The sequence below is a fragment of the Coregonus lavaretus genome, assembly GCF_964263955.1.
Source record: "Coregonus lavaretus genome assembly, contig: HAP1_SCAFFOLD_408, whole genome shotgun sequence".
Lineage (NCBI taxonomy): Eukaryota > Metazoa > Chordata > Actinopteri > Salmoniformes > Salmonidae > Coregonus > Coregonus lavaretus.
Genome location: NW_028162593.1, coordinates 17,638 through 152,730, shown reverse-complemented (window position 1 = coordinate 152,730; position 135,093 = coordinate 17,638). Strand labels below are relative to the sequence as shown.

General features: G+C 45.6%; 8 protein-coding genes across 12 annotated transcripts; 4 read left to right on the top strand and 4 right to left on the bottom strand.

Annotated features, from left to right (window-relative positions):
- Positions 1–22,508: 22,508 nt before the first annotated feature.
- LOC311119122 (adenylate cyclase type 9-like) lies at positions 22,509–34,595 on the top strand (the record flags this gene model as incomplete). The annotated part of the gene is made up of 8 exons (XM_084193868.1): positions 22,509–22,709; positions 22,959–23,239; positions 24,412–24,514; positions 26,472–26,680; positions 26,876–27,035; positions 28,143–28,291; positions 29,477–29,506; positions 30,642–34,595. 8 exons carry the CDS (start codon positions 22,509–22,511, stop codon positions 32,074–32,076), a joined length of 2,568 nt encoding a protein of 855 aa, XP_084049994.1. The 3' UTR covers positions 32,077–34,595.
- A 4,556-nt stretch (positions 34,596–39,151) lies between these two features.
- Positions 39,152–85,882, top strand: LOC311119121 (CREB-binding protein-like). 5 transcript variants are annotated; one of them, XM_084193864.1, is made up of 33 exons: positions 39,152–39,973; positions 50,678–51,279; positions 54,164–54,298; positions 54,557–54,818; positions 65,155–65,268; positions 66,550–66,792; positions 67,221–67,302; positions 67,653–67,793; positions 68,167–68,284; positions 70,510–70,696; positions 70,924–70,986; positions 71,174–71,295; positions 71,918–72,118; positions 72,422–72,754; positions 73,097–73,285; positions 73,484–73,658; positions 73,872–73,990; positions 74,338–74,577; positions 75,583–75,671; positions 76,332–76,412; positions 76,576–76,632; positions 77,247–77,324; positions 77,421–77,488; positions 78,296–78,446; positions 79,011–79,157; positions 79,393–79,506; positions 79,641–79,806; positions 80,063–80,230; positions 80,519–80,680; positions 80,903–81,060; positions 81,630–81,753; positions 81,963–82,215; positions 82,437–85,882. In XM_084193864.1, exons 1-33 carry the CDS (start codon positions 39,886–39,888, stop codon positions 84,407–84,409), a joined length of 7,203 nt encoding a protein of 2,400 aa, XP_084049990.1. In that variant the 5' UTR covers positions 39,152–39,885; the 3' UTR covers positions 84,410–85,882. The 5 variants fall into 5 exon arrangements, with proteins under 5 accessions (XP_084049990.1, XP_084049989.1, XP_084049991.1 ...); XM_084193863.1 differs by having other exon boundaries at positions 80,063–80,233; XM_084193865.1 differs by lacking the exon at positions 70,924–70,986 and having other exon boundaries at positions 80,063–80,233.
- Positions 85,883–88,905: 3,023 nt separating this feature from the next.
- Positions 88,906–101,628, top strand: LOC311119119 (structure-specific endonuclease subunit SLX4-like; the record flags this gene model as incomplete). Its single annotated transcript, XM_084193861.1, has 13 exons — positions 88,906–89,428; positions 89,541–89,763; positions 90,256–90,492; positions 90,824–91,089; positions 91,320–91,612; positions 91,764–92,028; positions 93,532–93,707; positions 94,104–94,250; positions 96,702–96,871; positions 97,095–100,138; positions 100,361–100,463; positions 100,789–101,124; positions 101,265–101,628. 13 exons carry the CDS (start codon positions 88,906–88,908, stop codon positions 101,626–101,628), a joined length of 6,147 nt encoding a protein of 2,048 aa, XP_084049987.1.
- A 391-nt stretch (positions 101,629–102,019) lies between these two features.
- LOC311119129 (MAPK regulated corepressor interacting protein 2-like) lies at positions 102,020–107,876 on the bottom strand. Its single transcript, XM_084193876.1, has 5 exons — positions 107,268–107,876; positions 106,932–107,001; positions 105,519–105,652; positions 103,421–103,540; positions 102,020–102,573 (listed from the first exon to the last, which is right to left on the bottom strand). The coding sequence occupies exons 1-5, from the start codon at positions 107,320–107,322 to the stop codon at positions 102,503–102,505; spliced, it is 450 nt and encodes a 149-aa protein (XP_084050002.1). The 5' UTR covers positions 107,323–107,876; the 3' UTR covers positions 102,020–102,502.
- An 881-nt stretch (positions 107,877–108,757) lies between these two features.
- LOC311119118 (glycerophosphodiester phosphodiesterase 1-like) lies at positions 108,758–115,195 on the bottom strand. Its single transcript, XM_084193860.1, has 6 exons — positions 114,141–115,195; positions 113,717–113,892; positions 113,403–113,508; positions 112,594–112,686; positions 112,134–112,345; positions 108,758–109,563 (listed from the first exon to the last, which is right to left on the bottom strand). Exons 1-6 carry the CDS (start codon positions 114,405–114,407, stop codon positions 109,416–109,418), a joined length of 1,002 nt encoding a protein of 333 aa, XP_084049986.1. The 5' UTR covers positions 114,408–115,195; the 3' UTR covers positions 108,758–109,415.
- Positions 115,196–116,368: 1,173 nt separating this feature from the next.
- Positions 116,369–117,793, top strand: LOC311119125 (transmembrane protein 186-like). The gene is made up of 2 exons (XM_084193871.1): positions 116,369–116,459; positions 116,774–117,793. Exons 1-2 carry the CDS (start codon positions 116,457–116,459, stop codon positions 117,467–117,469), a joined length of 699 nt encoding a protein of 232 aa, XP_084049997.1. The 5' UTR covers positions 116,369–116,456; the 3' UTR covers positions 117,470–117,793.
- A 52-nt stretch (positions 117,794–117,845) lies between these two features.
- On the bottom strand, positions 117,846–123,075 carry LOC311119124 (4-aminobutyrate aminotransferase, mitochondrial-like). The gene is made up of 14 exons (XM_084193870.1): positions 123,023–123,075; positions 122,440–122,469; positions 122,071–122,188; positions 121,879–121,928; positions 121,713–121,793; positions 121,379–121,471; positions 121,222–121,284; positions 121,054–121,117; positions 120,744–120,892; positions 120,346–120,483; positions 119,829–119,996; positions 119,499–119,645; positions 119,204–119,315; positions 117,846–118,403 (listed from the first exon to the last, which is right to left on the bottom strand). Exons 1-14 carry the CDS (start codon positions 123,053–123,055, stop codon positions 118,282–118,284), a joined length of 1,368 nt encoding a protein of 455 aa, XP_084049996.1. The 5' UTR covers positions 123,056–123,075; the 3' UTR covers positions 117,846–118,281.
- A 4,745-nt stretch (positions 123,076–127,820) lies between these two features.
- LOC311119131 (heme oxygenase 2-like) lies at positions 127,821–131,408 on the bottom strand. Its single transcript, XM_084193878.1, has 7 exons — positions 131,117–131,408; positions 130,196–130,313; positions 129,691–129,858; positions 129,233–129,367; positions 128,783–128,971; positions 128,273–128,402; positions 127,821–128,021 (listed from the first exon to the last, which is right to left on the bottom strand). Exons 1-7 carry the CDS (start codon positions 131,215–131,217, stop codon positions 127,894–127,896), a joined length of 969 nt encoding a protein of 322 aa, XP_084050004.1. The 5' UTR covers positions 131,218–131,408; the 3' UTR covers positions 127,821–127,893.
- Between the last annotated feature and the right edge of the window lie 3,685 nt (positions 131,409–135,093).

Sequence of the window (135,093 nt, the reverse complement as noted above, 5' to 3'; positions counted from 1 at the left end):
GGCCAACCCTGTTCTATCAGATCCCATCCGTACAGCACACACACTGCAGAGAGACAACATGGTAGATTAATAAGACACACACACAGTGTGCGTCTGAAATGACACTCCATTCCCTGGACTATTGGTGTGTGTGTGTGTTTGGCTGTGTGTGTCTACTTTTTCTACATATCCAATAGACTGTCATATGGCTTGTTTCTAAAGGGATTATGTTGACAATTAATATTCTGTGAATTATATCACCACATAAAACCCACGCCATGAAATCAGTGGTTGGCCCAGTTTCCTAATAAAACGATTAATCATGTATCCTTAATTCAGACGGCAGACAAGCATAGACATGTTATCCAAGAACTATCTACTCCAGTTTCTATCCAAGCTATTTCTCTCTGCGGTCGCTTCATGTGACTACACTTCCTGCTGAGCACCAGTGTTAAAGGTCCCCCCTGTGTGTTGATCCAGCTGGGTAGAGTGGTCCATATAGGACATGAATGGGCAACCGGCCGGCCGGCTCGCGGATCAATTACCAAAAAAGAATCCATATTTTGTTCTATTTTTTAAAAAAAATTTACTTGGCCGGGGTCTCAACTCACTGTTGAGAGTTAGAATAGTAGAATACACAAGGTGCAATTTCGATATTTTTTTCTAAATCATCGTTGTATTACCGACCAGGGGTCACTGATATCATATTCTTCTCTCCGCCCCATGGCAAAAATGAGTAGAATTGCAGGAAATGAACTCGAAAACGTTTCTCTCTGCTGTCAAGAAGGGGGCCACTAAAATGTTTTGCTCGCAAGGGTGGGGGAGGAGGGAGGGGGCAAAAGTGGTGTGTGTCTACCTCTATGGGAGGCTCAGGGAGAGTGTGTGTCTGTCTGTGTGTGTGTTTGTCTGTGTGTGTGCGTGTGTGTGCGTATGTGAGGGGCGGGTGGGCAGGGGATAGGCCTGATAATTCACTTCCTGGGGTCAAAGGTCAGACTCATTCTCTACAGTCTAGACACCGCTATCAGAGGAGAAGAGTGGATTGTATCTAATGCTGAGAGAAGTGGAGAGTGTGTCTTTCTCTAGCAGCTGTTTAAAGACTTTGTTGTGGGACAGTGGAATGTGTGAGTGAGAAGCAGTTGGTTATCGCTGGCACTGCTGTGTGTGTGTGTGTATGTGTGTGTCTGCGTTTTTGCATGCGTGGCCATGCACACGTGAGTGTGTGTGTAGAAACTGGCTGTAGTGCAGGCTCTGGGGTAGAGTGTGTGTTAAATGGTTGGTGTAAATAAAACAGGCAGAGCACGGCCCGGGAGCTGCTTAAAAAACAGCACAGATTTATATGGCTGGGGCTGGAGTGTGTGTGTGTGTGTTGGTGTGATCTGATCAATGAATACAGACACAAACACACACATTTAGATGCTTCATTGTGGCTCCAAATGAAGTATCTACAGCGTTTGTCGCAGTACCTGTGTCTATTTGATGTTGTTATAGAGAATCCTAAATGAATATATTGTTATTGTTGTCACTAAATTCAAAGTTATCATGGCATCATAAACAAGCTGTCTAGCTCTCTGTCTCCTAGTAGCCTAGAAATAATAGTTCATTAACTTAGAGGTTTACTGCTGGAGGGAGAAGGGAGGGAGGGAGGGAGGGGCTGAGATGGAGAGAGAGAGTGAGGGAGAGAGGGGGGGTGAGAGGGAGAGGGAGAGAGAGAAGGAGAGAGAGAGGGAGAGAGCGAAGAGAGAGAGAGAGCGAAGAAAGAGAGAACGAGAGAGAGAAGAGAGAAAAGAAACAGAGCCTGTAGCCACAACCTCTTTCCCAAGGATTTCCCACAGTCCAGCTAGGAGTGGGGGAGGGAATGTGTGTGTGTGTGTTTATGTGTGTGTGTGTGTGTGTGTGTGTGTGTGTGTGTGTGTGTGTGTGTGTGTGCATCATGAAAAGGGTGAATCATGAGAGGGGGAGGAACATTCAGTAAGACAACACACACACCAACCAAGGTTGCCATGCAGGACTTTCCTGCCCCTATGTTTGAGTGAAGAGCTGTATGAGCAGTCCTAGGGTTAATGATGAAGGGCATAGAGGGATAGTGTCTGAAATGACTACGGTCAGTTAAACATGTTAGAAAACCAAAGCCTGTAACAACAGTCACTCTGTATTCTGTTGTTATGTCCCTTGGGTCATGGGAAGTGAGGAGTGTGTGTACGTGTGTGTTTGAGAGGGAGAGAGTGTGAGTGTGTGTTTTCATGCTTGTGTGCATCGGTTTGTGTGTGTTTCCCCTTTTTTTTCCAGCAGTGGTGGCAAGGGTAGCGTTAGCGCAATGCCATGCTAGCTGTTCCCATAGACATCCAGTCATTGAGCTAACGCTAGATAGAAACTTCCTTCAAAATGCATGTGAAGACATAAAATGGTATCCATGATTTCATCTGAATATGTGTGAGTAGAAAAAGGGCTTAATTGCCCAAATCTTGCACTATCCATTTCAAAGGGCATATCTGTAGAAATCTATATTGAAATGTATTTTTACAACATCTTTTTTTAGAGGGACACACTGGTGTGTGTGTGTGTATGTAGTGTGTGTAGTGAGGGACAGTGTGTAGGTCAATGTGACGCAACGTCACTCTAAACATCCCCTCCAACACTCTCTGGATCTCCCTACTGACAGCTCCTGTTAGTGAAAGAGACAGAGGGAGAGGAAGAGAGGAAGAGGGGGAGGGGGAGAGGAAGGTGGAATAAGAGAGAGAGGGGCGGGATGGATGGACAGAGGGGGACAGAGGGGGAGAGAGAGAGAGAGGGGGAGAGAGGGGGAGATAAAGAGAGAGAGAGAGAGAGAGAGAGAGAGAGAGAGAGAGAGAAGAAAGGAGGGATGAACCGTCATTGTAAATAAGAATTTGTTCTTAACTGACTTGCCTAGTTAAATAAAGGTTAAATAAAATAAAATAAAAACAGAGGGAGAGAGGGAGCGTGGCTCCCAGGACTGTATTTGCCCTCTAATATGGCCCACAACTGAGTGAGGCCCACAAGAGGAAGGAGAGAAGGAGGGAGGGAGGGATGGAGGAGGGAGGGAGAGGGTGTTGGAGGGAGGGAGGGAGCAGGGAAGGAGAGTGGGATAGGGCGGCCTCATCCTCCGTTCCATCACTGTGTCCTAATATGGAGGCATCTGAAACCACACAGACCTAGTTCTCAAGGAGAGAGAGAGAGAGAGAGAGAGAGAGAGAGAGAGAGAGAGAGAGAGAGAGAGAGAGAGAGAGAGAGAGAGAGAGAGAGAGAGAGAGAGAGAGAGAGAGAGAGAGAGAGAGAGAGACGAGAGAGAGGAGAGAGAGGAGAGATGAGAGAGAGAGAGAGATATTGTTGGTATACTTTAGTTAGATGTTCTTGTTGGCTATATATTTACTAAATGTTGGGCGTGGGTTTCACACGCACACACACACGCACACACTTCCACACACACATTTCATTGGCTGCGTCTGGGACCAGAGCAGACCGTGTGACCCCGAAGGTCGCTGTAGATGATTTTGATCATGTGGGTCTAAGCCGCTGAGAGGTCAAGGGTCAGTGTCAGGGGTCAGGTGACAGGAAGTGGTGAAGTCCAGACCAGGATGCTCCGGGATTCTCTCTAAAACCCACTGTCTTTATATTCCCGCTGCTGGAACGCAATAAAGTGAAAACTTTGGCTCTCAAAAAGATGGATGACTTAATGGAGTGTAGTAATTATTGAAAAGTCAAAGCTCTTGGCAATGTAATGTAGGTGACTTATACAAAATATTAATGAATAAATAGTAAAAAGTCATTTTAACCCTTGCTCTCCACTACAGAGCAGTAAATGTTTATAACCCAAGTGTATGATTCACAGGAGGCTGCTGAGGGGAGAACGGCTTTTGTTAATAATATGCAAGTCAATCTCTCATGGCTCAAAGTGGAGGAGAGATTCACTTCATCACTACTTGTTTTTGTAAGAAGCGTTGACAAGCTGAATGTACTGAGCTGTCTGTTAAACTACTAGCACACAGCTCGGACACCCATGCATACCCCACAAGACATGCCACCAGAGGTCTCTTCACAAATCCCAAGTCCAGAACAGACTATGGGAGGCGCACAGTACTACATAGAGCCATGACTACATGGAACTCTATTCCACATCAGATAATTGATGCAAGCAGTAGAATCAGATTTCAAAAACAGGTAGAAATACAACTTATGGAACAGCGGGGACTGTGAAGAGATACACAGGTACAGACACGCATACGCACACAAGCGCTAGCACACGCACTCTACACACACATACATTGTAATATTGTTGTATGGTGGTATTATACATTTTGTATTGTAGATATGTAGTGGTGTAATAATGTAATATGATGTACTGTTTTATATTTTGTTTTATATGTAATGTAAGTGCCTTAATGTGTTTGGACCCCAGGAAGAGTAGCTGCTGCCTTGGCAACAGCTAATGGGGATCCCTAATAAATACAAATACAAACGGCTCATAATAATGGCTGGAACAGAGCAAATGAAATGGCATCAAACACATGTGTACCATTCCACTTATTCCGCTCTAGCCATTACCACAAGCCCATTCTCCCCAATTAAGGTGTCACCAACCTCCTGTGGTATGATTTCACCGCTGTTCCGTTCACCCTATACTGGTCTATAGGTTAAGTTCCCACTGTCCAGTGGTTGTTGTGTAGTATTGGACACCTGTAGGGTGTGGGTGTGTTTCCGGTCTGTTTGGATTCAAAGCGAGAGGAATGGACTGGGCTGTGGTGTAGACGGAGTTAGGGTGTACATGTGGAATGTCACACACACACACCCCGCTCACACACATACGCTCACATATACACACCCCGCTCACACACATACGCTCACATATACACACCCCGCTCACACACATACGCTCACATATACACACCCCGCTCACATAAATACACTCACATATACACACCCCGACAGACTGACAAGGAGGTAGGAGTGGTACTCTCTTCCGCTCTTGTCTCATTCATACGCTCTCATTCATTCATTCATTTATTCCATCATTCATTCTTTCATTAATTCATTCATTCATTCATTCATTTATTCCATCATTCATTCTTTCATGAATTAATTAATTAATTCATTCATTCCTTTATTCCATCATTCATTTATTCATTCATTCATTCATTCATTCATTCATTCATTCATTTACTCCATCATTCATTCATTCATTTATTTATTCATTCATTTATTTATTTTTATTAATTTATTAATTTATTAATTTATTAATTTATTAATTTATTAATTTATTTATTATTATTATTATTATATTATTATTTATTTATTTATTTATTTATTTATTTATTTATTCCATCATTCATTCATTCATTCATTCATTCATTTATTCCATCATTAATTAATTAATTTATTCCATCATTAATTTATTCCATCATCATTCATTCCATCATTTATTCATCCAATCATTCATTCATTAATTCCATCATTCGTTCATTCATACACACTTTCCTGTGTTCCAACCTTCTATTTGATCATGTTTCAGTCTTTATCACTCTTTTAACTATTCTTATTTGCACTCCCTCCATCTCTCCATCTGTCTTTCTCTCTTGAACTAGTCCAATGTCTTTCATTTTCTCGCTCTCCCTCTTCCTCCTGATGACGTGTGTGTGTGTGCTTGCATGCATCCGTGTGTGTCAGGGTTTCCGTTAGCCGGGAATAGCTGGCTTTTGGGCGTTTTTTTTGTTGAAAAGCCGATAAAATTGGTGCCGCCAATTGCCTGGGAGAAGAAGAAAAAATCCCTTAGTGAAGTAATGCTTTTTAGCCTCTTCATTGGTGGAAATACCAGTCCATGGAAACTGGTCATGCTTATCGGTTAATAGGTTAATATGCATAATTTAGTGGAATTACATTACTGTGTGTATACAGTATATTTGTTATGTATCTAATGTATCACACTCGTACGACATACAGATACAGAGCCTTTGAGCGGAAAATCTGTCAGACAGCATGAAAGCTGCTGCTACAGCATCTCAAACAGCAAACATAGGCAACGGAAGCCAGGCTTCATTAGTGCATCACACACCACTTTGTAATGAGCTGGAGGCAGGACACGTTTTGAAAACATATACTTAATTGTTTGAAACCTGAACGTTTTAATACAGTGGGGAAAAAAAGTATTTAGTCAGCCACCAATTGTGCAAGTTCTCCCACTTAAAAAGATGAGAGAGGCCTGTAATTTTCATCATAGGTACACGTCAACTATGACAGACAAATTGAGAAAAGAAAATCCAGAAAATCACATTGTAGGATTTTTAATGAATTTATTTGCAAATTATGGTGGAAAATAAGTATTTGGTCACCTACAAACAAGCAAGATTTCTGGCTCTCACAGACCTGTAACTTCTTCTTTAAGAGGCTCCTCTGTCCTCCACTCGTTACCTGTATTAATGGCACCTGTTTGAACTTGTTATCAGTATAAACGACACCTGTCCACAACCTCAAACAGTCACACTCCAAACTCCACTATGGCCAAGACCAAAGAGCTGTCAAAGGACACCAGAAACAAAATTGTAGACCTGCACCAGGCTGGGAAGACTGAATCTGCAATAGGTAAGCAGCTTGGTTTGAAGAAATCAACTGTGGGAGCAATTATTAGGAAATGGAAGACATACAAGACCACTGATAATCTCCCTCGATCTGGGGCTCCACGCAAGATCTCACCCCGTGGGGACAAAATGATCACAAGAACGGTGAGCAAAAATCCCAGAACCACACGGGGGGACCTAGTGAATGACCTGCAGAGAGCTGGGACCAAAGTAACAAAGCCTACCATCAGTAACACACTACGCCGCCAGGGACTCCAATCCTGCAGTGCAAGACGTGTCCCCCTGCTTAAGCCAGTACATGTCCAGGCCCGTCTGAAGTTTGCTAGAGTGCATTTGGATGATCCAGAAGAGGATTGGGAGAATGTCATATGGTCAGATGAAACCAAAATAGAACTTTTTGGTAAAAACTCAACTCGTCGTGTTTGGAGGACAAAGAATGCTGAGTTGCATCCAAAGAACACCATACCTACTGTGAAGCATGGGGGTGGAAACATCATGCTTTGGGGCTGTTTTTCTGCAAAGGGACCAAGACGACTGATCCGTGTAAAGGAAAGAATGAATGGGGCCATGTATCGTGACATTTTGAGTGAAAACCTCCTTCCATCAGCAAGGGCATTGAAGATGAAACGTGGCTGGGTCTTTCAGCATGACAATGATCCCAAACACACCGCCCGGGCAATGAAGGAGTGGCTTCGTAAGAAGCATTTCAAGGTCCTGGAGTGGCCTAGCCAGTCTCCAGATCTCAACCCCATAGAAAATCTTTGGAGGGAGTTGAAAGTCTGTGTTGCCCAGCGACAGCCCCAAAACATCACTGCTCTAGAGGAGATCTGCATGGAGGAATGGGCCAAAATACCAGCAACAGTGTGTGAAAACCTTGTGAAGACTTAAAGAAAACGTTTGACCTGTGTCATTGCCAACAAAGGGTATATAACAAAGTATTGAGAAACTTTTGTTATTGACCAAATACTTATTTTCCACCATAATTTGCAAATAAATTCATTAAAAATCCTACAATGTGATTTTCTGGAAAAAAAATTCTCATTTTGTCTGTCATAGTTGACGTGTACCTATGATGAAAATTACAGGCCTCTCTCATATTTTTAAGTGGGAGAACTTGCACAATTGGTGGCTGACTAAATACATTTTTTCCCCACTGTACATATTATGAGGCATGTCATACCTTGCTTCAAAGTACACTACATGACCAAAAGTATGTGGACACCTGCTCGTCGAACATCTCATTCCAAAATCATGGGCATTAATATGGAGTTGGTCCCCTTTTGCTTCTATAACAGCCTCCACTCTTCTGGCAAGGCTTTCCACTAGATGTTGGAACATTGCTGCGGGGACTTGCTTCCATTCAGCCACAAGAGCAGTGGTGAGGTTGGGCACTGATGTTGGGCGATTAGGCCTGGCTTGCAGTTGGCGTTACAATTCATCCCAAAGGTGTTTGATGGGGTTGAAGTCAGGGCTCTGTGCAGGCCAGTCAAGTTCTTCCACACTGATCTCAACAAACCATTTCTGTATGGATCTCGCTTTGTGTACTAGGGCATTGTCATGCTGAAACAGGAAAGGGCCTTCCCCCAAACTGTTGGAAGCAAAGAATCGTCTAGAATGTCATTGTATGCTGAAGCGTTATTTCCCTTCACTGGAACTAAGGGGCCTAGCCCGAACCATGAAAAACAGCCCCAGACCATTATTCCTCCTCTACCTAACTTTACAGTTGGCACTATGCATTGGGGCAGGTAGCGTTCTCCTGGCATCCGCCAAACCCAGATTAGTTTGTCGTACTGACTGCCAGATGGGGAGGCGTGATTCATCACTCCAGAGAACGCGTTTCCACTGCTCCAGAGTCCAATGGCAGCGAGCTTTACACAACTCCAGCCGACGCTTGGCATTGCGCATGGTGATCTTAGGCTTGTGGGCGGCTACTCGGCCATGGAAACCCATTTCATGAAGCTCCTGACGAACAGTTCTTGTGCTGACGTTGCTTCCAGAGGCCGTTTGGAACTCGTAGTGAGTGTTGCAACCGAGGACAGATGATTTTTACGCGCTATGCGCTTCTGCATTTGGCGGTACCGTTCTGTGAGCTTGTGTGGCCTACCACTTCACGGCTGAGTCGTTGTTGCTCCTAGACGTTTCCACTTCTAAATAATAACACTTACAGTTGACCGGGGCAGCTCTAGCAGGGCAGAAATTTTACGAACTGACTTGTTGGAAAGGTTGCATCCTATGATGGTGCCATGTTGAAAGTCACTGAGCTCTTCAGTAATGCCATTCTACTGCCAATGTTTGTCTATGGAGATTGCAGGGATGTGTGCTCGATTTTATACACCTGTCAGCAACGGGTGTGGCTGAAATAACCAAATCCATTAAGTTGAAGGGGTATCCACATGCTTTTGTGTATATATAGTGTAGCTTAGCCAAAATCAGACCATATCTGTGGAGGCAATTATTTTATATCAACTTTCTTTCATTGTCTAGTAGCCAAAGGCACAATCCTAGTCATATTAGCAACCCATGCTAGTTGTTGCAATGAGATCTCACCTCTTTCAAAATTCCTAATGAATATTTTAATCTCTGTCACATGAAACCTCTCGCGTGTGCAGTGCCCTTTTGACAACAGTGTTTTCCTGCTAATTACATTAATGAACGAACATTCACTCGTATCCTACTGCCTTGTGCACATTGCTGCCCTTATAATGTGAATAAATAATAATTTATCAACATTTTAAGCTAAACGCTCTGATCTGTTGCATCAGACTCATTGCTTTTTAAAGTTTATTTGATGTAGCCTAGGCCTACTGGTTGGATGAATTTGGGATCTATTGTCCCACAACTGTCCCAGAGTATTTTTGGAATAGGTTATTTATTTCTCGACTAGCTGACCAATAGAATAGTTTAACTGTTCTACTCTGGGGGATAGTAGATTGACATACTGTAGGCTAGTGATTTTTCTGTTTGTTACTCGTCTTGTTGGCTGAGGAAAAATAAATGTGGACAGTTATTCTAACATCTTCAAAGTGTGCATCAGAATTCGGTAAGAAGGACCGCACATCGTTGCATCCTCGAGTTGCACGTTCTGTTAATATGAATTACCGTAATCTAAATGTGAGTTTTGTCATTCTGAGCACCGTGGGTGGACGCCCTAATCAGGTTACGTACCCAATGCATATGGGTCCAGTCAATTTCTCAAATGTCCAGTAAATTAAAATGCTGCCGGTCAAATGTCCAGCGCCACATTTTCCTAACGGAAACCCTGGTGTGTGTGTGTGTGTGTATATGTGTGTGTATGTGCTGGCATGCGTCCATGTTTGTGTTTATCTCCTGTCATGAACATTTAATAGTGCGTGAGTCTTGGGGGTAGGATACTGCAGTGTTCACTGAAGATCCAACTGAGTCATACACACAGGGTGTCTCTTCTATACAGGGGGTCTCCTCTATACAGGGGTCTCCTCTATACAGGGGTCTCCTCTACACAGGGGTCTCCTCTATACAGGGGGTCTCCTCTATACAGGGGTCTCCTCTATACAGGGGTCTCCTCTACACAGGGGTCTCCTCTATACAGGGGGTCTCCTCTACACAGGGGTCTCCTCTATACCGGGGTCTCCTCTATACAAGGGTATCCTCTATACAGGGGGTCTCCTCTATACAGGGGGTCTCCTCTATACAGGGGGTCTCCTCTATACAGTGGTCTCCTCTACACAGGGTCTCCTCTATACAGTTGTCTCCTCTATACAAGGGTATCCTCTATACAGGGGGTCTCCTCTATACAGGGGTCTCCTCTACACAGGGGTCTCCTCTACACAGGATCTCCTCTATACAGGGGGTCTCCTCTACACAGGGGTCTCCTCTATACAGGGGCTCTCCTCTATACAGGGGCTCTCCTCTATACAGGGGCTCTCCTCTATACAGGGGCTCTCCTCTATACAGGGTGTCTCTTCTATACAGGGGGTCTCCTCTATACAGGGGTCTCCTCTATACAGGGGGTCTCCTCTACACAGGGGTCTCCTCTACACAGGATCTCCTCTATACAGGGGCTCTCCTCTATACAGGGGGTCTCCTCTATACAGGGGGTCTCCTCTATACAGGGGTCTCCTCTATACAGGGGGTCTCCTCTATACAGGGGCTCTCCTCTATACAGGGGGTCTCCTCTATACAGGGGCTCTCCTCTATACAGGGGGTCTCCTCTATACAGGGGCTCTCCTCTATACAGGGGTCTCCTCTATACAGGGGGACTTCTCTATACAGGGCGCCAAAGATACTTTGTATGATACTGTGTGTTTGTCTGCTATGCACAAGTGTGGAAGTGTGTGTGTGTGTTGTCTGCTTGTGTTAGTGTGTGTGTGTTGTCTGCTTGTGTTAGTGTGTGTGTGTGTGTGTGTGTGTGTATCCCTCCATCTCAGTGTGTGTGTATATACATTTATTTGTGTCAGCCTATAGTGTGTGTGCGTGCTATCTTTGTCTAGTGGTGATGTGGTCATCATTACAGGCTGTAGGGACAGTACACCAGATGTAGGCAGCAGAACCGTGGGTGGTACTGCCCTCCTAGGAGACCAACTCTGCATCTTAGGGAGGGGTGTGTGTGTTTGTGTGTTTGTTCGTGCATGTGTGTGTGTGTGTTTAAGGAAATAGCGGCCCTTGGTACAGGAAGAGTATGATGGTATCAAATTCTGGATACCGGCCAACCCTAGTGTGTGTGTGTGTGTGTGTGTGTGTGTGTGTGTACTAGGGAATATTTGTTGCTGTTCCTCCCCTGCAGTATTGGTATGCAGCATCTGCTTTGATCATTAACCCAGGGCAGCTGACACTTGTTTGTTTATGTATGCATCTGTCCCTCACTCTCTCTCACTCTCTCTCTCTCTCTCTCTCTCTCTCTCTCTCTCTCTCTCTCTCTCTCTCTCTCTCTCTCTCTCTCTCTCTCTCTCTCTCTCCCTCCCTCTTCCCCCCTCTCACCTCTCTCTCTTCTCTCGCTCTGGCTCTCCCTCTCTCATTAACTGATAACATGCCATTAGCGCTCAATTGAACACTCTCACTCTCACCCTCAAGCCATATCTCTAGTGGACTCCCCCTCCTCACCCCTCTGCTTACCCCCTGTCCCCTAAAGTATCGCTGCCAGCAGGGCATAGGCCCCTGTCTCACGCACATGCACACACACACACACACACATACACACTCTCTCTCTCGCTCTCTCTCTTTCTCTTTCTCACTCTCTCTTTATCGTTCTCTCTCTTCCCTAGAGAAATCTGTTTTGGCCCTGCCAACTGGCTGGGCTACAGACACCTGGCACATATGCCCCCTCATGCCTCTCTTTCTCTCTCTTTCTCTCTCTCTCTCTCTATCTCTCTCTCTCTCTCTCTCGCTCTCTCTCTCTCTCTCTCTCTCTCTCTCTCTCTCTCTCTATATCTCTCTCTCTCTCTCTCTCTCTCTCTCTCTCTCTCTCTCTCTCTCTCTATCTCTCTCTCTCTCTCTCTCTCTCTCTCAGGAAACAGTCTGCAGGCACTATCTTCTTTCCCTCCCTCAGTCTCCATCTCTCTCCCTCCCTTTGTCTGTACTCTCTCATTGTTTTTGGCAGTTTGGAGTTTACTCTGCTTTCTTCTCAAGGACACAATGGCCTTTGGGTCGGAAAGAGAGGGAAAGAGAGAGAGAAAAAGAAAGAAAGAAAGAAAGGGAGAGAGATAGAAAGGGAGAGAGATAGAAAGGGAGAGAGATAGAAAGTGTACGACTGTGTGTGTATTCATTCATAGAGAGAAAATAAGTGGGGATCAGAAAGTGAAAGACATGTTGTTTCTACAGTCCAGTCTATTTCTGTCTCCACAGCAGCCATAGTAGATGAACCGTGTTTGTGTGTCTATCAGCTGTGTTTGTGTATCCCTTCATTGTGTGTGTGTTCTTCGTTGTGATTGTGTGTATGTGTGTGCCCAGCAGTCTGTGTATTATACAGAATCAATAGAATCCATCAGGTGCATTAAAGGCTAAAGTGTGTCAGGCTGTCAGGCCTAAGTGTTCCTCTCAGTGTTTGTGTGTCAGGCTGTCAAGCTAAGTGTTCCTCCCATACACTGACTGGATAGATGTACATCCTAGAGAGGGTTGACACACAGAGTATAGAGGGTTATTAGGGAAGTTTATATTGACATGATTCCAGCTCTATAGCTTTTCATTTCAACTATGTTGGACACACATGCACTTTCCATTTGCAGAGACACACCACCATACATACACACAGGCACACACTTTTTATAAATGTTGATACGTCTGTAAAATGTATTTTAGCAACATGAAACCTGTTTTGCTTTGAAAACCAGCCAGGTCACCCGTGATACAAGTCAGTATTCAACGTCGGGAGATTACGTGGAAACCGGCCACTAGGGGCAACATTGAGCGATGTTACCTTCAAGTAGGTTTCAGTGTTGTGGACGGGGATAGTAGATGGGCGTAAGCATCTGCCTCTGGTGCCAAGGGTTGCATGTCAGAATCCAGTGATAGAAAGTTGTTTTTTAGATTTTTGTTTTAAGCCTATCCCAAAACTTAACCCTTGCCTTAACCATTCGGAGTTAATGCCTAAACTTAACCCTAACCTTAAAAATTCAGAGTTAATGCCTAAACTTAAACTTAACTTTGAAATTTGACGTTTGGAACAAGTTCGAAATTTGACGTTCGAGAAACATGGATGAATGTCTAATTCTGACGTGAGATTGTGAGATCTGGTAGCTGAAAACAGCCTATTGCATTAAGACTTACACTGAACAAAAATATAAATGCAACATGCAACAATTTCTAACATTTTACTGAGTTACAGTTCATATAAGGAAATCAGTCAATTAAAATAAATTCATTAGGCCCTAATCTATGGATTCCACATGATTGGGAATACAGATATGCATCTGTTGGTCACAGATACCTAAAAAAAAATGTAGGGGCGTGGATCAGAAAATCAGTCAGTATCTGGTGTGACCACCATTTGCCTCATGCAGCGCGACACATCTACTTTGCATAGAGTTGATCAGACTGTTGATTGTGGCAAACTTGATTGTTGTCCCACTCCTCTTCAATGGCTCTGCGAAGTTGCTGGATATTGGCGGGAACTGGAACACGCTGTCGTACACGTTGATCTAGAGCATCCCAAACATGCTCAATGGGTATGCATGCTATGGAAGAAATGGGAAATTTTCAGCAGCCATGAATTATGTACAGATCCTTGTGACATGGGGCCGTGCATTATCATGCTGAAACATGAGGTGATGACGGCGGATGAATAGCACGGCAATGGGCCTAGGGATCTCATCATGGTATCTCTCCATTCAAACTGCCATCGATAAAATGCAATTGTGTTCATTATGCCTGCCCATACCATAACCCCACTGCCACCATGGGGCACTCTGTTCACAAAGTTGACATCAGCAAACCACTCGCCCACACGACGCCATACACACTGTCTGCCATCCGCCCTATACAGTTGAAACCAAGATTAATCTGTGAAGAGCATACTTCTCCAGTGTGCCAGTGGCCATCAAAGGTGAGCATTTGCCCACTCAAGTCCGTTACAACGGCGAACTGCAGTCAGGTCAAGACCCTGGTGAGGACGACGAGCACGCAGATGAACTTCCATGAGACAGTTTCTGACAGTTTGTACATAAATTCTTCAGTTGTGCAAACCCACAGTTTCATCAGCTGTCTGGGTGGCTGGTCTCAGACGATCCTGCAGGTGAAGAAGCCGGATGTGGATGTCCTGGGCTGGCGTGGTTACACATGGTCTGTGGTTGTGAGGGGGATTGGACGTACTGCCAAATTCAATAAAACAACATTGGAGGCGGCTTATGGTAGAGAAATGAACATTTAATTATCTGGCAACAGCTCTGGTGGACCTTCCTGCAGTCAGCATGCCAATTGCACGCTCCCTCAAAACTTGAGACATCTGTGCAGTGGCGATTTTAGCATGTAAATCTTGGTGGGGCAAAAAATTAAAAATGTTTTTGATGCATGCCAGCAAAGCCACTACACAATACAAAACAAAACAAAACAACATAACACTAAACAATACATTAATTGCACTATAACAGTGACAAACGGTGCCCACAAACTTTTAGGAGCTACATAAAGAGTCCCAACAGCAGTCCCAACACCTTACCACTGCTACACCTGGCTATCAGCAGAGCCTTGTCTGGCAGCGAAGCAGTTCATTCAGTCTCATTTACTTTTTTTAAAAACATAGCTGATATGGCTGACTTGCTTAAACAAATGTGGTTTCTACTGACAATTGAGATGTACAAACTATGGCATAAGGGGACGACGAGCGGATAAGAGGCAATCCGTCATTTCGATTAAGACATTGTCATGGAGCCATGACTTATAGTCAATGACACTGAACCAAATTATTGGTTGGAGAAAGACTCTTTATCGTATCTCTTCAAGGTATAGCCAAGAATCCTGAAACAAAAGAGAATGTTTGATTGAGTAGCGCATTCCGTTTGCCAATAATACTTTGACATAAGGTGCCAAAGTCGAGTGTTTGTTGTGCAAGTCAGTTACTAAAACAATGTAATTTGTTAACCATGTTTCCACCATGTATAAAGCTGTCCATTTAAACATACATGCTCTAGCAATGTGAAATATATTATTAGAATAACGATCAAAGTGTTGGTAGAGTATAATCATATCATTTAACCTACCTCGTGGGTTTGTCTCAAATGCTGCGCTGTTTCCTTGTTGAAGTGCCGGTGTGCATTATGCATGACGCAAATTAGTCTACGAGTCATCAAGGAACATTTATTAGTTGACGGGAATAACCAAAGTAATGAATTATCCCGGGGGTGAATTATTTCATGGATGTGTATTGTGTGACTTAAATAAATAAGAAGTTATGAAACAAGTTATTGAAGTGTGTGTTTATGTAAAGCTGTTCTTTATGATGTTATATGTCCATGGGAAATTTGGGGCTATCATCCTGGAAAGAGTACTTAGGTGCTCAGTTGGTCTTTGCCTGAGGGAGAGCAGGCTGGGTATGTAACAGGTTGGCTAGAGTAGTCATACCTGAGTTTTATTATAGGCAAAGAGTTGTTGCCTGAATAGTATACTGAGAATATCTTTGATTTATTAAAGTCTTTGTCAATGTCCTGTTTGTTATTTTCTATACAAAGTTTATTGGCCAATTAGTCCTGCACCTGTGGTCCTCTGTAGCTCAGCTGGTAGAGCACGGCGCTTGTAACGCCAAGGTAGTGGGTTCGATCCCCGGGACCACCCATACACAAAAATGTATGCACGCATGACTGTAAGTCGCTTTGGATAAAAGCGTCTGCTAAATGGCATATTAATATTGTCAATAAAAGCCTCTAAGAGAGGTGAGCGCCAGAACATCCTGTCTGTCTCCTCACTGTCTGATCCGCCACTTCGGTTTCTCTACCACAGACATTAATGAGCGAGCTAGGACGGACATAGTCAATATAACTATTTGTTCAGAACCTGGGCCATTCTTACAGTATTCTCCCTGTACACCAAGTCAGAACCGTACGATAAATAAAGGGGGCAGATAAGCAGACAATGAAAGCTCCTACAATATTTGATGATGACATTTCTCTAAAACAGGTTATAGGCTACATGTGCACCACCAAGTCAGAACATTATTAGGGTGAGGCACATGGGATACTAACAGCTTACTACACAACATACACTTAGTATTACCTTCTTAGCTACAGTATACATATCTCCCTGGCATATTACATCATTTATGCAGCAGCATACAATACATTTTTGGACTCACCTTGTTGTGCTGTGGTCACTTGAACAGGAAGGTGGCGCAGAGATCCTTTGTGGGCAAATTTTGTCATCAAACTTTGTCATCAAAGTCTGGCATTGTCTGGATTTATGGTGCTTTCAAGACAACTGGGAACTCTGAAAAAACAAGGTCGAATCATGATGACGTCAGTGATCTTCAGGTCGGAGATCTAGAAAGAGGGCAGAGTTCCAGACTTGCAATTCAGAGTTGGTTGACCATTCAAAACATATCTTTTTCAGAGTTCCCAGTTGTGTTGAATTCACTGAAGTCTGAGATTTCCCAGTTCCGAGTTTCCAGTTGTTTTGAGCATGGCCAATGTTGAATGTTTATCCTTTTAAACTTGGAAAAGAGACCCTTAAACCCAGACTTGGACCACACATCCACTCCACTGAATAGCAGGCTAGTGATTGCTTTGCAACGCTTGCAGTTAGCCACTGATTCCTTCCAAACCACTCATTGTTGAATTTGCGATTTCCAACTTGTTGTGTAATGTTTATGTCCAATGGCCGATGAGCACCGATATGTTTTATCTATAATTTCTCTTCATCATTTCTCTTCATCTGACAAGGATTGAAAAGGATTTGCTAGTATATTGTCAACTTGATTCATGATGATGACTGCTAGATTGCTAGCTAAGATTTTGAAAGTAAGATGTTGACATGATCAGTCCAATCAAAGCTACTGTAGATATAACGTGATTTGACGTAATTTTATCTGTGGCCAATGACCTTGAGCCTTCTTGGATGGGCACTTCTAATGTAATACTATGGCAGCACCCAAGGGGCTTGAATTTTGGAGCTCTACCCATAGAGTTTTCAGTGGCGTAGTGTCCCCATGAGTGACAGAACACTGAGCCAATCACGGCACAACTAGAGAACATTAACAACCCCTACGCTCCGTATTTTCCGCTGGCTGCCCCACCACTACAGAAAGCACTGAGCTAGGCTGAAACACCTGCATTTTGGAGCTGCCTTACTCAAGAAAGCAAAAAAGAGACCATGTTTGTATGCAGCTTTATTAACTCTGCCCCACCTGCCTTGAATGACAGGTCACCACTGCATCTGTGGCATTGTGTTGTGTGACAAAACTGCACATTTTAGAGCGGCCTTTTATTGTCCTTAGCACAAGGTCACCTGTGTAATGATCATGCTGTTTAATCAGCTTCTTGATATGCCACACCTGTCAGGTGGATGTATCATCTTGGCAAAGGAGAAATGCTCACTAACAGGGATGTAAACAAATGTGTGCACAGAATGTGAGAGAAATAGTATTTTTGTGCGTATGGAAGATTTCTGGGATCTTTTATTTCAGCTCATGAAACATGGGACCAACACTTCACATGTTGTGTTTATATTTTTGTTCAGTGTACGTTTGGTGATGAGGCTACATGAGACTACATGTGAAGATACATACAGGGTTGCTTACTGATGGGTTCTGACTTCTAAACTTGAAATATTGTTAGTCATGGAATATCCTATGGAAATGAGAAGGGCCACAGTCTGGTCTCCACACCAGAAGTTAATGGTTATCTGTAGGAGGAATGTATATGGTGGGGTCAATTAAGGTTGGATAGGAGCCAGGGGCTTGGAATTTATTGAGGAAAGGAAAGGTAGTCACATGGTTGCAGTCACTGATAAGGGTGGAGAGCTGTGGATTTGTGAGGAATGGGGGCCGAGTTCAGGTCAGGTCACATTAAGAGAGAAGGAACAGTATATTACCCACATCACTTCACTTCCTGCCTAGCAATAAATATGTAATGTTTAGAGGGAAGGAGCAGTTCACCAAAATTGAAGTATATATATTTGTGCTGGTGGGAACGTGTTTTTGGCTGTTCAGCTGTCTGACCCTTTGGGTGAATAAACTTGGTTTGAGCTTTCTGTAGTAGTCCGTGAATTTTGATTTTTTATTTGTCAGAACCTAACATTACTATAAAATGTTTGTGTATATTTAGTGTATATGGTAACAGAAGTGTTTTAATCGGAATCTTAGAAAGTAAGAAAAACGTCAAAAGAAATGGAAGCCTAGATGGAACTCAACGAGTACACACACACTCTCTCTCTCTCTCTCTCTCTCTCTGTCTCTCTGTCTCTCTCTCTCTCTCTCTCTCTCTCTCTCTCTCTCTCTCTCTCTCTCTCTCTCTCTCTCTCTCTCTCTCTCTCTTGCACACACACTCGCTTACCTTGCAGTACATTGTTTTGATAAAATCCACTCATCTCTGACTCCCATGTCCTGCCTCAGTAAACATAGACAGTTGGTAACAAGACCAGTGTAAGAGTGTGTGTGTGTGTGTGTGTGTGTATGTGTGTGTGTGTGTGTGTGTGTATGTGTGTGTGTGCGTGCTGTGTTGCCCACTGTTAAACAACTCTCCATTCATTTCCTCCTGCTGTTTCTCACACTGTAGTGTCCTTCCCCCTGTCCCTGTTCACTGGCCCACAGCCGCACACACACACACACACACAAACACAAACACACACACACACACACACACACACACACACACACACACACACACACACACACACACATACAGAGACAGACACACCCATACAGAGACAGTAGGTGAAGCAGACAGACAGTAGGTCATGGCACGGTAGGCTCCTATTAAATCCAGCCAAGGGACCACAATTCGGAGACACACAGACAAGCACACACACACCCAGGGACATCCTGGGAGTCCCAGACAGGCTAGAATAGAATAGATTATTATATTAGGTCTGTTGTTCACAGTGACACCAGTGACACTGAATGATCTGGCAACAGAAGAGACAGAGGGAGGAGAGAGTCTGGTGGTTTTAGGTTCTCATGAACTGATCAGAAGGAGAGAGAGAGAGGGAGAGGTAGAGAGAGAGAGTAGAGAGACCGGGAAATGAGATGAGAGCACTTCTGCTTATGGTGGTGTGTCTGCCAATGGAAGAGAAGTGGTAGAGTGAAAAGATGGAGAAAAAAAGGAGGGAAGGAGAGAGAGAGAGAAAGATAGAGTAAAGAAAGAACGGGGAAGAGATAGATAGTGATGGAGGAAAGTGAGTGATGGAGGGAGGAGAGAGAGAGACTGAAAGACAGAAGAGATGAATGTGCCCTCAGCCTTGGTGATTCTAAAAGACACATGAGAGAAACACAGAAGCACAATATGAGTATGTGACTTACTCAGTAAAGAGCTAGTGCAAACATACACACACAAATACACACACACACACACACATACATACAGACTGACGTACACACACACAAACTCAAATGCACACACACACACTTATACATGAGCTTACTAATATACAGATCAAATACACTCACAACAAAGGCTGACACATCACACGTTGCTAGATACATATTTTATGTGTGTGTGTGTTTATCTGAAACACATTCAGAGAACTTTTGCATTAGGGCAGGAACAGAGAACAGGGAAATATTATTTGTTAGAAATTGTTTTACAGTTTCCCTATTTGCTTACAATCACCTGAGCTTCCGCTGTGATTTGATTATGAGAGCTAGCCTAGCTAGCATCAGTAATGTTGAACAATGAGAGCACTAGCTGATCTAGCCTAGCATCTATCTAGCTCGACTAGCATTCCATTTTGAGCTGTGAGACCAGTTAGCTAACCTATTCTAGAATTGTGTTTGAACTATGAGAGCCCTTGCTAGCCTAGTTAGTATAAGGTACACTGCTCAAAAAAATAAAGGGAACACTAAAATAACACATCCTAGATCTGAATGAATGAAATAATCTTATTAAATACTTTTTTCTTTACATAGTTGAATGTGCTGACAACAAAATCACACAAAAATGATCAATGGAAATCAAATGTATCAACCCATGGAGGTCTGGATTTGGAGTCACCCTCAAAATTAAAGTGTAAAACCACACTACAGGCTGATCCAACTTTGATGTAATGTCCTTAAAACAAGTCAAAATGAGGCTCAGTAGTGTGTGTGGCCTCCACGTGCCTGTATGACCTCCCTACAACGCCTGGGCATGCTCCTGATGAGGTGGCAGATGGTCTCCAGAGGGATCTCCTCCCAGACCTGGACTAAAGCATCCGCCAACTCCTGGACAGTCTGTGGTGCAACGTGGCGTTGGTGGATGGAGCGAGACATGATGTCCCAGATGTGCTCAATTGGATTCAGGTCTGGGGAACGGGCGGGCCAGTCCATAGCATCAATGCCTTCCTCTTGCAGGAACTGCTGACACACTCCAGCCACATGAGGTCTAGCATTGTCTTGCATTAGGAGGAACCCAGGGCCAACCGCACCAGCATATGGTCTCACAAGGGGTCTGAGGATCTCATCTCGGTACCTAATGGCAGTCAGGCTACCTCTGGCGAGCACATGGAGGGCTGTGCGGCCCCCCAAAGAAATGCCACCCCACACCATGACTGACCCACTGCCAAACCGGTCATGCTGGAGGATGTTGCAGGCAGCAGAACGTTCTCCACGGCGTCTCCAGACTCTGTCACGTCTGTCACATGTGCTCAGTGTGAACCTGCTTTCATCTGTGAAGAGCACAGCGCGCCAGTGGCGAATTTGCCAATCTTGGTGTTCTCTGGCAAATGCCAAACGTCCTGCACGGTGTTGGGCTGTAAGCACAACCCCCACCTGTGGACGTCGGGCCCTCATACCACCCTCATGGAGTCTGTTTCTGACCGTTTGAGCAGACACATGCACATTTGTGGCCTGCTGGAGGTCATTTTGCAGGGCTCTGGTAGTGCTCCTCCTGCTCCTCCTTGCACAAAGGCGGAGGTAGCAGTCCTGCTGCTGGGTTGTTGCCCTCCTACGGCCTCCTCCACGTCTCCTGATGTACTGGCCTGTCTCCTGGTAGCGCCTCCATGCTCTGGACACTACGCTGACAGACACAGCAAACCTTCTTGCCACAGCTCGCATTGATATGCCATCCTGGATGAGCTGCACTACCTGAGCCACTTGTGTGGGTTGTAGACTCCGTCTCATGCTACCACTAGAGTGAAAGCACCGCCAGCATTCAAAAGTGACCAAAACATCAGCCAGGAAGCATAGGAACTGAGAAGTGGTATGTGGTCACCACCTGCAAAACCAGTCCTTTATTGGGGGTGTCTTGCTAATTGCCTACAATTTCCACCTGTTGTCTATTTCATTTGCACAACAGCATGTGAAATGTATTGTCAATCAGTGTTGCTTCCTAAGTGGACAGTTTGATTTCACAGAAGTGTGATTGACTTGGAGTTACATTGTGTTGTTTAAGTGTTCCCTTTATTTTTATGAGCAGTGTATTTTTGAACTAGCCTAGCATTAGCCATGTTTAAATTATGAGAGCTAGCCTTGCTAGCATTAGCTGTATTTGAACTATGATACCTTTATCTAGCCCAACTAGCTTTAGCGTGTTTGAACAGGCTGATACCGGCTGGCCGTTGGCCACTTCTAGTTATCCAGTGTTTGTGTATTTCCTTGTTGGCCCCACAGCATTGTTAAAGGAAAGATTCATATGATACAAAACTTATCATGCCAGCTGTATTTCTGCCTGCTTCAGCGGCAATAGCTCAGATACACACGAAAACATGAAATGACCCCTGGAATCGATAAAACATCACTCAGAGATGCACAAAAACATTCAAAATGGGTGAATCTTTCCTTTAAAGGGCAATTCCGCCACTTTTGAACCTCATATTCATCATCTCCAGCACCATACCAGTGTCTACATAAAGTGAAAACGGCACGTTTCTATGATCTGTGGTTAAAAAGAGAAGAAGAAAGGTCCTAGAAAATGCTTCTCTGTGACATTTATTTTCTTATGATGATGTCATCGGATATAACTTTTTTCCTTTATATGTTTTTTCTACAAAACTTGGAAATGCGCCGTTTTCACATAGACACTGGTATTGTGCTGGCGATACTGAAAATGAGGTTGAAAAGTGGTGGAATTGCCCTTTAACTCCACCACTACAAACTCTGGTGTTGTACAAACAATCAACCACAGCTTATATTACTGCCTGTCTGTCTGTCTGTCTGTCTGCCTGTCTGTCTGTCGGCAGGTTTGAATCACTGACTGACTGTCTAACTGTTTGACTGACTGTCTGACTGCACAGTGCAACTGCTGGGTTGATTGTGTGTGGGAGCATGTGTGTTTTATGGTGGTTGTCTGTGTATTATTAAGTATATGTGTGTGTGTTCTTGTGTATGACACCTTTTTCCGCTCTGCAGGGATGAAGACCTACCTGATCTCAGGGAGGAAGTTGGAGCATTCTCTGGACATCCGGACCCCGTGCCCTTGCCCCCACACCTCTGCCCTCATGCCTGGGGGGGCTGCTGCCCTCTGTGTGCCCTGCACTGTGAATGGGGAGCAGACAGAGGAGGGGGCCGGACTCAATGGATGCCAGGACGAACATAAGACTAACAGCGCCAAGGTAGATCACACGCATATGCAGGCACGCATGGACGCATGCACATACACACACACACACACACACACACACACACACACACACACACACACACACACACACACACACACACACACACACACACACACACACACACTGACAACACACTCCTGCGCCAACGTAGCTTACTACACACCTACTAATAACACACACCTGCACCACACACACACACTTGTCTAACACACATCCCTCTCTCTCCTTCTTCTTCTGTAGTTTACACCAGGCTGCAGCCCCAGGGCTCTGAATGGCATTCTCAGTCCTCCACTGGAGGACTCAGTGAGGGCCAGCCAGAGCTCTCTGTGCGACATGCTTCAGGAGAAAGAAAAGAAGACCAGTACGGGCACAGGGACGGGTACCAGCCTGGGTATGGGGGGTCCAGGAGGGGCGGGACCGGGGGGCATGGGCATGGACCACTCCGCCCTCATCCCGCTACGCTCCAAGAACTTCAGGGAGAAGAGTGATGTCCATTTTGTTGATGTCATCAAGGAGGACAGGTGAGGACTGGAGGGAGTCTGGTGGCTTTTGGCTTTACTTATGAACTGTTTTGAGGTCAGTTCTTCTAAATAACCCTGAACCAGTGGCTTTAGTAGAATGATTGACAGTCTAAAGCTGACCCTGGACTAGTTGATATGACTAGTTGTTGGATACTACTGCACTGCTGTTAGATACTACTGCACTGCTGGAGCTAGGAACACAAGCATTTCACTACACCCGCAATAACATCTGCTAAATATGTGTATGTGACCAATAATATTTGATTTGATTTAGGAGCAGAACTGGGCATGTCTTGGCAGATCAGGGTTTAGCCTTCCTTAGGTTTAAAGTGTTAATGTCACATGCACAAGTACAGTGAAATGCCTTTCTTGCAAACTCTAAACCCAATAATGCAATAATCAGTATCAATGTAGGACTAAAAAAAGAACATAATGTAGAACGGAAACATATGAAAAATATAAATACTAAATAAGAAGATCATGAGACAGTAAGAAGCTGTATACAGGGTCAGTTCCAGTACCATATGTATACTGTGCAGGGATACTGGATCGATAGAGGTAGATATGTATGTAAGGTGACTAGGCATCAGGATATATGATAAACAGAGTAGCAGCAGCATATATGATGATTGTATGTGAGTGTGTGTGTGTGTGTATGTGTGTGTGTGTGTAGAGTCAGTATAGATGTGTGTGAATGTTATGTGTGTGTTGGAGTGTCAGTGTGTGTGAGTGTGTAGAGTCCTGTGAGTGTGCATAGAGACACTATTAAAAATAAATAAAGGGTCAACTTAGATAGACATAGATAGTGCCTGTAGCCATTTTGTTAGCTATTTAGCAGTCTTATGGCTTGGGGATAGAAACTGTTCAGGAGCCTGTTGGTGTCAGACTTGATGCACCGGCACCACTTGCCATGCGGAAGCAGAGAGAACAGTCTGCTGGTCTGTTAGGGCTTTGGATTACCAACAGTGCTATGGTGATTATTGTTGACAGCGTATATATTTGAAGTCAGTCACTAAGGGAGGAATCCTAACTTGAGATGCATGCACTTAACCTCGATGATCATGTAAATAATGCATAGATGTCAATGGATGATTCAAGTCATGATGAAGTTAGGATTCCACCCTAGAACCCTCCACCTGTCTTTTTCTCAATCTATTCTCCTGTCTTTCAAGTCTGATGAAGGACTACTTCTTCAAGCCTCCCATCAACAAGCTGAGCCTCAACTTCCTGGAGAGACCTCTGGAGACAGCCTACCGTATCAGCTACCAGGAGGAGGTACACACACACACACACACACACACACACGTGCACACACACGCGCACACACACACACACACACACACACACACACACACACAGAGACACACACACACACACACACACAGAGACACACACAGAGACACACACACACACAGAGACACACACACACACACACACACACACACACAGACACACACAGAGAGACACACACACGCGTGCACGCGCGCACACACGCACACCCGCACACACGCAATCACGCACACACGCACACACCCACATACACACACACACAGACACACACACACACACACACACACAGACACACACAGACACAGACACACACACACTCAATCCGTGTCAGTCAAAGCTCCTGAGTGGCGCAGTGGTCTAAGGCACTGCTTTGCAGTGCTAACTGTGCCACTAGAGATCCTGGTTCGAATCCAGGCTCTGTCGCAGCCGGCCGCGACCGGGAGACTCATGGGCGGCGCACAATTCGTCCAGGGTAGGGGAGGGAATGGCCGGCAGGGATGTAGCTCAGTTGATAGAGCATGGCGTTTGCAACGCCAGGGTTGTGGGTTCGATTCCCACGGGGGGCCAGTATAAAATATATATATATATATGTGTATTCACTAACTGTAAGTCGCTCTGGATAAGAGTGTCTGCTAAATGACTAAAATGTAATGTAAATGTAAAGCCGTATTGACCACATGTTCATACAAAGCCCCCTGCTGGTGTGTATAACATATTGCAGCCCAATTCTAACAGTTTGACCACAATTATTAGTAGTAGTAATCTGCATCTTTATCTCCTCCCTCCTGTCTCTGTCCCTCTGTTGTTCTCCTCTCATCCCAACTGTCTAACCACCTCTCCCCCTTCTTTCTCCACTCCTTCTCTCTATGTCTCTGACTACTCTCTCTATCCCCCTTTCCCCTCCCTCCTTCTCCTCCCCCTCCCTCTGTCCCTCTTTCTCCCTCTCTGTTCTCTCATCTCCTTCTGTCTATGTCTCTGACTACTCTCTCCCCTCCAGGTGGAGACCCAGGCCCCGGTGCAGACCTTCTCTCTATGTCTCTGACTACTCTCTCCCCTCCAGGTGGAGACCCAGGCCCCGGTGCAGACCTTCTCTCTATGTCTCTGACTACTCTCTCCCCTCCAGGTGGAGACCCAGGCCCCGGTGCAGACCTTCTCTCTATGTCTCTGACTACTCTCTCCCCTCCAGGTGGAGACCCAGGCCCCGGTGCAGACCTTCTCTCTATGTCTCTGACTACTCTCTCCCCTCCAGGTGGAGACCCAGGCCCCGGTGCAGACCTTCTCTCTATGTCTCTGACTACTCTCTCCCCTCCAGGTGGAGACCCAGGCCCCGGTGCAGACCTTCTCTCTATGTCTCTGACTACTCTCTCCCCTCCAGGTGGAGACCCAGGCCCCGGTGCAGACCTTCTGTCTATGTCTCTGACTACTCTCTCCCCTCCAGGTGGAGACCCAGGCCCCGGTGCAGACCTTCTCTCTATGTCTCTGACTACTCTCTCCCCTCCAGGTGGAGACCCAGGCCCCGGTGCAGACCTTCTCTCTATGTCTCTGACTACTCTCGCCCCTCCAGGTGGAGATCCAGGCCCCGGTGCAGACCTTCTCTCTATGTCTCTGACTACTCTCTCCCCTCCAGGTGGAGACCCAGGCCCCGGTGCAGACCTTCTCTCTATGTCTCTGACTACTCTCTCCCCTCCAGGTGGAGACCCAGGCCCCGGTGCAGACCTTCTGTCTATGTCTCTGACTACTCTCTCCCCTCCAGGTGGAGACCCAGGCCCCGGTGCAGACCTTCTCTCTATGTCTCTGACTACTCTCTCCCCTCCAGGTGGAGACCCAGGCCCCGGTGCAGACCTTCTCTCTATGTCTCTGACTACTCTCTCCCCTCCAGGTGGAGACCCAGGCCCCGGTGCAGACCTTCTCTCTATGTCTCTGACTACTCTCTCCCCTCCAGGTGGAGACCCAGGCCCCAGTGCAGACCTTTGCCAGCCCTATCTTCAGCTCCTTCCTGGATGTTCTCCTATCCTGCTCTGTGTTCCTCGCCCTCACCTTGGCCTGCTTCCTGGTTCCCATGGTCACCATGGAGACGCCCCCAGCAACCGTCCTGGGATTGGCTACCGCTGCTGGTCTGTTAGAGCTGGTCTCCCTGGTGCTGTCCATACGGTGAGGGATGGAGGGGGGAGATAGTGGGAGAGAGAGAGGGTGGGTGAAGTGAAAAGTGTCTGCTGGCGTTGGTCTCCCTGTTGCTATATGGAGGAATGAGAAATTAGAAAGGGAGGGAGTGTATCACAATGTTGTCCTTTTTTGCTATTTACTTGTCCCTTCTTTCCTCACCTCCTCTCCCTCGGCCCCCTGCAGGATGACGTTCTACCTGGACAACGTGTTGAGCTGTACCCACACCTTGCTGAGGGTGGTGTCAGGCTGGCTCCCCCGTCATGTGATCGGGGCCGTGCTGGTCTCACTTCCTGCCGTGTCCGTGTTCTCACACCTGGCCTGCAGCCTCCACCTGCCCATCCAGGTAAGGAGGGATAGAGAGGGTAAAGAAGGAGGGCATACTGGTAGACATGGGCTTCTAGTCAGGGATGGTCAAAAGGTGGGTGAACGCTGGTCGAGATGACGAATGGCAAATGCATTACTGCTAACAACACTTATTTACAGTAATAGGTGTTCTCAAGTGTAAAGGGGAAAAGTGTGTGTGACTAAGTGTCAAGAGCATTGAGTTACACTTGGTCTACAGCTGTAGGGCACACTAGAAAGTGCCAGTGTTTCAGAGAGAGAAACAGTCAATGGAAAATGGAGAGGGGCTATACTTGTGGACCTTGGCACACAGATTATTGACATTCTCCTTCTTTCAAATCCTTTATGTGGAAGAGATAGAGGTCCTAGTTTGGGCAGAGGCAAGCTACACACTGCACATTGTTTTCTCTAGCCTTATTCCGAGTCCAAAGCTGCTGCCATAGGGCTCTGGTCAAAAGGTAGTGTACTATATAGGGAATAGGGTGCCAAGTCTTGACTGCTTACAAGTCAAGCTGGTGTGTTTTGATAACTTGTTTTGCAAGGATGCCCCCCCCCCTCCCCCCACACACACACACACACATATACACACATATACACACACACATATGCATGCAGTCACACACACACACACACACACACACACACACACAATAGCATGGAAGAGAGCGATTGATAACATGGCAGAGTAAGAGAAGATGTGTGTGAGAGAGGGATGGAAGGGAGGGACAGAAGCATGGATGGAGAGATGGAGGGATGGAAGAGAGACGTGTAAAGTTGTCATCATTAGGCGGCTGCTGAAGGCATTAAGTCTGTACTAACAACTGTCCAGGGGATTCAATTATTGATGTGTGTGTGTGGGTGTGTGTTCACACATGCCAGTGGTGTTCATAAGGTATGTGCTCACAGGTGTGAGTGTCTTGAGGGTATTCGGTGGGGAAGTATGTTTATGTTACCATATTTTGTGTGAGTACTCGTGTACCAGGGTCAAGTTCCATTTCAATTTGGGAAATAACCTGAAATTCCAATTCTAATTTCTTCTCATAGAGAAGCATTGAGGAACATTGGAATTTTAGTTTACACAAACAAATGTTGTGTGTCCTCCCTCTAGGTAACCATGTTCCTGTGCTGTGCAGTGACCATAGCCATAATCCAGTACTGTAACTTCTGCCAGCTGAGTTTCTGGATGAGATCTGCCCTGGCCACGGCTGTTGGTGGGTCTCTGCTAGTGCTTCTCTACAGCCCCCTCAACAGGACAGGGTGAGTACTGCAGCCTATACGTATTTAGGACCCATTCATAACTTTAATCAAATCCAATGTAGGGAAATGCTTATGTTCCTAGCTCTAACAGTGCAGTAATATCTGACAATACAAAACAATACATGCAAATCCCAAAAAATAAAAGAAAGGAATTAAGGAATATAGAAATATTAGAACGAGCATTCCGGAATATTCATATATATGTATATGATGGTGTGTATAGACATTATGAACAATATATGAATAGAAAAGGTGTGTACAGCAGTAGTTATATAGGATGAGCAACTAGAATACAGTATATACATATGAAGTGGTTAAAACAGGATGTAAACATTATTCAAGTGTTTAATGACTATGTACATAGGGCAGCAGTCTCTAAGGTGCAGGGTTGAGTACCGGGTGGTAGCCGGCTAGTAACAGTGAGTAAAGTTCAGACCAGGGTACTGGGCGGAGGCCGGGTATTGGTGACTATTTAACAGTCTTATGGCCTGGAGATAGAAGCTGTTTTTCAGTCTCTCAGTCCCAGCTTTGATGCACCTGTACTGTCTCTGCCTTCTAGATGGTAGCGGGGTAAAACGTTAGAAACTTTATAACATTATTAAGATGTTATAACTTATGTTATAATGTTAACACTTAAAAATTATGAATGTCAAGGTAGCACCATTTTATATCATACACAATATGCACAATAATACACAATACACCTATCTCTCCCAGTGGCTCTTGGGAGATGTTGATATTCATCTGTTTGTCAGCGTAGTTGTGTGTGTGAGTTTTATTTTTTAAATTTTATTTCACCTTTATTTAACCAGGTAAGCCAGTTGAGAACAAGTTCTCATTTACAACTGCGACCTGGCCAAGATAAAGCAAAGCAGTGCGATAAAAACAACAACACAGAGTTACATATGGGGTAAACAAAACATAAAGTCAAAAATAAAACAGAAAATATATATATACAGTGTGTGCGAATGTAGTAAATTATGGAGGTAAGGCAATAAATAGGCCATAGTGCAAAATAGTAAGTGTGTTGGAGTGTGTTATCACGCTTGTGTTTAACTCACAGGAGTCATTCTGAGAGGTTGATATGAATCAGTCAGCCTTGAGTGCCTGGGTGTGTGTGTTTGTGTGTGTGTGTGTGTGTGTGTGTGTGTGTGTGTAACTGACGGCAGTCACTCTGTCTTGCAGCTCCAGTAATGACAGTTCTCCAGCGATGGGGTGAGTGTTGCCGTGGAAACGCAGAATGTTGATGGATGAGTGACATTTGGGGGGGTGACGGAAGGTGAAAGGAGAGAAGAGGGACCGTCTTTCTATCGCTCTCTCTCTCCCTCTCTCGCTCCCTCTCTCTCCCTCTCTCTCCCTCTCTCTCTCCCTCTCTCTCCCTCCCTCTCTCTCTCCCTCTCTCTCCCTCTCTCTCTCCCTCTCTCCTCCTCTCTCTCGCTCTCTCGCTCTCTCTCTCTCCCTCTCTCTCCCTCTCTCTCCCTCTCTCTCCCTCTCTCTCTCCCTCTCTCCTCCTCTCTCTCTCCCTCTCTCTCCCTCTCTCCTCCTCTCTCTCAAACTGTGAAGTGTAATCATAGCAGCTAAATGTCAGCAGCAGTGGCTATGTTTGCGTCTCAAATGGCACCCTATTCCCTACTTAGTGCACTACTTTTGACCAGGGCCCATAGGGAATAGGGTGCCATTTGGGACGCAGCCTGTGAGTCAGACTGGCTAGCTGGTCCTATTTATACGAGCTCAACTGTGAGAGAGAAGCTGGAGGTAGAGGGTATAGAACACTACATACAGCATGAAGGACCATGTTGGCCTTTTTTAACAAGAAGGAGAATGAGTTGAGTTGATGCTCTGATGTGTATCTTTGAGCCTATAGCCAAGTCCTTTAAGTCGTGGAAGTGTTTGGCATGTGTAGCGTGGTTCGGTAGGCACTATGAATGGGTGTGGTTCATGGTAATGCAACTGCTGCGTATCAATATCAACCCCCTCCCCTGTCTGTCTGTCTCTCCGTCTGTCTGTCTGTCCGTCTGTCTCATGTATGTCTCATGTCTGTCTCATGTATGTCTCATGTCTGTCTCATGTATGTCTCATGTCTGTCTGGCTGGCTGGCTGGCTCCCTCCCTGTCTGTCTACCTCTCTCTCTCTGCACCCTCCCTTCTTATCGCTCTCGCTCTCGCTCTCGCTCTCGCTCTCTCTCTCTCACTTCCTCTCTCTGTCTATCCATCTCTCTCTACACCCTCCTTTCTTAACTCTCTTTCTTTCTATCTCTCTCTTTCTGTCTAGCCACCGCACCACTCCTTTATCTCTCTGTCTGCCCTCATCTACCCCTGACCTCTTCTAATTGTCTCTTTCTCTTTTTCAGTAACCTCACTAACGAGACATGGTCCACTCCAGAACCACAAGCAGACCCTATGGTCCCCGTGAGACTCCTAGACCTACTGGTCCCAGAAGCGATCCTCACCTACTTCCTCCTCCTTCTATTGGTCTGGTTCCTGAACCACGAGTTCGAGGTCAGCTACCGTCTCCATTACCACGGCAACATAGAGGCCGACAAGCACCGCGTCAAGATCCAGAACATGCGGGACCAGGCCGACTGGTTGCTAGGCAACATCATCCCAATCCACGTCGCCGAGCAGCTCAAGGTGACCCAGTCGTACTCCAAAAATCACGACAACGCTGGGGTCATCTTTGCGAGTATTGTGAATTTTTCAGAATTCTACGAGGAAAGTTACGAAGGCGGGAAGGAGTGTTACCGAGTGCTCAATGAGCTCATCGGCGACTTCGACGAGTTGCTAAGGAAACCGGACTTTGCCAACGTGGAGAAGATCAAGACGATCGGCGCCACGTACATGGCGGCGTCCGGACTGAACGCTCAGCAGTGCATTGACGACTCCCACCCCAACTCTAACCACCTGAGGGCGCTGTTTGACTTTGCCCTCGAGATGATGGGTGTTTTGGACGACTTCAATAAAAACATGCTAGGCTTCGGGTTTAAGCTCCGTATCGGGTTCAACCACGGTCCCCTGACGGCGGGGGTGATAGGCACTACCAAGTTGCTCTACGACATCTGGGGAGACACAGTGAATATTGCGAGTCGCATGGACTCTACAGGGGTGGAGTGTCGGGTACAGGTGAGTGAGGAGAGCCACTCGGTGCTCAGCGGGATGGGGTTAGAGTTCGACTACCGCGGTACCGTCAACGTCAAGGGCAAAGGTCAAATGAGGACCTTCCTGTATCCCAGGAGCGCTGAGAGTGGTGGGCAGCTATTGGCTGAGCCTTTGCTACAGCCACACCAATTAGTTGCTGTTTTGCCCCTGGTGAAACCTGTCCAATCACAGGCAGCCGTTGGACCCGTGGGGGAAGGAGACGCCGTTAATACGACAGAGTCTGATGCAGGTGCCAAGGTGCCAGCTCCTCATCCCTTATCCTCTTCTTGCACTCCTCCCTCCTCCTCTTCCTCCACATTCACCCCCCAAGCCTCTTTCATAGGACCTTCTGGAGCTCCTCCAGGACTAGGGCCAGAGCCAGGCCCGGCCAAGCCCTGCGGGGTGAGGGCAGATCGGGCAGAGGGGTACAGGGACGCTCCTCCAACCCCACCAGGAATCCCCCAAACTGGGGCTGGCCACCCCCCTGCTATGGGCACGGACCATCACCTCCCTCACCTCCTTACCCTGGACCTAGACCCGGAGCTAGTACCCTGTACCTTGGCACAGCCTGAGGAAGAAGAGGAGGAGGAGGAAGAGGAGGCGAACGAGCTGACAAAGCTCAATAAGGAGGATTTCATGTCACGCCTTTGATCCGTCAAGTGCTGATCTAGGATTATCCATATAATTCATTATGATCTAAAAGTCCAAACTGATCCTCGATCAGCACTCCTTTCTCTGAGCTGAGCTGAAGACAGAAGTAGCTACAGATACAGGTTTGTAGGGATGGAAGGAGGTTTTTTCCCTAACTTATCCATCAATCACCTTTCTGAACCCAAACACATGTTTTCACATGATGAAATGTGACTGCAGACTGAGTGACTGTTGGACATTGACTTGTAGTCAAATTATGATGACTCATCACTTTTCTATAGGAAGGGGGAAGGGCTGTGTTGAGCACAGTGCGGCACAATATAATGGAGGGAGGGGGAAGGAGGAGGAGAGAAAGGGTTTTCGCTTCTTGATGTTGAGGTTTTATTTTTCTTATGCTTTGGTTGATATGTAAAGAAGTGCCTTCAGGACTAGAACCGTTAACGAACAAGAAATGAATATCGAACAAAAACACAAAAAAGGTTGGAACAATCTTTAGCATGGCTTATTTTTTATATTTAAAAGCTAGTCTACCTATGAGGCTGTAGTTATTTTACTACAAGTTGTTTTCTTCAATGCAATTTCTTTTGTTATTATATCGTTATCGTTTGTGCCATATTCAGCCTATTCACCTGACCGTGAAGGGTAATAAATTACTTGCCAGACAGTGGAGGATCATGGGTAAGAAGCAGGGAGTTATGGGTAGAATAAGGGAATGACAAAAAGCAGTGTTATTGGTGTTTCTGCTTTGAGACGATGGCTTACAGTGTTTGTGATGTGCTACATAGACCCAATACTAAAGGGAAAGCCAACATAGGGCTATATCTTCACACTGACACTTTTTTATGTCCAACTTTTCAGGAAGCACATTTTTAAAATAAACTTCCGTACAGCTTCTTTAAGTGGTCTGTGGAACATAACTGTCGATACCACAGGTCTCCTCAATGGGTCTCACACAACTTCTCCTAGACCACTCCTAAATGGAAATGACAAATTGGTATGGTAGCCTATAGCAAGCAGTCTTGACAGTAAGAAAACTGAACAAATACGTTATAGCATTCTCTCAAGTAACAACAATTATACTCTAACAAGTATACTGAAAAAGCACAAATCTAAAAATCGTTTAAGGGAATAATAGTGTAGGAAATTAAAGGGACTATTTAGTTATAATCAAAATGGGAAAGCACTTAAAAACTTTAGGCATAATATGTGTTAAAAGTATGACATTCGCCAAAAGTAACAGAATTCATTACAAACAGTTTATTAACGTGTTATAACATGTATTAATGTGTATTGAAGTGCAAACTCAAGTTTGTATGACATTCTATCCATTGTGTTAGTTGCCACAGAAACAAATTAGTTTGACCGACACCAGATTCAACCAATGGCTAATCACGGCTGCCTTTAGCTTTGTGTGACATGCTGGTTTGAGGGGTGGGACATTTAATCTTTTATCCAATTACAGCCTCTGCATGAGGGAGGCTCTACTGTATTAATGTACTTAAAATGTGCCACTTTCATCAAGTTATTATTTGGGTGCAATGCAACCTATATTTTTCAACGTCTTCATTTTCAAGTAGATTTTTTGTAGTGCCTAAAAAAACTGTAATTTTTAAATTCTTTTTTCTTGCTGAGTTTGTATTGATGATGATAGCAAGGATGATGATGATGATGATGATTGTATGTTTTATGAAATTATGAATCGCCTTGTGCAGTTCCGACTGCAACTCCTGTTTTGAGAAAATCAGCATCTTGCTCACTTGTTTTTTCTCTTTCTTTCTCTCTCTCGCTCTCTCTCTCTTTCTTTCTCTCTCTGACTGATTCTCTGTGAATTCTATGTGAAGGGTGGTGTGCCCAAGGTCTCTTCTGTGCTCCCTCGCTTTTCCCTTTTCTCTCACCTTGCCTTTTCCCCTCTTTTCCCCTCTGCTCAAGCTTTTACTTCTGAAAGAAAGCGTCTGTAGGGGATTCATCTGTAGCCCTGTCACTTTTGTGTCTTACATTTCAGCCAGAGTGTAGTATGAAAATCTGTGTGTGTGTGTGTGCACGCGCGCACACTTTTTTCCGAAGCCTCTATCCAAGCCCCTTAGTGCTGATCTAGGGTCAGTTTTGTGTTTTAATTCCTAATGGTCGATGCTAGGACTTGGATAGAGTAATCTGATTAGTAATCTTTGGGGATACCTCTACTCTGAACTACAGGGAGAACCAATGAGAGCTAGTTTAAGGGTCTTTAAGTGGGCTATCAGATGAAATATAACCATATGATACGAATCAAGGCAGATGGCCTATAACTTCAATGTGAGTGCCCACAAAAAGATCTAGAAATCGTATTAAATCGTAATTAATTGCAATATGTTGGTCATATAATGCCAAAGTACCCTTACCAAAATTCTGCGTCTGTTTAAACTTTGGGACTTATTTTTTTGTTTACCTACCACCAATATGTACTCCTAATATGTCAGTGCCTTTTGCTAGACATCTTGTTTGGATGAAGTTGGGCACAGTAACCAAGACTGGTATCTAAGGGACAAAAAAACAAAACAAAAAAAGGGAACTAGACAGAACAGGGAGGAGGGATATGGGCACGCCACCCCTTTACTACAACACACCTGCACCATTACTGAAAAATAAAAAAGGGAATATAAGTAAAAACTAAACTGTCTCGAACTCTGTGCTCCCTGGTAAAAATGGAGGAAGGGAGGAATGGGAGGGAATGACTTTGACTTTGCTTGTTTGAGTCTGAGATTTTCACCACTTTGCTCTGTGTGTGTGTCTTTGTGCCTGCATGTGGGTGTGTTTATGTGTGGACATACTTACACTTTTCGCCACCACTTCTCACCCATACACTCCCGCCATTGATCACTGATTTCTTTCTTTGCCTCTCTTGCCATTTCTAACCAACCTTAGGGTTTGTTTGTTAGCTTTCATGACATGGATAAAGCCTCTAAAAGTATATTTTACTTGAGCCCAAGTAGTATAATTAAAAAAATATACAGTGCATTCGGAAAGTATTCAGACCCATTGACTTTCGCCACATTTTGTTACGTTATAGCCTTATTCTAAAATGGATTAAATGTTGTTGTTTTTTCATCAATCTACAGACAATACCCCATAATGACAAAGCAAAAACAGGTTTTTCCACATTTATTAAAAATACAATTTTGAAATATCACATATACATAAGTATTCAGACCCTTTACTCAGTACTTTGTTGAAGCGCCTTTGGCAGCGATTACAGCCTCAAGTCTTCTTGGGTATAACGCTACAAGCTTGGCACACCTGTATTTGGGGAGTTTCCCCCATTCTTCTCAGCAGATCCTCTCAAGCTCTGTCAGGTTTGATGGTGAGCGTCGCTGCACAGCTATTTTCAGGTCTCTCCAGAGATGTTCGATCAGGTTCATGTCCGGGCTCTGGCTGGGCCACTCAAGGACATTCAGAGACTTGACCTGCAGCCACCCCTGCATTGTCTTGACTGTGTGCTTAGGGTTGTTGTCCTGTTGGAAAGTGAACCTTCGCCCCAGTCTGAGATCCTGAGCGCTCTAGAGCAGGTTTTCATCAAGGTTCTCTCTGTACTTTGCTCCGTTCATCTTTCCCTCGATCCTGACTAGTCTCCCAGTCCCTGCTGCTAAAAAACATCCCCACAGCATGATGCTGCCACCACCATGCTTCACCGTAAGAATGGTGCCAGGTTTCCTCCAGACGTGACGCTTGGCATTCAGACCAAAGAGTTCAATCTTGGTTTCATCAGACCAGAGAATCTTGTTTCTCATTGTCTGAGAGTCTCATAGCAAAGGGTCTGAATAATTATGTAAATAAGTTATTATTATTTCATTTTTTTTATATACATTTGCAAAAATGTATGAAAACCTGTTTTCACTTTGTCATTATGGGGTATTGTGTGTAGATTGATGAGAAAAAAAATATTTAATCAATTTTAGAATAAGGCTGTAACGTAACAAAATGTGGAAAAAGGGAAGTCTGAATACTTTCCAAATGCACTGTATATATGCCATTTGGCAGACCCTTTTATACAAAGCAACATACATTTTACGTATGGGTGGTCCCAGGAATCAAACCCACAATCCTGGCGTTGCAAGCGCCATGCTCTACCAACCATGCCTAACAGGACCCAACTGAGCCATACAGGATAATTATGCTATACAATATCTAATACGAATTGGGAGACAAAAGCCAACAACGAGCAAACGAATTATTCAGTAACATAAGCTTAAACATCAAGGATGCATAGAACAGATATATGGAAATTAAATATATATTGTTTGAACTGAACCAGTGTCTGAGCCTGTGTTTCTTTCTGCAAAATAAGTAATTTTACCAGGCTTTCACTATAGTAAATACATGAGGAAAATGTATTTGAGGGAAATGTATATGAGGAAAAATTGACAATTTTAATTGTTGAGAAAATAAATAAATACATCTTATTTTTACTGTTTGGGGTGCACATATACTAAATATTTGCGGGTGTGTTAGCGCATTCAAACTGTCATCACAAGCAAAAAAAGTTGATAATTCACTCGCTGATTAAATTGCACACTCACTTTTTTCACTGCAATGGTAAATGAACTACAGTAAATTAGCTCCAATATGTTATTTCCACACTGGGGATAACAATACAGTGCCTTTCAAAAGTATTCATCCCTCTTGGCATTTTTCATATTTTGTTGCATTACAACCTGTAATTTAAATTGATTTTTATTTGGATTTCATGTAATGGACATACACAAAATAGTCCAAATTGGTGAGGTGAAATGAAAAAATTACTTGTTTCAAAAAATTCTAAAAAATTAATAACGGAAAAGTGGGGCGTGCATATGTATTCACCCCCTTTGCTATGAAGCCTCTAAATAAGATCTGGTGCAACCAATTACCTTCAGAAGTCACATAATTAGTTAAATAAAGTCCACCTGTTTGCAATCTAAGTGTCACATGATCTGTCACATGATCTCAGTATATATACACCTGTTCTGAAAGGCCCCAGAGTCTGCAACACCACTAAGCAAGGGGCACCACCAAGCAAGCGGCACCATGAAGGCCAAGGAGCTCTCCAAACAGGTCAGGGACAAAGTTGTGGAGAAGTACAGATCAGGGTTGGGTTATAAAAAAATATCAGAAACTTTGAACATCCCACGGAGCACCATTAAATCCATTATAAAAAAAATTAACGAATATGGCACCACAACAAACCTGCCAAGAGAGGGCTGCCCACCAAAACTCATGGACCAGGCAAGGAGGGCATAAATCAGAGAGGCAACAAAGAGACCAAAGATAACCCTGAAGGAGCTGCAAAGCTCCACAGCGGAGATTGGAGTATCTGTCCATAGGACCACTTTAAGCCATACACTCCACAGAGCTGGGCTTTACGGAAGAGTGGCCAGAAAAAAGCCATTGCTTAAAGAAAAAAATAAGCAAACACGTTTGGTGTTCGCCAAAAGGCATGTAGGAGACTCCCCAAACAAATGGAAGAAGGTACTCTGGTCAGATGAGACTCAAATTGAGGGGGGGGGGGGGGGGGGGGGGTTATGCACGCCCAAGTTTTCTGTTTTTTTGTCTTATTTCTTGTTTGTTTCGCAAAAAAAATATTTTGCATCTTCAAAGTGGTAGGCATGTTGTGTAAATCAATTGATACAAACCCCGAAAAAATCCATTTTAATTCCAGGTTATAAGGCAACAAAATAGGAAAAATGACAAGGGGGTGAATACTTTCTCAAGCCACTGTATATATTCAAAAAAGCAAAAAGTGTTTTCATTTGTTGATCTGAGATGTTATTGTGTTTTTTGCTTGTTTTTGTTTTCCTTTTTCAATCAGTCAGTGTGCCATTTTGTTTGTTTATTTGTTATTGTGCACATTAACCATAGCCAATGTATCATTTTAAAACACGATGAACATAATATGTATACATTTGCACAAGGCACTCACTGTGTATGTATGTACATATGCAATATGTATTTGATGTCACATTTATGATTTTGTTTCAACTTTTTGTACATGTGCCTGTGCTAGATTTGGACTTTTTGTGAAAATCGATTAACAGGAGAACACTTCAATATCAAACTGTTTTGTTGTCTGCCTTGCTGTCTGGGTGACTGTGTGAGTGATATGTTACCTATGATCTTTCAAGAGCTTGTCAAAAGAAGGAAGTATTTTAGATGCTGCAAGTGCAGCAATATTTCTACCATAATTATGACAACTACCAATACAATGACAACTGAGACAGTCCCCTGCAACTAGCATAAGTACAATAGTAATGTATTTTGTTCCTTAACTCAAGACCCTGATGTTGATGGAGAGGCCTATTGGGCTTATTAGACACTCCAAAGTCCAACACACTGCCATTTATTAAAAGAAGATGGACATGGAGGGGGTTGTACGTAGTCCCCTGTAGCTCAGTTGGTAGAGCGTGGTGCTTGCAACGCCAGGGTTGTGGGTTCGTTTCCCACGGGGGGCCAGTATGAAAATGTATGCACTAACTGTAAGTCGCTCTGGATAAGAGCGTCTGCTAAATGACTAAAAAGGTTGTTTGAGGGATAGGAGGGGGAAAGCAGCATCGTGTGCCAACATACACAGGAGAGATGAGGCCAGTGTGTAAGTACAGAAATTAAAGGAACCAAACTTTTGTTTACTTGTGTCATCTTAATTTTAGCCATATTTCATGTTAGAGAAGACTGATCAGATAGACTTAGGCCTAGATGCATTGATCCACACATTTTAGTATGTTTTTTATATCCAACATGGCAGCCTATTTATTGAAGAATTCACTAATGTTATTTCTCCTTTGCAATGCATTGCACTGCCTTCCTTTACAACAGAGATATTGACGTGAAGAATCCATAGCCTATTTATTACCAAGTTATTACTGGGAAAATTAATCCTCACAAGGTCTCGTACCGCCCCGTAGCGGAATTTTAGGCGAATTTCGTGTGACGCACGCCGAAGCTTTTACCATAGGTTTACGTAGGGCGTGATTGCGCGACCCCTCCCCCTCTACAGTCTATCTGGAAAAGGGAAAAAAAACTTTTTGTATCGAAGGAATCAACAGCCGCCATCTTGTCGTTGCTCGGAATTAGGATTTCGGTAGATCACAAATTTTAATTTAGAAATTGAGCATCCAAACCGAGGTTTGACGGCATACTTCCTCTGAAAACGAAGTATTTTCACCTTTTCTGAAGTATTTTTGACGAAAAAACGGGAATTCGATCGGTCGTCGTCGGCAAGAAAATCCCGTATATCTGATTTCCCCTCAAGTGCGGCGCTCGAGCCCCTATCGCCGTTTGGAGCAGTATTGTTTACAGGGGGTAACCGGAGAAGAGACAGCTTCTTACTGACAATTTTGCTAAAATATATGATTTTTTTTGCAGTTATGCATTTTATGGAGCTTCAAACAATTTTTGCATTAAGACATTTTACGTCATAAAAATGGCCTGTTTGAACATCTAAAATTAACGATTTATGGGACAGGAATACAAGAATCCATGTGAATGTTTTTAGATTAAAATTTAACGTACATTTTTCATGGAAAATATTTTTATTGGAGTTATTTAACGATAATGTGGGTGTTGGTTGTTGGATTATCATGGGGTGAATGGCGGTGGCGAAGCGGGGCGCTGTTGCATCTTTTTTGAAATTATCACACTCCCTCACTGCTAGAAAATTAGTCAGTTAGCCAACGTTAGCGAGCAAACTGCTTGCTAACGTGCTAACTAGAGAAAGAAAGGTGGAGGTTGTCAGAACAACTTTTTCTGTCCCAGGAACTTCCTTTTTCAAATAATTAAATAAGAAATCCACAAAAAATCACAATGGCTGAAAACCTGCTCGACGTCGGACCTCCCAACTCAAAGCGACCGAAACTGAATTCACCTGCGCTGTCAGCGTCAGATGGACCAGGTAAGGAAGGCCCACAAACCAACTGCTAACCTCCTAGTTACTTGAGTTAGTAAGATGTTATTCGTTTTGTATGACTTGTTCTTTGTGTCCAGATATTTAGCTAGCTAACGTTAACTAGTTATTCATTCAACTGACTTTTGGTCATTCAAACGGCTGTACAAAGCAGTTAGCCAACGTTAGTTAGCTTGGCCGCTAACAAAACTTTGTTGCCAACGTTACGCGTCAATCCCTGTCATTTCTCACTTGTTGGAAAACAGGACTAGCTATTTTAGTTTTTAAAGGCTAACGTTAACTAATGTAACACTTAACTAGCTAATGCTTAGATGCCCAGCTAGAGACATGTTTAGCATTTGCGTGATCTGCTATGTCAACATGGCTACCCTTCAGCGCAAAGCAGCAGCATACTTGTCAAAATGTAATTGGTGATGGCCTAAATCAGGGATGGGCAACTCAAGTCCTCGGGGGCCTGATTGGTGTCACTTTTTCCCAAGCTAACACACCTGACTCCAATAATCAACTAATCATGGTCTTCAGTTTAGAATGCAATTAGTTTAATCAGGTATGTTTCCCCTCTGCCCCCTGGAGTTGCCCATCCCTGGCCTAAATCATGTCAGATACTGGGTTGAAAACTACACCCCTATCAAAATGTAATGACGTTATGATAGGGATTGGGGACTCTGCTGGGGGCTAAATTCTGTTCATGTGTACCTTCATCAAACATCTTGATAGCAGGCCTCTATCTGCAGAAACAGTTTAGGCACAGTTTTGCACCATGCTGCATGCCTAACTGGCTGAGAATATTGGCTCAGAGTAGGCCAACTCTGATGCCATGGTCAGATTCAAGTAATTTAACCATAGGCCTATCATGTCCCAGTCCCACACTGTCATGCATTTGATTGCATGTTGTGTCAATGTGATAAAATGCAGTGTTATGTCCCAATATCTTGACAGTTGTCACTTTTCATTGCTATATCATGTTCCATATTTGTTCATATGGGTGTCCCAGTGCTGATTGAATACACCTGTTGGGCCTACCTCTTTCAAATGTTCTAGGTAAAAAGTTACTGAACCAGAATGTTAGGATTGGAGGTGTGAATGCACCATGCCTCTTTCACTATATTGGCAACAGAGACATAATAACCAATGCAACACATCTGCTGAGTCAGATGTCCATGATTTGTCCAGCTGCACATGGCAGAGGTACCCCCCCCCCCCCCTACACATAATCCATTGCGAAACCCCCAAATGCATCCAACCCCTGCTAAATCATTATTGTGGAAACACTAGGGGCTATTAGCAGTAAATTACCCCAGACAAGGGGTGCGATTTCTCCCTTAGTGTCTGCAGTCATGCCTGGAGAGCCCCGTAGGAGCATCCCCTGCCTTGACTTTAGGTCCCTGCCTTCTGCCGTGGGGGCCCAGAGGCCCAGTTTGGGTTGCACACCACTCCCTTGGTGAAGGGGTGTGGGGGGGATACGCCTTTCATTGAAGTGACCGAGTGCAAACACGCGCCCCTCTCACCCCCTATTCAGGCCATCTGTCACCCCAGCAGGGTCCCTTTGCCCCTCCCCCTTCAATTCCCCTCATCACCAATACTTTAGTCAGTGGGTGTGTGCTGTACTAGTGCACACGTTGCCCAGGTCTTGATGTAGCCAGCTCTAGGCTTAGCTACTTTTGACCTCAGCAGCTACTCTCAAGGCAGGCTGTTGTAGTAAGCCATGTGTGTTGAGCAGCACCATAGCAAATCAAATCAAATCAAAATGTATTGGTCACATGCGCCGAATACAACAGGTGCAGACATTACAGTGAAATGCTTACTTACAGCCCTTAACCAACAGTGCATTTATTTTTAACAAAAAAAGTAAAAATAAAACAACAACAAAAAAAGTGTTGAGAAAAAAAAGAGCAGAAGTAAAATAAAATAACAGTAGGGAGGCTATATATACAGGGGGGTACCGTTGCAGAGTCAATGTGCGGGGGCACCGGCTAGTTGAGGTAGTTGAAGTAATATGTACATGTGGGTAGAGTTAAAGGGTGGGGGGGCAGTGCAAATAGTCCGGGTAGCCATGATTAGCTGTTCAGGAGTCTTATGGCTTGGGGGTAGAAGCTGTTGAGAAGTCTTTTGGACCTAGACTTGGCACTCCGGTACCGCTTGCCGTGCGGTAGCAGAGAGAACAGTCAATGACTAGGGTGGCTGGAGTCTTTGACAATTTTGAGGGCCTTCCTCTGACACCGCCTGGTATAGAGGTCCTGGATGGCAGGAAGCTTGGCCCCAGTGATGTACTGGGCCGTACGCACTACCCTCTGTAGTGCCTTGCGGTCGGAGGCCAAGCAGTTGCCATACCAGGCGGTGATGCAACCAGTCAGGATGCTCTCGATGGTGCAGCTGTATAATTTTTTGAGGATCTGAGGACCCATGCCAAATCTTTTCAGTCTCCTGAGGGGGAATAGGCTTTGTCGTGCCCTCTTCACGACTGTCTTGGTGTGTTTGGACCATGATAGTTCGTTGGTGATGTGGACACCAAGGAACTTGAAGCTCTCAACCTGTTCCACTACAGCCCCGTCGATGAGAATGGGGGCGTGCTCAGTCCTCTTTTTTTTCCTGTAGTCCACAATCATCTCCTTTGTCTTGGTCACGTTGAGGGAGAGGTTGTTGTCCTGGCACCACACGGCCAGGTCTCTGACCTCCTCCCTATAGGCTGTCTCATCGTTGTCGGTGATCAGGCCTACCACTGTTGTGTCGTCGGCAAACTGAATGATGGTGTTGGAGTCGTGCATAAAGGTAGTTGGAGGGAAGGAGTTTGGTTCATTGTTTGCTGGCTATTTACTGGCTTGGTTTATATCTCGTCTGTCATTCTCTTGAGTTGTCAGTGAAGAGGCATAGCTCTGCTCATTCAGATTAACTCATTCAGAAATTACTATCCCAAAGTACAAATTTAATCAAAAACAAGCTAATTTGTATCTGTTTGAGTCGAATTGTGAAATCAGCAATAACTAATGACGATTAGTGTTAAATGTTGATGGGGGGAGGAATCTAAACATTGACATATCACAATATTATTTTGGGATGATATTATATCGATATTTGACTCGGTGTCAATTTGTTAAATTAAAAATATATATATTTTGCTACTGTAGGTAGCATTAGCTAGCGCTACTCGGCTGTACCTGCGCCAAAACGCCTGTATTTTTAATCCTGTAGCTTGTCCTCAACCTTTTTAAAATAGTGAGCCAACATGTTTTCAGCACTTTTATGACTGATCACAACTTGTTTTCTCATGTTGTCTCTGCAGCATACATGCAGTACACTGAGTGTACAAAACATTAGGAACACATTCCTAATATTGAGTTACACCACCTTTTGCCCTCAGAACAGCCTCAATTCGTTGGGGCATGGACTCTACAAGGTGTCGAAAGCGTTCCACAGGGATGCTGGCCCATGTTGACTCCAATGCTTCCCACAGATGTCAAGTTGGCTGGTTGTACTTTAGGTGGTGGACCATTGTTGATACACACGGTAAACTGTTGAGCGTGGAAAACCCAGCAGTGTGGCAGTTCTTGACACACTCAAACCGGTGGGCCTGGTACCTACAGGCACTTAAATATGTTGTCTTGCCCATTCACCCTCTGAATGGCACACATACACAATCCATGACTCAATTGTCTCCAGGCTTAAAAATAATTATTGAACCTGTCTCCTCCCATTCATCTACACTGATTTTGAAGTGTATTTAACAAGTGACATCAATAAGGGATCATAGCTTTCACCTAGTCAGTCTATGTAATGGAAAGAGCAAGTGTTCCTAATATTTTCAGTGAGCAATATGTTTGGAACATCAAATCGCATTAAAATCACCCTATCTAATCGCAATGTCTCCTGAGTGGCGCAGTGGTCTAAGGCACTGCATCGCAGTGCTAGCTGTGCTACTAGAGATTCTGGTTCGAATCCAGGCTCTGTCGCAGCCGGCCGCGACCAGGAGACTCATGGGCGGCGCACAATTGGCCCAGCGTCGTCCAGGGTAGGGGAGGGAATGGCCGGCAGGGATGTAGCTCAGTTGATAGAGCATGGCGTTTGCAACGCCAGGGTTGTGGGTTCGATTTCCACGGGGTATTCACTAACTGTAAGTCGCTCTGGATAAGAGCGTCTGCTAAATGACGTAAATGTAATGTAAATGTAATGTAAATGCAATACATATAGAATCCTGAAAATCACTATGTATCGGCACTTAAGTATTGTGATATTGTATCGTGAGGTTCCTGGCAAGTATTATGACTCTACTTGCCCCAGTATCTGTGCGTTAGAGATTTAGATGAGTATGATGTGTTTCCCTTTAACGCCTAGGAAGCTCAAACTCCCATTAGACAGCTCTGTCAAAATACATTTGTTACTCACAAAAATGTGAGTTTCAATTATCAACTATCTTAATTTACTCCCGTTACGGCCGGTAGCTATGTACTTCCAAAAAAGGTCTAAATAAAAATTGACAAGCTACCGAACAATTGCCTCTTCGGCACTTCAAATGTATTGAGCTGTTTTAGACTTCCGACCTGTAGGTGGCAGTAATGAAAGTGCCGAATAGGATTTTATTCAGTTGCTTGTAAATTTGTATTTAGACTTTTTGGAAGTACATACCGTAATGGGAGTAAATTAAGATGGTTGCTCATCGAAACTTGATATTTGGTGAGTAACAAACGTATTTAAACATAATGCTTGCAGAGGTGTCTAATGGGAGTTTAAATCTGAGATGCATCATACTCATCGTCAAAATCTCTTAACACACAGATACTGGGGCAGACTACTATGACTAGCTTGGTATTCCATTCCACTGCTTTAACGAGAGGAGCCCTCCCCCTCCCCTCCGTCAGCACACTCCCTGCTCCTAATGGCACATTTAGGGCCCACCCGTCACACACACACACTCATGACGCACTTACTAATGGAACCTCCGAGGAGGGGGGCAAATGGGTTGTCACCCACCCACCCCCAGGAAAGCACTTACGACTGCGTCTTTTTGCGCCGGCTGAGCCTGGTCCATATTACAGCCTAATTGGCAGTTTTAAATGCCAGTCGGCAGTCACTTCACGCGTTTTAAGCCGTTATATTTAAGCCTCACAGTTTCCTCTCATTTTAAACCAATCTGTCCGCTGTTAGCAGATATTGCCATTTTTGCGTCTCCCACTCACATCTGTGAGTTCTCAGCTTGAAAAGAGAGAGGGAGGGAAGAATGAAAGACGGACAGGGAAAAAGATGCTATGGATATGGATGGCGTGATGAGGAGTAAGAAACTATCGCTAAAGAAAATTGATGACGACAGTTGTCTTCCAGGGCTCCAGACTGTGAACATTTATGACTTGTCGCAAGTTACGTTTTTAACTGGTCGCATTACATGCTCACTTCAGTCCAAACCTCATATTTTTTCAGGCTACTAAAACCATGATTTGGTCAAACAGTAATGTGCATTATCCTCACAATTCCTGTAGTAAAATTATCTGCCCTGCCCCTGTTTCGCTGGGGCCTGCTGCTGATAAGCAAGCCACTCACTCCCTCTCCCCCCGTGCCCCGGGAGAAATAAAATGTGTTGTGATTGTAGGCTGTAACATTTTAAAATCCAATTGCGGGAAAAACACAGCTTTGGAAGCAATTACTGACCCTGTTGAATAGGAGATTCTCAGATTTTTGTAGGTATACTTTTTTCCTCTCAATTATTAATATTAATAGCTCTGTAGCAACTACTTTAGAACCAAGATATTTGATATGGCATCGGCCATTGCGATTGCAGGCCTCATTGGGTAGTAAGCCTAGGCTACAACGGCAACGTTTTTTTAGGACATTGAATTTACTGATAAATTAATACACCAGCAGTGGGTATTTAGAGTTGGCGATCTAGCTAATGTGTATTGTGTTTCCACTTACTCAGGTGGTGAATTAGCCCCAAATAAATTAGGCTATGATATTAGTGCACATAAAGATGTAGGCAAATTAATCTCTGTTGAACAAAATAAAATTCTAGAGCCCTATTTTAACAGTAAAATATAACAATAGCATAATTGTCAACCCAAAATTCATGACAATCACTTTATTAGGTTGTACATCAAAATATCTTGAATCATGCATTCCTGCATTGACATGTTAGATGAAATAACTTATTTATTGAATACCATCTCAGTAGTCTATTACACCTCATAATAAAGCATTGTGAATGACATGATAAGATGATCACACATTTTTTCTATTGCGTGACGGCATCAAATAAAATTGGTGCGACCAAATCATGGGCTTGTGCCACCAACTGAAAAAGTTAGTGAGGGGAAAATGTTTGTCTGGAGCCATTGTCTTGCATTACATTTTGTTTTGCCGAACAACTCTGTATAATTTTTGGTACGTAGCATTTATGGAAAATGGAGCTGGGCGACATGGACAAAAATATTCAGATTTAATTTTGGCTCTTCAGAGGATTTGCCGACATCTTTGTGCATATCGGCCTATATAGGCAACATTATTCAACACCTGAGGAAGTGTGAATTTAAAACACAATGTCCTAAAACATTTTTCCAGCGCTAGGCCTAGGCTAGGCTACTTGATGTAGGTCTATTTACTGCAAATGGCGCGCTCAGCTATGTGGGCACATAAAATAAATAAAAAACATACTAACTACAGCCTACTCCGATTGAAAAGTGGTGCCATTAACTCAATATTAAGAGGTGAGAAATGCATGATATACTCACAGAAAGCTGTGATTCTCTTCACTAACTAGAACAACAGTAGTTGCTTTGAAAACTATTTTTCATAGCAGGAATCAACACAATGCATATATTACTGTTGACCAATGGTTTAAGAACAATCTACAGGACGTTGTGTAGCAAAATCACCGGAAACTACCGATGTAAGCAAAATGCTTCGGTAAGAGGATGGCAATGTCGGTGTCAGTAATCTTTGGTTTATTGTCCCAGCTCTAGTAGAAAATACCCCAAATTCTCACCCAAGCAAACAAGACTTGTTCATCCACCAAGTTGAAGTCCCCTCTGAATACCTGAAAAGCACTTTTAAGATCAGTTCAATTCATTTGGGTGAATGGTTTTGGAGAAGGAAGGGTGGTGCCTGAATAGCTTAGTTTTGCTAGTCTCCAAGCTTTGACATCTGGTTTAGCTGGGTCATTAGCCCCTTTGTGTTGAAATGGACACTCCTCTTGCTCCATTTCGTGCTCTTGCAATCCACTCCAGCCAGGAAATATAAAGTCAGCACAGATCCCATCGCCAGCTCCCTGCTGCTCAAAGGATGGCAGAGGTGTGTTTGTGTGTATCTGGGGGGACAGAAAGTACTTTTTTTTTTTTTGTCATTTAGACTTACAGTTAGTGCATACATAAAAAAATTCATACCCCCTGTGGAATCGAACCCACAACCCTGGCGTTGCAAACGCCATGCTCTATCAACTGAGCTACATCCCTGCCGGCCATTCCCTCCCCTACCCTGGACGACGCTGGGCCAATTGCGCGCCGCCCCATGGGTCTCCTGGTCGCGGCCGGCTACGACAGAGCCTGGATTCGAACCAGGATCTCTAGTGGCACAGCTAGCACTGCGATGCAGTGCCTTAGACCACTGCGCCACTCGGGAGACGTAGTGTGTGTGTGTGAAGTGTAAGAGGGAGATGTAGGAGAAGGAGTGTGTGTGTGTGTGTGTGCTCGGCTCGCGCAGGCTGTGAAAATAAGCCATGCTTGACTTGGTGAATTGACTGACCGGGACATTGTGTATGTGTGTGTGTGTGAAGGCGCCTGGCTCTGACAGAACACTGTGCCACTCCACTCACTGCTTGCCTCAGCCACTAAGCTTTGCAGAGAGTATGCAGCTGGATGGAGCTAGAGACTGAGAGCGAAGAACCTAGAGGGAGAAGTGGTGAGAGCAAGTGGCAGAGAACCTAGAGAGTGGGAAAGCGAGGGAGAAGTAGTGGTGAGAGCAAGTGAAAGAAGGAAGAGCTGGATGGAGAGAACTAGAGGGAAAGAACAGAGCGAGTAGAAAAGGAGGGTGCTTGAGGAAGTGGTAGAGCCAGGGCTATATACCAGTCTTGAGAGATTGTGGGAGCAAATGAAAGAGTGGGCTGCTGGAGAGTAGTCTTGTCACGATACCAGAATGTTGACTTCGACACGATACCAGGTTTAGTATTACGAAACTCGATACCACAACAAACAAAGGCATATTAGCCATTGGCCGTGTCTAGACAGTTCATGCAACTTTAGTATTCTGATCAGAGAGCTGATCATGGAATTCTGAACGTGTCATGCATCTACACCTACATTTAAATGTGTCTACTGTGTCCACAGTGTGTCCAGATTCCCTTTTCCCAGACTATAATAAAATGCATGTATACAAACGGTGGAATAGGAAAAATATGATAAAACAACAACTGATGGCAGTTCGTAACTAGCCAGCTAACCTCTGCATGCAATGCTAAAGGGATTGCAAACAGGTAGCATAACTCTAGACAAACATTTATTTATTTTTCTAAATATTAGCTAGCTGACTTGCATTTATGAGGCCAGCAAACACATTTGTCACACTCTAGGAACGCATTTTTTCTGGAGACTTGTGGGAGGAGTGCTGATGATGTCGTCCACTGTATGCGCTTTCGGTAGCCTGATTGCGTCCAGGCTGAGGAGAAATCTGCACACAATGCATCCTTGACCACCACCTGAAATCCAGTTAAAATCCATAACTGCATTATATTAACCCTCAAGTCAATTTCCGCGGCCCCGCAGAAATCGAATAAGCAGGTTCTGTTTAGGTTAATTTGTTTTATCCACTGATTCTCATCCCGTCATGTCTTCAACTGTCTCCCTCCGCCACAATTCCCAGTCACACTTCCTGACAGTGTTACCCAAATACTCTTCTCCCTTCCCTATGGGGAACCAACATTGAGTGATACAGTGATTATGTATTTTCGCTGCCTGTTTAACTGTGTCAAAACACGCTTCCTGACAGTGTTACCCAAATACGCTTGCCCCCATCCCTTGAGAGATGCTGTATTTTCACTGCCTGTCTAACTGTTAACTGTGTTTGTCAGGTGGCACCAACACCCTCATTTATCACTCTGCTTAAATATCATCCTCCCTCCCTCCTGCTTTTCTGCTGCTTCACTGTGTGTTGTGGTTCAGCAGTAGACTCACCAAGCAGCGCTACTTAGTTAGCACATTAGTTCATTAGCACATTGCGATAGAATAAAGAGTTAGGTGAATGGGCTGGGAGATGGAATTGGGAGTGATAGCAGACCTGCCAACCTGAACGTATTTTGCGTACCATGCATGCACACAATTTGTGGTCAAAGTACGCTGGTATGAAAAACGTCCCTAAAATACACAAAAATAGGCTTCTAGTTGGCACATTGTGGTTTTTGACTCAACCGTCTGAAGTTGGAGCTGAGCCAATCAGAGGACTTGAGCAAGGAGAAAACATCTCTTTAGCTCCGGCCCACCCCCCGTAGTCATAGTACTATCAAAGATAGTAGAAAATGAAGAATTCATTCAGGCCATTTACCATTGCAAAAACATTGTCAGTTCCTGTCTACTTAATAATATAATATGCCATTTAGCAGACGCTTTTATCCAAAGCGACTTACAGTCATACGTGCATACATTTTTTTGTGTACGGGTGGTCCCGGGGATCGAACCCACTACCTTGGCATTACAAGCGCCGTGCTCTACCAGCTGAGCTACAGAGGACCACTACTTAAGGGGGTGGCTATCCCATAGACACCAATGCGATAGCAGCTGGGTCTGGTCTGCTTAGTTCATGTCAACAGTAATGATGTGATAATAGATGTTATAATAGTCAGTTCACCAATGACAAGGCATGTTGAATGAATGGTAGCCTAGTAGTCAGACCTAACTTGATGGACTAGGTCAGGGATGTAGATCTGAAACTAGCTCATAAAGGCTTAGTTCAGTTGTTTCATATACCAGATAGCCTACAGTAAGCTACTACATTGCATCCAGTGATTTAATTATTTAGAATTCTCTCCCTAAACAAAATTAAGAAGCCAGTGTACGTTTTCACTATATCCACATAAAGGCACACACATTAATTATGAATTAGAATAACCATTACCCCTAAATTAAACCTAGAAAAATGTGTAATTGAGACCACCTCAATATAATTTAGGATCAAACACAATACTTCTGTGTTGGCTACATTGTTTGATATAATTTAAGACTCTAGGTTTCAGGTAATGGCAGTTACAGGTTTTTCAAAAATGCAAAATGCTCCAACTTCCTAAGGGGAAGTTGACTGCCATTCGCTGGACTTACCCCCTACTGAACCTTAGGCCTACATCAGCACAACCTGAGCCCTGATAGTACGTTTAAACGTATTTCTAGTTAGCTCTTGAAGAGCAGCTAATTACCAAGTACCCATAAATCTATAGCCTACCATTCCTACTGAGGCAGCCTTCTGCCACATTATTAGACAAAAAAAGGACCACGCCAGGCGTGATATGAGCAATGTGGTGTCGCACACGTGCCGTTGTGGGACCCGGGGGTGCCGCCACTGCGCTGAAATGGTACTCATAACAATTATTTAAGGTTGGCAGGTCTGCGATAGGCTGGCTGATACTGTACTTCAATGGCAGTTACACAGACAGAGATATTTAAATTGTTGTCAGTCAATCCATATTATTAACCTGTTTTTCTCTCTCCTCCTCTTCCTCCTCTTCTACAGTGGACCTAGGCTCCTTATCATGGGACGACCTGGAGAACGACCTGCCAGACGAGCTGATCCCCAACGGAGGCTCTGGCCTGGGGGGTATGATGGGTGGCGCCATGTCCTCCAATGGGGGTAACACCAACCCTGGGGGTCCTGGACCTCTGGGCTCCATGGTCCCGGACGCAGTGGCCAAGCACAAGCAGCTGTCAGAGCTCCTCCGGGCGGGTAGCACCTCGGGTCTCACCGGGGGTGCTGGAGGAGGAACTCAGCCCGGCGTCATGGGGGGTCAGCTGGGTGCAGCACTTGGGAAGAGCGCCTTGGGTCAAGGGTCGCCGAAAGCGGGGACCGGACAGAACTTCAACCAGTCTCTGGGGGGCCACGCCGGGATGTTAGCCCAGGGTGGGCAGCACCAGCCGGGCCAGGTGATGAACGGAGGACTGGGGCTGGTTCCTGGAGGTGGACGAGGCCGGGGGCAGTACCAGGCTATGCAGGGGGCACCAGGAGGAGGAGCTGGCAGCTCGTTGGCAGAGACCCTCACACAGCAGGGCGGGCAGCAGATGGGCGCTGCCACCTTCAGCGCTGCGGCCGCCACCCAGCAGGCGGGCAACATGAACAAGGTGAGTCACGGATGAGAGACGCAGACAGACACACACACACACACACACACACACTGAGTCATAGAGAGGCATGTATGAAATGTGTGTCTGCGACAGAGAGAAAGAGAGGTCTTGAATGTGCCAAATGGTCAGAGAGAAGCGATATCTCTTTATAGCTCTGGTTTGTGTGTGTTGAATCATCATTTGTACAGGATCATCCATGCATTCTCAGCTTTGGCACTTTGGCACTGTGTAGAGCAGATCCATACTGATTGGGTGATAGCTCTCTGATACTGCTGGGTACTAAATCTGCCATGTTTGAGACTAATAAATGCCCTCCACAGAAGCCAAACCATTTTGAAAGATTCAGACACTTATGCCGCGTTCACGTCATGTCGGGAACTCGTAAATACGACCTTCCTACTGGGAAAATGCATGTGAACACCCCACCAACTCGTAATTACGACTAGGAAACTCGGGTATGATCTCTGGACCCCGATCTTTCCCACACGCTGAACTCTGATGCCACGCACCACTGAAAATAGCAACAAAAAGATTGTGTTCCTTCCGAGCACGTTAACGCTCCAAGTAGACAAGTCGTTCCTCCGATCACTCCGACATGAAGTGAACGCAGCATGAGCCATAGCCTGGTCCCAGATATGTTAGTCTTGTCTTGCCCCTTCCTATGGTCCCTAAACAGATCTGGGACCAGGCTCCACTTAGCCAGCCTCCCCTGTGCCTAGTTCTACTACACTAATGTCTGATGCTGCCTCTGATTGTGTTTGACACCAAGCCGGTGCTTAGGTTTTTACTGGGCTTAATTCACTGCTTAATTGCCCAATTAATTAGTGGTGAGAAGCACCGTAGCCTCTCGTTAAAACGCCTGGTCTTTGTTTCTAACGGGATGATACATTTCTAACAGCGCGCCACAGTGGCCTTGGAGGACTATAAAAACAGCTCTAACAATAGCACTGCAGACTCCTAACTGCTCTCTTTTTGCACAATGGGCTGTACAAGTGGCAAGCTGGTAGCCTATTGGCTTGAGTCAGTTTTTTAAAGACATTAGCCATTAGTTGGCAGCATTATTCAATTGCAAGCTCTGCCTACAGAATTAGAACTAGAATTCTAGTTCTACCAAACTGCTATGTACTGATCTTGAGTTAACATTATCATCTTCTGCTCAGTCACTGTCTGTAGGGGATTCTAGAGTTGATTATAACAGTGTGTGTAGCGCTAGGTATAGTTTACCTAAGCCTCAGTGACATTGCTCTTATGTGGTTTCACAAGAAACCAATAGGAAACCATCCATTCTGCTTTCTCTGCTGTCTAGTGAGCGTCTGTAACCACAACACAGAGAGGGGGTCTTAAAAGTGTTTATATTTGTGTGTTTACATGGAGACCAGTATGCTGAGAGAACCTGTAGTAGTTTGATTTGGGTGTGAGAGAGACTGGTAGAGGGGCTAGAGAGAGAGAGACTGAAAGAGAGCGTATTGGTGGTAGTTTAGTTGTTTTGGAGAGAGGGGCATAGAGAAAATGCGTCTTCATGGTGATGGTCTGGTCACTGAGTGCAGTGAGAAGAGGCAGCCAGGTGATGGTCTTTGTTATTGTGTGTGTGTGTGGTTTATTGTCTTTGCATTATCCGAGGTTGTAAATTCTTTCTGGGCGCGTGTGTGATCCCAATCTTTTCCTCTTTCTCTGGCTCTCTGCCCTACCATTGGGCAGTAAATCACTTTATCAGACGCAGAATAAGGGGGTGAGTGTGAAAGGAGGAATGGAGAAGAGGGAGCGAGGGAGGGATAGAAAGAAAGGGGGTAATCTATGTGCAGGGCCAGACAAGCTAAATAAACTCCTCTGTGTCTCTTTTCTGGCAGTGGAGTGGCAAGAATCAAAGCAGAGCTGGCTGCTGTGATAAGTGTGTCAGAAAGAGGAGGAGGAGGTGTGTGTGGAGAGCATGGAGGGTACTTTTCAGTGCTTGTCTGTGTGGAGTTTGTCGGCGAGGGACAGAAAGATAGAGGGAGGTGAGGTGGGGGGGGGGGGGGACGACTCTCTTCAGCTGTGTGTGTGTGTGTTAAGCTGCTGGTTTCTGGTTGCCTCAGCTGGGTCTTTTTATCTGGTCTGCTGGAGCGCTGTCAACGGCCCGGGGGGGGGGTGGGGGGGAACTGTGCCTGGGGGAAGGAAGGATGGAGGGAGGGAAGGGGGATGTTGGGGGGGCTGGTGCCTGGTGTGGTTTAAGCCTGCCTGCTGCATGGGATCAGAGAGGGAGAAGGAGAGAGAAGGATAGAAGGGACTCTGAGGGAAGGAGGGATGTTGGGGCCTCTCTGGCTGAAGTGATTGCGGAAAGCGGATAGGAGAATTAGAAAAGAGAGAGCTGGGGTGATTGTAGATGGAGATGAAGGGAGATGTTGGAGGGAGTGCTGAGGGAGAAAGTGGGAAGGAGGAGGAGGGATGCAGTTAAGGCCCTCTGGCTCCTCAGCCTGCAGCTCAAACTCTGGCAGTTGTGGTGTGGGGCTATGTCTGAGCTTTGTTGGCACTAGCAGGGTTGTGGTGGGACCAAGTTGGCAGAGCTATAATGGCACCATGTACGAGCTGTGAATGGCGTAGACCTCACTGGGAGAGCTGCTTGTTGACAAATTGGTGCAGAATTGGAGAAGACAAATTGATGCTGGATGCTGGGAGCATTTTCCATGTTTTGAGACTTGGGTTTCTTGTGTGCTTGGCGAAATGGAATTGACACTTGATACATTTACATTTTGGTCATTTAGCTGAAGTTCTTATCCAGAGCGACTTAGTTACTAGCATGGACTGTGTTTTGAAATGCTTTTTTTACAGATTTTTGTCTCTTTCCTCTTCCATTTTCTCCCCTCTCCATTTCTCTCCTTCCCCTCTCTCCTCTTCCTTCTTTCAGTTGGGCCTGGGCAGTAACGGTGGCAGTCCGTTTGGTGGTCAGTACGGCCAGGGGGGGCCAGGACAGGGGGTGAACCCCCAGCAGCTTCAGAACAAGGCAGCAGCCCTCACCGCTGTCACCAGCGTGCCAAACCTGGTGAGTCCTCCTGTCCACACACCTAGTCTGCCACCCTATTCCCTATATAGTGCACTGCTTCTTTTGTTAAAGAGTGTTTCCCGTTGTCTCTGTATGTTATGTGCAAATGCCAAGGCTTTGCATCGATCCTGGAACCCTCTGATGTCAATGTAGTTAGGTACAATTAATTTGATGACTTAGACAAGGTTCTTAAGCATATTCCTCTTTTCTCCCCCCTTCCCCCTCTTTCCTCCATCCTCCACCCCTCTCCCTCCCCAGTCCCAGCAGCAGCCCGGGCAGCAGGTGCCATCGGTGGGCATGGTCCCCGTACCTGGCAGTGTCTCCGTCTCTGGCCCCACGGCCGACCCGGAGAAGCGCAAACTGATCCAGCAGCAGCTGGTGCTTCTGCTCCACGCCCACAAGTGCCAGCGGCGCGAGCAGGCCAATGGGGAGGTGCGGGCCTGCGCCCTGCCACACTGCCGCACCATGAAGAACGTCCTCAACCACATGACCCACTGCCAGGCCGGCAAGTCCTGCCAGGGTGAGTACTAGAGGTGGGGGGGGGGGATTGGGGAGAGGTTTGGCTAAGTTGAGGGGAAAGGGGTTTGGGTAAGGTCTGGCACTGTGGCTAATGGAGGGTAGGGGACACAGCCTCGGTGTAGAGTAGCCCCATGGCTGGTTCTTTGGGTCATTGAGGCCAGGGTTTCTCTCTCTCCCCCGTCTCCATCACTCCTCCGTCCCTCCACTCTCCAAGGTGCTCCCAGTAACACAGAAGGCCAGACGCTCTCCTTCACTCCATGTCGGTCACACCACGCATCTTTGCCAAATCTGGACACGCCACTGAGGATTTCCAGTTCTACACCTCGAATGCTACTTTCCCACTCTTCTCTTTTCTCTCTTTCCCTCTCAATCCTTTTTCTTTTTCTCCCCGCTCTCTTTCTCTCTAGTTTTATTTTCTCTTTCATGGCTTTAATGAAAAATTCCCCTCCAGCCTCTCTCATTTATATCTGGCCCTGTATGCTGTCTGGTTGAAGTGTCATATGAAGCCAAACACTTGTGCATGCCGAGGCGTTAGTTCTTCGTGTCTCTGCCAGCTCATTTCCTTCGGCTACCCGCCACCCAAACAATCAGCAAGAACGTTCCTCTTTAGAGTAATTGTCCCCTTTCTCAGATTTTAAGTAAATGGAATTGTATTTTCTTAGGTGATTGTGGTGCTGGTGCTTGGATTGGCTTGTTTTGAGAGTTCCACACAGAATCTAAGCAAACTGTTGCTAAGCTCCCCTTGCTATGATGGGGGTTGCATATTGAATCTGTAATAAGAAATTCATTTTGAGATATCTGAAAAAAATATTCATACTTTTCTACACCGCTTCGAGCAATTTATTCATTTAGCTGTCACGTTCATGTATAGTTGCCTTTAGTTCTAGACTCCCTCTTCTCCTGCCCCAGGGCTTGCCCAGGGCTAGTGGCCTGGTTGGAGCAGCAGGCACATCAGTCAGGGTCAACTTCAGTTGGGCGAAAATGTTTTAAAACATTCTGAAATGGGGAGGTACTACTTGAAATTGTCCAATAAGAATGACCAGATTCTAGTTTACCGTTGCAAAACGTTTTGCTACGGTGTGCCCTACTGAACAGGATCCAGGGCTCTCTGTTAGCCAATTTGGTATCCCTGCACTTGAGAATAGAGGGAACCCCATATGTCTTGTACAAAACCAGGAGAAACATGTTTTGTTGTTTCTTGTTCTCTCCCTAATGAGGCCAACGATGAGGTACTGAATTTGCCCAAAATAGTTGTTGTTTTCTGTTGAACAGGGCCCTGGGCTCTATATTAGCCAGTTATCCAACACTGCCAGGAGAAACCCAATCTGGCAGGTACAGACTCCAGAACCAAAAAGAACATGTTGTTTTGGTTGTGGTGCTCTTCTTCTGCCTTCCGAGGCCAAACGCAGTAGACCCTTCCCAGACTGAATTATCACTGTGAGAAGCCTGGTACGATAACCAGGCCTTTGGGGAGACTCCGATTTCTCCTCTCTATTTCTCTTTCTGCCGCGGAGTTAGAACAAGCCAAGACTTACTGTTTAATGCCTTGCGGCTCTGTGTTGCATTAGAGGGTGCTGTTGGCACTAATACACTCCTGCTCTCTTAAAGTGTATTTTGTACTCGTGTCACAGAGATATTATATGCTCCTCTTCCTGCTTAATGTAGAATATGAAAGTCTGGGGTTATATAAATATTGGTTATTGCTTTTTGTTTTTGGAGCCAGTGGTGGTCGTCTAACTTTGTCTTCCCTGTGCTCTTCAGTTTTCCCTCTGTAGTTGCTCACTGAAAACACAAAGATGGCGCCATACTGTATGGCCTCCATGTTGCGATCTCTAATCCAACTTTGCTATTTTGTGATTATTTTGGCTTTTACAGTGAGGGAAAAAAGTATTTGATCCCCTGCTGATTTTATACGTATGCCCACTGACAAAGAAATTATCAGTCTATAATTTTAATGGTAGGTTTATTTGAAAAGTGAGAGACAGAATAACAACACAAAAATCCAGAAAAACGCATGTCAAAAATGTCATAAATTGATCTGCATTTTAATGAGGGAAATAAGTATTTGACCCCCTCTCAATCAGAAAGATTTCTGGCTCCCAGGTGTCTTTTATACAGGTAACGAGCTGAGATTAGGAGCACACTCTTAAAGGGAGTGCTCCTAATCTCAGCTTGTTACCTGTATAAAAGACACCTGTCCACAGAAGCAATCAATCAATCAGATTCCAAACTCTCCACCATGGCCAAGACCAAAGAGCTCTCCAAGGATGTCAGGGACAAGATTGTAGACCTACACAAGGCTGGAATGGGCTACAAGACCATCACCAAGCAGCTTGGTGAGATGTGACAACAGTTGGTGCGATTATTCGCAAATGGAAGAAACACAAAATAACTGTCAATCTCCCTCGGCCTGGGGCTCCATGCAAGATCTCACCTCGTGGAGTTGCAATGATCATGAGAATGGTGAGGAATCAGCCCAGAACTACATGGGAGGATCTTGTCAATGATCTCAAGGCAACTGGGACCATAGTCACCAAGAAAACAATTGGTAACACACTACGCCGTGAAGGACTGAAATCCTGCAGCGCCCGCAAGGTCCCCCTGCTCAAGAAAGTACATATACATGCCCGTCTGAAGTTTGCCAATGAACATCTGAATGATTCAGAGGAGAACTGGGTTAAAGTGTTGTAATCAGATCGAGCTCTTTGGCATCAACTCAACTCGCCGTGTTTGGAGGAGGAGGAATGCTGCCTATGACCCCAAGAACACCATCCCCACCCTCAAACATGGAGGTGGAAACATTATGCTTTGGGGGTGTTTTTCTGCTAAGGGAACAGGACAACTTCACCGCATCAAAGGGACGATGGACGGGGCCATGTACCGTCAAATCTTGGGTGAGAACCTCCTTCCCTCAGCCAGGGCATTGAAAAGGGGTCGTGGATGGGTATTCCAACATGACAATGACCCAAAACACACGGCCAAGGCAACAAAGAAGTGGCTCAAGAAGAAGCACATTAAGGTCCTGGAGTGGCCTAGCCAGTCTCAAGACCTTAATCCCATAGAAAATCTGTGGAGGGAGCTGAAGGTTCGAGTTGCCAAACATCAGCCTCGAAACCTTAATGACTTGGAGAAGATCTGCAAAGAGGAGTGGGACAAAATCCCTCCTGAGATGTGTGCAAACCTGGTGGCCAACTACAAGAAACGTCTGACCTCTGTGATTGCCAGCAAGTGTTTTGCCACCAAGTACTAAGTAATGTTTTGCAGAGGGGTCAAATACTTATTTCCCTCATTTAAAATGCAAATCAATTTATAAGAAATTTTACATGCGTTTCTCTGGATTTTTTTGTTGTTATTGTCTCTCACTGTTCAAATAAACCTACCATTAAAATTATAGACTGATCATTTCTTTGTCAGTGGGCAAACATACAAAATCAGCAGGGGATTAAATACTTTTTTCCCTCACTGTATTTGTAATTTATTTTCACAATGTATCAGCTATCATTTCTTATAACCGACAATAACTTTTGAACATCAGGTTGGCAGTTATTTACGCCAATTCTGGCTTCAACTTCGACTCATCTGCCCTGGACTCTTTCTGTAATTCCGACCCAATCTTCGGGGTATCCAAGAGAAAACGCAGGCATTACAGAGGCAAGAGGGGGGGGGGAGTCCTTGCGCGATTAAGGCGAAAGGAAAACCATCCCCCTCTTCCCTCCATTCTATTGGCCAATGTACAGTCACTTGTTAATAAGATGGATGACCTCCGATCGCGGCTTTGCTACCAACGGGACTATCTTAATTGCAATATTTTTGAAACCTTGCTTTCGGAGAACCCCCCCCCCCACATTGCTATCCAACTCGATGGATTCTCCATAGAGCGGACAGGACAGTGGAGTCAGGAAAATCGAGAGGGGGAGGGGTTTGCGTCTTCATCAACAACAAATGTTGTGCCAACTCGAGTGCAGTGGAAGTCTTGACCGATTGTTCACCTGTCTTGGAATACCTGATGGTCAAATGCTGATCCTTCTACCTCCCAAGAGTTTTTAGCTGTTATCGTGACTGTCGTATACATTCCACCTCAGAACAAGTAAAATAACAAGCTGGAACCTAACGAACTATATGAGGCTATAAACAAGCAGGAAAACTTGCACCCGGATGCTGCTTTCCTTGTTGCCGGCGTTTTCTTGTGGGATTTTTTTATTCTGCGTCATTAAGACACGTGATGCCCAACTTCCTTCAACACGTCTCCTTCGCCACTAGGGGCAATACAGTCCTAGACTACAAGGCCCTCCCTCGTCCCCCATTCAGCAAATCAGGTTGACTTCGTATTCCTGTTTACAAGCAGAAGCTCAAAGTACCCATGACTCGCTCCGTTGAGAAATTGTCATCAGAATCAGAGATTATGCTACAGGACTGCTTTGCTAGGAATATGTTACGAGACTCTGCCAATAACATCAACGAGCTAACCACCTCCGTCACTGGCTTCATTAGGAAATGCATCGGCGACATTGTCCCCACAGTGAAGGTTCGCTGCTTCCCCAATCAAAGGCCTTGGAATAACACAGAGGTTGGCGCTAAGCTAAAGGTAAGGGATATCGCAGACGACCTGAGGACAGGAACAAGTACAAGAAGTCCCGCAAGGACCTCCACCGAGTCATCAAGCGAGTTAAAGGACAATATAAGAATAAGGTGGAATCATATTACACAGGCGCCGACGCCCGCCGCGTGTGGCATTACGGATTACAAAGGAAGACCCAGCCGTGATCTATCCAACGATGCCTCTCTCTACCAGAAGATATAACACCATGCCGTGCGTGAGGGCCCCCACCGACCCAGAGGACTGGGTGATCTCGAACTCCGAGGTTGACGTGAGTAAGGGCTTTAATCAGGGCAACACTTGCAAGGCAGGACAGTATTCCAAGGCATGTTGTCAGAGAATGCACTGAACAGCTGGCAGGCATATTCACTGTCATTTTCAACCTCTCCTTGTCCCAGTCTGTAATCCCCACATGTCTTATGCTGACCAGCATCATTCCTGTTCCCAAGAGTTCTAAGGCTTCATGCCACAATGACTACCGCCCTGTAGCACTCACATATGTAATCATGAAGTGCTTTGAAAGGCTGGTTATGGCACACCAACTCCATCATCGCAGACACCTTAGACCCACTCCAATTTGCATAGACGCAATCTCAATTGCACTCCACACTGCCCTCAACCACCTACATAAAAGGAATACCTATGTGAGAATGCCGTTCATTGACTACAGTTTTGCGTTAAACACCATTGTTCCCTCCAGCTCGTCACCAAGCTTAGGACACTAGGACTGAACACCTCCCTCTGCAACTGGATCTTTTACTACCTGACGGGCTGATCCCAGGTGGTGAGGGTAGGCAACATCACCTCCGCCACGCTGACCCTCAACACGGGGGCGGGCTTAGTCCCATACTGTACTCCCTGTTCACCCACGACTGCATGGCCACGAATGGCTCCAACTCAATCATCAAGTTTGCTGACGACACGACGGTGGTAGGCCAGATCACCTGCGATGATGAGACAGCCTAAAAGGGAGGAGGTCAGGTGACCTGGCAGTGTGGTGCCGGACAACAACCTCTACCTCAACGTCAGTAAGACCAAGGAGCTGATCGTGGACTACAGGAAACAGGTGGGCGAGCACGCCCCCACCCACATCGACGGGGCTGCAGTTGAGCGGGTCGAGCGCTTAAAGATCCTCTGTGTCCAAATCACTAAGGACTTAAAATGGTCCACGCACACAATTGTGAAGAAGGCGCGACAGCGCGTCTTATCCCTCAGGAGGTTGAAACAGTTTGGCATGGGCCTTCAAAATCCTAAAGAAAGTTCTACATCTGCACCATTGAGAGCATCTTAATTGGCTGCTTCACTGCTTGGTGTGGCAACCGCACCGCCCTCGATCGCATGGCGCTACAGAGGGTGGTGTGAAAGGAAGGCCCGGAAAATCGTTAGAGTCCAGTAGGGCTGACCAATTTAATCAACTGGTCGATTGTTTGGTCGATATGCTGTTGGTCGACCAATATTTTATTAGTCGAGCAGTGGCAAATATATATTAAATATGTTATGGCACACGAGACACCGGTCTGATTCACGCCTGTCTGAGTGGACTAATCCATTGCGGAGGCACACCAGTAGTACAATGTTTGTTTGGTTACGGTAATTTTTGTTAATGCATTCAATATATTATTACAGTTTTACCATTGTCATTGTAGGAGTGGACATGTTGTTTGCAGACAGCACAACCTAGGCTACACTTGTTAGAAAAGTTTTGGTTTATTTAATTTATTTTACAAGTTGTCCATTTATTCATTGTCTTTTGTTTGGAGCGCTCCTGTCAATCTCGAGTAAGGACACGCAAGTGATTACGCATAGAAGTAGGCCTAGGCTACCTGGCCTGTGTGCAAATGTGATACTATTTCTGATTGTCTTAACTCACCATCACTGTGGAGCTTCTCAAATTATTTTTTTCTTCGCCTCAAACAGCAAGTAAACAACATCTGTTTTTACATCCATTGAGAATGACAATGGTTCCTCAAAGTAGCCTATTTGAAAAATCTTTCTAGCTCTCTTCCTTTCCGGTGGAAACATCATAAAAAAGCCATACCTGATTACTTCTTATCCCTTGCGCAAATAGCCTACAGCTGTGTCTGTCAATGGCTCACTGGCGCGGAAACTCTGAGGGCCCAGAATATTTTATACAATGTTGCAAGTTTGCTAGCACGAGCTTCAGCCGGACCAAGTTAATAGTTGATACAATGTTTGAAGTTTCTGGCTACGCATAGCCTGTCTGCAAATGTGATTTATAGGATTTGTATTTTTATCAGGATTTTTTTCTAACTGCAGGCTACAATGTTTTATTTTGTCTTTATGTAGACTATTTTTACATATTGGTAATAGAAGTTACTTTTAGATTTGTATCACTTTAATTTAGATAGAATTATGAATAACCGAATTACATTGATTTTGAGATATGATTTCTGTTCCACGAAAATGCGCATATAAAAATCATAACTGGCAAATGGTACAATAACTTGGCACTCCAAATGGAAAAGTTGGTGTGGCCTATTACCGGAAACTTCAGGAACGTAACGGCAGAATCTGCGAAGGCCACAGCGGGAGGAGGGGGGTTGGGTCGGGTACCGTTTTTTTTTTTTCTTCTTCTGGTTTGGCTATATTGATCTCTGGCTCCCTCCTTTAGTAATTTGTGTGTCTTCATTTTTAATCGCAGTGCTTAAAGCATCAGACAAGCTCAGTAGCCTACATATAGTTGATGTTATTCAAACATAGGGTGTGTCTATACAGTGCATTCGGAAAGTATTCAGACCCCTTCACTTTTTCCACATTTTGTTACGTTATAGCCTTATTCTAAAATGCATACAATTATTTTCTTCCTCAGTCTACACACAATACCCCATAAAAAGCGAAAACTGTTTTTTTGAAATATTTGCAAATGTACATAAGTATTCAGACCCTTTGCTATGAGACTCGAAATTGAGCTCAGTTGCATCCTGTTTCCATTGATCATCCTTGAGATGTTTCTACAACTTGATTGGAGTCCATCTGTGGTAAATTCAATTGATTGGACATGATTTGGAAAGGCACACACCTGTCTATATAATGTTCCACATTTGACAGTGCATGTCAGAACTCCAGAGTTCCACTGTGGAGATGGAACAACCTTCCAGAAGGACAACCATCTCTGCAGCGCTCCACCAATCAGTCCTTTATGGTAGAGTGGCCAGACGGAAGCTACTCATCAGTTTGATGAAACCAAGTTTGAACTCTTTGGCCTGAATGCCAAGCGCCACATCTGGAAGAAAGCTGGCACCATCCCTACGGTGAAGCATGGTGGTGGCAGCATCATGCTGTGGGGATGTTTTTCAGCGGCAGGTACTGGGAGACTAGTCAGGATCGAGGGAAAGATGAACGGAGCAAAGTACAGAGAGATCCTTGATGAAAACCTGCTCCAGAGCGCTCAGGACCTCAGACTGGGGTGAAGGTTCATCTTCCAACAGGACAACGACCCTAAGCACACAGCCAAGACAACGCAGGAGTGGCTTCGGAACAAGTCTCTGAATGTCCTTGAGTGGCCTGGACTTGAACCCGATCAAACATCTCTGGAGAGAAAATAGCTGTGCAACGACGCTCCCCATCCAACCTGACAGTTTGAGAGCATCTGCAGAGAAGAATGGGAGAAACTCCCCAAATACAGGTGTGCCAAGCTTGTAGCGTCATACCCAAGAAGACTCAAGGCTGTAATCGCTGCCAAAGGTGCTACAACAAAGTACTGAGTAAAGGGTCTGAATACTTATGTAAATGTGATATTACAATTTTTTTTATTTCAAACTGTTTTTGCTTTGTCATTATGGTTTGCTTTGTCTAGTTTATCAATTTTAGAATAAGGCTATAACGTAACAAAATGTGGAAAAAGTCAAGGGCTCTGAATACTTTCCGAATGCAATGTATATGGAAAGATACACGTTTTAACATTTCGAAAGAACAGACGACTCTTGGTCAACCAAGATTTTCTTTAGTCGGGACAGCCCTAGATTCCAGCCACACAAGCCATAGACTGTTCTCTCTGCTTCCGCACGGCAAGTGGTACCGGTGCATCAAGTCTGACACCAACAGGCTCCTGAACATATTCAATCCCTAAGACATAAGGCTTCTAAATAGCTAACAAAATGGCTACGCGGATTATCTGAGTTGACTATTGTATGTGTGGAGGATTTTTTTGGCGCTGTCTCCATGTACAATCACAGGACTCTACACGCACACTGACATTCCAACACATACACTCCATTTGCTCATACACATAACATGCTCACACAATTATACTGACTCTACACAAACACACACCCACACTCACATACAATCATCATATATGCTGCTGCTACTCTGTTTATCATATATCCTGATGGCTAGTGACCTATATATCTACTGCTATCACTCCAGTATCCCTGCACATTGTAAATATAATATTCTTACATACACTAGATGGTCATAAGTATGTGGACACCCCTTCAAATTAGTGGATTCGGCTATTTCAGCCACACCCGTTGCTTACAGGTGTATAAGATCGAGCACACAGCCATGCAATCTCCATATTCTAACATTGGCAGTAGAATTGCCCGTAATGAAGAGCTCAGTGACTTTCAACGTGGCACTGTCATAGGATGCCACCTTTCCAACAAGTCAGATCATCAAATTTCTGCCCTGCTAGAGCTGCCACGGTCAACTGTTAAGTGCTGTGAAATGGAAACGTCTAGGAGCAACAAACGGCTCAGCTGCGAAGTGGTAGGCCACACAAGCTCACAGAACGGGACTGCCGATTTACAACTGCGACCTGGCCAAGATAAAGCAAAGCGGTGCGATTAAAAACAACAACACATAGTTACACATGGGATAAAACAAAACATACAGTCAATAACACAATAGAAAATCTATATATAGTGTGTGCAAATGTAGTAAGTTATGGAGGTAAGGCAATAAATAGGCCATAGTGCAAAATAATTACAATTTAGTATTAACACTGGAATGATAGATGTGCAGAAGATGATGTGCAAATAGAGATACTGGGATGCAAATTAGCAAAATAAATAACAATATGAGGTAGTTGGGTGGGCTAATTACAGATGGGCTGTGTACAGGTGCAGTGATCGGTAAGCTGCTCTGACAACTGATGATTAAAGTTAGTGAGGGAGATAAGTCTCCAGCTTCAGAGATTTTTGCAGTTCGTTCCAGTCATTCGCAGCAGAGAACTGGAAGGAATGGCGGCCAAAGGAGGTGTTGGCTTTGGGGATGACCAGTGAGAGATACCTGCTGGAGCGCATACTACGGGTGGGTGTTGCTATGGTGGCCAATGAGCTAAGATAAAGCGGGGATTTGCCTAGCAGTGATTTATAGATGACCTGGAGCCAGTGGGTTTGGCGACGAATATGTAGTGAGGGCCAGCCAACGAGAGCGTACAGGTCACAATGGTGGGTAGTATATGGGGCTTTGGGGACAAAACGGATGGCACTGTGAAAGACTGCATCCAATGTTACGTGCTGAAGCGCGCAGCACGTAAAAATCATCTGTACTCGGTTGCAACACTCACTACCAAGTTCCAAACTCTTTTTTTTCTTCTTTGTTTTATGTGTTTTTGTTCTACCTTGTTATTTTTAGTATTACATTGTTATTGATTACTGCATTGTTAGGTTTAGTGCTTGCAAGGCATCTCACTGTACTTGTGCACGTGACATTAAACCTGTGTTACAGGTGGTCTAACGCTGTGTTCCTTCTGCTCTTCTGTTCCCCTCTTTAGTGGCTCACTGTGCGTCGTCCAGACAGATCATCTCACACTGGAAGAACTGTACGCGGCACGACTGTCCTGTCTGCCTGCCGCTAAAGAACGCCAGCGACAAGAAGAACCAGCAACGTGAGTAGTACACACACACATTGATCTAGGATCAGTTTACTTGCTCCCCATATATCAATCATTAGGGTGAAAACCCAAAACTTAACTTAGATCAGTAACTAGAGATCACCTCATCCTACTCCATGAGTACTTCATCATCCATAAGACAGCGCCACCTGTAGGATATTTATATACCAGGCGTGTGTTTCACTAGCCTGGTCTTAGATATGTTTGTGCTGTCTTGCCAATGACCATAGATCTTGACAAGATGGCACAAACCGATCTGGGACCAGGCTAGCGCTCGATGAGCAAGAGTGGACTCCTACTGGGCTTGTAATCCGAGACGCAGGAGGGATAGGAGGAGAGGAGAGGAGGAATGGGATGGAGGGTGTGTGGGTGTCCTGCCGTGCGATTGGCTGGTGGGCTGATGATTCATTTAAACCCCCCACCACCACCGTGCTGAGATGACTGCCTGCCTCCGTGGATGCTTTTTTCTCTCTGCTTTCTTGTTCTCTCACTCTAATTGCTCCCTCTCTTTTTCTCTCTCCCTCTTTCTCCATCTCCTTGCCTTACTCTACTTTCTTGTTTTTTCCCCTTGCTCTTTTACTCTTTCTTTCTCTCTCTCTCTGCTCTCTTTCTCCGCTTGCTCATTCTCTCTCCCTCTGCTCAGCATCTTTCATCACTCTGTTCTTCAGAGAGTTTGTTTCTCTCTGTCTGATTCGCATGCTGGAAAGCACAATGGCACCACTGACTTTACTCCTGCCAGTGTAAATGGCAAGCAGCGTTTCTGTTCGGTCTCCTCTGATTTTTAGTCTTAGGGTGCGTCCCAAATTGCACCCTATTCCCTACATAGTGCACTGTGGGTCCTGGTCTAAAGTAGTGCAATATAGGGAATAGGGTGCCATTTGGCATGCAGACTTAGAGTGGTATGTTGGCTGAACTCTATTTAATATGCGGATTGTACACATGTAATACCCCTGAAGGAATTTCTACAGCTCTTGTGTGTCACAATGTGGTTGAACCACTAAGATTAGAACCATATCTGCTGTTTCACACGGTTATCCCATAGCAAGTAAAGTTTCAAGAATGTCCTCTTGGAGGACAATAAATATCAATCAATCAAGTTATGAAAGCTTTGTGTGTGTGTTCTGATTGTGTGTATACATGAATGTGTGCGTACATGACCGTGGGTATATTGGAGTTTGATTACATTGTATAGGACTATAGCTAACAGCATATGTTTATCAAAGTCAAATCAATCAAAATCAACGTAAACCAGAATCTCTCTCCCTCCTCCTCCAGCCTTGCTGAGTTCCCCCAACGCTGCCCTCCAGAACTCCCTGGCCTCTGTGGTCTCTGGCCCCCCCAGCACCCCCTCCCTCAACACCCCCACCCCCATTGATCCCTCCTCCATGCAGAGGGCCTACGCCGCCCTGGGCCTGCCCTACAGTAACCAGACCCCCACCCCCGGACAGACCCCCCCAGGGGGACAGAACGCTACCCAAGGGCAGCATCCACAGCAGATGAGACCCATCAATGCACTAGGTAAAGAGGGGTTTTGTTGTGTGTTAGCCATGTATAGCAGGGCTGTGTTCATTAGGACACTTAACAGAAGACATTTGGAAACGTTTTGAAATGGGAATTTGTGTTTTATTGGACCAGTTCAGGTGGTCTCGCCCTGTTTCAATCAATTTTCTGTTTGCTGCCTAATGAGCACGACCCAAGGTGTGTCAGTTTGGGATAAGTGTTTGATTAAGGGACCATGGTTTAGTCAGTCTCCATTGGACCTTGCTCAACAGGTTTTATTGTTTAGTTAACCGTCTAGTAACAGTTTCTACTTAATTTAACTGCGTAAACATTAAAGCGTGTGTGTGCTTTATTCTTGTGTGTGGCGCGACGTGTGTGTAATACAATCTTAACTTGCATCTAGACACACATACAGATTCTAACGTGCCGTGTCGCTGTTTCTCCAGGTAACCAGATGGCGATGGGGGGCGGGGCGATGGGCGTGGCCTCATCAGATCAGACCAACCTGCACTCGGACTCTCCCAACAAGTGAGTCTCAGCAAACATATGTAATGCCTTGGAGCTGTGCCAAGGAATCAATTGATTGAATTGAAGTGGTTATTCAACAAACTATTGCTTTAGCTGAGAGTAAATAGATCAAGTGACTGAAACTGCAAGTAAAACACAAAAGAAGGCATATAGCACGATCATGGATAATAAGTTAATTGGCCCCACTTAGCTATATTGAAGAACCTCTCACATAGGTTTCCATATGAATTGACTTGTTGACACAGCACCAGACTTAACTGAATTGTAACTTCTCATGAGTTTATGTTCAGGCCTATGTAAAATGTTTTCCCTTGTCCTAATCTCACCCTCTCCTCTCCTCCCCCTCTCAGTCAGCTGCTGTCCGACGGGTCAGGTGTTGGCTCCATGGGGGGTAGCCTGCCCACCGCCGCCCCCCTCTCAGCCACGGGAGTCAGGAAGACCTGGCATGAACACGTCACTCAGGACCTCCGCAACCACCTCGTCCACAAACTGTACGTCCAGATGGCTGCAGTGGGAAAACGACCATAGAAAACCGTTAAAATACTCTTATCTCAATGGAATATTAAACACAAGTCTCACAGAGCCGTGGTTCAGTTCCAAAGCAGTGGTTTTGTATTGTGACTCACCGGAAGCCTTTAGATTTTTTTATCGTCACCCACCACACAAACAGAACTTCCTAGCCATAACAACTCGCATCCACTTTTATCAGAAGCTCAGTAATGAGAAAGTCATGTTCTTATTAAGGCTACATAAGCAGTGAATCACTTGAAAATAGTCTAGAGACTCTGAGTCTTTCCCATATTCATTAGTTTGTTTATTCATTTCCTCTTCTCTCTCCCTCCCCCTCTCCTTCTCTCTGTCCAGAGTACAAGCCATTTTCCCCACCCCAGATCCTGCCGCTCTAAAGGACAGGCGGATGGAGAACCTGGTGGCATACGCTAGGAAGGTGGAGGGGGACATGTACGAGTCTGCCAACAGCAGGGTACGAGAGCTAGGAAGGTGGAAGGGGACATGTACAGTGCATTCGGAAAGTATTCAGACCCCTTGACTTTTTCCACATTTTGCTACGTTACAGCCTTATTCTAAAATTGATTAAATTGTTGGTTTTTCCTCAACAATCTACACACAATACCCCATAATGACAAGGCAAAAACAGGTTTTTAGAAAATAGCACATTTACATAAGTATTCAGACCCTTTACTCAGTACTTTGTTGAAGCACCTTTGGCAGCGATTACAGCCTTGAGTCTTCTTGGGAATTACGCTACAAGCTTGGCACACCTGTATTTGGGGAGTTTCTCCCATTCTTATCTGCAGATCCCATCGAGCTCTGTCAGGTTGGATGGGGATCGTCGCTGCACAGCCATTTTCATCTCTCCAGAGATGTTCGATCGGGTTCAAGTCTGGGCTCTGGCTGGGCCACTCAAGGACATTCAGAGACTTGTCCTGAAGCCACTCCTGCGTTGTGTTGGCTGTGTGCTTAGGGTCGTTGTCCTGTTGGAAGGTGAACCTTCGCCCCAGTCTGAGGTCCGGAGCGCTTTGGAGCAGGTTTTCATCAAGGATATCTCTCTTTACTTTGCCCTGTTCATCTTTTCCTCGACCCTGACTGGTCTCCCAGTCCCTGCAGCTTAAAAACATCCCCACAGCATGATGCTGCCACCACCATGCTTCACTGTAAGAATGGTGCCAGGTTTCCTCCAGATGTGACACTTGGCATTCAGGCCAAAGAGTTAAATATTGGTTTCATCAGACCAGAGACTCTTGTTTTTCATGGTCAGAGTCCTTTAGGTGCCTTTTTTAGTCCTGTGTAGCTCAGTTGGTAGAGCATGGCATTTGCAACGCCAAGGTTGTGGGTTCGATTCCCACGGGGGGCCAGTATGAAAATGTATGCACTCACTAACTGTAAGTCGCTCTGGATAAGAGCGTCTGCTAAATGACTAAATGTAAAATGTTTTGGGAAACTCCAAGCAGGCTGTCATGTGCGTTTTACTGAGGAGTGGCTTCAGTCTGTCCACTCTACCATAAAGGCCTGATTGGTGGAGTGCTGCACAGATGGTTGTCCTTCTGGAAGGTTCTCCCATCTCCACAGAGGAACTCTGGAGCTCTGTCAGAGTGACCATCGGGTTCTTGGTCACCTCCCTGACCAAGGGCCTTCTCCCCTGATTGCTCAGTTTGGCCGGGCAGCCAGCTCTAGGAAGAGTCTTAGTGGTTCCAAACTTCTTCCATTTAAGAATGATGGACGCCACTGTGTTCTTGCGGACCTTCAATGCTGCAGAAATTGTTTCGTACCCTTCCCCAGATCTATGCCTCGACACAATCCTGTCTCTGAGCTCTACGGACAATTCCTTGGACTTCATGGCTTGGTTTTTTCTCTGACATGCACTGTCAACTGTGCGACCTGATATAGACAGGTGTGTGCCTTTCCAAATCATGTCCAATCAATTGAATTTACCACAAGTGGACTCCAGTCAAGTTGTCGAAACATCTCAAGGATGATCAATGGAAAGAGGATGCACCTGAGCTCAACTTCGAGTCTCATAGCAAAGGGTCTGAATACTTATGTAAAGGTCTCTGGAGAGACCTGAAAATGGCTGTGCAGCGACACTCCCCATCCAACCTGACAGAGCTTGAGGGGATCTGCAGAGAAGAATGGGAGAAACTCCCCAACTACAGGTGTGCCAAGCTTTGTAGCGTCATACCCAAGAAGACTTGAGGCTGTAATCGCTGCCAAAGGTGCTTCAACAAAGTACTGAGTAAAGGGTCCGAATACTGTAAATGGGATATTTCTGTTAAAACATTTTTTTTTTTAAATAGCAAAAATGTATAACCCGTTTTCGCTTTGTCATTATGGGGTATTGGGTGTAGATTGATGAGAGAAAAAAAGATACAATCCTTTTTAGAATAAGGCTGTAACGGAACAAAATGTGGAAAAAGTCAAGGGGTCTGAATACTTTCCGAATGCACTGTACGAGTCTGCCAACAGCAGAGTACACAGCTCACATTCCCCACAAACAAGCCCATTGAATAGTCCTCAGTGTCCTGCTTTTCTCTCTATCAGTTTGTGCTCTTACCAACACTTGAGCACTGAAGTTGATGAGCCATAGTGACGGTAAACTAGTTCTTATGCATTCTACTAGTTCTTAGACTGCTAGATTGTTTTCAACTACATTACCCAACCGTTTTATTCACTCATTTGTCTCCCCTCCAGGACGAGTACTACCACTTCCTGGCCGAGAAGATCTATAAGATCCAGAAGGAGCTGGAGGAGAAGAGGAAGTCTCGGCTCCAGAAACAGATCATCAACCAGGGGCCTCTGACGGCTGCAGGAGCCCAACAGCAGCCTGGAGGTCTCCCCCAGCCCAACACCCTGGCTGGGCAGCCTGTTAGGCCACAGAGTGAGTACCAAGCCATAACCCTAAACCCGAACACTCTGGAGGTGGTAGTAGTAGTGGTGGTGGTAAGTCCAAAACCGGGGCTTTTATTTCTTAAACCTTTTGGGGTTGTTTTTTTGCCATCTTTCTTGCTCTTTGTTTGAATGTATTTCCCTTTGTTTGCTGCTCTCCTCCAACCCCTGACCTTATCCTGCTGTCTTTCTGTGCTTCCTCATCCTCCTCTTCCTCAGACGGGCCAGTGTCTATTCCCAATGTGCCAAATCAGATCATGAATCGCATGCAAATTCCTCAAGGTACCAACCCCACCCTAGGTTTTCTTATTTAAGGCAATTTGTGTGTGTGTGGTGTGAATCTGCATATTCGTGTCGATCAATTTGACGTATGTGCTTGGCATCTCTCTATGAGTGTGTTGTGCGTCATGTCCTGTGTGTGTGTGTGTGTGTGTCTTGTCTGACATTGTGCTCCACCTCTCCTCTGCAGGGCTCAGTCAGTTCAGCCCCATGGCCCTGCCCAACATCCAGATGTCCCAGCAGCCTCTAGGGCCCCGTGCCGCCTCCCCCATGAACCACCCCACACAGATCAACATGGGCTCCGTCCCCTCCGTGAGTACCACCCCCCAACACACACACACACACACACACTAGGCTGTACAAGGGAGGGTGGGATGGAGAGAGAGGTGGGGGGATAGAGAGAGAGAGGGGGATGGAGAGCGAGCCTTGTACTCCCCAGCGTTCCCTTATAACGCTCAGTGGCGTCACGGCGACAGTTCTTTAGTAAAACCGAAGCGTGGGATGAGGGAGTTACAGGGGTCACGTTTCTGCACACAAGGCACCATTTTATTTTTGTTTTCCCAGCGCTTTGAGTCAGTCAGAGTGCCGCTTGTGCACTGATGACGCCGCCTTGTCGAGAGCTCTCGTGATAATTGATGATCTCTCCCGTTTTATAGACAACCCCTCTGTTGGTGCTGTCTGGGAAGAGAAGTCACAGTGACTAATTGAAATGGCAAACTGTTGCGATGCGGACTGATTTTATTCTGATTTGAAGTTGGTAGTCTCATAGGGTTTAAGGGATATATATGAAATGATGCTGTCTTTTAGGGGCCCCAAACTATAGCATTAAGGCTGACATACTCCTCTCCTTATGCTTCATTGTATTTGTGTAAATCTAGGATTTGATTGATTGGTTCTCCTATTACCCCGGTAACACTCCCTCTCTCCTCCTCAGATGGGTCTGTCTCCCTCGCGGATGCCCCAGGCCCAGGGAATGCTGGGAGCCCGCGGCGGCGGCAGCATGGTGGGCCAGACAGCCAATCAGAACAGTCAGTTCCATCCCCCTCAGACCCCATTCCCCCCCTCTGCCTCCGGCGCCATGAACGCTAACAACCTGGGTCTAGGCCAGCCCCCAGCACAGGCTGCTGTCACACAGGTGAGAGATGGAGAGATGAAGGGAGGGAGGGAGGGTTAGAAAGATGGGAGGGAAGGCCTGGGCTACTGTCACAAGGGTGAGAGATGGATGGATGGATGGAGGGAGAGAGAGAGGGATGGTTTCAATGCCCCACTAAATCAGTAACCATCACAACTCACACACTGACTATCATGAGGTTCCCTTAACTCAAGTCTCTGTGTGTGTTTGGTTGACGTGTGTCTAATCGTCTGTCTGTTGTATGTCTGTGTGTCTTCCTGTGTCTTCTGGTGTGTGTGTGTGTGCGCACCTCCTCTCTCCCTACAGCAGTCGCCGCAGCAGCAGAGCGCTAACCTCCCCATGAGTGCACTTGGTCCCCTGGGCCCCCAGCTCCCCTCCCAGCCCCCCCTGCGCTCCACTCCTCCACCCTCCTCCTCTTCCTCCGCAGGGGGGTCCACAACTAACCTGCAGCCCCCCAAGCCCTCCAGCCGCAGCTCAACCCCCACCCTCTCCACCCCTGGTCCTTCCAACACCCCTCCCCGCCCAACCCCGACCCAGCCTCCTCAACCCCAGCCACATACCCCCCTCCAGCCACAGACTCAGTCCCAACCCCAACCGGAGCTTCCTACAGTGCAGACCCAGCAGACCCCGACCACGCCGGTGAGAGACCTGAGACCGCATGGCATGCCCTTCGACCTTGTACCTCCAACCTACGGCATCCCTTCCTAACCTCTCCGTTGACCATGCCATCTTGTGTTCTAGCTGCATGACGACCATGGAATGTCTCATCTGTCAAGCAAACTCACTGTATTCTCTCACTCACTGTTTTGAGAAATTGTGAAGAACTTGCTCTCCACTAATTGCTTGTTTGACCCTCTTTTTGTAATTCTTCCGTTTCCCCCTCTTTTTCTTTCTTTTGCTCTCTCCCTCTCGCTCCTCTTTTTCTCGCTTGCGTTCTTCCTCTCTCTCACTCTTGCTCTCTCTCCTCTCTCTCTTTTTCAGCTTTCTCAGACAGGTGCCAGTCTGGATAACCGGGTGCCCACCCCGGCTTCTGCCGCCAGCGGCGACTTGCATTCGCACTCCCAGCATGCTTTGCCTGACCTGCCAGCCCAGGAGACCAAGGCCGAGCCGCGGCTTAGGGACCAGCGGGACTTTGAGTCGGCCAGCGGCAAGACCGAGCCCAAGATGGAGGTGTGTTTGTTGTTTGTTAATGTATTCATTAATTCAGGCTTGGTTAGGCTGTGCTCCAGAAGTAATATAGTCAGTCCATTTCATTAGACAATAAATGTTGAATCATAGAAATAGAAGCTATGAATCACATGGGTTATACTGTAAACAAGGCATTTCTTCTAGCTTTATTAATCGCCCATCTTTACTTCCTGTTTCCAGACTGAGGAGGACTCTGGTTCGCTGTCAGTGAAGGAGGAGCCAGAGGAGAAGCAGGAGCCAATGGAGACTGAGGAGAAGAAGCCGGAGATGAAGACTGAGCCCAAAGAGGAGGAGGAGGAGGGGGGAGGAGCCAATGGCACAGTGTCCTCATCCCCTTCTCAGTCACGGAGGAAAAGTGAGTACTACACACGTCTCTCTCTCTCTCTCTCTCTCTCTCTCTCTCGCCATCTCTCTGTCTCTCTCTCTCTCTCTCTAGCCATCTCTATCTTTCCCTCAAGAAGGGACTAGGGACAGGACAAGGAATTGGTCTAGGATGAAACTTAGAGAAACCCCTACTAAATCTCTCTTTCTCTACCCCCCACCCCTCTTCTCTCCGTCTCTGCTCCAGTCTTTAAGCCAGAGGAGCTGCGCCAGGCCCTCATGCCCACCCTAGAGTCTCTTTACAGACAGGACCCAGAGTCTCTACCCTTCAGACAGCCTGTAGACCCCATGGTACTGGGCATCCCGGTGAGGACACACAGACACGCTACAGACAGGACCTATAGCCTTTACCCTTTAGACAGCCTGTAGACCCCATGTTGCAGGGCATCCCTGTAAGTAGCCCACCCCTTAAACCACTCCATAGATAGCCACAGAGCTCAAACACACGTCTTCAGTTGTTTCACCTGAAACTTCCAGTCCAGCAAATCTGAATTATACTCCTAATGTTTTAGGATGAATCACAGGTTATATTCACTTTATTTTCTATGAAAAGATGAAAGTCTTACCTTTTTGCCCATGTCCGCATACATTTGTTAGAAGGTGTAGCATTTGACTGACACTCTCTGATGAACAACTGACTTTCTTCTCTCCAGGACTACTTTGACATCGTGAAGAACCCCATCGACCTGTCCACCATAAAGCGTAAGCTGGACACGGGTCAGTACCAGGAGCCCTGGCAGTACGTGGAAGACATCTGGGTCATGTTCAACAACGCCTGGATCTACAACCGCAAGACGTCCCGCGTCTACAAGTACTGCTCCAAGCTGGCCGAGGTGTTTGAGCTGGAGATAGACCCCGTTATGATGAGCCTTGGCTACTGCTGCGGCCGCAAGGTGAGATGGAGGGATGGGAGGGGAGATGGAGGGGTGATGATGGAGGGATGGGAGGCTAGATGGAGGGGTGATGATGGAGGGATGGGAGGCTAAATGGAGGGGTGATGATGGAGGGATGGGAGGCTAGATGGAGGGGTGATGATGGAGGGATGGGAGGCTAGATGGAGGGATGGGAGGCTAGATGGAGGGGTGATGATGGAGGGATGGGAGGCTAGATGGAGGGGTGATGATGGAGGGATGGGAGGCTAGATGGAGGGGTGATGATGGAGGGATGGGAGGCTAGATGGAGGGATGGGAGGCTAGATGGAGGGGTGATGATGGAGGGATGGGAGGCTAGATGGAGGGGTGATGATGGAGGGATGGGAGGGGAGATGGAGGGGTGATGATGGAGGGATGGGAGATGGAGGGGTGATGATGGAGGGATGGGAGGCTAGATGGAGGGGTGATGATGGAGGGATGGGAGGCTAGATGGAGGGGTGATGATGGAGGGATGGGAGGCTAGATGGAGGGGTGATGATGGAGGGATGGGAGATGGAGGGGTGATGATGGAGGGATGGGAGGCTAGATGGAGGGGTGATGATGGAGGGATGGGAGGCTAGATGGAGGGGTGATGATGGAGGGATGGGAGGCTAGATGGAGGGGTGATGATGGAGGGATGGGAGGCTAGATGGAGGGGTGATGATGGAGGGATGGGAGGCTAGATGGAGGGGCGATGATGGAGGGATGGGAGGCTAGATGGAGGGGCGATGATGGAGGGATGGGAGGCTAGATGGAGGGGTGATGATGGAGGGATGGGAGGCTAGATGGAGGGATGGGAGGCTAGATGGAGGGGTGATGATGGAGGGATGGGAGGCTAGATGGAGGGATGATGATGGAGGGATGGGAGGCTTGCTGGAGGGATGATGATGGAGAGAGGGAGGGCAGGCAGAGATTTTTTGCATCACTGAAATGAACTTTTCTTGCAAATCTGTATTCTAACGTTCTTGTTGTCCACTTCCTGTGCAGTATGAGTTCTCTCCTCAAACTCTCTGCTGTTATGGTAAGCAGCTGTGCACCATACCCACCGGTGGCACCTACTACAGCTACCAGAACAGGTAAGAAGAGTTGCCTCTCCCTGCGCTAAATGGTAGAGTGCTCACTCAGAAACTGCCCCCTTGCTCCTCCTGGTGTTCAGGTCATGTAACTGCAGCTTTGGAATGGCGTTGTGCAGCACAGCGGCCGTGGTGTGTGGATAGATAGCATAACGCTGCAACACGAGGCAGCATGGTCTGGGACCGTACTAATAAAGAGTGCTGATCTAGGATCAGTTTTGCCTTTTAGATCACACTGTATGATAACGGGGACCTGATCCTAGATCAGCACTCCTTTGCGGAGATGCTTTATGAATATACAGGCCCTGATCTCTCCTGCAGCATGGTCTACTATTCCGACACTCCCAAGTCCTAATGGAAAGATTTGAAGTCAAACGAGAAAGTACTATACATCTCAGATAGGAATGGCTTTTCTGATGTTCATATATGCACTGACAACCTTTAGGTAGTCATCCTATTTCAGATCTATACATTTAGCAGACTCTTTTATCCAGAGCGACTTAGTTAATGCATTCAACTGAAGGTAGCTGGGTACGACAACCACAATTCAGTCATATCAAGTTGAGGCGAGTGGACGTTTTAAATGTCTGGTGGTGGTCTTTGGGCCTAGTGCCATTTTCTGTGTTCCATATGCTATAATGTGTGTGTGTCGTCTTGTTCCAGGTATCATTTCTGTGAGAAGTGCTTCAATGAGATCCAGGGGCACAGTGTGACGTTAGGGGACGACCCGGCACAACCACAGACGTGAGTCAACCCCTCCTTACCTTATTATACTCCAGTTCACTTCATTCACCTCATTCAAACTCCAATAGGATCTTGTGTTTTTATATTCAGGTATTTGCAGTAAATGTATGTTTCATGTCATGATTTAGCCGTGTAATCTAACTAGTCTTCTCTGCCTCTTCAGAATGATATCTAAAGACCAGTTTGAGAGGAAGAAGAATGACACGCTAGACCCTGAACCGTAAGCCTCTTTAACTAGTTGCTCTTCTAGGTGCCATCTGTATGTGTATGGCTCAGACTCACTCTGTATACCTTTCATATCAGCCTGCTGCTCCTGCAGGTAGCCCTACTAGACCTCCTGGTCTGCTCTGAAGCGCCATCTGGTGTTTAGTTTTATGTCAGTGTCCTAGGGAAGCATTTCAACATGTACACTTTTGGCCACGTGCTTGATTTTCAATAGGCAACATAAGAGCCACTCATAGATCTCGAACTTTTGCTCACCTTTTAATTGCCGTTCTATCTACACATTTGAGGTGTATTGTAACGACAAGTATATTTGTTATTAATATATAAATTAATAATGGCCTACATATGAGTCTTGTGTTCCAACCCCTCCTACAAAGGCGCACTTGCATTGGTCTGCTTGCACGTGCGTAAGAACTGGAGGCATATTAAGTGAATGTTGATCTCTCTATGGCTTCCTACTCTAGCAGTCAAGCCAATCAGCACTCTTACATATCGTGAACAGTACAATTTGGACAAGAAGAAAAACTGTTGACCTAAATGGGAGACATAACGGGTATAGCTGTTAATGGGTTTCTGTAGCAAACCAAGATGTTTTGTTTTTGTCACCAGGTTTGTTGACTGTAAAGATTGCGGTCGGAAGATGCATCAGATATGTGTTCTACACTATGACGTCATCTGGCCATCCGGGTAAACATTCTGACTCTGACAGTGACACAGAATGGTGGGAAGAAGTTTTATTCGATACCAGTTACATTAATTACTCTTTTTTTTTTTTTTTCACAGATTCATCTGTGACAACTGTTTGAAGAAGAGTGGGAAAACACGGAAGGACAACAAGTTTTCTGCAAAAAGTAAGTCCTCTTTTCCATTCCCTGGCTATAAGCCACATCTTAAAGCGGCAATTCGCAGTTGAAACAATAACTAAGCGTTTTCACTGCCCCTGTTTCTGTAAAAAGCTGAGTGATGGGGCTGGAGAAATGTACCCACTTTCAAATTCATAGACAAGCTATGGATGCAAGGACTGACCATCCGTGATATCAAAAATGTAGTTTTATTAAAGGCTTTGGTTATATTTACTTTGTTTACAAACATTGGAGTAAAACAGCTAATTTTGGGTTCTGATGGTGTACAACTGTTGAACTGAGCTCATGAGGCATTGATAAGTTATATTCTTCAATAATAAATGGGTACATTCTGTATCAATCCTTCAAGCCCACAAATTGATGTAGCAACAGCTGATTTCCCCTTTAAGGGTATTGGAATATTTAGCCAATTCCTTGTCATGCAATATCTAGAAAAAGCCCAAACCTTTTGAATATCTGTGTAATAATAGCCTAGTTATTCAAGCTTTACAGAAGCCTTTCTCTAAATGACAAACCACTTCCATATGGTGAATGTCATGGACTTATGACATCAAGAGATCACTGGCTTTCTCCAATTACCTGCAGTAGCTCTTTGCATTGTTTTGTCTCTGGCATTTGTAGTACTAGAGAGCGTGTTTGACCTTTCCATGCACATGGCATTAAGCTAAATTAGACTCTGTCTGCACATTTATTCATACATAAAACATTCCCTGCTGAATGAAGGCTTGGTTTGTGACCTTTTTGGACCAATCTCTCTGTGTGTGTTTGCGTGTGTGTGTGTGTGTGTGTGTGTAGGGTTGCAGACGACGCGGTTGGGCATGTACATCGAGGACCGGGTGAATAAATACCTGAAGAGGCAGAACCACCCTGAGGCAGGGGAGGTGTTCGTACGAGTGGTGGCCAGCTCCGACAAAACTACAGAGGTCAAACCTGGCATGAAATCCAGGTAGGGACTGAGGAGTGGACACTCACATGTAGTGCACTACCTAACATTTTAGTGTACTTACGGTACTCAAATTTAGCGCACTACTTTAGTTGTGCAGGCACTTTTGCAGCATGCAAGGAGGTCTTGTCTGTACCTCAACATAGTCAATACACTAAGTATTTGTCCAAACTCCTGTTTTATTGTTGCCAGTAAACAGTGTGGTCGCCACCCTTGTTTGACTTGGGCTTTGCAGAGAGCCCAGGAGATAAGAATATACCACATCATCTCTTAAATACGATGTTGTTGAACCTGCATGTTTGAGCAGACTCCCTGTTACTGCCTTCAATGGTCAGGTCATACTTAGCAGACGCTCTTATCCAGAGAGACTTACAGGAGCAATTAGGTCAAGTGCACATCGACAGATTTTTCATCTAGTCAGCTCGGGGATTCGAACCAGCGACCTTTCAGTTACTGGCCCAACGTTCTTAACCGCTAGGCTACCTGCCGCCCACTCAGTTTGGCCTCTTTGACACATATGGTTAATGTTAGATGTAGACGTCTGTCTTTCTGTTTTTTTCTGGTCAGGTTTGTGGATACAGGTGAGATGTCGGAGACCTTCCCCTACAGAACCAAAGCACTTTTCGCCTTTGAGGAGATCGACGGCGTGGATGTGTGTTTCTTCGGGATGCACGTGCAGGAGTACGGCTCGGACTGCTCCTTCCCCAACACCAGGTCAGCACCTGTACCTGTACCCCTACATGGGGCTGGTCCTGAGTACCTGTACCCCTACATGGGGCTGGTCTTGGGTGGTTATAATGGGGTACACTGAGTGTGATGTGTTGGTAGACCCTTGGTTCAGTAGTAACATATTACATATGCAGTTTTTAGTGTATACATTTATAAATGTATTGAAATTAGTGACTAACTGATGACATTTGTTTATTCCTGTGTCTCCCTCCCTCCACAGACGGGTCTACATATCATACCTGGACAGTATTCACTTCTTCAAACCTCGACTGCTGAGGACGGCAGTCTATCATGAGATCCTGATTGGCTACCTGGAGTATGTCAAGAAACTTGGGTAGGTCTTAATTAATAGTACAATGATATACATTCATATTGCAGTTTTCTCAAGTAAAAGCACTTTACTTGATGGCGGTAACTCTCCATTTGCATTAACCAAAACAACCAACCCTTGTCTCTTCTCCCCCTCAGCTACTCTCAGGGTCACATCTGGGCGTGCCCCCCCAGCGAGGGGGACGACTACATCTTCCACTGCCACCCTGCCGACCAGAAGATCCCCAAGCCCAAGAGGTTGCAGGAGTGGTACAGGAAGATGCTGGAGAAGGCCTTTGCTGAGAGGATCCTCCATGACTTTAAGGTAGGCCTCTCAATGGCTAAAGCCTTTCAGGCCTATCTTGTAGACTTGGTCCAGTTGAGTCCCCAACCTTGGCCTTGTGAAACTTGTTTTCTCTGCAACAGGGCCAACCAAGTCTTCAAACTCTAAACTGTTTTGAGGTTTCTGAATGTATTCATAGGGCTAGAACAGCAACAACCAGCCAAGCAGAAGACTCATATTAGTTGAACATTTGTGTCCATTGGACATTAAAGTAATCTTCTTCTGTGTTTTTCTCTAGGACATCTTCAAGCAGGCGACAGAGGACTGTCTGACGGGGGCCAACGAGATGCCCTACTTCGAGGGGGACTTCTGGCCCAACGTGCTGGAGGAGAGCATCAAGGAGCTGGAACAGGAGGAGGAAGAGAGGAAGAAGGAGGAGAACGTATCCTGCTCCGATACACCGGAGGTGGTAGGAGGAGGAGGAGAGACGAGTCTGTCATAGGATAGACCGATAACGGGGAACTAGCAATAATAGTACTAGAGACAATATCATTATCAATAGCTAACCTACCTACATGAATACATATAACTCCTACCTCTCTAGTGTCTTGTCTTAAAATGTAGTTTTTATGTGAAATGATGTATTAGTTGAATGCATAACATACGTGTGATTGTTTGTGCCCTCACTGTCCTGTGTGTAAACATTTGTTGATTTGCCATATTTTTCTAACTCTTCCCTCTTCTCTTCCCTCAGGGCACGCCAGGGGACACTAAGAACGCCAAGAAGAAGAACAGCAAGAAGACCAATAAGAACAAGGGCAGCGTGAGCCGAACCAATAAGAAGAAGCCTGGTATGCCGAATGTAGCCAATGACCTGTCCCAGAAGCTCTACGCCAGCCTGGAGAAACACAAAGAGGTATGATGACGTCGCCACTTTCGCTTTGAGATACACGTCGTCTTTCAATGGCTTTAACTGTTTTATGAAGTTGTTTCTTAGAATGGTGCCATGTGTAGATTCTCTTCTAGAATCTCTGAGCTGGGATATTATTGGCCTGATCCAAACCCAATGGCAAACAACCAAGAATTGAGTGATGCTCTCTTCAAGTGTATGTCTAACTGCTCTCCTCTCTCCCTCCAGGTGTTCTTTGTGATCCACCTGCACTCGGCCCAGATGGCCAATATGCTGCCCCCCATCATGGACCCTGACCCCCTGCTGAACTGTGACCTGATGGACGGCCGCGACGCCTTCCTCACCCTGGCCCGGGACAAGCACTGGGAGTTCAGCTCTCTCAGGAGGTAATGATAATACATTTGATTTGTATAGCGCTTTTCATAATAGAGGAATCTCAAAGTTCTACATCTTTAATTCTACCTTAGAATTGAACAATTATGACTGTCTTACCTACCTAAGTTGAATGCACTGTGACTGTAAGTCGCTCTGGATAAGCACATCTGCTAAGTGTAACAATAAAGTCAACATACAGTAAGAATCAAGCCAGCTAAAGCAACAATGGTAGATGCTAAAAGGCCTTCACAGAGAGAGTCTGTTAAAGTGTTTTAGTATTTTTAGGCCAGTTTTAAAATGTATTGATGGATGGAGTGGTGGTAAGGTAGAGCGTTCCATAGGCCAGTGGTTTCAAACCTCTCCTCTGGGACCCTCAGACATTTCACAATTTAGTTGTAGCCCTGAACTAACTCACCTGATTCACCTATTCAAGGCTGTTTAGTTGACAAGTTGAATCAGGTGTGCTAGCTGTGGAATAGATTAGATCCATGGAACGGCTGGGGGTCCCTGAGGAGAGGTTTGAAAACCACTGCCATAGAGGACCATTGGTTGATGAATTTCGACCGTTTGTTTCCATAAGGTGTAAGTGGAGCACCATGTGTATGCTGGTGGAGCTGCACAACCAGGGTCAGGACCGCTTCGTCTACACCTGCAATGAGTGTAAACACCACGTGGAGACTCGCTGGCACTGTACCGTCTGTGAGGTAAGACACACACACATGCATACATCCTCACAATCTTTGGAGATTTATACCATGTTCCTGTGTCTTTGTCCCAAACAATCAAATGAGTTTTATAAAGCCTGTAGTCAAAAAGTGTTTTACAGTAACCCTAAAGAACAAGCAGGCAATAGCTGTGCTCTGTCACTTACATCTGTCCATGCATGTATTAACCTCCACCTCTCTCCTCTCAGGACTTTGACCTGTGTATCAACTGCTATGCCGCCAAGGGCCACGAGCACCAGATGGTCAAGTGGGGCCTGGGGCTGGACGACGACAGCAATGGAGCGGGTGGCGCCGGCGAGGCCTCTAAGAGTCCCCAGGAGTCACGCCGTCTCAGCATCCAGCGCTGCATCCAGTCCCTGGTTCATGCCTGCCAGTGTCGCAACGCCAACTGCAGCCTGCCGTCCTGCCAGAAGATGAAGCGCGTGGTGCAGCACACCAAAGGTAATGTAATCGGTTGCTGGCATCAGTATCCTGCTGTTGTGCCCTTGAGAAAGGCACTTAACCCCAAAACTGCTCGAAGGGCGCTGCACTGCGACTGACCCTGTCCTCTTAACCTCTCTGTGGATCCATGTGTGTCTCTGGGGGTTGAGATAAAGGAAAAATACACTTTTTAATGTCTCCTTGAAAATTGACAATAACATATATTCTCTTATCTATTTTAGGTTGCAAGAGGAAGACCAACGGCGGCTGCCCTGTGTGCAAGCAGCTCATCGCCCTGTGCTGCTACCACGCCAAGCACTGCCAGGAGAACAAGTGTCCCGTACCGTTCTGTCTGAACATCAAGCACAAGCTACGGCAGCAGCAGCTCCAGCACCGCCTACAGCAGGCTCAGATGATGAGGAGAAGAATGGCTACCATGCAGGGAAGAGCAATGCCCCAGAGCTTACCATCCCCCCCTCTGGCCCCCACTACAACCCCCAACACAACCCCCTCCCACCCCCAGCATAACCCACCCCAAACCCCCCAACAACCGCTTTCGAACCAGCCGCAGACCCCAGCGTTCTCTCCTCGCAACGGTCATCCCCTAACGCCAGCTTCCAAGGGCAAGGGGGGACCTCAAGCGTCCCCTTTACACCAGCAGCAGTCACCTCTCCCCCCGCAACCTCCCCAACCCCAGCCACCCCCTCAACCTCAACAACCCCCTCAACAACAACCCCCTCTCGCTGCAGTCAAGATGGCGCGGCACATTGAGATGGTGGCCCAAGCGCAGCAGCAGAACCAGCAGAACTACCGGGTCAACATGAACGGCCTGCCGATGCACCAGCAGAACCCCCAGCAGAACCCCCAGCAGCAGCAACGCATGGCCGGACCCATGCAGATGGTTGGGGGTCAAATGGTGGGACCCAGAGGGCCCCAGGGCATGCAGCAGCCCATGGCCCCAGGTCAGTGGCCCAGCACTGGGGGAGCTCAGCCTGGACAACCAGGAGTTGGAGTCCCTCCCCAGGTGGGTCAACCCCAGCAGGGGATACCGATGCAACAGAGACCCATGATGTCTCCTCAGCAACAGGCCCAGGCTCAGAGGATGCTAGTCCCCCAGCCGGGGGGTCCCAGACCCCAGACGCCGCCCCAGAGACCCGGGGCCATCGCCCCCAACGCCCTCCAGGACCTCCTGATGACCCTCAAGTCCCCCAGCTCACCCCAGCAGCAGCAGCAGGTCCTCAACATCCTGAAGTCCAACCCCCAGCTCATGGCGGCATTCATCAAACAGAGAACGGCAAAGTACCACGCCAGCAACCCCCAGCAACAACAGCAGCCGGGGATGTTGGGAGCCCAGCCGGCGATGCAGGCCATGGCAGCCATGCAGGCTGGGGCTGGGGGGGTCCAGAGGCCTGGGATGCCCCCTCAGCAGCCTCAACAACCCACCGCCCAGGGGATGGCTGCTTTAGGACCCCAGGGGCAACTCATGAACCCTGGACACAACCCCCAACCCAACGCTGCCCAGATACAGGAGCTCTACCGGAGACAGCTCCTACGACAACAACAACAGCAACAACAGCAACAGCAGCAGCAGCAGCAGGCCCATCCAGCCAGCTACTCTCAGCTCCGCATGCAGCAGCAGCAGCTAGCCATGCAGGGCCAGGGCCAGCTCCCTCCCATGGCCCAGATGGGTCAGTCTGGCATGGGCATGGACCCCACCGCCACCACCCAGAACCTCTTGCACCAGCGGATGCTCCAACAACAACAGCAGGGTATCCCTAACCAACAGGCCGTCCTCAAGCAGCAGACGGGGGGCTCCCCGGTCCAGCCCAGCCCCACCATGAGTCCCCAGGCCCAGGCCCACCTGCTGGCCGGCCAGCCCCAGCCTGGAGCTCACCTCCCTGGCCAGTCCCCCATGGCCAATGCCCTCTCCAACCGGTCCCCTGCACCCGTACAATCCCCGTGCCCGCCCTCGCAACAACACCCACATTCCAGCCCTTCGCCCCAGGTTCAGCCCTCACCCCACTCGGGGTCCCCCCACCCGGGCTTGGCAGGCCCCATGCCTGGCTCCATGGACCAGGGACACTTGGCCACGGCGGAGCAGAGCGCTATGCTATCGCAGATAAACACGCCCGCCAGAGGAGGGTTGAACAATGACTTGGGCACAGGAGGGGATACGACGGGAGATACGCTGGAGAAGTTTGTGGAGGGATTGTAGCATTAAACGGGAGACTTGGGCTACGTCCCAAATAGGTGACACCCTATTCCCAATTAGTGCACCAGGGCCCTGCTCAAAAGTAGTGCACTATGTAGGGATTAGGGTGCCATTTGGGATGCATCTAGAAACAAACCACGGTCTCCCCCCATCCTCCACTGATGTATTCGGACTCCGGGCCCCTCCCTTATTTGAGATATTGTTTGTTCTTTATAAAGCAATGAAAAATCTCATTTTTTTGTTTTGTTTTTACTTACATGTAAAAAGTTTCAAGAGATGTAAAAAGAGAGAAAATGGGGTAAAATGTTAAATGCCGACACTTATAGGGGAATGTTGATGTTTCCTAAAACTGGTGTTTCTTCTTCCTTATGAGTCGAGGGATTTTGCAAATTGCTGTTTAAAAGACGTTTAAATCACAAAGAATATATATTTTTTGGTTGAGACCAAAATGTGCTCAGACTTTGTTTTATTTGTTTGGTATTTGGTATGATGTCATGCCTTTTTGTTTCCTTTTTAAAGAAAATGTATAAAACAATTGCATTATAGTATTCATACTTTTTATTTTGTACCTTTTTGGAGAAAAAAAGTAAAGCATTTTTTTCTTTTGTGTTGAGACTGTAAAATAATTTTGTCTGGGAATCGGGCCAGGTTTCTTTTCTCTTCTCAAGCTCTTCTCATTCCTGGGACTGCATCTAGAAAATGGCTCCATGTTCCCAATATAGTGTAGTGTACTATATAGGGGATAGGGAGCCATTCCAGATGCAGCCCTGGCAATTGTAATCTAAAGTGTTGTACCATTTTTACAGAACCACCTGCATTTGAGAGGGAGGGACTCCTCCTTTTCCTCTTTGTGAAGTGTGTGTGTTCGAGGAGAACTATCCATTTGTATTGAAATAGGAAATGGACTATGGCAGTTTGTGTAATACACTGGCATGTATGCAGAAACACTTGATACACACACACACACACACACACACAAAAAACAAGGACAATATCTCACTAGCCTGGAAACCGGAATCTCTGTCTTGACTTGAGGATGTAGAAAATTGTGGTTCTGTCATTTAAAAAGTTTGTCATAATTTGTTGATGTGTAAAGTTAAGTATATAAAGAGAACAGAAAACCGACTCTTATCCCGAGGAGGAATGGGGGACAGACGGACTATCCTGAGGGGGAATGGGGGTTCACTGGTTGACTGCTTGTTTGTTTTGAAAAGAGATAAATAAATAGTCCAGCTATCTATCAACCCTCCATCCTCATTCCCCTCTCTCAAAAACACAAACTTGAATAAAACTTGGGGTGGGTTACGTTCTCCTAGCTCCCTATTGTAAATCATGCAAGTTGTTATTAAGCAAAAATACTATAAATATAAGGAAGCGCGAATGAAATCACTGTATAAACTGGTTAAAGACTCATTTCTTACTTATATACCATATTGTTAAATAAACTGTGTGCAACAGACAACACTTGGAGTTATACTTCTGTATCAGAGTGGTTTGTGTGTCTCAATGGGATTATTATTTTTTTGGTCATTTAGCAGACGCTCTTATCCAGAGCGACTTACAGGAGCAATTAGGGTTAAGTGCCTTGCTCAAGGGAACATCAACAGATTTTTCACCTAGTCGGCTCGGGGATTAGAACCAGCGACCTTTCAGTTACTGGCACAACGCTCTTAACCACTAAGCTACCTGTCGCCCCAGGATTGTTTGCCCCGCAATTTTGATAGCAAACTAGGATGAGGTTGTGAGCGTGTTTTATAGAAAATGAGTGGAAAAGTGAGAATTAGTGCTTCTCAGTGAGTGTATATCTGTCTCAGAATGAGAAGAGGTAAAGTGAGTATTAGTGCTTCTCAGTGAGTGTATATCTGTCTCAGAATGAGAAGAGGTAAAGTGAGTATTAGTGCTTCTCAGTGAGTGTATATCTGTCTCAGAATGAGAAGAGGTAAAGTGAGTATTAGGGCTTCTCAGTGAGTGTATATCTGTCTCAGAATGAGAAGAGGTAAAGTGAGTATTAGTGCTTCTCAGTGAGTGTACATCTGTCTCAGAATGAGAAGAGGTAAAGTGAGTATTAGTGCTTCTCAGTGAGTGTATATCTGTCTCAGAATGAGAAGAGGTAAAGTGAGTATTAGTGCTTCTCAGTGAGTGTATATCTGTCTCAGAATGAGAAGAGGTAAAGTGAGTATTAGGGCTTCTCAGTGAGTGTACAGTCGTGGTCAAAAGTTTTGAGAATGACACAAGTATTGGTCTTCAAAGTTTGCTGCTTCAGTGTTTTTAGATTTTTTTGTCAGATGTTACTATGGTATACTGAAGTATAATTACAAGCATTCCAAAAGTGTCAAAGGCTTTTATTGATCATTACATTAAGTTTATACAAAGAGTCAATATTTGCAGTGTTGAACCTTTCTTTTTCAAGACCTCTGCAATCCGCCCTGGCATGCTGTCAATTAACTTTGGGCCACTTCCTGACTGATGGCAGCCCATTCTTGCATAATCAATGCTTGGAGTTTGTCAGAATTTGTGGGGTTTTGTTTGTCCACCCGCCTCTTGAGGATTGACCACAAGTTCTCAATGGGATTAAGGTCTGGGGAGTTTCCTGGCCATGGACCCAAAATGTTGATGTTTTGTTCCCCGAGCCACTTAGTTATCACTTTTGCCTTATGGCAAGGTGCTCCATCATGCTGGAAAAGGCATTGTTCGTCACCAAACTGTTCTTGGATGGTTGGGAGAAGTTGTTCTCGGAGGATGTTGGTCCCATTCTTTATTCATGGCTGTGTTCTTAGGCAAAATTGTGAGTGAGCCCACTCCCTTGGCTGAGAAGCAACTCCACACATGAATGTTCTCAGGACGCTTTACTGTTGGCATGACATAGGACTGATGGTAGCGCTCACCTTGTCTTCTCCGGACAAGCTTTTTTCCGGATGCCCCAAACAATCGGAAAGGGGATTCATCAGAGAAAATGACTTTACCCCAGTCCTCAGCAGTCCAATCCCTGTACCTTTTGCAGAATATCAGTCTGTCCCTGATGTTTTTCCTGGAGAGAAGTGGCTTCCTCGCTGCCCTTCTTGACACCAGGCCATCCTCCAAAAGTCTTCGCCTCACTGTGTGTGCAGATGCACTCACACCTGCCTGCTGCCATTCCTGAGCAAGCTCTGCACTGGTGGTGCCCCGATCCCGCAGCTAAATCAACTTTAGGAGACGGTCCTGGCGCTTGCTGGACTTCCTTGGGCGCCCTGAAGCCTTCTTCACAACAATTGAACCTCTCTCTTTGAAGTTCTTGATGATCCGATAAATGGTTGATTTAGGTGCAATGTTACTAGCAGCAATATTCTTGCCTGTGAAGCCCTTTTTGTGCAAAGCAATGATGACGGCACGTGTTTCCTTGCAGGTAACCATGGTTAACAGAGGAAGAACAATGATTTCAAGCACCACCCTCCTTTTAAAGCTTCCAGTCTGTTATTCTAACTCAATCAGCATGACAGAGTGATCTCCAGCCTTGTCCTCGTCAACACTCTCACCTGTGTTAACGAGAGAATCACTGACATGATGTCAGCTGGTCCTTTTGTGGCAGGGCTGAAATGCAGTGGAAATGTTTTGGGGGGATTAAGTTCATTTTCATGGCAAAGAGGGACTTTGCAATTAATTGCAATTCATCTGATCACTCTTCATAACATTCTGGAGTAAATGCAAATTGCCATCATAAAAACTGAGGCAGCAGACTTTGTGAAAATTAATATTTGTGTCATTCTCAAAACTTTTGACCACGACTGTATATCAGTCTCAGAATGAGAAGAGGTAAAGCGAGTATTAGGGCGTCTCAGAATGAGAAGAGGTAAAGTGAGTATGTGGGCTTCATTCAATTATCTCTCAAGAAGCCATGCAAATTTCAGGTTAAATTGAAACATTGCATTCAACACACAGAGTGGATTCATTGCAAATGACTTGCCATGATTTCAGGGGAGAAGCTGGGGATTTTAGAATATTTTATTGTTGAATCAAATGATATAGCCATCAAGGCCAAAAAAAATGTATATGGTCACTTATACTTCAGTTAAAAGCTAGTTGCTATTCTTCTACTGGTATTTATTTGTCTAAATGTTCTAACTTATTTAGTACTTTAATAACGGGTCTTGTAACGCATGAATCCACCCTATCACATGACCTGGGTGGACGTCAAGCCTGTTGTCACGTGACAGGAAGTATAATGTGAAGCGGTTGAATGTAAGTATTTTGAATAATAAACTAAATTTAGCTCGTAATACATGTTTCCACTATCATATATGCAACTTCAATTTTCATGCAGTAATGGCACATTAATTCCTAAATGATGCAGAATATTTATGCTGAAGAGAGGATATTTCCCAAATGCCACCCCACATTGCTAGCTAGCTAGCAGCATTAACCTCCATGGCTATCAATCCGAGAGGCTAGCTACTAGCAAAACAATCAACACATCTAGCTAGCTATCTAGTGGCGCAAGAAGCAGACCACTACAATCAAATACGATGGACGACTCAGATCAAGACTTCGTGGACCTCTGCTCCAAGTTGCTCAAACGAGTCCGCAGGAAAGCAGGCGAAACCGAGAAGAGAAGTGTTGCAGAGCCCTCGTCCCAGGACACTGCGAAATACATACCCACCAAAAGGGTGACGATTAGGAGGAAGAAGAAAGATGTTGGCCCAAGTTCCATGGGAGCTTTGGGTAACAACTCTGAACACGTTTCCTCCATCTCTACCGCTTGTGATGAACCAATCCCACTTCCCTCCAATACAGACGAATCTAAACAAGCAGTGGTCAATGGAGGAATTGGACTTGGTGGAGGAGAGAATGGGTCATCAGTGGCTGTGGATGTTGATGGGTCTCGACCTGAGGATAAGGGAATGGGGGTGAAGGAGAAAGTGCTACACAGGATGCAGCAGTTCAAGAGAGTCAATCCACAGAAGCTGGTGCATGGTGAGAGGAATCAGCCTGCAGCAACAGGGAGTGAAAGTGACGGTGCTGCTCCCTATCCACTGCAAGGTAATCAAGGTGAGATCCATCACTGTGTCTAGATTATATGGTGTGTCTTTTCATTCATTTGTGTGTGTACTCAATGGCATGCTAATTACCCTTCTCTCCACCTCTGCCCTCCCCTGTTCAGCTCCATCCACCTCCGCCTCCACTCCCCTACCGCTGGACCCCCAGATGGATGACTCAGATGAGGCCCTGGCCCTGCGTCTACAGGAGGAGCTGGACAGGGAGGCCCAGGCTGTGGCCCACGGTAGGGCAGTGGACCTAGAGCAGGGTGGCCTGTTCTTCTGTCAGCTCTGCCAGAAGGACCTATCTGCCATGAGCCCCACAGGATGCACCCAGCACATCAACAGGTAGGGACTACTGGAGCTGGACACACACACTTGCTCTCTCACCCATTTAACTCCAGAATCTGTCTGTTAATAGAACAGTCAATGACTCCAAAGACCCATCTAACTCCAGATTCTGTCTGTTAATAGAATAGTAAATGACTCCAAAGACCCATCTAACTCCAGATTCTGTCTGTTAATAGAATAGTCAATGACTCCAAAGACCCATCTTTCTCCAGAATCTGTCTGTTAATAGAACAGTCATTAACTCCAAAGACCCATCTAACTCCAGATTATGTCTGTTAATAGAACAGTCAATGACTCCAAAGAAGATACTGCCTTGTTTCCTTTCCTGATCTTGAAGAACTGGATAGGTGAAATCATGTCCTCTTGTAGCTTCTGATGTGTATGTAGCCTTCAACAGTCCAGTGTTTTCAGATCAGTGCAGATGAAGGAAAGGAGACAAGGAAAATAAACCAATTGACATTATTGGGACACCCAATGTCCCCTATCCAGGTGTCTAGATGAGAGTGAGGACAGTGCCCCCCGTGCTGCCCCCGCCCCTCCTCCCGCTCCCCGCGTCCCAGAGTGCCCCATCTGTGGTAAACGGTTCAAGTCCCAGAAGAGTCGCGCGGCCCACCTGAAGCGCTGCTCCTCCACGATGGGCGTGGCTCCTGCCGTGCTGCTGCAGGCTGTACAGAGACAGGCTGCCGAGGCTGCAGGGAGCCTGACTGACAGCACCGCCAACCAACCGTAAGTCAACCTGGCCTGATTGGTCCCGCCCCCTTTGAACCATCAACCAACCCAAAAAACCTGACTGCTGTTACTGTACATTAAATCGATAACTTTGATGTTAGAAGCATTAAGTCATGTTCAGGAGGGTGCAACATACTGAACATTGCAGATACAAGTGTACTTGATAGAGCTAACATTGTGCCCTACTGAACCACCCCTGTATGCTGCTTTTGGGGCCTTTGTGACCCACCTAGATAAATAAATGTAGGAGAAACACTGCATTGTTAAAATGTTGGAGGACAATAAACTATTCTATTCTACCCTTGAGTAACCCTCTCCTCTCCCCCAGTCCGCAGGCCGGAGGCTCCAAGCGTAAAGGCTCCACAGACCCCAGCCTCCCGGGCAGGAAGAAGCCCAGAAAGAAGCCCCGTGGCCTAGACGAAGACACCATGGTGGCCATGGCCCTGTCCCACTCCCTCCTGGAGAAGGAGAAAGAGATGGAGCGGGATATGCAGAGAGAGATACAGAGGGAGACAGAGAGAGAAGGGGGTCAGCAGCTCCCAGCCCTCCTCCCTCTTTCACCATTGAAGTGGAGAGCTGAACCAAGTAAGACAAGTAAGTCACTATCTTGACTGAACCTACATCTTGTTTAGGCAATGCATTATGCTATGATTATAAGGATGTATTTGCTGTGATGAAAAATTATTTCCCTTTATTATATAAAACAGGAGCAAACTATACTAAATGCATTGATATGAAACAATACATGTATAAACAATTTTATGTTTCTATTATATGATTAATATCATAGCCGTGTCCTCCTTTTCTCTTGACCCCTTCCCCAGGTAAGGGGCGTAGCAAGAGGAAAAAGGGGGCACCCCCTCGCCCCCCTCCCCTCCTCCTGGTCCAGGACTCGGAGACAGCCCTGAGGCGACTACAGGAGCGTGTGGCTGCCCTCCTCCTCCATACCCGCGCCCCCTCGCCGCCAACCCCCACACGCTGCCCCAGCACCCTGCCCTCCTGCAGCGCTGCCCCCCTCTGGCAGAAGAGTGCGTTGCGGGACGGAGGGCCAAAGGTCATCTCTGAGTTCTACACCCCAGAGCTCAGAGAGTTTATACAGCCTTGGGTGTCTGTAAAGGTGAGAGCCTGTGTGTGTGTGTGTGTTACTCATACTTTCACATCTGTGCTTCTAATACTCTGATTTGCATTAATAGTATGCGTGTATCTCGATTCATAGTCTCCTTTTCATTCACACTTACATTTATTTCACACAATTTGTCTTCTCCTAGATGGATATGGTGTCTCCCACCAAGGCCATGCCAGTATCCTCCACCAACCCTTCCATAATAGAAGGCATCTCTATGACCAAGCAACCTATCCCCTCCTCCAAACGACCAGTCCCCTCCACCCAGGCAGCCCCCTCTTCGCTCCCTTCCACCCCAGGGACAGGGCACCTTCCAGTGGGCAGCCAGACTCTGTGTGACCTGATAGAGCTGGCTGATGAGGGAATGACCCTCACACAGTGGGGCTACTCTTCCCCAGGACCTGCCAGAGGTGAGAGCTACTCCTGGGAGAACTGTTATATACAGGAAACACACAGGGGTAAGAATGTGCACAAAACACAAAGACACTGACATGTAAAGGAGTGGAAATCCAACCGAGGATGACAGAAGTTAGTATAGGAGTAATACATCCATAGTATAATCTTCAATCTGACTCCATTATCGTGTGAATGCTATAGGCCCATGAGCGTATCCCATGGATCTAGTCAAGGTAGCAAGCCTTGCATCACCACTCAGAATACTATGTTACATGTGTCCGAGATAACCCTTATGCAATTATTAAGAGGCTGAGAGACAGAGCTAATATCTTGCGATCAATGTCCTAGCATAAAATGATTGATTTAACCTTAGCTCAGAGCTGTACAGTTAGAGGCCAAGCATATATTCTATGTTTAGTATGAATGACATTTACCATTAGACCATACATCAAATAATAATTCAAGGAATATTACTCAGAAATATGCAGCCTACAGTTCTTATCTATAGCTAAAGTAATCCAATGTATTACAGTTGCGCAATAAGAATACAATTATCAAATGATACATACCAGAGGTCTTCAATGTCAAAAGATACAAAATATCTAAAAGTCTAAATGTATAAATGACACACTATGGTGTAATGGAACGCTACACCAGGAGATTGGTTTACAATGAATACATGAACTAAGTTTCCACCCATCTTTTATTCTCCCCTGAGCGCCAAATCTCAGTATCTCCCATCGTCTAATTAACATCACTTTGTTTGGCCGAAACAAAAAACTCAAATCATAAAAATACCACATGAACTCCAGAACCTCCCTTATCTGAATGACAGGAGCTCACATCTGGTCGCTCCCTCTTTGAACTGACCGCCGTCCAGCAGACAGAATAACACAGTAACTCTTTAACTATCAATCCATAGCACTTACAGTACAATAAAACACACAAAAATGCACAGCTCTTTATGAACTCTTAAATCAATCCAAACAAGACATTTTAATTCACACAGTAACATTCATTTAGATGATTCAAGTTTTCATCTGTCTTCACAACCCCCGACGGTGTCCGTGCTCCCATGGTTCTACGCGAACGTCACGCCACGGAGAAAGCCAGGGATAAGGTGTGTTTGACTTTTGTGATAGCCGTCATAGGGTCAGCCTTCCAGACGATGCCATAAATCCTGATAGAGTCCTTACTCTGGGCCTCAGCACCTGCAAGTCGCTAGATGCATCTTCGTCACTGGCCTTCATCGTTGTTCACTCCCTATTTTTCCACTACAGACACAGGATGTATACACACGCTCACAGACATGGAGATGGAACACCCACAGCATCCCAAGCTAGCATCCCTGAGAGTAGCTAGCATCCCTGAGAGTAGCTAGCATCCCTGAGAGTAGCTAGCATCCCTGAGAGTAGCTAGCATACCTAAAAGTAGCTAGCATACCTAAAAGTAGCTAGCATCCCTGAAAGTCAAACATACTGTACCTCTAACGTTGTTTATCTTCCCTCTGTGCTCAGATAAAGAGAGCACTGTTACAGACTTCCACCTAAGTGGCTTTGTTCCTGAGAGCACAGACGAACCCCCTGACCTGTGTCTCAGTGGCTTCATCCCAGAGAGCATTAGAAACACTGAAAGCCATCAAAGGAGATCTGTTCCTCAAAGCAGAGACACCAACAGGAGCAACCAGAAATCAGTAAGGCACCTTTTAGAAGTCTTCCACTTTATTGTATACCTTTTCATAACTAGACCTTGATTAGCTGAGTCCAGTGTGTTAGAGTAGGGTTGGAGAAAAACCCTACACATCCAGTAGCTCTCCAGAAAGAGGGTTGGCTACCCCTGGGCTAATATAATCACCTTCTCATACCTGTGTTGGACACTTGTTGCCTGCTCATTAATAATAAATAATAATAATATGCCATTTAGCAGACGCTTTTATCCAGTCATGCGTGCATACATTTTTTTGTGTATGGGTGGTCCCGGGGATCGAACCCACTACCTTGGCGTTACAAGCGCCGTGCTCTACCAGCTGAGCTACAGAGGACCACATTGCTCTGTGATGGTAGCTGTTGTGTATGTCTCTGACCCATAGGTGGCGCTGTCCAGGCTGGCCTCAGACCTGACCAGTATGGTGAACAACCCCCAGTTCAGTGATGTCCAGCTACAGGTGGACAGTGGGGAGGTGTACTTCACCCATTCATTCATGCTGTACGCTCGATGCCCCCTGCTGGCGCAGATGGTAAGTGCATGTGTGGATTTCACCTAGTAATATTTGCTTGTATGGTTCTCATTTGAAACCATTTTTTATTTACAGTTGAATTATGATTTGTTTTCTATCTCTCGTTCTCTCAATCCCTCCCTCTATCATCTGTCCTTCTCTCCCTCTGTCTCTCTCTCCCCACTCTCTCCCTCTGTCTCTCTCTCCCCACTCTCTCCCTCTGTCTCTCTCTCCCCACTCTCTCCCTCTGTCTCTCTCTCCCCACTCTCTCTCTCTCTCCCCACTCTCTCCCTCTGTCTCTCTCTCCCCTCTCTCCCCCCACTCTCTCCCTCCCCACTCTCTCCCTCTGTCTCTCTCTCCCCACCCTATCCCTCTGTCTCTCTCCCCCCACCCCATCCCTCTGTCTCTCTCCCCACCCTCCTATCCCTCTGTCTCTCTCCCCCCACCCTATCCCTCTGTCTCTCTCCCCCCACCCTATCCCTCTGTCTCTCTCCCCACCCTCCTATCCCTGTCTCTCTCCCCACCCTCCTATCCCTGTCTCTCTCCCCCCACCCTATCCCTCTGTCTCTCTCCCCCCACCCTATCCCTCTGTCTCTCTCCCCACCCTCCTATCCCTCTGTCTCTCTCCCCACCCTCCTATCCCTCTGTCTCTCTCCCCCCACCCTATCCCTCTGTCTCTCTCCCCACCCTCCTATCCCTCTGTCTCTCTCCCCCCACCCTATCCCTCTGTCTCTCTCCCCCCACCCTATCCCTCTGTCTCTCTCCCCCCCACCCCATCCCTCTGTCTCTCCCCCCCCACCCCATCCCTCTGTCTCTCCCCCCCCCACCCCATCCCTCTGTCTCTCTCCCCCCACCCCATCCCTCTGTCTCTCTCCCCCCCACCCTATCCCTCTGTCTCTCCCCCCCCCACCCCATCCCTCTGTCTCTCTCCCCCCACCCCATCCCTCTGTCTCTCTCCCCCCCACCCCATCCCTCTGTCTCTCCCCCCCCACCCCATCCCTCTGTCTCTCCCCCCCCCACCCCATCCCTCTGTCTCTCCCCCCCCACCCCATCCCTCTGTCTCTCCCCCCCCACCCCATCCCTCTGTCTCCCCCCCCCCACCCCTCTGTCTCCCCCCCCCCACCCCATCCCTCTGTCTCCCCCCCCCCCACCCCATCCCTCTGTCTCCCCACCCCATCCCCCCCCCCCCCACCCCACCCCATCCCTCCCCCCCCCCACCCCATCCCTCCCCCCCCCCACCCCATCCCTCCCCCCCCCCCACCCCATCCCTCTGTCTCCCTCCCCCCACCCCATCCCTCTGTCTCTCCCCCCCCCACCCCATCCCTCTGTCTCTCCCCCCCCCACCCCATCCCTCTGTCTCTCCCCCCCCACCCCATCCCTCTGTCTCTCCCCCCCCACCCCATCCCTCTGTCTCTCCCCCCCCCACCCCATCCCTCTGTCTCCCCCCCCCACCCCATCCCTCTGTCTCTCCCCCCCCCACCCCATCCCTCTGTCTCTCTCCCCCCCACCCTATCCCTCTGTCTCTCCCCCCCCCACCCCATCCCTCTGTCTCTCCCCCCCCCACCCCATCACTCTGTCTCTCCCCCCCCCACCCCATCCCTCTGTCTCTCCCCCCCCCACCCCATCCCATCCCTCTGTCTCTCCCCCCCACCCCATCCCATCCCTCTGTCTCTCCCCCCCCACCCCATCCCTCTGTCTCTCCCCCCCCCACCCTATCCCTCTGTCTCTCCCCCCCCCACCCTATCCCTCTGTCTCTCCCCCCCCCACCCTATCCCTCTCTCTCCCCCCCACCCTATCCCTCTGTCTCTCTCTCCCCCCACCCCATCCCTCTGTCTCTCTCTCCCCCCACCCCATCCCTCTGTCTCTCTCTCCCCCCACCCCATCCCTCTGTCTCTCTCTCCCCCCACCCCATCCCTCTGTCTCTCTCTCCCCCCACCCCATTCCTCTGTCTCTCTCCCCCCACCCCATCCCTCTGTCTCTCTCCCCCCACCCCATCCCTCTGTCTCTCTCCCCCCACCTCATCCCTCTGTCTCTCTCCCCCCACCCTATCCCTCTGTCTCTCTCCCCCCACCCTATCCCTCTGTCTCTCTCCCCCCACCCTATCCCTCTGTCTCTCTCCCCCCACCCTATCCCTCTGTCTCTCTCCCCCCACCCTATCCCTCTGTCTCTCTCCCCCCACCCCATCCCTCTGTCTCTCTCTCCCCCCACCCCATCCCTCTGTCTCTCTCTCCCCCCCACCCCATCCCTCTGTCTCTCTCCCCCCACCCCATCCCTCTGTCTCTCTCCCCCCACCCCATCCCTCTGTCTCTCTCCCCCCACCCTATCCCTCTGTCTCTCTCCCCCCACCCCATCCCTCTTCCCCCCCCCCCTCCCCCCACCCTCTGTCTCCCCCCCCTCCCCCCACCCTCTGTCTCCCCCCCTCCCCCCACCCTCTGTCTCTTTCCCTCCCCCCACCCTCTGTCTCTTTCCCAGGTCCATGACAGTGGATTTGGGGTGCAGGAGGAGGCCATGCCCTCAGCCCAGAGGGTGTTGTTGGGTGAGGTACCAGGCCAGGCTGTGTATACCCTGCTCCAGTACATCTACACAGCCCACTGCCCCCTCACACCCACCCTGCTGCCACACGTACAGGAGCTGGCATCCAGGTAAAGTCTGACTCAAAACACCTCCGTCTGGATGGGTAGACTGGTGTTTAAGTGATATGACTTAATCTAAGTAACAGAGAGTATTACATAATAAATAAAGAGTGAGTTAGAATTAACATATTGTTCTTTATCTTCCCTCCCCTGTTGCTTTCTGTTTCTCTTTCTGTCTGTCTCCCTCTCTTTCTGTAACACTCCTTCGTTCTCTCTGTTTTGTCCTCATCAGGTTCGACCTGGAGGAGCTGCAGCAGCTGTGCCATCTCTACCCAGCTCAGACAGACATCCACAGAGGTGTAGAGGGACAGGGGGATCCGTGGGGAGACTACCCAGCCCAGGAGCATCAATCTGGGGGAGAGGAGGAGCACCGAGACCAGGTCTTCATGGAGCTCCTCCGCTCTATGTGGAACGAAGAGGTTGTTGAGGAAGATGAGGGCAGAGCAGAGGAAGGAGAGATAGCGATGGAGGGGGAGGGGCGAGGGGATGGCGTGACGATAGAAGACGGAGAGACGAACGAAGAAAGGGTGAACGAAGAAGAGATGGAGGAGATATATGAGTTTGCCGCCACTCAGAGAAAGAGGGATGAAGGGAAAGAGAGTGAAAAGGAAGAATCAGAAGAAGAGGAGGATGAGGAGGGAGGAGTGACATTTTTCACAGAGACAGAAGAAGAGCAGGAGGCTCCAATCCAAGCTCACTCATTGGCTGAACACTCAGATAGGACTGAATTAACACGCATGACATCCCTTCAAACAAAACTGCCCAGTTTGGAGGCAGCCATAGCTATGGGTGACATTGACACAGACAGGGGGAGTCCAAATAGGATAAAAACTGATCTCAACAAATCAGAAGGTAGAGATCCAAAATGTTCTAGAACAGCCACCATGGAATCAGACAGAATAAAACAATTTGAATCAAACGTCACAAGCTCAAGAAGTGTCGGAGAGGTATCTACAAATAAAAGCCTCCACCCCAGCCCCCATGACGATCAGGAGCTAATCACCAGTCTGGACCGTAGCTACAGCCGCCTCTTGTCTGACTCCTGGGGGGTCTATGAGACGCAGGAGGAGCCCCACACCTCCCCACCAACACCCCCATCCTGCCACTCCCAACCCCCCAGGGCTAGCCACAAACTCTCCCGCTCCCAGCCCCCCAGGACCATGGTAGAGGAGGATGCGAGACAGCCAGAGCCCACCTCCCCACCCCCACTGTCCTCCCGCTCCCAGCCCACAAGGGTGAGGGTCGATGGGGGTACGAGACCGACAGCGATCCCTACCCTCCAGTACTCAGCCAGTGAAATCATTGACCTCTCAATCAGTCCTCCTCTGGTCCCTGGTGTATCCGCCCTACCTGTTCCTGGTTTGTCTCCAGAGGAAATGACTGATATCGGGGCAGGAGGTAGGACGGAGGGGGTGGTTGGAGGAGGGAAAGTTCCTGTGTGTAAGGAGTTATTCCAAGAGAAGATACCATCTAATCCAGAGGATGTAGAGAGAGAGAGTCATGGTCTTTACAGTATTTCTGTACCCCTCTCCCCTCCTCACAGAACCAAAGAAGAACCTGAGCTTATAGTTCTGTCTGACTCTAGTGAAGAGATGGAGGTAGGGGATCTAGCACCTACCAGCCCCTCTCCACCACCCCCTCCTCGTCTCTCCCAGAACCACCAAGGCTACACCCGAATCAGATCTCAATCCAACACAGAACCCAATAAACCCACCTCAAGAACCCAATCAGACACAGAACCTAAGAAACCCAGCTCGAAGGAGACTAGTAGTTGTTCTGTGAGGGTTCCTTCTGTCTCACCTTCAGATCATGGCCTAGATCCAGATCCTCCTGGTTATAAACCAGGTTCTACTCTTGGTTCTGCTGGTTCTACTAGTCCCATGGACTGTTCTGCAGAGATGTCTTGGCTCATCCCGGCCACGCCATCCAAGAGGACCAGCACCAGCTCTACCCAGACCTATAGTAGCATGCGTCGCACTCAGCTCTTTCCTAAGGCTAACTCCTCTTCCTCCTCTTCTGCAGCATCAGTTTTCTCCTCTCCCACCCTCCCTTTCAGGCCTAGCCTTCAGACCTCCACCACCTCCAACCCGCCCAGGGTTTCTACATATTCTGCCCAGACAGAGTCCTCTATTTCTAGGCAGAAATCAGACAACAGTGGGCCACGGCACTCCAGCTTGGGTCTCGACCATGACGACCGCTCTTCCCAGAAATACAACAGTGGTTCAGTCGGGTCTGACCGTGCTGCCCGCTCCCCTGTATTCACGGTCCCCTCCCAGTCCCAATCAAAACGCTCCCGCCTCCCCCGCCTGACCCCCTCTCTCTCCTTCATCCCTCCACCAGACGCCTCCACCAAGGGTACCCCTCTCCACGACGTCCCCCATTCTTACAGCTCCACTCCCCTTCATTCAGATCTACCCAAGCCCTCCGCTCCGTCTCTGGCCTCCATGGCCTCCCCTCTTCTGAGAGACGGTGCAGGGGAGGGGGACAGCGGAACCAGGCAGAAAGGGAGGGGGCTGGGGTTCTCTGGGAGCCCATGGAAGAGAGGGGGACTGGGGTCTCTGCACCTGTCCCTCTCGGACCCTTCCGACCCCTCCTCGTCCCCACATAAGGAGTCCCTTACCCAACCGAGAGAGAAGAACGGCTCCCCCGGACAACGCCGACCATCCACCGAGTCTAAATACTTCCACAGCCCAGGAGATAGAGAGACGGAGGGAGAGAAAGAGAGGGGGGTGAGAGAGGAATCGGATGACAGGATGGAAATAGAGGAACTGGAAAGGAGTGTAGTGAAGGAGGAAGAGCAGGAGGAAGAGATAGAAAAAAGAGAAGGAGAAGATATGGAGAGGTCCACTAACAGCTTTCAACAGAGCTTCCTCGGGATGGACGAGCCACCCTTGGCCTTCGATGACTCCTGGGGCCTAAACGCAGGAGGAGGGGACACGGACGGAGAACGATCCCAGGACGTGTGCTTCAGTCTGAGGATGGAGAGCAGCGGCGGTGGGGCTAGTCCTCCAAGACAGGGCCGGAGAGATGGAGAGGTTGCAGGACCATCCTCTACTTTTACCCCCTCTCCTCCTAAAACCCACACCAGCCACTCTTTCTCCACCCCCTCTCCACCTCCACCCAACACCACTACGCCCCAGGCCAACGCAGAGATCAACGCTAGCCTCCTGGACGCTAAGATCTGGGACGACTGGGGGGAGGAGGAGGCTCTTCCTCTCTCTCAGAGGGTGAATGCTGTAGCTCTGGCTCAGAGAGTGGCCCAGCTCAAGACTCCAGGTAATTCACTATCAGCAGTTATAACCCCTTGTATAGAGGTTTTAATGTTTAATCTAGCTAGCTCGTGTTCAAAGCTGGCTTCATTACTTCGTACTGTTGAAATATTGAACAATCTTCCATTCGTGATATTCTGATCCATAAATGCAATACAAATGTGAAACACATTCTCTGTTTTGTTACATCTGTTCTTGTTTGGCTACCCTTTGACCCCTCTCTCCACAGTGGCGTCCCGTAGGAAAGGCCAGCAGGGCCCCCTGGTCCCCATCACCCCCATGCCCAGCTACTCTGACATGGACACACCTGATCTCAAGAACAAGCTCAATAGGTCTGACTCCCCCAACACATCACTTCATAACAGTCTCTCTGTCTTTTCTATCAGTTATTTAATTCATGCAGTTATTTCACTCCCCCGTCACTACTGCCATCTGCAGAGCAGACCTAGCCTGGTCTAGTTTCCAGTCCTTTTTCCTCCAGTGATAGTTTTTTGATGATTGTTTGGATATTTGTGAGATTATTTTAGGAGCACAATGCATGGCAGTTCTCAGTGTAGTCTGTCTATATTCTCCATCTATCTCTCTTTCTGTTACCATCTCCCTCTTCATATAGTAAAAGCCTGTTGCCAACCTGCTCTGTATCCTCCCTCCCTCTAGATTCGGTGTGCGTCCCTTACCCAAGCGCCAGATGATCCTGAAGCTCAAGGAGATCCACCAGTACACCCACCAGGTCATCAGTTCAGAGTCCGAGGATGAGGCACCTTCCCTGGGTCGCCCCAGAGCCGTCGGGCCCCTACCCACCACCACCTCCATGGAGCCCACCAGAAAGCCAGTGTCCTGTGCCCAGACTGGGGGGTTTAAAGAGCCTAGTGAAAGAGCAGCACCTACAGTCTCCCTGGTGAAACTGCCTGGTGGGGAGGAGGACATGGAGCCTCTCTCTGCCTCTCAGGGATCCAATAAGTCCTCCACAGCACCCAGTGAAGACTCTGAGAGGTTAGCACTGCAAGTGTTTTTTTTTTTTAACAGATGTTGTTCATGTATGTATTTGTCTTGAATATATTTATTGACTGCTAAATTAAGTCAAATGTACTAACATTGACACTCCTCCGTTCACCCCCCAATCTATTCTCCAGGTCTAATCCAGAGCAGTGCCTCTCTGATGACTCAGATAACGACGACATTACTTCCTCGCAGTCTGCCTCCAAGCTCCAGGACAGCCTCGTCGCTGTCCGTCGTTTCATCCAGTCAGACCCTCACCTCTACGGGCAGATCCTCCACTACCAGCCCCTGGTCCTGTCAGACCTCCAGGCCAGACTCAAGGCCGCAGGTATCCGGCTGGGGGCAGCCAAGCTACTAGACTACCTGGATTCCCAGTGCATTACGTTTACCACAGCCAGGCCTGGACTGAGGGGAGGGAGAAAGAGGAGAGGGAAGGGGGTGACCAGGGCTGGAGGGAGGGGAAGGGGAGGGAGAGGGGTAGCTAAAACGGCAGATTGAAGTTACCTGTGTGAGGATACAGTGGAGGCAAAGGTGGATTTGAAGTGAACATTTTATCAGTGGCAATTAAGGCTGTCAAATGTTACTACCACTGAGTTAAAGTTCAATTGTTTCCTGTTTTATATTGGTTGTATATTGTTTGGATTTAATTTAAAATGTTGGACTTCTACAACTAAGAGAAAATAAAAAAAGTCACATTTATGTTCCCTTCCTAGTGTCAAGTCCCTGGGATGAACTCAATCATCTTTACAGCATGCTATACTAGTCTGGACTAAGCCATTTTCACTGGGTTATTAAACTGTTGTCCACAAGCCAAAATAGTAGTTAACATTCAAAACCCCTGGATTACCCATTTGATTACCCAGGAATAACTTCAGCACAAAGCAAAATTGTGAAAAATATTTTACTGTTTTTCTTTTGTTTTTCTCCAAAGACCAGCCAAGAAAGACTTTTCAATCTGAGCACAACTTATGTTGGGGGCAGTGAGGTACTTATTAAAAAGAAAACACAAGCAGAAGAAAAATCACAGATCCTCTTCATTAATTGGTTCTTCTGGTTGATTAGCCAATCAGGAACAGCCACTTTCCTTGGAGGTGGAGCGTTCAGTCTAAAAGTTCATCACTTCAGGACCATTCGGGGAAAGTGTCACACACTCCCCTAGCACGGTGCAGATATCGGTATGCCTTTGTACCCAAAATACTAGGTACAAAATACAGGAAGCCCACTAAACTGCAGCTTCAGAACCAGAATGTCCTCTCTCCACCCCTCCTCCTGCGCCGCTTCTTCTGATCACAGCTTGGCCCATGTGGCTTCCTCGCCAGTCAGCACCTCCTGTCCCTTCTCCTCCCTGGTTACTCCTTCTCTTCCTGTCCCGTCACGACAGGTTAGCGATGTTGGCCAGGAAACGCTGGGCCCACCACTCCTCCAGGTCTATGGGCACAAAGTCTGTAAGGAGACAGGGAATAGGTGCTAATGAGAGAACATTACTATTATGGTACCTCAGTCTGAATCTCACAAGTCTACACACCCTGTCTGCATCTCACATAACAGTCTACACATCCTGAGCACAAGTCTGCATAGAGAGAAGGAGAGGCAATAGTGTGAGAAAGGGAGAAAACCGTATCTGAGAGTTTTGCTTATTGAGATATTACAGTTGTACTTCAAACTCCTCACTCTTTCTCTCTCTGTAACCTCAAACACTACAGTACTGTCCATCTACTGTTAAGTAACTGTCCAGTGACCTACAAACTGAACAGGACTGAACAGGTTGTGTAAAACTTTTGAAAATCAGCAACCAGCAGGTGCACCAGTTTATCCAAGGTGAGAGAATGGTAGTTGTTCATAGACCAGAGAGTTAAACATTAAAACGAAAGCTTGCCTTGCGACCTCTCCTCTCTATCTAGCTGCAGATAAGACAGAGCCAAAAAAATGCTTAGCCTGCTGTGTTTCTTTAGACAGACGTTTATATGACTAGACAGAAATACACTAAAATAGAGGGTTAAGACCATGACAAAGTGGAGAATGAGTAGGAGTGCTGATCTAGGATCCGTTTTGGTATTTTAGATCATAATGAATAAGATTGTATGGACAGAGGGGACCAGATCCTAGATCAGCACTCTTACTCTGAGGAGCATTGTGAATACAGGCCCTGGGCATCACATAATTGGATGTAATGACATAGGAAGTAGAGGTAGACTGTAGTGTACAGCCTCTCCCAAATATCTTCAGTAGAGCAAGATGGAGGCTGATTAAACAAGATGGCGGCTAGTGAATAAGGCCTATAGATACTCACTCTTCATTGTGGTACTGGGGGTCTTCTCTGCGTACTGCACGGGGCCCTGGCCACATACAGCAGCAGGCTCCACACTGCCCTCTCCATCTCCTGCCAGCTGCTGCTCTATCTCCTGCCATGCTGCAGAGGGGAGAGAGAATATACAGGGGCATTAATACACAGACACTAACTGAAGATACATGTTACAGCAAATAACTTTTTCCATGCGTGTTACGCTGCACTTCCTAGGTAGTTGTAGAAAAACACGCAGCCTATGACTACATAAAACAAACTGGGCATGGCCGCAGGAAGATGTTTTGGGTTGGGGGTGCTGTTTATAAAAATATAAATCCATTATTGCGATCTTACAGTATCATGGGCTGCTGCAGCACCCTTCGCACCACAACTTCCCACAGCTATGAAACTGGGGGTTCACGTTTTCCTCTTTTACATTAATTATTATTATAATTTTTATTTTAAATAAACTATTCCTCTAGAGGTGTAACCTTGCTTATGCTCAAAATTGAAATGATGTGTACTCGAGTGGACCAGGCCAGAACTACAGTACATTGCATCAGCCACACTACTAGAAGGAGTTGAGATAAGACTGGAGGTTGTGTGTTTCAGTATGGAGTTAAAACACACCCCTTACACTTTCAAATTCAGTGTGTTGACTGTATACATCTCTGTGAAAAGCATTTGAATGTAAATGTACAAAAATAAAACCAAGCTCACTGAAGTGCAAAGTGTAAAGGAGTTTCACCTTACTCACATTACTTGGTAGTGTTTTCATGGTTTCATTGACAACCGATATCACTTTATAACACAGTGACTGAACTTGACTATTTCACGCACTACAATATAGCTGTTTGCATTGGCAACGGAGTCAAATACTTTCTTTAAATGAGTAGAGCTGTGCTCTGTAAGATGTTTTATAAAAACAAACGGGATGCCCAGAACTTCCTTCTGACCGTTAATATTGAGCAGTGCTCCAAGAACAACAGAACAGGTCATGCTGAGTCTTTTCCATTCTGCTACAAGTCATGTCTTCATCAGAGCAGGCTGAAAGTATAGAACAAACTATCCCAAACTGTGTCAGAAAGAATGTCTCCACTTATGTACTTGATCACGTCGATAAAGCACTCAAATATTTCCATCAACCAAATCAAATCGTATTGGTCACATACATGTGTTTAGCAGATGTTATTGCGGGTGTAGCAAAATGCTTGTGTTTCTAGCTCTGACAGTGCAGTATATCTAACAAGTAATATCTAACAATTTCACAACATATACCCAAACACACAAATTTAAGTAATCTAACCATTTACCTTCTCTATGGTTTGACGATTTTTAACAAACTATACCCAAACTGTGTCAGAAGGAATGCCTCGACTTTTGCACTTGATTACATCATTTAAACTATGTGGATTATTGTAGCCATCAACCACTTAGAATGTATGGTCCAATTATTATTTTGAATGAGGTCATGTGGTTATTTCTCTCTCTCTCTCCACCATCTTTTATCCTCCCTGTTTGCTTTCATGTGTAGGCCTAAACTCCACTTGGTTCTCTCGCTCTCTCTTCTATACCTCCATATATCCATCTCTCTTCTATATATTCACATCCCCTGTTTGCTTTAGTGTCTATTCTCCTCATGCATTAGGTAGTCTAGTCCTCAAATGCAGTGATTTTAATGCAGGTAGCTTAGTGGTTAAGAGCGTTGTGCTAGTAACCGAAAGGTTGCTGGTTCTAATCCCCGAGCCAACTAGGTGAAAAATCTGTCGATGTGCCCTTGAGCAAGGCACTTAACCCTAATTGCTCCTGTAAGGCGCTCCTGATAAGAGCGTCTACTAAATGACTAAAATGTAAAAGGCTGCTGGTCAAGATGTTAGTCAGCTACAATGGCCTTCCATTCAAATGATGTGAACTGGAATGTGTATGCATAAAACAACTTAGTATAGCTCATTAATAACCTTCAAATTGCATATTTGAGCATCTACAATACTCCTTATATCGTCAGGATGAAAGCCTTATACTGTGTGAATGAGTGTGAGTCCATGGCTCTGTGCATGAGAAAAATGGATAACGTCTCATCTGTCTAGTAGTCAATGAGTCTCACCTTCGTACACAAATCGGACATTCTCTTCATGAGCGGGGGTGAAGCCTGCAGATGGAGTGTCTTCCTTCTGTGTGGCTGCAGTGTGGTATCGCTTCCCGTTCAGGCGATTAAACACTATCTTAGGAGCTGGAGAGCTAGACGACAGATATACAGATAGAAAATTACGGTAATTAAGCATGTTCTGAATCAGTAACAGTGTGTGAAATCTCATTGTGTACACCTCTGGAATAGCTGGTCTTGCTTCAGAAATGTATATGCTGGGCACTAGATTATACTTTTTCCATAAAACCCAAAAGGACTATTTATTTTTTAATAGAATACAACTTTATTGTCCATCCAGGATGGACTTTTTTTTGTTGGCATCACCTTCCATTAAAAGGATCAGATACATATTTAAACCAGTCTGTCCATCATGCTGCATACACTAAAAACATAGAGGACATTGATACATTCACTCACAACCGACCGCTGTCCCAACTGCACTGGATAGATAAGTACATATACTGATACAATTTACTTTGCATTTAGTACTTTGCATATCTAGCCTAGAGGTTCAGTGGTGGTGTCTATAATATTCAGGAATTCTCTTCTCCCCAGATAGCATGTCATGCCCACTCTGCTACCATAGAAATGTAAGGATTGGTGGGAATCCGCTGTACCTACTTCCGTACACAATGACGTTGCTATGGAGACAACAGAGACGGATTATAAAAGTCTGTGCGGAGTGATTCCCAGGAAACGATTGAATGACTATGGCATTATGTAACACGCGTGCATTAGGCTACATTGTATGAATGCATTTGATCCTGTATTGAAAATATACCAACGTATATGACAGGGCAAAATGCTTGCTTACTCAACCAAATGCCCCATTGCTAAACTTAACTGTGTGTCCTTACAGACCGCGCGAGGCATATTCTACTTTGAACGCATGCTACGTTCTTATATTGCCCATAGTTCTACACTGGCTACAATGTAACCACTGACCGATTCCCCACGTTCGAACGGCTGTTCAAAAATGGTGCAATGTTTCTCTACTGCGTTTGGACAATAAACAAATGGACAAAGTTAGCACGCGCTGCTAGCCAGCAAGCCTGTCAGCTAACCTCGCAAGGTCAGACCGTTTCCGAAGAATGGAGAAAACGTTGCAATGACACTTCAACGACACAATGTAGCTTCTCGGTGTATCGATACTATATTGCAGTAAAATACAGGATAACGAACGTTCTAAGATTACATTCCGTGAATCGTGACGTACTACAAAAATGATAGTGGAAACAACGTTACATGATCATGTTTTTCCACTATACGCCACACACATACCATGGAATCTTCAGCTGACTGGTTTGCTCGCGCTTCTTGATATGATTATGATAAATGATAGGCCTAAAGTAATGCAATATGGCAACTTACTTTGAGGATAACCAGGGGGTCGGTTTGAGCTTCAAGTCGTTGGTTTTATTCTCAATTTGCTGCGTGGGACCTGAAATGAAAATAGAATAGCAATGTTGCACTGATCACAACATGTATGCTTGTCATTAAAATATGCTTTTGAATCCGACAGATCTAATCGAATGTAACATATAGGCCTAGGTTCAATTAAACACAGTTCCATGTTCATGATATAGGTTTTGAAAAGTGCACAACTGCTTTATTGACATGACTCGAAGGCTTTTATCGATAATATCAATAATATAGGCAATACATAATTGGATTGGAGAATTAAAAAAATACATAATTGATGCTCACCTGTCCTGCGCTGTGTAACAAGTTTACTGGGACCTCTAGTAATAGTGTACATCATGTGAAAGCCGAGAACTTCAGTGTTGCGAAGGAAAGATAAGTGGGTTATCTTCAAACAAGTCGGAAGTGGTGTGATAGCCTACAATGTGTCGACTCTAAATACCGTGGTGGTCTTTAAAGCAACCCACTTTTTGGCCGTTCTCTCGACGCAGCCACGGTGGGAAAATTATAGCGCCTGCTTTTCCAAGTCAGCTGCTCCGTGCTACGTAGCCTACGTCTCCGGTTCGGTTAAGAGATCTCGGTACTGCAACGTGCTCCTGTGCTGTGCTGTGCTGTGCTGTGCTGTGACCGTCGCTGCTACGAATAAGCATATGTTTGGTTAAAGAGGCCGTCTGCTGGTGCTTCAAGGGTATAGCCAATAGGTTAACCAAGGTGAATCGTGAATCAATACTGATATGGAATTCAAGTGTCTGTTGGAGAAGAAACTCCAACCCTTCCGATCAATGTTTTTGAATAGAAAATACTGTTAGTTATATTGATTAAATTCCCCTTTGTGAGAGACAACCCTATCATACAATGACAGTAACACCGCACACATGATTTCATCAGGACACTGATAGGACCGTCATGGGCACCCCGGTCATGTCACTACACGCCCCCAACCGTCGCCGTTTTAAAGGAGGAGCGCCCTTCAGAACGCACTACTGCTGACCTATCACCCGGTAATCCGAGCACGTGGAGATTTGATGCCTATTCACGATGATCAGGTTTAACATTTGGAATGAAATGGAGAAGTTAAATCAGATTGCTGAAATAAATAAAAAATCAACCACAAATGTTCTCTGATTTATCATGAGTCATTATGCAAACACAGCCATAGGCTGTTAGTATAAGGCATGCGTTTTGGTGGTTGTGCAATAGCCTAGTATATATGTTCAAAATACATATTGGGAGTCAGAACATATGTAAGACAGGCAAGACATGTTTGGTAACTGAAGCTCGCCAGTGAAAAGAGGAGGCTCAGACAGGCTTAACCAGGGTAATACTAGTCTACCTAGGCTTCACCCTGCCCCCTACACTAGGATACATCTGCTCTATATAGGTCAATGTATGGGACTAACCCTAATCCTGCCTCTATCATCAAGGACCTCAATCACCTGAGCCAGAGCCTGTTCACCCCACTACCATCTAGAAGGCAGAGACAGTACAGGTGCATCAAAGCTGGGACGGAGAGATTGAAACCACTAGCAGGCCTCGGCCCAGTACCCTGCCCTGAACTTTACTCACTGTTACTAGCCGGCTACCACCCGGTACTCAGCCTTGCACCTTAGAGACTGCTGCCCTATGTACATAGTCATTGAACACTGTTAGTAGCCTCAGCACCAGACTTTGATACGTTGTTTTAAGAGGTGAGGGGAAAGCATGAGGCAGAGGGTTGAAACAATATGGTGGACACTGCATGAGGACAGCTAGAGAGAGAAGCTGAACAAATATACTTCATCCTTACTGTCCTTTTTTATTTTCCCATTCCTATAAGATTATTTCATCCAAGTTAATGCATCTTATTAGGTTAGTATTTCATTGGAAGGCTGGTTGGTTGCCCACAGACTGTTCCTTATTTCAGTTAAAGCACATTATTGCACTGTGTGAGAATACAGCGTTCATAGTAGCACAGATCCTTGACAATTGGAATGGTAATGATTCAAAACCATGACATATGTACGAACTGTGGGTCCCGTGTGGCTCAGTTGGTAGAGCATAGCGCTTGCAACGTCAGGGTTGTGGGTTTGATTCCCACGGGGGACCATTATGAAAATGTATGCACTCACTACTATAAGTCGCTCTGGATAAGAGCGTCTGCTAAATGACTAAAATGTAAATGTACAGTGGGCTGCAGTAGGTGCACTCCTGAGTTGGTGATTACAGTACATGGAGACATGTTGTTCACTAAATGAAGTCTCCCTGTCATTTGAAGGCTATTGTATCAGACTGAATATTTGTATTATGTCTCGGGCATACAAGATACAATACACAGTAAGTTAAGTAACACAGGGTTAAACCGTATGTGTCCTCCTGTCCAATATGGGGTTTTAACTCGCTTCAGTGTGTGTGTTTTGCGCATGTTTCTGTGTGTGTGATGTCCGTCCACTGTGTTCAGTAGTGAGGATCACAGTCCTCCAGTAGGCTGTCAGTGATGTAGCTGACGTTGAGTATCTCCTGGTAGTATTGTTTCTCCTCAGCTGTGTTGACCGTCCAGCCCACCACCTCAACCCCTCTCTGGGCCCAGTACTGGACATAGTCCCTGGAGATGGAAGAGAGAAGAGAAAGTCAATAAGGAATCAATGGGCAATCAGATCAATTAAATCAATACATGTTATGTAAAATGAGATGTTGCATAATAAAGGTATACTTTGTGATTTTAGTCCTTTATCTACTTCCCAAGAGTCAGATGACCTCATGCAGTGGAGGCTGCTGAGTGGAGGACGGTACATCATAATGGCTGGAACAGAGTGAATGGAATGGCATCAAACACATGGAAACCACATGTTTGATGTTGTTGATACCTTTCCACTCCAGCCATTACCACGTGCCCATCCTCCCCAATTACGGGGCACACACACACCCCTTATGAACTCGTATGTCTCTGTGTCCAGTATGAAGGAAGTTAGAGGCATTTCCACAAGCAATTGAGGGTGTGTACACTTCAAACAACTAACGATGTGGGTAACCGTGGCGATGTGTAGTAACAACAAAGCAGCAGTACATAAGGGCTAGAGCAGCAAACCTTTTGTTTCATCAGAGGAGACATCGCTACTTAAAGCAGAATCATTACATTTACATTTTACATTTTAGTCATTTAGCAGACGCTCTTATCCAGAGCGACTTACAGTTAGTGAGTGCATACATAATTTTTTTTATTTTTATACTGGCCCCCCATGGGAATCGAACCCACAACCCTGGCGTTGCAAACGCCATGCTCTACCAACTGAGCTACATCCCTGCCGGTCATTCCCTCCCCTACCCTGGACGACGCTGAGCCAATTGTGCGCCGCCCCATGGGTCTCCCGGTCGCGGCCGGCTACGACAGAGCCTGGATTCGAACCAGGTTCTCTAGTGGCACAGCTAGTACTGTGATGCAGTGCCTTATACCACTGCACCACTGTCATTATATAGAGGTCTAAAGTAGTGCACTATATAGGGAATGGACATATGGGCCCTGTTCAAATGCTTGTGTTCAGTCCCCGCCTGTATTCCCTGTTCACCCACGACTGTGTGGCCGCGCACGACTCCAACACCATCATCTAGTTTGTTTACGACACGATGGTGGTAGGCCTGATCACCGGCGACGATGAGACAGCCTACAAGAAGGAGGTCAGTGACCTGGCAGTGTGGTGCCGGAACAACAACCTCTCCCTCAACGTCAGTAAGACCAAGGAGCTGATCGTGGACTACAGGAAAGGGTTGAGAGCTTCAAGTTCCTCAGTGTCCAAATCACTAAGAACATAAAATGGGCCACACACACAGTCGTGAAGAAGGGGCGACAGCGCCTCTTCCCCCTCAGGAGGTTGAAAAGATTTGTCATGGGCCCTCAAATCCTCAAAAAGTTATACAGCTGCACCATTGAGAGCATCTTAATTGGCTGCATCACTGCTTGGTTTGGCAACTGCACCGCCCTCGATCGCATGGCGCTACACAGGCTGGTGCGGACATCCCAGTACATCACTGGGGCCGAGCTCCCTGCCATCCAGGACCTTTATATCAGGCGGTGTGAAAGGAAGGCCTCGTCAATTATCTTGAAAAAACGTATACTTAAAAACTGGAAATCAACCAATCCTCTGTCGTTAACACAATGGAAAGGTCAAACGCTTTGCTATCTGCGTGGGCGACAGAGAGAAACAAAATGGTGCAGTTGGAGGCCATGTGGCGGAGAGTGATGCGGGCACTGGAGATAGGGGTGTGAGCATGTGGGTCTGGGCAGGTGTGATGTCATTGATGATGTTGTTTGTATGTGAATGTTTCATATTGTAAAAAAATAAAAAAAATCGTACAAAAAAAAGAAAGGTCCGGAAAATCATGAAAGACATACTGTTCTCTCTGCTTCCGCATGGCAAGCTGTACCGGTGCATCAAGTCTGACACCAAGCTGTACCGGTGCATCAAGTCTGACACCAAGCTGTATCGGTGCATCAAGTCTGACACCAAGCTGTACCGGTGCATCAAGTCTGACACCAAGCTGTATCGGTGCATCAAGTCTGACACCAAGCTGTACCGGTGCATCAAGTCTGACACCAAGCTGTATCGGTGCATCAAGTCTGACACCAAGCTGTACCGGTGCATCAAGTCTGACACCAACAGGCTCCTGAACAGCTTCTATCCCCAAGCCATAAGACTGCTAAATAGCTAACAAAATGGCTACACGGACTATCTGCATTGACCCTTGTATTTTTTGCACTGTCTTTATGCACACTCACAGGACTCTACACACTCACTCACACTGACACTCCAACACACACATTTATATTGACTCTACACGCACACCCACATAATCATCATATACACTGCTGCTACACTGTTTATGATATATCCTGATGCCTAGTCACCTTACCCCTATACATATCTACCTCTATCGATCCAGTATCCCTGCACATTGTAAGTATGGTATTGGAACTGACCCTGTATAGCTTACTTACGTTCTCTTGATCTTCTTACTTCAAGTTTTCTTGTGTGTTTTTGTTCTACATTGGTATTGATAACTGCATTGTTGGGATAAGTGCTTTTTCACTTCTGCACGTGACATTAAAACTTGAAATGTAGTGCACTATATAAGGAATCGGGAGCTATTTTGGACTCTGAGTAGCCAGAGGTGACTCACGGTGATATGAAGTTCTTCTGCACCAGGAAGGCGGAAACGCCACAGAGGTTCCAGAGCAGGTGGTGGTGGGCCCAGTCCACTATCACGTCTAGCGCCTGCATCCAGTGGTGTTTCCATAGCGACGAGAAGCGCGGCGTGCCGTCACCCAACCGACACAGGCTCCATGGCCGGTGGGTCAGCGCCGTCACCACTTCCGGGTCAGCCTGACGCATCTGGGGTCAGGGGTCAATGGAGAGAGAGCAAGAGAGAGCGAGCGAGAGAGAAGGGATTTTACTACGAGTTTATCATGTCGACCTTTCAAATGTCTATCTGTAATATCATTTTCTTTTCATAGTGAAGCTGAAAATTAAAATGGCTGCCATTTCATGGAAATACAGAGAGATAGACACATCTAACCCAGTACCCATTTAGACAGACAGCCCACTAGTATCCCCTTGTCACCCCAACAGCCCACGGTTACCCTGTAGATGACTTTGGGCTCAAAGGAACAGACGATGCTGGTGTTGTAAAGGACAGGGTGTTTCTGATACATCTCCTTTAGGGCTGCCGCTGCCTGGCAGAGGACAGGAGAAGACATGAAACAGTCATTAATACACTTTCTGTATGTTTGTAGAGTCTGTGTGTATAGTTGTGTACGTGTTCCTCTCAGACCCACTGGTGAGCCAGCAACTGTTGGTGGTCAGTTAGATCAGTGGTTCACAAACTGTGGGGCGTGCAAAGGGGTCGGCGGGTTGGTGCAGATCCCCCCCCCCCCAAAAAAGGAACTCAGTCGGGATTTCAACTTACTCTTGAAAGTTGTAATAGTAGAATGCACAAAGTGCAATTTCGAAATTGGGTAGTGCATCAGCAGATTTCCTCTTGTCATGTCAGTCATTGCAGACCTTAGAGAGCTATTTATAACTTGTCAGAAATCGTTTTTTATCCCATTGATTTTGTTAACGTTTGAGTCACTCATATCACATGAACACACATAAGACAAGGCTAAATGTGTAGAATTGCAGAAAATGAGCTTTAAAACTGCAAAAGATGTTCCCCAAGTGAAATAGTTTGGGAACCACTGAGTTAGATGTCTGCTCTCACTTCTCCGTTTCTTGAACTCAAGTGGACCACTGACTAAAACAACAGGCATTCAATGGGCCTAGCTAGTCCACGACTGGTCTAAAAGTGTACTGTTTAACAGCAAACAAGAGAAGTATCAAGAATAATTCAGTAGAGTGAAACTGTGTACATTAACAAAAATCTTTATCAGAGGCTTCTGATTAGCTGTACCTCATCTGGGTGACCTTTGACATCAAAGTAGATGGTGAGCTGCAGTTTGATGCATTCCTCCACAGCCTCCTGCAGAGTGGGGACCTTCTCTCCCTGGAACTTGTCACTGTAGGGGCCACATAACACATACCCTGTCATCATTGGCCTTGTCCCAGCTAACTAATAAGCACAGAACTCAATTTAAACCATGATCAGTTATTTATTTGAATATGTGTTTTAGTGTTGGGAACAAAAACATGCACACACTGCGACCTCCAGGACCGGAGGTGTCCTACAGTATCACTGCAGCTCTCTCTTCCTCCCTTTCCACTCACCTGAGCCGGTGCTTAGCGGCAGCGTCCAGTTTACTCAGCTCAGAGAAGCTCAGCTGTGTGAGGGGTCCCGACCCGTTGGTGGTTCGGTCTACTGTCTCATCGTGCATCAGAATAGGAACTCCATCTGATGTGAACTCTAAGTCCAGCTCTACGCCCGTCGCCCCGTTCTTATGGGCCTAGAGATGCAGAGAGAAAGAGAGAGAGAGAGGGAGGGAGTTGAGACGGGGTTAGAAAAGGAAAAGGACATGGCATGTAGTGAAGCAATGTAGTGCTTGACTGGGTCTCCACTATATGCCAACTGAAGGTTTGACAGAATCATCTGGAGGCTGGGTAGGGGGAGAGCGAGCAAGAGAGAATCTTGTGGCTTTCAAGAACCACGAATCCTTGTTGAACAAATACTTCTCTCCTCGACTTCCTGACTCACCTCCCGGATAGCAGCCATGGTATTCTCCGGCGCATCATGCCCTCCACCCCGGTGAGCGACCAGGGACACCCCACCGGAAGCAGCGTTCTTGGCGGGCCGAAGCACCTGTCTGGCCTGGCTGGTCGGGACTTGGGGAAAACGGAACATGATCAAAAAGGCATAGAGGCAGGCGGTGAGGGCGGTGGACCATATCGGGCTCCGGGTTCCGAGGAGAACGACCACGAACACCACCGAGAATAGGGCGATTTCGTCTCCGAGTTGCAGCATTTTTGCGCCGAGTCCATACGGTCACCTGACTCACAATTCTGCGGTGTAGACAGACAACAGTGCATTAACACTGTCATAAAGTTACCATTTATTAATAGGCCAACGAAGCTTGGAAAGGTGTCTCAATATTGTTCAAATTGGCTGTAAGCAGTGACACTTCTTTGGAAGACCGGCACTCAGGACTCCACCTAAGATGGTCTTGACATTCCTTCTTCAGTCTATGCAGAAGCAGTGTTGCCAACTAATTTTCAGGAGGAAGTTCTTCTTCTTCTTCTTCTTCTTCAGTGGGGTTTATCGGCGGTTGGCATACAACGTTATGGTGCATTTCCGCTATCTACCGTACTGGAGTGTGGACCAGAGACAGGAATAAATTATATACTCCCTGCCAACCCCGTTTCTCTTAAAAAGTTTACAAAATATTTGAGACTATTATCTAATGACGCTCTACTCAATATACTCTTTAAACTAATTTCCTGTATCCCCTTCTCCCTCATACTAAATATCATCCTTTCTATTTCCCTCTGATACTGCCCACACTTTAGCAATACATGCTTCACAGTCTCTATTTCCTGACAATAATCACACTTTCCTCATGGATGCTTTCCTATCACGTTTAATGACTTATTCAATTGGCTGTGTCCCACCCTTAATCTTGTAAAAATAGCCTCCTCTCTTCTGTCTCTTCCTGCAGTCCTCCACTCCCCGACTTTCCTCTGTACTTGAAATAAATGCCTTCCCTTATTATTTCTATTCCACTGCTCCTGCCATCTCTTCTTCAGGGGATGTTGCTAGAGGCAGGTCGATTTGTTGCTAAAAGTTGCGAAATGACGCGATGACGTCATTACGCAATAGCGTAAAACTGCGTCATTACGTAGAATACACAATAACGTTACTCAAATTGACTGGCCATCTCGGTGACAAATATGATTTGACATTTGTTAGTTTAGATTTGTTTGTTTATTATCACATATTTTTATTTGTAAAAGTAATATACACACAACACATTTTATATGATCAGATATTTTATTTTTAAACACAACACGTTGAATTATTGAACAATTACACATTACACTTTATTGAACAATTACATTTTTTTATTTTCTTATTAACTAGTAAACCTACACATTCTGAACAATTATAGTTTTAAGCAGTGTATTGGTAGTTAGTTAACATGCTACCTAACTGATCAACAATTATAGGTACAAGCTATTAACAAGGTATATATGCTATCTTATTGAACAAGCAACTTAACTCAAATAATGATGTGTGCGCTAGGCATCTCTCTCCAGCTCTCTCCAGGTTGTTGTGCTGCTTGGCTGGCCTGCTGCTGCCTGTGCACGAGTTGAGCGCCGTCTGCTGACGTCACTCACAAAGCGCTTTTGCAGCCAGGCAAAGTGTGTGACAGAGAAAATCGTTTTTGTGTCATTTAGAGGGGAAATGCGTGCATTTGAGCGGTTGAGTCACTTTTCAAAAGTTGCTAAAAGTTCCAAATACATTTTTAAAAGTAGCTAAATTTGTTGCTAGGTGTTGTTTGAAAAAAAAGTTGCCAGGGTAGTCTGAAAAGTTGCTAAATCTAGCAACAAAATTGCTAAATTGGCATCACTGTAAGAAGCAACCCACAAAATAATTAAGTGGCTACATTTGAAATCGTTTGCGTAGTTTCACAACATCCTATTCACATGATCAAACAGCAACATTGTTGCCTCATAACTGTCATATAGGACCTTCCACTTTCTATTTTAATAGTTTTGTGGAACCTAAAGTTTTGAATTAAAAATTTTTTAAAAGACTTGTTCCATAAATATCATGCTTTTCAAAAATAATTATTGTTCACATTTATGAATATTAAAGATAAAACCAATTGCACAAATACTTTATTTTGATCTTATCTCACTGTGCCCACAAGAGGGCGGAATTGCTCTTGGAACACTGCGTAATTTACTTCCTGTGCCAAAGTGCAAGGTCTGACCTAGCCAGCTGGCTAACAGCGTGAATGATACCTTCCTGATATGTTTTCTCACATATTTTGCAAGATAGAAGCCAGCAAAAATGGTAAGTTGTGTCTGAGTATATGTATTCATGGTTGGTAAATTAGTTATTTCTTATTGTCGTTTGACTCAATATTAGACTAGCTGTCAGTTGTATATCCAGTGAAATAGAATAGAGTAAAACAATAGAATACTGTTAGAATAAATTGGATGAATGAGGATGCAGCTACATCATCGGTTGTCTGTTGTGTGACTTCTTGCTCTCTAAACAGCTTGTAGTTTAAACAAAAACAAAGTAGTTTTATATTTATCATGTCTCTCCATCTGTTGCTCTCTGCCCGTCTCTGGCTATCTCTACCCTCTCTCTCTATCCCACAGCATAGGTCTACAACACTCTTCCCTCGGCTGGCCTACCATGTGCTGGCCCACTGCAGAGGATACTGTGTGTCGAGAGGCAGCTCAAGGTCGCTACTCTGTGGCCCACAACCCCATGGACTCACCCGACTGGACCCAAGATGGACGCTTAGTATCCAACACAGCTACCCAGTACCCCCATCCCCCCACCTCACTGCTCTCACCAAATACTCTGACTTATCCACACAAAAATACAACCTCATCTACTCTTTACCTCACATCAAAGTCCTCAGAACGGTCTCCAGACTCAAACTGCTCCAAACCGGAATCACCATGCTCTTACTCCCGCCCGTCTACTACATGTATTCCCAAGGAGATGCTTCGTACCTACTGGTTAGCTACAGTACGGGGATAGCGGCGTTCGCCGCCGTAATGCTCTACTCAGCTAGTCACTACCTGAGACGCGTCGTTGGGATGATGTACCTGGATGAGTCCCAGACGACGCTGAAAGTGTCTCACCTGACGTTCTGGGGACGGAGGAATGACGTGTATCTGCCCGTGATGGACGTTATGACTCTGGGGGACACTGGGGACTCCATAGGGGAGACTATATTGAGGTTGAAGCGATATAGTAGTTCTGACACGCTGTACTTCTCCACTAGACTGGGACGTGTGGTGGATAGGCAGGCCTTTGAGAAAGTGTTTGGGACTTTGATTTGATGTTTTTATAGGGCTTTGCAGACTACTAAGCCCAACAGAGCCCAGCCAAACCAAGCCGGCCTGGTTATGCATCCACCATAGTTCCACCAAACATCCAAGCCAGCACAGTTCGGTTCGACACAGTAGTGTGAAAAGGGTATTTTGTGTTTTTGTGAGCATTTGAAATGTTGCATATTCAGCAGCTAAAGAGATGACTCCCTACATATACTGCAGTCTGTTCTGCCCCATTTCTTGACTACTGTGTGTGGCCAAAAGAAACCGTGACATTTGTATTGGACAACTGCTCAGACTCACAACCTTCAATAAATACACCCTGATAATTTATTTTAAGGTACAGTACACAAAATACCCTATACAAAAAATACAGTTATTTGACCTTTAGAAAGTCCATTGCAATCAATCAGCCCACATTCACTTATGGAAATCATTTTCTTAAAGCATTGGCGTGAAGAATATACAGGAGTGTATACCCTGCTGGTCATCTATGAACATCTTGGAAGAATCATCTGGCTTTAATGCCCATGTACCCTTAATCACCACCCAGCACAGCCAGAAGAGGACTGGTTCCTCTAGGTGTCTTCCGAGGTTCCAGCCTTTCTAGGGAGTTTTTCCTAGCCACCGTGCTATTACATTTGCATTGCTTGCTCTTTGGAGTTTTAGGCTGGGTTTCTGTATATGCACTTTGTGACATCTGCTGATGTAAAAAGGGTTTTATAAATACATTTGTTGGAGGAGAGTCAACCTCTTTAATGCAGATTGACAGTGTATGGGTCTGTTTGAGCAGGGCCTCCATGGATTCCTGTGTAGACTCTCTACTTGAGCTCAGCGATAGCGTCATTAAAGATATCCAGGAAGAGATGAGCATGGTGTTCCTTGAACACTAGAGCTGGTCGGAACCGGATAGACTGGGTTCCACAGCCCCCTAGAACCACACCTGGAACAACAAAACAACGCCATAAATAGTATTCATTCTTTACTAACAATTCAACGATTCACTTGATAGTACTATTGAATGTAAGTGATATGGATGTACCTTATCAATACTAAGCTAGTAAAGATTCTTATGCTGTATATTGTCCAGCATACCCTTGAATAATTTGATAATCTTGCTAAATTGATAGTCTTGTTATTCTTTTAGTTTATTAATCACATTTACATTTTAGTCATTTAGCAGACGCTCTTATCCAGAGCGACTTACAGTTAGTGAGTGCATACATTTTCATACTGGCCCCCCGTGGGAAACGAACCCACAACCCTGGCGTTGCAAGTGCCATGCTCTACCAACTGAGCTACATGGGACTACGCTAAGAGTCTTACCCTTATTCCTGGCCTAGAGGATTCATCACATCCTACATACTAAGAGTCTTACCCCACCCCACCCCCTCTTTTACGCTGCTGCTACTCTGTTTATTATCTATGCATAGTCACTTTAACTCTACCCACATGTACATATTACCTCAATTACCTCGACTAACCGGTGCCCCCGCACATTGACTCTGTACCGGTACCCCCTGTATATAGCCTCCCTACTGTTATTTTATTTTACTGCTGCTCTTTAATTATTTTATACCTATCTATTTTTTACTTCACTTTTTTTCTTAAAACTGCATTGTTGGTTAAGGGCTTGTAAGTAAGCATTTCACTGTAAGGTCTACACCTGTTGTATTTGGCGCATGTGGCAAATTGTATTTAGATTTAGAGGATTCATCACATCCTACATGCTGAGAGTCCTACCCTTATTCCTGGCCTTGAGGATGAGGCTGTTGCGTGTGTCTTCATCCTTAACATCGATGGCACAGAACGTCCCGATGCCCCTCGCTCTACTGAGCAGGTGGGGGTACTTATCCTGGAAGAGAGAGGAGCGGGGTGATGCATGCTATGTTACACATACACAAAACATACACAAAACATACACACAAACTACAAACGACCACTCTCCCTCTACTTATAACACAAATACAGTACATATTAAACAGTGACCATTCTTCACTCCACTAACAGTGACTCCTAACCTTTGACCCTAACTCACCTGTAGGTCGTAGAGTCCCTCCAGCATGACCTTGCCTGACCTCTTGGCCTGGTCCAGCAGGTTCTCTGTCTTGATTACCTTTATGACCTCTGTCAGCAACAGGTTCTTAGTGTGGTCTCCAAGCCACGTGTTGAAGATCCTGAACGGCTGGAGAAGAAGAGAAAGAGAGGAGAGGAGAGAAGAAGAGAGGAGAGAAGAAGGGGAGAGAAGAAGAGAAAGAGAGGAGAGAATAAGAAGAGAGGAGGAGAGAAGAGGAGAAAAGAAGAAGAGAGCAGAAAATAAAGAAAATACGGTAAAAAGGTTGATACAAAAGTACCACACACACACTACCTTGTCAGGCTGAAAGCCGTCTTTCTGGTAGTACCCTCCTGTCAACATCTTCTTGCTGAAGGAGACGATGTCAGCGGGGTCGTCCAATCCCCAGTGCTCGTGGGCCCAGAATTTCCCCGTAGACCCGCCCCCTGTCTGCACCTCATCCACTAGGAAGGCACAGCCATGCTGACGGACACACAGAGGTCAACGGTCAGTAGGTTGAAATGACTAGAGACCTGTGTAATAAGAATACATGTTACAATGTACTTACACAGTACAGGACTGATTTCTAGATGAGTGTACCTTGATAGCTTCATATTATATACCAGTCAATGTATTTAGATAATTACTTGACAAAACACACCTTGGTAGGTGGCTTATACCAAGTCTCAATCAAACGAATCCTACTCGATATCTACTATTTTGATCATTTTCACTAACAATCAAGAGAATCAAATAAGTTACTATCAGTATGATTCATATCCATCCAGATGATCTGTACTCTGTCTATAACCAGTAAGGATCCTTACTGTACCTTCTTGGTGATTTCCCTGAGCTTCCTGTAGAAGTCGAAGGAGGCGTGGTTATCCCCTCCCTCTGCCTGGATTGGCTCGATCACCACCCCTGCCACGTGCCGACCCTTCTGATTCCACTTCACTATCAGGTCCTCCGCCTGAGATGGGAGGGATTGAACAAGGGATGAGAGGAATAGAGGCAAGAATGAGGGTCGGGGGAAGAAAGAAAGAAAGGATAGTTCAGATGGAAAAATTTAAAAAAAAAAGAAGGATGAGTTTCAGATGGATGAAAAGAGTTGGAAGATGAGTAGGAATGAGGGATGAGTCAAAGGGATGGATGAAAGTTAGATGGATGAGAGTCAGTTGGATGGGCAGATTAGGAAGAAATTATACTGTATCTAGAGAGAGAGACTCAGACCTCCTCCAGGCAACGGGCCTCCTCCTGTGCGTTCTCCCTCTCGAACTGGTCCAGGGGGTACCTCAGCTGGGGGAAGGGGGCGATGGGCCAGTCAAAAGACGGCACGTCGAGCTTCTGGATGGCCTTGGTGTGAGTGGTGGCCAGGCAGCCTGGGAGAATAGGAGACTTTATATTACGTGGCTCTAAAACCTATGTATGGCATTGCAATTACCTACATCCCAGTTGGAAGTACTTTGTGTACCCACTCAGTACCCTAGTCAGACTGTATACGCCTAAGTAATTACTATGTAAGTACATATTCAAGTCTTACCCAGAGTTCTTCCGTGAAATCCGCCCATGAAGGACAGAAGAGTCAGGTCAGGGCAGCCAGGAACCTGGAAAAAGAACAAGAGAACACCAGACTGAGAAATTGCTGGCCCTATATAACAAAAGGTTCAATTACAAACAGGAGAGTTGTGATGGAGTGTGAGTAACCTACCTGGTTGATGACACTGGTTCTTACTTCCTCGGGAGTTGGTTCCGGAGTTCCTCTCATCTTGTTCTAAGAAATACATAGAATAAAAGCCTGCTATATATAAAGCCCATATTTAATATACACTTTATAAATGCGTTACTATCCATGGTCCTGCCCTTACTCTGTACCAGATGAAGATGGCTTTGTAAGCGTTCTCATTGGAGCAGGATCCGCAGGACATGGTCTGTACCCTGCTGAAGCCCTTGGGCGCCACCTAGTGGACAAATGGAGGAAGCGCACCAGTCATGTAAGCACTTGAGCTCCATTTATTGTTGGGTTTGAATCAGTTGATAAAGTACAAAGTCCAGGGGATAAAACATTACAGTATCATACAACACATATTTCCAATGTGGTCCTCTGTGTACTGATATGTCTTGAAAATGTATGCATGGTTAGTAATTGTGTTATACAGACTGTGATGTTATATTCCGAGGTGTATTTGAAATCAAACTTACTGCCATCAGGCCGTTGACAAGCTTCTCAGAGAATTGCTCTGGTGGCATCATCCCAAGAGCTGGTCGGTTGACAAACGTTCCCTGATACAGATTGTAGAAAATAGTTACACGTTATCAATGGCAAATCTAATGTTTTTCAATTCTCAAGATCAACTTTGCTGCTTACCATATTCTTCGGATCCATCATGACTTTTGTGAGTGCTGGGTGATTGTATCCTGGAAATCGCAGAGAGGAAAAACTCACATTTGAAGTATTTGGGTCTTTCAGTGCTTTGACTCATCCTTGTGGCCAAGAGATCTTCCTGACCACGTGACCTGACCAGGAACAACTCCGGGTCCTATAGAATAGAATACCCACCTATGGGTATGGATGCGATCTGGGTGAAGACATCCAGCATGCGGTTCCCATCCACGTCCACCAGGTAGTTACCTTTACTCTCCTCATAGTCACAGAAGAAGTTCACCTGGACCACACTCTGTAGAGGGGGACAGAGACGTTCAAATGGGGACAGAGAAGAGGCTATCTTCACTGGTGCCATTGCACATGAATCATCATACAAATCCGATATGATATGACTTGTGGACAGAGGAGGTCAAGGAGAATAAACTAGGTGTTTCATGATGTGGATCTCTTCACCACCTCTCTTTTAGTCCTTTACCAGTGACATGACATTTCATTTATATTATATCATATAAATCTGAGTGCCGTGCTATGTGTGTTTCTAACCTGAATCCCATCCAGTTGTCGTGCTAGGATCTGTAGAAAACAACAGTAGAGATGAATGGATACTACCAGTACTTAAGAAACAACCATGTCCAATGCCAAGAGTTTGCAAAACTGTCATCAAGGCAAATGGTGGCTATTTGAAGATTTGTTTAACAGTTTTTTGGTTCCGACATGATTCCATATGTGTTATTTCATAGTTTTGATGTCTTCACTATTATTCTACAATATAAAAAATAGTAAAAATAAAGAAAAACCCTTGAATGAGTAGGTGTGTCCAAACTTTTGTCTGGTACTGTATATATGTATAGTTTGTTCCCCCTACCACCCCTCCTACCCTGATTGGAGTAAACTAACAGACAACAATACTTTTACTGCTACACAGTTGGCACATTATAGTGAGGGACAGATTTACTAAGCATTTGCAGTAGTGCATAGCTTGCACTTGTTTTTTCCATACGGGAATGAAAAACAATCCAATAAAACTGGCTTTAAGAGTGTCACTTTTCTTGCCTTTGCAAAAGTGCGATAAACGTAGTAGATCTGGTCCTAGCTGTGGCATGGTTGAGAGTTCATATTGAGTTACCTTAGATCTGGGCCCTGGAACCTCAGTCTTCATACAAGGACCATCAAACTCAACTTCCTCAACTATTTTACCTGTTGTTTGTTGATGGCGGTATCCTATGGAAAATGTGAACGAGATTCTATGGGTTATTTGAGTTATAAAGTTTTGTGCCAACACCAAAAACACATCCAATCAGAGGGAAGTCACAAGACAGTACTGCAAATCACAAATAGGAAGCTAGATATTAATATGGAATGAGTGGGAACAAGAGGAGAGTGCAGAGGTGGGCATTAATGATCAACTGTGTTTTCCAGTTGTGTCTGGTTCTGGCGAGTTGAATGGCCAGTAGGGGTCAAAGACATAAGGCTTGTTTGACTGACAGAAAGTACAGATGTAGGATCTTAATTTGAGTCAGTATGCTACTGCAGGAAAATAATCCTGCAGCAACAGGATAATTCATGGACATTTTTGTAGGACCTTGATCCATTTTATGTAAGAGAATATCAAGTCTGAAATTTCAAAGTGGAAATTACGAACTTCAGAAGTTTTTAAAAACCTCAAATACACTACAAGTTTTACATTTCCTGCATTGCAGGAAAGTTCTCCTGCAACAGCGTGATAAAATTAACATCCAACATAATGTAGTTATGCATTCAGAAACTCAGACATTCCACAATCTCCTTTCTTATAATTGTCATTGTGTTCAACTTATTAGTTATTACCATAATGTTAAATATGTACTATCTTTCTGTAATTAGCATGTGAGAAGCCAGCATTACCTATCACTACACAGCAAATTCTCCAGTGTATATTTTTTAAATATACACTGAGTGTTAAATCAACACTGAAAGTGTGGAGTCTGTGGACCCATATACACACCGGAACAGTGTTAAATTAACACACTGCTTAGTGTAAAGCCTAATTTAAATATTTCCCAGAGTGCCTTGCCTTTCGAGTCAATTGTAGAGTTACCACCCATGACTGAATTTGTTAGTGACAGAGACATGGTTGTTGCATTCATCCATTTTCAGTCCTATGGACCAACAATGATAGATCTACTATGATAAGTTTATGTCCGTTTTAGATAATGGTGATATTATCTATATGCATGCATCGGCAAACACATTAAAACCACTGGATGCTATTTACCATTGTGCACTCAGGTTTATCACGGGTGATAGTTACAAAACTCATCACTGTTTCCTATATCAACATGTGGGTTGGGCCTCTCTATCTGTGAGGCGAGAGCAACATGCTTTCTTGTTTATTTATAAAGCACTTCTTTTAAAACTACCTCCATATATATCATCATTAATTTCCACTAGATATACTAATTTTAAAACCAGATCACAGATGTGGATTACATTAGAGACTCCTGTGGTCTCCACAGAGTTGGGTAGGACTGCCTTCAGTTCCTTTGCACCTTATTTATGGAACAAGAGAGCATGTGGTCCTCTGTAGCTCAGCTGGTAGAGCACAGTGCTTGTAATGCCAAGGTAGTGGGTTCGATCACCAGGACCACCCATACACAAAAATGTATGCACGCATGACTGTAAGTCGCTTTGGATAAAAGCGTCTGCTAAATGGCATATTATTATTATATTATTAACAAACTGCAGATCCAACTTAAGTTAGACACTCTGGTGTCCCTTGCCCATTTTAAAAATGTTATGGAGGATCAATATGATGTTGTCTGTGATTGTTTCTGTTGAATTGTGTTTTTGTTTTGTATGTTTGAAATGTTCTTGTCTGTATGTCTAAAACTGTACATGTCAACATGTTTACACAGGGCACAGCCATTAAAGAGATCCAGGTCTCAGTCTGTTTTTCCCTGTTAAAATAAAGATAAAAAAATAATAATAATATACAAGTTTCTCTCCTCTTACCTGAAGCAGACAACCCAAGGCTGGGTCTCAGAGAGGACGCAAGATGGCGGCTTAGAATACTGGAGGCCATGCTCCTCAGCTACCACTGTAGCTGTAGCAAGAATGAAGAATGCAACCAAAAAATAGTTGATTTTCATATTTTCTTGACACATAAATACCAATAAAAAAAATACCAATATTTTATAGGTTATCACACAACAGTATAGTCTTCAAAATTGAATATTCATATCAAATGATGCTGGTTGACTTGACACACATAAAAATGCTCACTAGTTTAAAATGTAACGGAAACACTCACTGTGTGGAAGTGTGAAAATGTGATGGAGGTGGAACCACAAGACTGTATGCCATCGTCCTTACTCCACAGCAGTCTTTTATATCTCAACCACAGCCATTTAGAGAAGTGGGTGTGGAGGTGGGGGACAAATGCTGAATCATCCGGTATACCACACACCACTATCATTGACTAGTAATGTTTTCCTTCCAAGACTGCTCTCCTGGACAGTACAGGGTCAGGTCAGGCCATGACAGTAATTATTGCAGACACAGGATGGATCAAAATAGGTCGGTTTTAGATTAACTTATTTTTATAAGAGGACTTCTATGACAGGTGAGGGTGGGTGGGTTTCATGTAATCATTAATTGCTGAGGTCAAGATTCTTACATCCAGAAATGTTCAGTTTTCCTAAATTTCAAACGTTAAGCATACCTGTTGGTAGACATTGGAACGACAGATTAATTTGGATTAACATGATTAATTTGGATTATTATTATGGCATGAAAACTCACCATTGAGACGTAACTGTGACTTTAACTTATCTTTATTAAGGCATTATAGACAAAAACCTTCCCCGGCTAAAGCTTCTATGTGTAGTACATTCTTGTCTACAGTTTGACATAGGCAACATTCCCATTACATCTCTTGGAATACAAAAGCGTGATAAAACACATTTGTCAACATGTTTTTTTTTATCAGCATTGCATACAGAGGACAGGTATTGAAATTACATAATTACAAGATTAAAATCTTTGCAACATTTACAGCATAAATACAGTGGGGGAAAAAAGTATTTAGTCAGCCACCAACTGTGCAAGTTCTCCCACTTAAAAAGATGAGAGAGGCCTGTAATTTTCATCATAGGTACACGTCAACTATGACAGACAAATTGAGAAAAAGAAATCCAGAAAATCACATTGTAGGATTTTTTATGAATTTATTTGCAAATTATGGTGGAAAATAAGTATTTGGTCACCTACAAACAAGCAAGATTTCTGGCTCTCACAGACCTGTAACTTCTTCTTTAAGAGGCTCCTCTGTCCTCCACTCGTTACCTGTATTAATGGCACCTGTTTGAACTTGTTATCAGTATAAAAGACACCTGTCCACAACCTCAAACAGTCACACTCCAAACTCCACTATGGCCAAGACCAAAGAGCTGTCAAAGGACACCAGAAACAAAATTGTAGACCTGCACCAGGCTGGGAAGACTGAATCTGCAATAGGTAAGCAGCTTGGTTTGAAGAAATCAACTGTGGGAGCAATTATTAGGAAATGGAAGACATACAAGACCACTGATAATCTCCCTCGATCTGGGACTCCACGCAAGATCTCACCCCGTGGGGTCAAAATGATCACAAGAACGGTGAGAAAAAATCCCAGAACCACACGGGGGGACCTAGTGAATGACCTGCAGAGAGCTGGGACCAAAGTAACAAAGCCTACCATCAGTAACACACTACGCCGCCAGGGACTCAAATCTTGCAGTGCAGACGTGTCCCCCTGCTTAAGCCAGTACATGTCCAGGCCCGTCTGAAGTTTGCTAGAGTGCATTTGGATGATCCAGAAGAGGATTGGGAGAATGTCATATGGTCAGATGAAACCAAAATATAACTTTTTGGTAAAAACTCAACTCGTCCTGTTTGGAGGACAAAGAATGCTGAGTTGCATCTAAAGAACACCATAACTACTGTGAAGCATGGGGGTGGAAACATCATGCTTTGGGGCTGTTTTTCTGCAAAGGGACCAGGACGACTGATCCGTGTAAAGGAAAGAATGAATGGGGCCATGTATCGTGAGATTTTGAGTGAAAACCTCCTTCCATCAGCAAGGGCATTGAAGATGAAACGTGGCTGGGTCTTTCAGCATGACAATGATCCCAAACACACCGCCCGGGCAACGAAGGAGTGGCTTCGTAAGAAGCATTTCAAGGTCCTGGAGTGGCCTAGCCAGTCTCCAGATCTCAACCCCATAGAAAATCTTTGGAGGGAGTTGAAAGTCCGTGTTGCCCAGCGACAGCCCCAAAACATCACTGCTCTAGAGGAGATCTGCATGGAGGAATGGGCCAAAATACCAGCAACAGTGTGTGAAAACCTTGTGAAGACTTACAGAAAACGTTTGACCTGTGTCATTGCCAACAAAGGGTATATAACAAAGTATTGAGAAACGTTTGTTATTGACCAAATACTTATTTTCCACCATAATTTGCAAATAAATTCATTAAAAATCCTACAATGTGATTTTCTGAAGAAAAAAAATCTCATTTTGTCTGTCATAGTTGACGTATACCTATGATGAAAATTACAGGCCTCTCTCATCTTTTTAACTTGCACAATTGGTGGCTGACTAAGTACAGTATAGTTTAAATACACACTTACAGACATAAATGAAACTTGAACAATGTAACTTTTCAGAGTTGATACGCAGAATAATGCAGATGATAAGTACTGAAGAGGACATTATGAATAAGATAATCTGCAAGTAGGCAGTGAAAAGATTCATAAAAGACTGGTTCATACCCCACAAGGTTACAGTAACATAATTACTACAACAACCAGGTGGTATCAACACAGCAACGAAGGGAGTGAGAGAAACAAAGGCTGAAAAGGATTGAGGGAGGTTCCTAAATGTAGACAAAGCTTGGCCATTCTCCTCCAAAAGTCCACCCTTTCCTTGTTGAGTCTTCCGTCCTTTAAAACATACGATTGGCTGAATCTGTCCGTGATAGATCACATGAGGTACCAGGCAGCCAATCCGGCGACAGCAGCCGCCCAGCTGGCCAGAACCATCTGACCAGCAGGATGCCTCAGCAGCAGCATGGCTAACTGACAGGCAAAGTTAGTGTTGCCACTGGCCACTAGAGAGCGAGAGGAGGAAGAGGAGGAAGAGGAGGGGGAGGAGGGGGAGGAGAAGAAAGAGAAGGATAATAATTCAGTCGTACATATTTTAATGTCTATGACCAATATTGAGTGAAAGTTGGCATTGTGACTTCATTCTGTTACTACTGTTAGTACCAAATGTGTTGTCATATGACTTGACATGTCTAATTGATGCCAAACACAGAAAAAGGAGATCTTAAAGTGTGAGAAGTTCCGGCAGGCAGTTTACCCATTTTGGCAGCGTAGTAAGGGCACTTGTTAACGTCTCCGACCATGTCCCCATGACCATGTCCTGGGAACCCTGCGTCCAACACCTCCTCCTTGATGTTCTTCCCTACCTCCTCCAGCTCTGTGAACACCTGGGGACAGGTAAATATCCAACAACATTAAATCAGCATCACACGACAAATCCCGGCATACATTTTATGAGTGTGATGTTTAAAAGGACTAACCATGTTCCCAAACCCTTTCACATAATTTATATTACCCTTATCAAGTGTTATGGCTTCATATCAGTGTTCTTCAAGCTCAAAACAGCTGTTACGTTAACCACAAGACAGCTGTTAGGATACCTAACATATGTCAGTACTATATGTGGTAGATCACTACTAGCATCATGAAATCATAGCCTGATCCACCATCCTGACTAAACCGTGTGAAGCTAAACAGAATGTAAGTTTGCGAGATCAGACTGGTCGAACGAGGCTAATGAAATCCACCCTAATCAATAATATCTTACCTCCATGTTGAACTTGAAGGCCAGGTTAGACTCGGCTATGATCCTCTCCTTGGTCTCCTGGTCCATCTCCAGCTCGTTCATTCTGCTCCTGTACAGCTGTTTAAAGGCCTTGGCGCTGTGGATGCCCTCAAACTGGTAGAAGTGCAGCCCCTCGCCACTAGAGGGCAGCTTCAGCGCCCGCTGTGCCACCTTCATTAGAATAGGGTTAATTAGAATGAATGAATTAGAATCAATTGGAAAATGCTTACACTGATATGTTTAAAATGTTTTTATTATTTTAAAGATGAACTGAAATCATGTTTTGTTGAGTATAAACCTTATCTCAAAGCTAATACAATGTCATATAAACGTTATTGTGGACTGCAATTCAGTTTCTGTGTTGTAAACTGCCCAAGTGCATCATTGTGGCAGTTGTATCGATATAAGTGTGAAATAAACAATTTTATGTACCTTCTTAAGGATCTGACCCCCAGAGAGGTCACCCATGTAGCGGGTGTAGGAGTGGGCCACCAGCAGGACCGGGTATTCACGTCCCACTTCGTGGATGCGGTCTACGTATGGCTGGGTGCCCGGGGAGCAGGTGACCTGGTTCAATCAATCAATAATTCACTTAATCAATCAAAGTTACCCAGCCTAGACCCCAATGAGCAAGCAGAAGCAGAAGCAGAGGCACATAGGCTAGAAATAAACTCCCTAGAAGGAAGAAACCGAAGACTGATTCACACTATAAGGTCAAACCAAGTCAAGCCGAGCTGTACTGGGTTGGCCTGGTTACACGTCCACCATAGTTACTGTAACTGTGCACTACCAGCACAGTGCGGTTCGGGTCAGCCCTATAGTGTGAACCAGGCACCAGATAGGAACCTGGCTCAGAGGGGTGACCGGGGCCCGCCCTCTTCTGGCTGCACCTGGTTCTCCCAGTCTTCTCCATAGAAGTACTCCAGGTCTTGGGCCAGAGCCTCACGTCGGTGCAGCTCAGTGGGGAAGTAGATGGGGGCAAACTGGGGGTGGTCCCTGTTCCTCTCTATCTCCTCCTCCATGGCAGTATACACAAAGTAGAGGGCAGCTGTGCCCCGCTGGAGAGAGGAGTGGAGTGGAGGGGGAGAGAGAGGGAGATAGAGAGGGTAGGAGAGAGAGAGAGAGAGGTGAACTATTAACTCACAGGAAGAGAGAAACGCAGGTCATATTCAGTTCAGTTCTAGTCTATTCAGGAATAGAACTGACTAAGGCATCAAGTGAAATATGCTAATATTACATATACAGTAGCACTATTTCAATGCTGCGTTCTAATCCAACTCAACCAATTGACTGAATAAATGAATAGTTTAAATGAATTTGAGCAGGGGTCAATGTGTAAGATGGTTTGTCTGGGCCTGTCAGTTAACCCATTCTTGCCCAGCCCTACAGACTGACCTTAAACAGTTCTCTTTGGATGCGTCCCCTGAGGAAGTCTTTCACAAACTGGCAGTTCTCTGCTCTGTCGTGGGACTCCTTTGTTCCCTCTGCTAGCAACTCTGACAGGTCATCTGGACTGGGGAGGTGAAGAACCGATGGAGGAACAACAGACAGTCACATAGTAAAAAATATGAAATCATTCACAGGTAAAGACATGCAAGCTGACACTCTTGGTCATAAAATAATGAAGTACTATATCACTATGCAGGTTGGGGAAGACATGGAGTGAAACAGATACAAAGAACAGGTGAAAACTATTCACTGCTAAGAGCATGCAAACATAGCCTATGTTTATATACCATCATGCCAACTCCTTGTTACTCATTATCATACCAACTCCTTGTTACTCATTATCATACCAACTCCTTGTTACTCATTATCATACCAACTCCTTGTTACTCATTATCATACCAACTCCTTGTTACTCATTATCATACCAACTCATTGTTACTCATTATCATACCAACTCCTTGTTACTCATTATCATACCAACTCCTTGTTACTCATTATCATACCAACTCCTTGTTACTCATTATCATACCAACTCCTTGTTACTCATTATCATACCAAACTTCCAATTGTTGTTATTAGGGCCCCAAGTTTTCCCTGACCACCTAATAATAATAATAATAATATGCCATTTAGCAGACGCTTTTTATCCAAAGCCACTTACAGTCATGCGTGCATACATATTTTTTTTTGTGTATGGGTGGTCCCGGGGATCGAACCCACTACCTTGGCGTTACAAGCGCCGTGCTCTACCAGCTGAGCTACAGAGGACCTCACCAATAACCCTAAATCATTATGCATAATTTGACATTGAATAGATTAAAAGGGGTGATAGGCAATCCTAATCAATAGGCTACTACTCCTCAGTACCTGAGATCGTCCTCCTCATCCTCTACTTCAGTGATGATCTCCCCCCCCCCATTCGTCACACCGTTGGTCTTTGTCGGTTCTGGTACATTCTCTGCAGGCATCTTGCTGGTCTGTCTGTCTGGCTATCTGTCTGGTATGCTGTCCGTCCGTCTGGCTTGTTGGTTGGCAGTCCGCCTGACTACCTGTCTGGCTGGTAAGCTGTCCGTCTGTCTGGCTGGCTGGCTGGCTGGCTGGCTGGTTGGCTGTCTGTCTGGTTGGTTGGCCGTCCGTCCGTCCGTCCGTCCGTCTGTCTGTCTGTGTTTTGCTTCTCTGTGGAGGTGAAACAACAAGAGAGCATTGGTATGATGATAGAGGGATGAGACAGAAACCATTAAATGAGGTCCTGACCACAGTAGCTCTGGTGTGCTCCTGTGTTCAAAAGTACTGACACACATGATCCTCTGACATAAGGGGTAGTGTATTACAGTGCTATTATTATGTTCGGACATATCTTTATTTTGGATAGGCCAACAGAAAGTTACAGGTTCCATTCAGACCCATAACATATATTTCTGAATGAGTAGGCTAAGAATTGTATATTTACATAGATATATACATAAACATGCAATCTACAAAATATCATAAAATGTAGATATTTCAATAACTTATAATACATCAAATCAAAACATGGGTCACATGCACAGAATGCTAACTTGCAGCTCTTCCTCAACAGTGCAGAATTAATAATAAAACCAAAGATCCATACAACGCACCGTAGGCTACAGTAGAGTATCAATACAAATAGCATATATGCAACAACTTCACAAATGATCATATACTTCTCTATTTGACCTGTCTACGTGCTGGCAAAACATCGCCTGCCATGAGCGACAGTACACTATCGGACAGTTACAAAACTCACTTACATAGCCGTGAGCTTTGTATAACAAGCCCACATGAGTCTAACGTCAATTCCATTACACTAAAATTATATTTGCACGAATTCTCGGTTGCGCATAGGTACATTCGTAAACTTATATCTAGCTCTATCTTTTATGACAACTGAACATATATTGATTATTTGTTTACCTTGATGGTAGGTACAGTAGTAGATATCAGCCGCAGAGAGTGCAGTAGACTGTGTTCATGCAAAGGAGGCGTGTGTTGAGTCACGCCAGCCAACCAGATTGCTTGCCATAACAGAAAGGCAGACTCGAAGCACACGATGATACAAGAGGACACAGAAATTGAACAGCTAGATTGAATCAAAAACGTACTGTAAACAGAGAATTCTAATGGGTGTGATGCAGTTGGATACAGCTATTATCTCCATTCGCAGAGATCATGTAGCCATGTTGTAATTTATTTTCACAGCTGCGGTTAATTGTTGTTTGGACCAGTTCCTTTCCAATTTCTTTTAAATACTGTTGGGTTCTATTTTCTAATAATTGGATTGATGGGATGACTAACTTAGAAAGAATGCATTCCTGACTGGGCTAATGTAGGTTGTGACACCTGGCAGGCTGTGATTGATGTGAAGAGCTGTTTTAGGGGGTAAAGGGAGATAGGGATTTGTGTCTCCAGATGCTGGAATATACTGGTTCTTTGTGATCTGTGAACCTTCCTTGGACGTAGGAATGGTGTCTAAGGGAGCTGGCTCTTCTCACTATGACAGGTTGTTATGATATGGACATATGCCTGGTAACAGAGATGCATCAACGGATTGACTGAGTAAGTTTAAACCACGCTCAAGTCTCTACTCTAATTGGTCAGCAGAGAGGTGGGAAACTCCCTCTGTAAGAGTATTTGAGCAAGAACCCAGAACAATGGGTTAGTTCTCTGGGGTGCCCTGCGAGGTATCTCAGAGAGCCCGTATATACGAAACATCATATTTACCATTGAAGGTTTTTGCATTAATTAAAATAACTAGTATATCTTAGAAGTCGTGTTGACCTCTTTTGTTCCTAATACCAGATTTGAATTGACGCAACTTTGACAATACCAATAGCAAAGCATGTGTGGTGTCGAGAAAACGTTGCTAATTATGCTGTGAGACCAAGGAAATCCGCTGACGCTGTACTTTGATCATAAAGGTTTATTATATCAGAGTATTCCAGCATCAATCTACCGATATCTGGAGAATAATCGCCCCATCTCAAATATGATTATTCTGTCCTCCTTTGTCTTAACTGTGGTATTTATATCCTATGCCCTATGTAACATAATATGGGTGGTTTTTCCTACCGACCAATCCCAGGAGGCCACCTAACAGACTTCCTCAGCTTTAGGATGCCCCTATAGAACTCCTCCCCAGATGCTCCCTTTAAGCTTAGTCAACATCCTCTAAAACCATTTGAAACCATTAGAAAAGTAATAAATTCCTCAGATACCACACATGAATAAATGGATCAATACATTTTGCAGTGACATTACCAAGTTAATATCAGGTTTATGTTTCAAGGCCTCAAAACCAAGTTCATATCATCAGAGGAGGGAAACTGTCGGTCCTTTTTCCAGAAGGCAGCACAACCCTCAATTCATTATTCTTATCACCTATTCCACAATGTAGCGCATTTGTACCAATGATACTGTCTAAACTAGCATTGGTTGGAGTGAAAGCATAACATTACTAACTTTAGCTCCTTAGACATGCAGATTTTCCTCAATTGAATGATTGGAAAGATTTAAAATTAATTGAAGAAACATTCTGCTAAAGGTGAGACAATTTGACCGAGCTAGAACTATCTGAGATATAAGGTTTTGTTGAGGTTAAACAAAAAAACAAAAAAAATTGTGCCCTGAGTAGCACTTCCTTTGAAAATAATACGTACATACTGTGAAATAGTTTGAATTCAAATGACTAATTTCAGTAGCTGTGGCTTTTTGTTGATGTTCTTCGTGTGTGTGCTTGTGCGTTCACTAACCAACGTTGTCTACATTATTCTAGCGTCACAAAATGGTTAAATCTTCCTTGATTACCGGTGTAATCAGGCCAATGACGAAGTAATATATAGAAAACCAAGGTTTTGTTATGTCAAGAGTAAGAAACGCTAAAGATCAATCTATCCCAAATAACGGGTAATAAAGATACCTTAATAGAAAATGACTCAAGAAAACAATGAAAGTCACCCAGTAAAATAGTACTTGGGTAAAAGTCTAAGAGTATTTGTTTTGAAATATACAGTACCAGTCAAAAGTTTGGACACACCTACTCATTCAATGGTTTTTCTTTATTTGTTACTATTTTCTACATTGTAGAATAATAGTGAAGACATCAAAACTATGAAATAACACATATGGAATCATGTAGTAACCAAAAAAGTGTTAAACAAATCAAGATAAATATTTATATTTGAGATTCTTCAAATAGCCACCCTTTGCCTTGACGACAGCTTTGCACACTCTTGGCATTCTCTCAACCAGCTTCACCTGGAATGCTTTTTCAACAGTTTTGAAGGAGTTCCCACATATTCTGAGCACTTGTTGGCTGCTTTTCCTTCACTCTGCCGTCCGTCTCATCCCAAACCATCTCAATTGGTTTGAGGTCGGGGGATAGTTGAGGCCAGGTCATTTAATGCAGCACTCCATCACTCTCCTTCTTGGTAAAATAGCCCTTACACAGCCTGGAGGTGTGTTGGGTCATTGTCTTGTTGAAAAACAAATGATAGTCCCACTAAGCCCAAACCAGATTGGATGGCGTATCGCTGCAGAATGCTATGGTAGCCATGCTGGTTAAGTGTGCCTTGAATTCTAAATAAATCACAGACAGTGTCACCAGCAAAGCACCCCCACACCATAACACCTCCTCCTCCATGCTTTACAGTGCGAAATACACATGCAGAGATCATCCGTTCACCCACACCACGTCTCACAAAGCCACGGTGGTTGGAACCAAAAATCTCCAATTTGGACTCCAGACCAAAGGACACATTTCCACCGGTCTAATGTCCATTGCTCGTGTTTCTAGGCCCAAGCTAAATGTAGTTACTATGTGCATA

Excerpts from the sequence above, each read along its gene's own strand:
- LOC311119121 (XM_084193863.1), top strand. The coding sequence starts at position 39,886 with ATGGCTGAAAACCTGCTCGACGTCGGACCTCCCAACTCAAAGCGACCG. Across the intron at positions 73,286-73,483 it reads AGACCGAGCCCAAGATGGAG|ACTGAGGAGGACTCTGGTTC; the intron begins GTGTGTTTGTTG and ends TCCTGTTTCCAG. Across the intron at positions 78,447-79,010 it reads AAACCTGGCATGAAATCCAG|GTTTGTGGATACAGGTGAGA; the intron begins GTAGGGACTGAG and ends TTTTCTGGTCAG.
- LOC311119129 (XM_084193876.1), bottom strand. The coding sequence starts at position 107,322 with ATGATGTACACTATTACTAGAGGTCCCAGTAAACTTGTTACACAGCGC. Across the intron at positions 105,653-106,931 it reads ACCCCCTGGTTATCCTCAAA|CTCTCCAGCTCCTAAGATAG; the intron begins GTAAGTTGCCAT and ends TCTGTCGTCTAG. Across the intron at positions 102,574-103,420 it reads CCCCAGTACCACAATGAAGA|ACTTTGTGCCCATAGACCTG; the intron begins GTGAGTATCTAT and ends GTCTCCTTACAG.
- LOC311119118 (XM_084193860.1), bottom strand. The coding sequence starts at position 114,407 with ATGCTGCAACTCGGAGACGAAATCGCCCTATTCTCGGTGGTGTTCGTG. Across the intron at positions 112,687-113,402 it reads TCAAAGGTCACCCAGATGAG|GCAGCGGCAGCCCTAAAGGA; the intron begins GTACAGCTAATC and ends GTCCTCTGCCAG. Across the intron at positions 112,346-112,593 it reads AGCCCAAAGTCATCTACAGG|ATGCGTCAGGCTGACCCGGA; the intron begins GTAACCGTGGGC and ends CCCTGACCCCAG.
- LOC311119124 (XM_084193870.1), bottom strand. The coding sequence starts at position 123,055 with ATGAAGACTGAGGTTCCAGGGCCCAGATCTAAG. Across the intron at positions 121,929-122,070 it reads GATCGCATCCATACCCATAG|GATACAATCACCCAGCACTC; the intron begins GTGGGTATTCTA and ends TGCGATTTCCAG. Across the intron at positions 121,794-121,878 it reads TGATGGATCCGAAGAATATG|GGAACGTTTGTCAACCGACC; the intron begins GTAAGCAGCAAA and ends AATCTGTATCAG.
- LOC311119131 (XM_084193878.1), bottom strand. The coding sequence starts at position 131,217 with ATGCCTGCAGAGAATGTACCAGAACCGACAAAGACCAACGGTGTGACG. Across the intron at positions 129,859-130,195 it reads TCCAAAGAGAACTGTTTAAG|CGGGGCACAGCTGCCCTCTA; the intron begins GTCAGTCTGTAG and ends TCCTCTCTCCAG. Across the intron at positions 129,368-129,690 it reads GAGAAGACTGGGAGAACCAG|GTCACCTGCTCCCCGGGCAC; the intron begins GTGCAGCCAGAA and ends TGATTGAACCAG.